Genomic DNA, 104,022 nt, shown 5'->3' on the forward strand with positions numbered 1-104,022 from the left:
ACTGCATACTGTTTTATGACTGCAACATCTACATCTCTAATCAAAACCTTTGCTTTATTCACACCAGTCTGTTCTCACTGCTGCGGTCCAGTTACATGTAATGACCACTGAGGCCTCTAGGGGCTGCTACCAGGCCTTTAAGACTCCTGTTACATACAAGTATGAATTTACACTCAATATATGAAAATGTCTTTCTTGCTTTTTCATTCAAACTGACGTCTTTGTAAGACCTTATTACACCACTTTACATGTGCTTTAAGATCAAACTTGCAATGGAAATAAACACCAAAAGTGAAAATATGCTAGATGCAAGTAAACATATTGATGTCAGCTCAAGATACTCTCCAGAAGTGGAATGTAACTAAGTCCATTTATTCAAGAACTGTAATTAAGTACAATTTTGAGGTGCTTGTACTTTAGTCTAGTATTTCCATTTCTTACTAAAGCTTTAGTTGCTAGTTATTTTAAATATTTAAATTAATTAAAAAAACACATCTCAACTTATTAAGTCTATTATTATAGATTAAACTATTCAACAGGATATAAAGTAATTAAAATTAGCTCCCCCTTTACCAGCTGCATTTAAGTGATGAACACATTACTTAGTGTTTCTCTCTTGTTAAAATGCGTAGCTCCTCCCTCCGTGATGGGGAGACTTATCAACGAGAAAACAGTCTCCTACACACCGTACATTCTCACAGTGATCCATTCATTCAGAACTTAACACAATTAAATATGTTTTAAAGCCTTTAATAAGTAAATGTTTTAAAAATCCAGTGTGTAGGATCTAGGGAATTATATTGTCAGAAATGGAATATACTAAGGATGTTTTCTTTAGTGTGTAATCACCTGAAAATAAGAATCATTGTGTTTTCGTTACCCTAGAATGAGGTGGTTATATCTACATAGGTAGCATATCCTCGTCTATGGAGATCGCCATGTTGCACCACCATATTTCTACAGAAGCCCAGAACAGACAAACCAAGCACCGGCTCTAAAGAGGGTCATATTTCTTCAGTGTTTTCAGTTTAAATCAATGGGTGCGGCTGTTTTGGGAGGAGGAGACACATTCAGTTATCAGAGAAAATAGGTGAGCACACATTAGCAGTGGCCCGTCTGTGATGTGCCAAGCAGCATACCAGAAACTCTGATTTGTAACTTGAAATTATTTTATTCAGTGTTTTTACTGTTTTAAATCACCTGGTCAGTTTGTTTTGGAGAAAAAGAGACCTTTGCCAATAATTCAGCTCCTGGTAAAAACCTCCTGAACAATGAACACTGAAGGAATCCTAACTCGGAGAAGTCTCATCCTCATCGCTAGATGCCATATCTTATAAACTGGATCTTTAAGACATTAGAAGACTTTAGCAGCAAAGGCAAGGATGATGAAAAAACCAACTTGATGTAGGCTAAAAGGTAAGTTTCAGATTCTTTCAAAAAATCTCAATGTTTGTAAGAAACACTGAACGTAAACTTGACTTTGTTAAACTCCACGATACCTTTATCTCAAAGTCCTCTTTTTTTTTTTTCAGAGATTTAACCACTTCATCTTCAACAGCCAAATTTGCCTAAGTTGCTTTGGAGTGGACCTTGAGTAATAAGATTATTTTCCTGGTTCATTAATTTTCTCATGATTTTACTCCAGTAGACTAAAGACCATTTAAAGTAACAACAGTGAAACAAGGCGGAAGTTGATAGAATTCCCTGGAGAGGTGATCAAGGTCCCAGTAGTCCCTGTGTGGAATCGAACAAACCAGCCTGCTCAGTGGGACTGCATCTACTGCACACACACAAAACCCCAGTGTGTTCATAGACAGTAAGAATTATCAGTGAGCTGTGGTTTTAGTTGAGCTGGTTGAAAAAAAAAAAGTGGTTGTCTGTGACCTCATCCTGGAATCAAATGAAACACAAAGTGTCATCAGAACATTTTCCTACAAACACGTGAAGACGAGTGAAGCAAATAATGAGATCCAAGCGGAGGTTTGGTTTCCTAGGCGAATATCATGATTCACTTTTATTAAAAGCATCATAGCTACAATTCATCATACATGATGTCTCCAAAAAAACAAAAAACAAAAAACAAAAAGACAAACACCAAAAAAAGAGGAAGAAAAAAAAAACATTTACATGGTATGTCTGTAAACTTCAAGGCTAGATAAGAATTTTGAGGTAATGCTCTTCAGCTTGCTGGCTAAAAGTAACAAAAAGTCCATTTTCAAGAAAAGTAGCTAAGTAATAAAGGTACCTGATTATTTTAACTCTTTAACACCAGTGCATCAACAGGAACAGAGTGAGACAAAATTGATTGCAGTACTTATTTGTCATCATTTACAGTTTTAGTTTTGTTTTTCTATTCATACGACACTTGTGGTTATTCATATAGAGTGTGTGTGTGTGTGTGTGTGTGTGTGTGTGAGTGTGTTGGGAGAGTGATGTTGGAACATTCAAAAGCTGCCTTGGTTATTGCTGTCTCAGCATTAGAGAGGAGAACGAGGAAGTCGAAGGGGAAGGTGTCTTCCAAACAGCAAAAACTGATCTCTCCCCTCAGTCCCTGTTGGCTCTCTCTGCGTCTGCTGGGCTGGCTGTGATAGCAAATGTTAATATGACCTGGCCACAGTGTGTGTTTGAATGTACTTTCAAATAATTGAACCACTTGCAGCGCTTGATTTATCTCAAATACTTGAACTGGCCTCAGAGATGGAAACAAATCAAGCACCACCTGCCTCTTCAAGTATTTAAAACTTACTCAGCGACCAGAGTTGAACTTCATATAGAAACTTGTGAATTTCCAACTCGGTTGAAAATGCGTCTCAGTCCTGTTTTGGCCAGGCCTGGTGTCAGTGTGTGTGACTAGAGAAACAGTCTTTTTAAGAGAAGGTCACTAGGAAGCAGCACTTGGTCTGAAACTACCGGGATATGAAGGAAAAAAATACAAATTAAAAAACAAAACAAAACAAAAGGATTTTAATGTGGCAGCGACCGGGAAAATCATCCATCTCATGTGCCCCCTTTAAAGAATAAACCTGAAACATCACATCCCTGTGTGGGCCACCGCTCCAAATCCATTCACAGAAACCTCCAAACTGGGACGGCTGGTTTCGGCTGCATGGAGCGGACCAATCAAAAGGCCTGATTGGTAGCAGACCCAGCCCGCCTGCCACTCCTGAGCAAAAACCAGCCGCCTCGGAGAGAGAGAGACAGGATTCAGATGTGGCAGTGGAAAGACTCAAGACTGGTATTCAAACAGTGTGGGACTGGGTTAACAGTATTGGTTCAGTGTGCACGCACACAAGCACACACACACACACACACACACACACACACACACACACACACACACACACACACATACACTCAAAGGAAAACAGCTGCGGGGAGGAGTCCTCCCAGAAACAGTCACATGACAGAGAGGCTTTAGGGGGTTAGTGTGTGTGTAGCGGCATGTGTGTGCAGCTAATGATCAAGTATGTGTTGGAATATGTGTGTTGTGGTAGTCAGTGTGTGAGACTGAGTTTTAGGCCAGTCTGGTTTCGTTTCCCTCCTCAGAGTCTACCTGGTCTGATATGTGAGAACTAAAAATCTGCTCTGAAACAGAACAGCTCAATCAACTCATTACCCACAATTCCTTATGCAGCAGCAGCTTTGTCAGACAGACAGCTGGGTTAGCTGTAATGCTGTATATTTGAGAACTGATGTCAGAAAAATGCTGCCAACTACAACAAACAGTCCAGGCGGAGAGGGAAGCAAAAATAAAAAATAAAGATTTGAGAGCTGAAAGCAGCAATAATAATAATAATAATATTAATAGTACTACTGGAACCTTGTGAAGTCCTGTTTGAAGGATTGTGGGAGAGAAAAGTATGGGCGCACCGTTCACAGTGCACACAGGCCGTCCAGATAGAAAGGAAGAGTCTTTGAAGAGGAGCCGAGCTCTGAGCGAGTGGCTGTGAGGAGTTTCCCTGACTACACTGTCGATCAGAGAGATTTAACTTAACACACACACACACACACACCTCGTTCTCTCTGACGCATAGTAAATATACCTGGCCAAAAAATAACAAAGAGTGAGAGAAATCATCAACAACAACGTAAAAGGGGAAAAAAACAGGATTCATAATAGTTTGGATGTTTGTGGTGGAGGCGTGTAAACGTGGTGAGGGGGAGGAAAGGGGGAGGTCAGAGGTGAGGTAATGTCCAAGGCCAGTCAGTTTTGTGTTTCATTTCAGTCACTCTTGTCCTTCTGTGGAGATGCCACCGCCTCCTCCTCCTCCTCTTCTCCCACCCCTCCATCCTCCAGGGCTGAATCCTCGCCTCTTGTCTCCTCCTCCTCTGCTCCCTCCTCCTTGTCCTCAGCCAAGTCCCTCTCTCCTCCTGCCTTCACCTCCTCCTCCTCTCCTGTAGCTTTCGGCCCCCCCTTCTTCTCCTCCTCGTCTCTCGGAGGGTTTGTGGTCACGGCGTTGCTCCCCAGAGCTCCGGCCATGGCGTTCTGCAGCTCGGCCAGGGTGGAGGCGGTGGGGAAGCCGGGCAGGCTGAGCCCCGCTAGGCCTGGAGGTAGGAACATGGAGGGGTATAGGAGGCCAGGGGCCATGGTGGAGAGGAGGAAGGGGTTGAACGCCAGGGAATTGGCTGACATGCCAGCTGCAGCTAACAGGGCTGCGGCATCGCCGTTGATGGATGCCTCAGCCGTCGAATCAGCAGCTGGGACATGAGGAGCTACGGTGACATCACTGACAGATTTCTCCATTTTCTCCGCTGCTCCCTCACCCTCTTTCTCCTTCTTCTTTGCTCCTTCCTCATTACCATCAGCCTCATCCTCATCATCGTCTCCCACCTCTTCGTAGTCGTCTCCCTCCTCTTTCTCCTCACTATCTCTCTTTCTCTTCGTCGTTGCTGTCTCATCGCTCTCCCCTCCCTCTCCCTCTGCTGTTCCGTTGGTGTTCCGTGAAGTGGCAGCGATGGAGTTTGATGCGGCAGCGGCGGCGGCTGCAGCCGTTGCCAGGTTACCACCAAACAGCCCGCCTAGGCTGAACATGTTGGGGAGGGCAGCGGCCATGTTGGGCAGGCCTCCCATGCCGGGCAGCATGAGGGGCAGCATGGAGGCAGCGGCAGCACTGGCAGCGGCCTGTTTGGGGTCGGTGGGGTGAGGGAAGGCCATCAGACCAGCGGCCAACTGAAGAGACTGGAGGCTCTGGAGGGACGACAGGTCCATTCCTCCAAACAGACTGTTCAACAGCAGAGGGTTGATTCCTCCTGCAGACACACACACACACACACACACACACAGAGGCAGGGTTAAATGAAGCTCGGTAACCCTTCAATCACAAACACTGCCTGCTATGAAGTTGAACGGATCCCAGCTTAACGAGTGGTTCCTTGCCTTTTCCTTAAGAGACCACTTCACTATCACTGATAAAGTGACAACCCGTCAGTAAGGGAGGTATTTTGTAAATATTTCACATTGTATTCAATGCAAAACAGTATCAGTACAAAGCAACTGATAAACTGTACAATTAACCCAAATAGTGAACACAAAACTGCAGGAATTATTTTCATTATTCTTGATTTTTTTTTGTTTTTTAGGAACTTCTTATGTGATTGTATTATGTACATGACATTAATTTTAAACAATCATACATACTTAATAGGCTTCTTTTTTGACAAATTCAGTATTTTCTCCTCTGTGGCGCTTGGCCATTGTGTTATCAGCTCTTTGGTTGGTACATGTGGATTTGCGCGCGTGATAAAGTAGTTGCTTTAGCAGCAGCTTGTACCTGCAGATGAAGCAGCCGTGGCCAGTGATGCCTGGGCAGCCTGAGCTGCTGCTGCTGCCTGGGCAGCGGCAGCTGCCTTGGCGATCTCAGACTTAGGTCGTCGCCCCCGACGACGGACGCCCTCCTCCCTGACTACAGGGCCAGTCAGAAGGCGGTCAAACATGGCTTCAGGGAGGAAACCCTGTGTGGAGGAGGGTTTTAGGTCAGAAAACAACTTCAGTTTCACAAAGGAAAACAATGATGCAACTATTTTCACTTGAAACCCCCAATTTCTAAAGACACATGCAATGAAAACAGGAGGTTTGTTCTTGGTTACTAACCGACTGTTTGACGATATCTGTCCAGTCAGGGGCAATAGAATACTCTGGGTTCTCAAGTAACCATCTGGGAAGCTCCTTCATTGGTGGAGCCATGGCCCCGCCCATCTGAGGAGGAGGAAGATGGAATTAATTTATTATGGAAAATCAATTCATGTAGAGACACACAGTTTTAACACGCAGACACTAACTTTGCAGGACGCTTGTCCTTGGATATGAACTACTGCACAGTTTTTACTTCCAGCTGTTTTAAATGGAGAATCCAGATATGCTTCAGCTTCAGGTCGACTTACCTTGCGTCCATTGCGTCTGTTGACCACAGGCACTCTCTCTTCCCCAGTCAGTGTGTTGATGTCGATCTTATTGGGGTTTCGACAGCGATGGCGCTTCTGTTTGGGCTTAGAAAACTGAGCCAGCAGTAAATCCTCGCTCTTCTGTTGAAGGGAAACAAAAACAGAAAGGAAAGTGTGAATTATTTGTGGTTTAGAGAAAAGACCACTAAAAAAGAAGGCAGCAAGAATAAACAGGAGAAAACTTTGTTAAGGTACGGGTCCGTTATTTACTAAATTTTTGAGGTTTTTATATCATTATGCAGCTTCTCAGTAGTGTTCATAATATATTCAAATAAACACATTTAAATTTGAAGTACATATATTTTAGCATAAAAATGTTATTTTTCCAAGCCCTTTTAAAAACGTGCCATGTGACCTGACGTAGGTTTCTGCATGATGATGGTACTACATATTAATTCCCTAACTGGTCAAATGAGCCTCTTTGTGATTGAGGCAAGCCTTCTTTGAGAACTGTGTGCTATTGATCTTCCAAACTGACTTCCTGAATTCCTCTTGACCCCCCAACCTACACAGATGTACTGCTGTGGATGTCATGCTTGTTAGGACCAGAAAGTCACACAATAACACAAACTAAATGAGTTAGACAGCAGTAGACCTGCTGCTGTTTTTGTCAAAGGAGTCTGGCTTTGAAGAAAGTGATATAACGGCTTTGGTTCCTTGTTGGAAAGGGCTGTCTGACAGCAATGTAAAGCAGTGAAAATATTACACTGACTATGGATAAGTACTTCTACAACCCAACTTCAAAAACCTTTCTGTTATTATTATTATTATTATTATTGTCAGCGATTCCCACTCTAACCTACATCACCGCTTTTTGCTAATGGCTGAGTAGGTGTTTCTTATTCTAAAAACTCAGAAAAAATGCAGATGGACCAGTCCTTGAAGATATAATCATGCTTAGGCTTTAATGGTTCACACTAACAAAGGACTTAAGGTGAAGAGGAAGAAAACATATCAATCAATTCAAGCCCAATATCACAAATCACAATTTGCCTCACAGGGCTTTACAGTATACGACATCCCTCTGTCCTTATGACCCTCGCAGCGGATAAGGAAAAACTCCCCCAAAAAAAACCTTTAACGGGGAAAAAAAACGGTAGAAACCTCAGGAAGAGCAACTGAGGAGGGATCCCTCTTCCAGGACGGACAGACGTGCAATAGATGTCATACAGAACAGATCAGCATAATAAATTAACAGTAAACCATATGACACAATGAGACAGAGAGGGAGGGAGGGAGGGAGGGAGGGAGAGAGAGAGAGAGAGAGAGAGAGAGAGAAAATATAAATATATGTATAAAACAGTATAAAAGAGGATGACGTACTGGTGTGAATCCAGCCATGTCCATGGTGTATGTTGGGTGCTGCCTCAGCCACTCTCCCAGCTCCTTGTTAGAAACTGCTGCCTCTTCCTCCTCCACATTGCCAGAAGCAAGAGATCTGGCACTAGGGTTCTGCTCTGGGACGGTGAGGGATCTGTGGGCACGGGCAGCATCCTGAACCCCCTCCACGCCTGAAGCCTTTGTCCCATCAGCATCATCCTGAAAGTTCAGGAGGAACACATAAAGTGGGGGAGAAGGAAAGACATATTTAGTAAGATAGTCATACTGTCTTGTCTTGTGTTGCAATGCTGGCAACTTTACTGCCTATTAAAAGACACAAACACTCCATACCCCTCCTGCTCTCTTGTTGCTCATGAACAACAGCTCCAGGCCTTCCACATTTTTCCTGCGGCCCCGCCTCCTCCTCATGATGGGCAGGTCAGCCTCCAGCGAGCCATTGGCTCTGTGTCCTGAGGGCGGGGCTTGCTGCAGCAACTCCATCTGCGCTTTGAGGGAGGGGCTTGTCACCAGGGCGCTAGGGAAGCCGGCCAATGAGGGAGAGGCCTTGTGGTGATGGTGTATCCCCTGAACAACAATTCAAATCACTTTTAGTAAAAACACATGACTCTGTTTCTCAGTAAGAACTACTATGACGTTAAGTTTTTGGTAGTTTGGTAAAGCAGTTCCTAATTAAGAATCATAATAAGGAACTAATTGGACTGTGTGTGAGTTTATGTGAGCACCTTGGTGAGGTCTATAGCCTGGCTTTGGGACTCTGCAGCAGAGTGGCTCTCTCTCAGCTGAGCGACCATCTCCATCAGGTTACGTCTCTTGGCTGCCCTCTCTGCCTCAATCTCGATCTTCCTCCTCCTCCTTCTTCTCTGGCGAGGCACTGACAGGCTCAGAGCGTCCTCCTGCAGCATCAGGTAAACAGTTACACCTGGTCAGCCTAACAGCAGAAGCTTACCAAGGGGAGCTTGTCATATGGTTGTTACTGGTACTTCAGCAATAGTTACCACAGATGACATTAACACACAGCGCTAACAAGCTGATTCTAGGGTTTAACATAAACAAATATAATTGCCATTAGCCTGAAATGCTAAAACTATCTCACGCTTAAAACTGGCTGCATTTTGAGATGGATGAAAAACTTAATTTTAAAGTTGAAAAATTGACATCAAGCATCAAATATCTGAGGGTGTGTGTGTGTGTGTGTGTGTGTGTGTGTGTGTGTGTGCGCGCGGACAAACACTCACATGAACCTGGGGTGATAGTGTTTTATCCTCACTCCCACTGTAAGGTGTATGAATGCCGGCCATCGTCAGCTCAGCTAGGCTCCGCCTCTGCAGCGGGCTCTCGGTCACAGTGGCTACAGACGCAGCGGTTACTGTGGAGCCATGCCCTGGCAACAGGTTGCTGGGGAAGTCAAAGATGTGGCGTCTGTTCACAGGCCACTTGCCCTTTAGGATGGCCTCGCAGATGTTATCCATCCGGTTGATCATCACTCGATCCTGAAGGGGGTAGAGAATGGAGAGAGGTGATGACGGACTATTCTAGAAAGTGTAGTTCATTCTCAAACAGTTACAGACTTATAGGCCTGTATTAGAAACATACCATCATTCCAAATTTTCCCTGTTTTTAGAAGCATATTTGATCAAGAAGCAGCCATGTTGATGGATACATTTCCACAGCAATAATACCATTAGTACAACACCAGAGTCATATAATACTCATTCTGCTGCCCTGACTTTCTCTTTTAAAACATTGTTTTTATTCAACAACTAATTCCAGTGGAGTCTACTTTGACCTTTTTCAAATGCTGTTATGCAGCTGTTGATGAAACTTAACTTCCTGCACAGATGTTCCAAATAAACAGCCTCCAAATGGTTCAATCATTTCTCTTCCTGGGGACACTGAATATAGGGCAGTACGTTTGTTTTCATAATGGATAAATCTGAGTTTTAATTTTTCAGTCTATGTGTCTTTTTGTTCTCTTGAAAACCAGATTCCACTGAGAAAAACAGCAATTTAACATCGCCTAACACAGGAGCTGCTGGTCTACTGCTGCCTTCCTTAATCAGTTATTTTTAGTTATTGTCTGACTTTGGAGTTTAAAAGGGTTAGTTTGGATTTACCATAATCACACGACAAGACAAATTAACTGTTTGAGGAGGCTGCAGACCAGCAGCTGTCTAGCACGCTAAAATTACTGTTTTTGTCAGTGGTGGCTTTTACCAGAGCATAGATGAGGAACTGAAGCTGTCAATGGCTCCCCAGTTGGAAAGGGCTGTCTGCAGCAAGGTAGAGCTGTGAAAATATCCTCAGTATAGCGTACACTTAAAATGATATTTCTTGTGGGGCAAATTAATGCTTTGCTGCCTGCCCCCTCCACAGCAGTACATTGCTTAGCTTCTGTGGCGGTTCTCCTGCCTGCCTCTCCAAACTGGAGGCATGCTGACAGACATCTACTGTATGCACTACACTGACTATGGATAAATACCTCATACAACCCCACTTTAAAAAAAATCAGGCCTTTCCCTTTAATGACTGTTAGAAAAACTGTTACACTAATTAATTCACAAATCGTTAACACTGTGATTTAATTTGAAATACACAGAATTGCTGAGTTTTATTGACAGGCGATTAAGAGCTAACTAAAGGGAAGTAACTGAAATTACTGAATGATAACTGCATGATTAGTACTCAGCTTTTATTAGAGCATGGCTTTTACTGGTCTGACTGCTAACTGACACTCACCTTAGGCCAGAATGAGAAGGAGTAGGTGCGGTCCTGTAAGGCCTGCAGTGCAGACGTTTCCGGCAGGTCGTCGGGGCAGAACCCGTCTCTGGTTTCGTTTTGAGCCGACGTGCTCAGAGACGCGATACTCTCCTCATCAAAGTTCTTCTGCTCTGACGCAGCACTCGCTGTGGAGGGAGGGAAAGTCACGTTGCCGCTCTTAATTAAAAAGGGTTTCCAAATCGTTATCAAGGGATCCGAATTCATTTTATTCTCTTGCCCCTGGAACTTATTAAAACACTGCCAAGTCACGAGGGGAAAGACCAGAAATAGGCCTGTGACCGAGTGTGGTGTCAGCAATGACGGGAGCCGACAACCAGGGCAAATAAACAGGAGGGATTATAATAAACCAGAGTACAGTTAAAGTTAGACATGTGAGACATCAATGTTGTATAAGAGCTGCATTTAGAACTTCACGTCATCGTCTCTCTGATTACCCAAACCCAAAAGTCTAAACATTGTGCTCACTGAGATCAATGACTCTGACCACCTCCAGTGCAATAAACTTTTCACTTACCTTCAGCCTGGGAGGATTTCTCTGATTTGTCATCTTCATCCATCCTCTCTTCCTCTTCCTCCTCTGGGCTTTTCTCTGTGTCAGCAGACTTTGGAGATTTAAGAGCCTCTGGGTTCTCCCTCTCCTCTCCGTCTTCCTGCTCTAAAGCCTTGTGGTCCAGTTGTGCTTTAGGAGAGGAGTCAGGATGTTCCATGAGCTCAGTGGTCTTCTCCGTCTGCTCCCTGAGAGAGTCAACATTCTTCTTCTCTTCTGTTAAGTCTTTGTCTTGGTCATCTGCTGGCTTGGAAGTCTTCTCTCCTTCTCCACTCTGCTCCACTTTCTGCTCCTCTTTTTCTACTTTTGGCTGGGCCTCTTCTTCCTCTTTCTTCACCTCCTTTCTCGGTGAAGCGTTGATTTCCTCTTTCCCTTCTCCAACCTCTCCCTCATTTTCCTTCTGTTCATCAGGAGTTTCAGTCTTGGTACATGGAATGTTGCTGGCATCTCCTTTCTCCGTTTCCATTTCCACCTCCATCTTCACCTCCTTCCCTTCTCCCTCCTCCTCTTTAACTGCATTTTTGGCAGCAGCTGCAGCGCTCACCAGCTCTGCAGAAGTGAGGAGGGGTGCAGGGGTGCTTTCCACTGCTCCCATCCCCGCTTTGGTGATCTCTCCTTGAAGTCCAATGCTGACACCGGCCCCTCGCTGGCTTGTAAAGCGCTGGTGGGCATCAAGAAAGGCCAAGGTAGGGTCGTTTAAAATGTGATAATCTGTGCGGCTTACGCCGTGCTTTGAGGCCCCTAGGAGGAGATCCCGGTCGTGGCGGCCACACTCCCACCACTCCGGGAGGTCTGGGGAGGGCTGGCAAAGCTTGAGGCGCTCAGAGAGCAGTGGGTGGGGGAGGACCTGCTCTCGGATGCGGCGGAGCAGCTCAATGCGGTACAGGGTGCGAGAGGCACGCTCCTCTGTGATGGGGTCAATGATCAGGGTTGGGTCTGGGAGTTCTGATGAGATAAAGGACAGACCTTTTTAATAAGAAAATCAAGAAATACCACATTAGACTGTTTTTTCCCCAGTACTCGCAAACAAACTTTGACACTTAAGTTACACAATACATAACAATGGAAAGGCACCTTAACCCCACACAATTTATGTTTCTTCCTACCTGTTTCAGTCTTGACTTGCATCCTGCAGACCCGTTTACACATGGCAATGAATGAATAGTAATATTTCTCCAAGCTCTCATCTGTTTTCTTGTCCAGTCGGGCAAAGGCCCTGAACTGTGCCCAGTCAAATTTCTGACGTTGGGTGTCAAAGACAACTCCAAAGGTGGACACTACACGGTAGAAATCAGCCTCCTCACGACGAGTCCATCTAACGGGACAAAAATTAATGAGTTATTGAAAATATATTCTCAATTACAAAAACTAACATATGATTCTGGTATATTTAAAAGCTGTTTTACATCAATATGTATCCATACACAAGAGTTAAAGAAAACTTGTAACTCTGTGACATTGAATGTAACACTACCTTTGTCTTCTCTCCTTGTAGTACATGGCTCCATCAGTCATCAGGGAGCTGGCAGTCATCACTGGTGACGCCTCTGGCATGAACTGCCCACCTTTGGCAAAGTAAGCACCTCCTTTAGCCAGATACGGGCTTCCTTCTGTCATGAACACCCCTGCTCCATCTTGGATGTAAGTCGCCCCTCCTCCTGTATCGGTAACCATGCCGATGGCAGGCAGGAACTCCCTGCGTCGCCGTCTGCGTCCGTCGGGCCGGTTGAGGGCCTCCTGGCGGAGCTGCTCCCTGCGGTTGGAGCGCTGGTAGGCCGTGATGAGGCGACGCAGACGGGCAGTCAAAGCCGAGGCTGCTGGCCAATACAGTCGTTCATTGGAGCCTGAAGCTCCGCCCACAGCAGCACTTTGACCGTTTTCACCTGATTTCGCTATATGAGAGGAGAGAAGACAGAAAGAGTAGCAGAGTGGCAATTACATCACTTGTTCTACATTTTGGGAGTTGAAGTTTGAATGTTTAACATGTTCATGTGCTCATATGGCAAAAATCCTGTAGATTTCTCACTGAAAAGCCAATAGCAGTCACCAACACAGTGATTTCTACATGAAATACTTCACTAAGGCATTCAAAACCAACAGTTATGTCATCTTATTTTACTTCAGAGTTTTCCATTTTATTATGGTCAACAGTTTTTGTCAAAACAAACTGATTTAAAATGGGCTGGTAAGATTCTGCTTAGGGTTGTACAGGACTATTGTTGTGGATGTTGTGTAAAGAAGACTGCATGGTCACCTTCTCATCTTTTGCCCATAAAAAGCTTACATTATTAAATTATTCTGCTTTGAGAATACCATTTTCCCTCTCCCTCTATGGGTGAATTTTAAGTTTACCTTCAGCTTCACCTTCCACAGTGTCATCTTTGTCGTCCAGTGGTGAGTTGGTGAAGTCATCCATGTCATCTTTAAAAGGCATTCGCAGTGGCTTGTACTCTGGATCCTCATCCTCACTGTAGAGGTTGGGGAAAAGGCAAGGAATTCAAGATTTTAATTTCATGGAAAAACTGAGTTAAATTTCACTGAGTGATCATTTTCAGTTTTAATATCTGGAGAACTAACAACACAGCAAAGGGGAAAGGAAAATATTAAAAAGAAGGTGGAAAAAACAACACAAAGTATGGCTCCCGTTTAACTCAAGGAATTTTCAATCAACATCAAGGTTTTTGGGGAAATACATAATAATTTAATAAGCATGTTTCAGAGGAAGTGAAGACAACCAGTTTTAAGTTAAAACAAACAGAAAAGGTACATCAGATGCAGAAACATGTAGGCCTACATCTGCTCTCAGTTACATGTTTGGAGATACTGGATTATTTGGCAATTTGCGTTTTTGTTTAAGATCAAAATCATTTCACCCCAAAATCAAAACAATGTAGTTTATCTCTTACCTGTAGTGCTATTCATTAGTCCACATTGTTTTGGTGTAAGTTGCTGAGAGTTAGAGCTACTGGCCGTAGAGATGTCTGTCTTCTCTTCAATATAATGGATAAGGGTGTAAACCACTTGTTTCATCACCATACAATATTATATTAATTCTTTCATGATAATATTAATTCGTATTAAATTAGCCTATCAGCTAGAAGACGCCCTCTCCTCGAAGCTTAACAAATTATATGTAACATTATTATTTTTCCTTACTCACCCTTGTTTTAAGTCACTGCATCTCCTGACAGAACAGCTCAGCTGAATATCAGCCTGCATGCACATTTTCTCGTCTACTTCTCGCTCACCTAGCACCACTGAGCTTGCTAACGTTACAGCTCACCCGAGGAGGACCCCATTAATGTTTACATCTGTCATGAGCACGTGCCTTTCGTCTATGAGTAGATGCACACTTCCTTCTGTGCAATAATATGGTTGAAATGTGTCGTTTGGAAGAAAAATTGTTTCTACATGAAACTGCTCACAACAAAGTCGGTGGATGATCTTAAGTAACTGGTCATGATTTCTAGAAAGAGACATTGCTGATGAGTTGTTCAAATGTATTTTTATGGCGCTTTGAGCATCACAAGCAGAGTCCCATTCTTGTTCCTATATACTGGAGAGAAGGCAGACATCTCTACAGCCAATATCTCCAACACTCCGCAACCAAAACTATTTAGACTGATAAATAGCACTACAGGTAAGTAGTAAATATAAATATTTTGATATATTTTGATTTTGGTGATTTTTGGTGAACTGTCCCTTTTACGTATTCTGAGCTGTGTTAAAGCTCACCAAAGAAGTAGGAAGTGAAAAATGAAAGGGAAAGAGACTGGAAAAAGGGATTAAAATGTGATATCACAGACAGAGATAGAAGACTCAAAAACAGAGTAAATAATACTAAAGGGAAGGGGGAGTGAAGCCTGCTCTCTTACCCCTCGGCGCCATCTGCCATCATGTCGGTGCCCCTCTGCTCAGCGGCGATAGCCTTGGCGTCCGGCATGCCCACCCTCTCCAAGAAACACAGGGCGGGGTCAGCTCGCATCGAGTTGTACTTCTCATAGCCTGAAGAGAGTTAGAGAAAAAATACAGAGGCTTGAAATCCATCTCTGGAAATGCAGAGGCTACAAAGTGGACTTTAATCAGGAAGGAGTCGATGTAGTTTCAGAAAGACTTAAAAGTTATTGGTCAACAAACGCACAGCTAGACAAACTCTTAGAAACAAAGGTGGGAAAAAAAGTTGTGCTTTCTAGCTCACTCCTAGACAGACATGATGCTACACAGTCCAACACACACTCCTTTTTAACACATGCACACGCGCACACACAGCATCCAATATTAAATGAAGGAGTAGACAAAAACAGCAGCAGAAGGGCAGACCCCAGGAGCCAGCTGCTGACAAGACAGACAGCTCGTGCGTGTGTATCTGTGCATGTACACTTGCCTCCGTTCTGTTTGTGTGTGTGCTTATCCAAGTGAGCCTGCAGGTGCTCATTTGTGTCAGAGAGAGAAAGAGAGAGAGATAGAGAGGGGCAGAGAATGAAAAGGGGAAAAGTGCGTGTCATGGCGTCTGTGAAAGTGAGCTAGTGGGTGTGAGAAACTGTGCCTGTGTATGTGTTTGTCCGTTAGGGGCATTCAAGCAGAACAGATTAGAATGTGCAGATCCTACTGAGACACACAGTGAAGGAGAGAGGGGAGAGAAAGAGAGGGAGAGGGAGGGAGAGGGAGAGAGAGAGAGAGGGTGGGTGGGGGAATGGGAGGAATGAGAAGAAAATGCAGAGGAGAAGGTGAGATGAGGGGAAAAAAGGACAGAAGGAAGAAATGAGAGTGGAGAGGACAGGAGGAAGGAGAAGAGGAGCGAGGACAACCACCATGACAGAACCACACTGCCACGCTCTCCTTCAACCTTTCCATCATCCCTCCTTCCTTCTCTCTCTCCATCACATTTCAATTAGGAGAGATGTGACGCATTGTTTCTAACCGTCTCTCTCTCTCTCACTCACTCTCACACACACACACACACACACACACTTCTGTGCCTGCAGCCAAACGTTAATCATCAGGGCCTTTACAGGCCATCACTTTTCTGTGTGTGTGTGTGTGTGTGTGTGTGATGCATTGTTTTGTGTGCCTGTGTGTGTCTGCATACAAAGCTCACTGTGTGTGGATGTGTGTGTTAGTCCTCCCTCCCACCCAAGGGCCTCCCTAGTGAATGAGGATTATGATTAACTATGGGTGAGCCCTTTTGTATTCCTGTATTCTTGTGTGTGTGTATGTGAGTATGTGTGTGTGTCCTAATTGAATCATAGAGGGTGGCAATGATGGAAAAATTATGACAATTATGCCAAATTAATATGAATGAGGGTCTCCATCCGCAGTGCACAGACACGACACTCGGCCTCATCGGTCTGTCACTGGGAGTCACATTCAGTCACCACCCAAAGGTGGCTTACTTGGAGATTTACGCAACTTCTCCAAATGATGATGCAAATAACCCGGTTACCAGTTAACGGAGAGAACAGATTTTGTTATTTTAACCTTGAAAGTTGCTTTTGTTAATTTTCTTATTTGTAACATTAACACCTGTAACAAACTGCACAGTGGAAACACACACACACACACACACACACACACACACACACACACACACACACACACACACACACACACACACACACACAAACAAACACACAACTGCAGCTCGCGGTAAAACCAGCCATCAATCACACTCCCGATAGCACACTGAGCCTGCCAGCTGCGTACCGCTATCACCATAGCAACACCAATCAACCAGTGGCAGCAGAAGTGGGTGGGATGTGTTTGTGTGTGTGCTCTTACCCGGTTTGAATATGATGTGTGTGTGTGTGAGTGCTTGCGTGATGCTTACTGGGTTGGAAGCCGCTGGAGTGTGTCTGAAGGTGCTGACATGTTATCTGTGGGTGTGTGATGTTCATTTTGTATTCACCGTGTATGTGCGTTATGGCTGCCGTGTTGGAAGATGTGGATCTGTATGTACGGGAGGCGGGTGAGGATGCCAGTGTGGGTTTCTTACCGTGTTTGAAGACGCCAATGAGCAGGGATTTGTCGGCCTCACTGTCCCACCAGTCAGCTGGGACCTCGGCATGGAACGGCTGGGGGATCCAAATATCGAGCTCACTGTGGAAGAAATAAACATATCACATCACTGGTAATTAAACTAAACTGTGTGTGTTCAATTTGGGCATCAGACTTGTATTTCAATGCTGAGCGGGGATAAGAACAAAAGGAAGGGCAGAAATTAGATTATGAGCCATTTGTGTTGTAATCAGACTGTAAAAGCTGTCAGCTGCCAAGCAGAGATAAAAACTAATATCCAAAATATTTAAAGGGGCTCTATGAAAAATTTAGAGCATATGACTTTTAAACATGGAGGTGGCTAAGCCAGTGGCTAGCAGCTAACAGAGCTAACTCTATGAACAGTGCTAAACAATAACAGTGTTGACAGAGCTAACAGTGGTAACCAGGGGGGAACTAGAGAGTGGGTGATATATGCACCAACATGCTAGCACAACTGGACCAGCTTACCACAACAAACCAGAGAGAAACTCATATGACAACACACACGTGACTTCATTCTCTGCTCAGGATGCCACTATGTCTTTACACAGGAAATAGTGGTTTGCTGCTACATTGATGTCCTGATTGTTGCATTCAGAACCTCTGACTGTTAATGTAAAAAGTTATTCAGCTGTAAGTTGTGTTCTGGTCTTATGAGCTGCACCTTCAATATGCACAGTGTCTCCATCTTACAAATAAAATGTGATCACTGCACCAAAATATGAGGCATAATTATAAGTAGATAACAGAAGACAGACAGTATTTCTGGTTCTGCAGCATTGATTACGATCCTTTTCTAAGGGGACCTATTATGCTCATTTTGAGTTACATACTTGTATGTAAGGTTTCAACTCGAACATGTTTATGTGCTTTAATGGTTTCCCTCATATAGTGAATTCACCCTCTGTTTGAGAAGGCTCTATTTAGCACCCGTCTCTTTATGTCCCCCCCACGAAAAAGCCCAGTCTACTTTGATTTGTCAGTGCTTCCAGGTCTTCCATATCTCGGCATCTCTGCACCGTCATTGCAGCCGGGGAATAACTGGGACAGAGGATAGCAGCACTTTTTACCGTGGAAAATCACAGAAAACAGCTTTTAAACACAACCTGACATGCTCCATCAGGAATATGATCCAAAATAAGGAAGACAAAATTTACATCAGCAACCAAATTTACTTGTTTCCCTGTGGCATGTCGCCACATGTAGCAGTCTAAACTACATACTTTAAACACTTGCAGTATCATGCCTAGAGCAGATATAAAGAAATCCTGCACACTATGATGTCATACTGTAGCCAGAAGTAGGTAAAATGTTGGAAACGGATGGTTCACAGCGGTAGGAAGCCTGAGGTGTTTGATCACAGGGATTACTTTTACCTCATTATTTGAATCTCTGGGCACTTTAATATGAATATCCTTCAAAATATGGAAAAACACAACACCTCTCTATAAACTGTCCATCCTGCGTCAACAATGTTATGTTTGGAATGTTAAATCAGTGGAGTGCTCCTTTAAGTGTACCTATTTATACATTCTGACATTCTGTTTCCATCTCAGCCTGAAATTTAGGAACACAAGAGTAACACTAACATGTTCACAATCATCTCCCCCATGGTCTCATTTGTTTACTTTAATTTTATCAAGTTGTTTCATTTTAACTGACAGTTACTTGAGAGCAATATACTGGTGCCACCAACATTCTACCTAAACTTAGACTCTGAGGTGTTGCTCTCAACAATTTCTTTTAAATTACAACCAAAACCAGTTATCTGGTCAACAACAGAATTCTTCATGCATGTAAATGACAAACTGAGAACAGCTATAATGAGCAAGGTTTCTGCAGGGTGGGTTGTATGTTGCAGCACCAAAATAAAATAAAAAAACAATAAAAAAGACTCCTCCATTATGGAAAGAAGAAGGTAGAAAATGGTGTTTCCAGCTAGTTATGGAGAGAAAGGGTACAATACACAATGGAAGCAGAAAGACAGAGGGTGACAGGAGGAGAGAAGAAACCGGGGAAACAGTCCCTTATCTCTGCAAACAGCAGCATGCCCGGCCTTGGCAACACACACACATACGCGTGCGCGCCAAGACTGGCATGCTAAATCCCCCTGGCATATGTTGGCACGATGGCACCCCGTATGCTCACGTCTGGCATGCGCTGACACACACACACACACACACACACACACACACACACACACACACACACACACACACACAAGGTCTGTCACAGTAGCCATTGAGAGGGAGGGGGGAGGGAGCGAGAGAGATCAACATGAAGTGCACGTGCTCCACATTATAAATGCAATCACATCTGGGTGAAAGGGTGATGAGAGGGGGGATGGGAGATGATGAGAGACTAAAGTGGACTGCAGAGACGAGGAAGAGATGGACAGATGGCAAGAAAGGTGTAGCGAGAGAGAGAAAAAGATGGAGCAAGCAGTGAAGGAGTTGTCAGAAGGAGATGAAGAAAACAGTAGAGTTAACCTTCACATCAACACCCTTGCACTATAAGGCCTTGTGCCAAATGATAAGTAAAAGCTAGTTAAGATGTGAAAAAACCCAACACACAATACTCCAAATGGGTCAAAACTGCGATAACAAGCTCATTTTCCCCAGATAAAGTAACTGTGGTGTATCTGTCAGAATAGAAAGAACTCTGCCAAAGAGGCCACTAGAACAGACAGAAATACACTCCACTAATAATTCATCACACATTCATATAAATAACCATCATGATGCATCCAATACATGGAAGCCTTTCCATTCACTGTGAACACCTAGAATGCTGTAAATTACTCTGCTGCCCAGGATGGATGTCCTTTTTGGGTTTGGAATAAATGTTGCCAAATTTATGGACCCTTAAAGGAGGTTTGGACAAATTCTTATTAGAAAGTGTTGGATGAGTAAGACTCACAAAGCCAGAGGCAGCCACTTCTTCTCCTGTCCATGCAGACACACTGACACAGTTAAGTTAGCAATAAAACAGATTACAAACAAGAAAGCTTGGTCTTGTTTTAAGATCTCCAGATGTCTGTGAGAGGAAGTGTGGCTCTGCCAGATTAATTTGTTATAAACATAACAGGAACTGAAGAGTTTGCTTGAAAAGGAAAAGGCTCAGTAACAAAAACACTGAGGAAGCAAAGAAAAAAATGTCTCTTGTGTTGGAATCAGTCCTCTATAGTGTGGGAGAGTCATAGAGCAGGCATGTCCGAAGTCTGGCCCAAGGGCCAATCATGGGCTTCAGACTGATTTTAAAGGCCCCTCAGCTTATTTTTCAGAAAATGCTATGTGTGGCCCACCACACAATATTGGTTAATCAAGCAAGGTCACTTTGCATTTTTTCCGTTCACCTCATGCTGGCAGGACTATCTTTCGGTTTTTACACACACAACAAATAGGAACTACACAGGCGGAACTAATGTATTTTCATAAACAAATGGCAGACAAGCAAAGGATTGGTTATCTCACAGCAGACATTTCCTGCTACCTAGCAGACATGGCCACAGCAAAGTAGCGTTAAGTAGATGGCAAGGACTGCCACCCCTTTATGAGCAGTAAAAAGTGAAAGATGAAACAGTTGTGTTTGTCTCAGAATTTGTACAGATTTTTTTTTTTTTTTTTAAATAATCCTTATATTGCAGGAAGCAGCTGGCCCACAGGTATCTCCACATCATTCAAAGAAGTCTGGACACCCTGTCACAGACTGTATAAAATATTGAATGTAGCCACTGTGACACACACAAGTCACCCATTGGTTTGTAGACTCCTGTATTGAAGCCTTAAGTTTAGCATTTTGGCTGTGACCATCTTGGATTGTTGGAGCCTGAAGTGACCATATTTGGACAAGAGGATGGATCTAACTCTAAAGCTACCTGCTAGCCTGGTTAGCACAATGCATTTACAACTATGGTTAACTGTGATAATGCTAATGCCAATTTTAGGTAGCGAAAAACAAGCCCAAAACCATGATTACAAAAAACTCAACATCTGACTCCTAAGAGGGTCTTTTTGTCCAACCAATCACTGAACAAGTCCTTTTGGGTGACTTGTCAACAAACAGCACCCACCTCTTACTCAAAGAGGCCCTCCCTTAATTATGCACAACTTTAAGCCTTACTAACATTTAAAAATTCACCCCCCATAAATTGTCATAAATGTTGAACTTAGTGATTAGAGACTAAAACCATTTTTTGTAACAGGCCATTAAACATGTTTAATTCTGCTGTAAAGTTGAGGCATTTAAACACAGGAGTCTATGAGGACTGACTGGCTACTGGAATGAGCATCAAATGATCGTTCAAAGAACTGCAGTTTTTTGCACTTCTGCTTCAGCTTCATTTTCTAGCCTCGGCGGTTGCCGCTTGAAAGAAGATGTGGTTACAGAGACACTAAAATGAAGACACAGAGAGGTTTACTAACCTGGATTCAGCTCCTTCCAGGATGCGTTCGGCCTGGTCGCCTATGACTTCTTGGCGCAGATAATACAGCATCCTCACCCTCAGCAACACCCTACAAAACAAAGCAAACTTGGTAAAAACCATTCTTGAGGAGAGCTGTCTGGTCTGACTCTACACAGAAGATTAGCTGGGCTACGACTAACAGTTATTTTCATCACGAGTGAATTTAATTAAACAAAATATATATATATTTTTGTAATCCTTTAAAAATGTCCCCTATAAAACGTCAGAAAAACAATGGAAGGTGCCTTTCAAAATTTCCCCAGAGCCCATTGGGTTTGATTTGACTAACCAAACAGTTCAAACCCAAAGATAGTGGGGCTAACAATATTTTGATTGAAGATTAATAGATTAGTTGCTGGGTCTATAAGATGTCAGAAAATGGTGATAAATGTGGAGCAGTGTTTCCCAAACGATTAGTGGTCACAGCTCTAAAGTTCACATTGATATAAGGCAGAAAAACAACACATAAGCATTTCTTTTGATAATCTAGGACGAGAGAATGTTTTGCTTGAAAATATTTATCAATTAAATATATTGTTGCAGAATTATTTTCTGTTGACTGACTAGCATATAAACTGACTAATTGCTATGGCTCTAAAGATAAAAATGCCCCAGGACAGTTCTTCTCCCGTAATTCTGACAATCTAATTCACTAATGTAATATTTTTGTAAAAACAAGAATACAGCAAAATATATTTTTCAACTTATTTGTAAAAGTCCCTCATATATTGCCTCTGATATCAGATATTTCATTACCAGAGGGAGACCTAATTCTGTTGGAGGACATGCTGTTAAGAATAGAAAGGAGCAGTTTGCTGGCGCGCTGTGAACAGGATCTTGGATTTTTGATTTCAAACACTTCAGATGGAAATGTCCTGAGGTTTTCTTCTGTTGAACATACTGGTTGCACAAACGACAATTCATTACTGCATCTCTGCATTTTCTACCACTGCTGTCAAATAGATGGCCATCCTCTCTGGATACGAATTACAGATGTTCCTAGTGAGAGTCATCTCCTCCAGTAAAATGAATCACTTCAGTCGTGGCTCGAGAATGAGACTCAGATTTGATCTTCTGACATTGGAAATACTGCTATCTGGGAGATCTGTTTCACTGTAAACATTTGTCACCAGATTTGTCACCAGGATTTAATGCCAATAACGGTGTTTGGAGCAGAAGACAGAGGAGAAGAGGCGGGGGCTGGGGGGAAGGAGATGAGTGGGAGGAGCAGAGAGGAAAAGAATTGAAAGGACAGAGAGCGGTGCTGGTAGGGAGGGAACAGAAAGTTTGGAGAGGCAGTGAAGATGGGGGGAGGGTATAAAGACAGTCACTTGCAACTCATTCTGCGGTGTGTGTGTTCGTGCATCAATGGCATCACAAGTTGCAGTGTGTGTGTGGTTGTGTGTGTGTTTGTTTGGCAGGCTGTGTGAGCTCATCCATCAATGTGCCAGGCCTGATTAGCCACACAACGCTGTGCTCCAGCCTAGCAGATGGCACCACATAATCACCCCCAAGTGTGTGTATGTGTGTGTGTATGTCTTTCACCCACTTCCAACAGGTCTGCCTGCCTAGCACCTGGCCTGGCACACAGCCAGACACACACATACACACAGACGTACACACACACAAACAAACAAACTTCCCCCTCAAGAAGAAAAAAAATCTTGGAATTGAAGCATATCTCCCTGACAACAGGAGAGAGAGCTGACCACAGAGCAAACGAGCATGTGAGTGTGTGTGTGTGTGTGTGTGTGTGTGTGTGTGTGTGTGTGTGGAAGAAGACTGCGAGGCTGGTGCCTCGGTTTAAGTAGTGCTGTATGTACGGTTGTGGAGCAAGAATCAAACCATTGCACCTGCCACTTGTATCCAGGTTTTAAAGCTAGAGCGCCATTAATTCACATTAGTTTGGTATCCATGAACATTTTACTTTATGTGAATACTTATTTAATTAATAATCATTTTATAAACTGATAATGGCAAACTACAAATTCAATATCAATACGCTAACTACCACGGTGTCTAGTGGAGTGTGTGTGTGTGTGTGTGTGTGTGTGTGTGTGTGTAAATGAGAGAGCCCTACTTGTTACAGTGATGTTTCAGGTGTCTCTTGTAGCTATCCTCTTGCAGTAAGTGGTCAGGATTGCAGCTGGCCAGCCAATCAGCTCGTGGAGTCTGTGGAGGCGGGGCAGGGGGCTTTCCCTTCTTCCCCTTCCTGCCCCGAGGGACTGGGGTAGAGAGACCTGGAGAGAGAGGGAGGGGGGCAGAATGAGAAGGTGCTCAGACAATGATCAGGGGCATCTGCAAATGACAACCTGTAAGATGATCAAAAATTTCCACATGTTCCAAAACATGGCCAACAGAATCCCTCCCAAAATAAATCCAAAACACTGCTGGGTTCAGTTATCTAACACTGTAATGTACTCAGACAACAGGACGAAGATTCTTACTGCAGCCGTGTATCACAGCCATTGTTTTCTTTAAATAATCAACTCCTTATGCCTAAATATCCTGATACAGTATTTCTCTGATAACCAACAACTAACTCTATTATCTACTTTCTCACCACCTATCAGCCTGACAAGGGGAAACTCTAATGTGCACTTTAAGATTTTGGGAGAGATATTAATTTACTGGTTCACTATATGACAGATTCTTATAAATTAAGCAGTTAGCTCAGCCATTCTTAGATTTACCATGTTCTGTTATTACAGTGCCCCGTAGTTGTGCTTTGTGATTACATGTGCTAATGCAGTAGAGCGTTTTTAATTTAATCAGGTGTGTGTGTGTGTGTGTGTGTGTGTGTGTGTGTGTGTGTGTGTGTTACCAGAATGGTTGGTCAGTGTCTTGGTAGTCCCGTCTTCACTTGGGGTAATCAGGTCCCATATGAAGCTCTTGATGTTTTCGTCTCCACGGTAATGAAGCAGGCAGTAGGCCAGGAGCGCTCTGCAGATTGTCTCTACATCGGCCTCCTTCAGGGGGCGCTTGAAGCGACCATGAGCCAGGATGTCACTCCACCTGCCCCAACTAAAGACAGACAAAAAACAAAAGGGACAACCCGGTCAGCCTGTTGATATACCCAGCCTATTAAATAAAATATTCAATAAACAACTAGCAAAGTTGAAGAGAAAAAAAAAATACCATGTTTTTAAATCAAGAGAACATAACACTAGTAGGTCACTGGTTTTGGGACTTTATGTCAGTGCTGTACCAGATTATATCAACTGTTATAAGATATTTGCAATAAGTATAACATAACATATTACACATGATATAATAAACAAATTATACTACCAACAATAATGACACCTTGTAATTAAACACATAACTTGTAATTTACTGGCTCTAAGGGTCTCTCAATCAAAACAATCCCAGAAGGAGTAGTGACGCCATCATTGCATTGTTTCTCCAAATAAGTATTCCTTCAGTGTTCATTGTTTAGGAGGTTTCTACCAGGAGCCAAATAATTTACGGAGATCTCTTCCTCTCCAAAACAAACAGACCAGGTGAATGAAATCAGTAAAAACAATGAATAAGGCAGTTTCACTTGAAAAATCAGTGTTTCTCTGATGCTGTTTGGCATGGCATGGGCTAGAGCCAAGTTGCCACTGACATTTCCTCAGCTTGTTTGTCTGATAACTTAAGATAGGTTCAAAAATCCTTTGCCCAGTTAAAATATATAGTAAGAACAACCAAAATCTAAAGCATGTATTGTAACAATGTGGCTTAAAACTGGATAATAAGTAAATATATGACAGCCTCTTGCGGACACCCACAACCCTGACACATGCGCAAGAGTTCTTGATTAAATGACAGTTTTTTTTGGGTCAGAAACATTTGGGACAATGTAAGTACACAACTCAACATGGTATACAACACTGGCCTACTTGTCTAAAGACATTCTGATGTGGAAAAATTACATATTATGTCTTTAATGCTATTACACACTGAAAAACTTAGGCTGTCATTTCTATTCTTTTTAAGCTAACAGTTGTAATCAATTGGGTGAAAGCTGCTTAAATTAATAAGCATAGTCCTGAAAAGGACCCTGGTTACATCCGCTATACTTAGATAAGGATACTGTGAAGTGAAATTTGAATTTTCTATACCCAAAAGTTATACATTTTACCAGTGTGTCTACTTAACCATTATGGTCAGCCTAACTAGTTCCACCCAGGCCTCCCTCTGTGTGCATTCATGGATCACAGCCCAATGCTCCACCACCGCCTCCAAAGCGTAAGCCACCCTAAAGGCTGATGCGGTGGACAGCATCCCTCACACTCTCTTGTTCTCAACTAAAAAATTTTCCAGTGCTGCTTCCAGATCTCCACTGAACCATGAGAACCAGTCTTACTCGGAATGATTTTAGACGGGGTAAAATGGTGGATGAGGGCGAGGGAGAGTGAGAGAGAGATGGATGATGGGAAAAGACAACAGAGCAGTGAGCAGAAAGGACAGGCCCAGTCAGACAGTGTGTTTTTGTGTCCTACAGCCTCGGGCCACGAGACTAGACTGTAACAATAACAACGCTGACATCTCACTAGCACCACTGTTCTTTCTTACACACACACACACACACACACACACACACACACACACACACACACACACACACACACACACACCAAGTCAGCCATGAAAATGGACAGGCTCAACCGATAATCAGCGTCTGTGGTAAGTGTGTCAGTTGGCCTGTGTGTGCAGTGTAATGTTCTTGTATCTGTGACTTTAAAGGCTGTTACAGTGTACTAGTGGAGGTCTATGTTAAGATGCTCTTGCACACATTCATAGACACTCAAATTAAATATTGTTCTTTACATCCTCAATTGCAATTATATGCGTCATCTACAGGCTTTTCTTAGGACAGACAGAATATATTTTAAATCAGGATTTTGGAGGAAAGGGACAAAAACTGGTGCCTGAAAAGTCAAATTTAGTGAACTCTTTAAAAATAAGTGTGTATGCAAGTGCCATGCTCTCCAAGGTCACTTTCTGTGCACTAGAACGAGCATGCTTCTTGTACACAAGTGTGTATGTGTGCATGAGTGTGTTTAAAGGTGCCTCCGATTACTTGTGTGTTGATGGCCTTGGTTGCAAGCATTTGTCTACTAAATCACTCTATGTGGAGGTCTGCATCCAATAACTTGTGTGCTCTTTTACACACACATTAGCTGAGTATGAACTCAACCCAGCAACATGAATCCACATCCAAGACCAAACCAGGTTCTCTTCTCCTTTTCTGTTAAATTGTCTCCTTCAGTGAGGGTTTATTCCCCCTTAGTCCTTTAATGTTGTATTTTTATCATCCATACCTGCTCTCTGGGGACGTACCTATGCAAATGGTTTAAAGGTTTTGATTCCTTTTGCTTTATTTTCATCATTTTGGAAAACAGGCTTCTTATGATGACTACTGGTACCACACACGTCTTTTATAACTATGACGGTACCTCCAGCAGCCTGGCTCTGTTTGAGGGTAACAATGTCCAACTACCAGCAGCTCCAAAGCTCACTAATCAGCAATTTATGTCATTTGCTTAACCTGTCTAAAACACAAAGTGTTTTGTCGTTATGGTGAGGCCACCAGGTAACAAGACCTGAGTGCAACACAAGTCTGATTTTTTGACAAGCACCATAACGTGCAATACTGCACCCACCCTGACATCCACACAAATGACCAACTAATTCTACAACCCCACCCGACCTGTCAGCACAGGATCCAAACTTGGGCTGTTCAAATAATTTGGTAAGGCAAAAACTTTTAGTGATCTTTTTGGGACATACATGTGAGACCAAGATATTGTAAAACAAAGATAATATGGGGGCGGGGGGGGGGGAAGGGGGGGGATTACTATTACTATCATTTATTTTAATATATTAATCATTCAACTCAAGCAATCTGACCTGCATGTTCTTTGTTTCAACCAGAACTGAACCTAGAAATAAAATTAAGACACTTGCTAAGGTATGCCCTGGGTATCCAGCATGATGCAGGACTCTGGTGGAGACTCCAGGAAATCACAGCGACTAGGGCTGGGCAATATGGACAAAAATTAATATCTCTGTTTTTTTCAGGGTGAATGGCAATACACATTATATATCTCATTATCTTCTATGAAATGGGCTTCATGTTCAGTTGCAGAAGTAGTGAGTGAGTAAATGAGTGAGTGGGGCGGAGCTGTGCAGAGAGTGTGAGAGAGGAAAGATGCCTATTATATCGACCCTATATCGATATAAACTTTGTTGTCTAAATTTATATCTTGCTTGAAAACATATTGTACATAGTGGTTATATCGGCCAGTCCTAATAGCGACCAAGAAATAGTCTGGCACATAACCCCCTGTAAATAACATGTCATTTGTAGCTTTTGTACAGGTTAAACATAATAAGTATAATGAGTTAATGAGTGAGCTTTGGAGGTGCCAGTAGGTGGATTTTGTTTTATTTGTAAATGTATTACTTCTTTCAATCATATATGTATTGAAAACGAATTGCATTTCATCTCTTCACCACATCATATTGTTTGTAAAATAAAACAAAGGTCTGAATCTAACTGACGTGCTCTTCAAAAACTGATTCCATGCCTCATTTGTAGTCATATGAGGCATGATAAATAAGCCAGTGGTTGACATTGTTCTCTGTCTGTTTTTTTTGAGTATGAAACATAAACATGTGACTGACCCGTAGACCAGCAGGTTCTTCTCCACTCTGAAGCACTCAGATCGGGGGTAGCCCTGAGTTTTGTCTTGGGGCCGTCGTGGTTTGGATGAGGGTTTGCTTGGTTCGTCGTCATCACTCTCCAGCTCAGAGAATTCCAGCATCTCGTCCTCTTTGACACTGCTGAAGTGTCGAGTTTGCTTCCTCACCCTTGGTGTGTCAATCACCAATGTGTTCTGGAGACAAAGCCAATGAAAATGTTTAGTCTGTGTTTTATAGCCTAGATATTCTTGCCCTCTTTTTTTTATTATTTACTATGAACCTGGTTTCAATTACAGATGGCCTGAAATCCATCAACAACAATATGCTAAGCACCTTCTGCTTTCCTCCTGTGAAGTGGCCCATTTGCACATTTCTTGTATACTCTGACTTCTATGACTGGTGTGAACCCTGTGAATACACGGCATCTTCTGTACCAAACCTGATTAATTGGATATTTGGCCCCGTGTTTCATTCCTGATGCTGAGAAAAATTTCTGCCCAGCTCAAACAAACTGGCATTAATTATGTTGTCTAATGAATTACATTTTTGTTCAATTAATTAGATTTTTTCCCTCACAATCCCATTAATATGCGCAAACAGGGCAGTAGTTAGCTCCACAATTATCACAGAGCGCTGCAGTCATTTCCATTTTAACATCACACAATAAGAAATCCCAGGGGAGCGGCCCGTATTCACGCTCGCAGAGCTGGATTAAGTGTTCCAGTGGAGGGCCCTCCACAAGAGAGGCAGTGAGGGAGTGGAGAGAAGAAGAAACCAGGAGGGACAAATACACAAATACAAAAAGTGAACAAATATAGAGAGGGAAGGAGAGCGAGAATATGAAGATGCCTGTTAGCAGAGCACTCAATGGGTGTGTAAGAATGTGAGTGAGCTTGCATTTCTGTGTGTGTGTGTGTGTGTGTGTGTGTGTGTGTGTGTGTGTGTGAGAGCACTAGCCTAAGTGATATCTCTGTACCCTCCAGGCATCTGCGCTCTGTTAAGTGGAGCTAAGCAGCTTACTCTCTCTCGCTCAAACACACACACGAGAGCAGGGAAACATGGGTAATTAAGGAAGAGAGGAGATTCCCAACTGTCAATATTAATCTCTCTCTTTCTTTCTGCTTCTCTCCTGATCTTACCGTCTCTCCCTCCTCCTCCTTGCTTGTGGTGATAGCACTGACTAATTATCACTGCTAGTCCCCTTTCCATAAGGGGACACCACCAAGCATGTATGTGTGCATGGGTGGGGGTGTGTGTGTGTGTGTGTGTGTGTGTGCGTGTGTGTGTTTAAGACTTTGTACACACCAAAGTATTTAGAAGCACATTCTGATCGTTCTCTCTCTCTGTGGCTATGTTATTTGTGTGTGTTCGTGGGTGGGTTTTCAATTCAAGGTACTTGTGTTTACAGTATGTATGTACAGTTTAACATGTGTGTGCTCATGTGTGTAGTACCCGTCCATTGATGGCGTCCAGGTCGAGCTCGGCCTTCTTGGCCCATTTCTGCCAGAAGTCCGGATCCTCCAGAGAAATGTCTGTTCGGTTACCTGCTGCAACAAAACTGGCCTGCAGACAGAGGAAGACATGTTGGATGATCACACTTGTTCAGAGATTATTTAGATACACATTACAAACGCTACATACAGAGTGTATGAGTAAATGAAAAGATTTTACAAAAAAAAAAAAAAAAAAAGGTTTTGCCAAGGTGTTTTAGACTGAGTTTAGTTTTTACCTTAGCAAAGGTGGAGCCCTTGCCCTCGGACTCTATAGTGATAGTGTGAGTTCGTCTCTGGAGGATTTGGTCGATGTCCTCCTCACAGAATTTCGAGCCTTCGTCTTCCTCGTCCATTAGAGCTCCGTATGCTCCCTTTCTCAGCAGGTCCTCGATCTCCTTCTTGGACAACTGCTGGACCTGGACCACAAACGAAAACATTTTATTCTATGGCAAATATTTGTGAGCAGACAAACACTTATTACACTACACTAAAATATTTTAGCTGAATTATCCAATTTGTTTATTTTGTGTCTGTAAGGTATGCTTGCTGATTTGTGGGTTTGGGTGCCCGTTGAGCACTCTCGCACATTTTCAGTTTGTGCATAAAAAAACCTGAGAGGAAACACCACATATTTGAAATATGTGTCAAGATTCTGCAAAAGTTTTACACATGGGAAAGGTGGAAAAGTCAGTGTACTAACAAAAGGTAAATGAACCAAATCCTAATATTTGCATAACAATAGTGGATGGCTGCAACAAGGAATTCAACCCAGGTCAATGAGGTAAGCTTGCTAGTATACTGTTAATGTCACCAGTTAGCTAACGTTAGACTGTTTGGTGTTGACAGTAATGTTGTGGTACCAAGTCAGCAGCTGACATTTGCATTTACACTGAGTGAGCTGTTGATAACATTACATTAACTGCCCTTGGCAACATGCTGCTCCTCACCCCTTTCATAGCTGCATCTTGTCCAGTGGACACACCAGCTAGCAGGGCCGGTTACAGCTTTTTTGGGGGCCCAATGCAAAATCTTGTTCTACCCTCTTATTTCAATCACTCATTAATACACACCAAATGTGTTTCATACTTAATATGCATAAGAGACCAAATGCTATTTTTATAGAAAACAGTCAACAAATTTCACTTAGCTGCATCGTTAAAATCTAAATTAAAACAAACTTTGTTGCAGGTCTCTTTTAAAAAGAAAGTTGGCTGCTGGCCCCATCAAAAGATCACCTGTCCAAACAGCTTTTCTGGGAGAAACTGTGGTTAAAATTTGCACTATTTGGATGGAAACCCAAATATTGTGTGAGTGTGTCCACTATATAAACTAGCCTTCTGACACAAAGTACACTAAGCAGATTTATTTACAGGAAAAATCAATCCAAAGCCATCAATGTAGATATTGAATGTGTGTGTGATGTGTCTCACCCCGCTGTTGGCGTTCTCTCGTCCGCTCATGCTCTGGAGGACGGCCTTGTCGAGGCCCAGCTTTAGACTGGCCTTGTCGAACATCTCCCTCTCGTAGCTGTTCCTAGTGATCAGACGGTAGATCTTCACTGCCTTGGACTGGCCGATACGATGGCACCTGGCCTGGGCCTGGAGGAGGACGCAGTCACAGATTCAGAAACATTGCTCTACAGCATATTTTGCTCACTCTCCTATTCAGTCTGCAGGAGTCTATTTAGCTGGACATGTGAGGTTACAGCAGAGGACTAATGATATGGTCCAGTGAACCAGAGCTAAATGTGGCTGGCAGAGTCATTACATCCAGCCAACAGTCTCAACTCCAAACTTGCCACCCTGAAGCTGGTAGAGACTCAACAGCGCTCCTGACACTTTTTAGTACAGGGGCCTCAACACGCTGTACCTAATCAAATGTCACATAAGAACTAATGCTATAATCATTACACAACAAAATAACCTCAGGTAGAGCATCGTGTGGTTTGTACCTGCAGGTCATTTTGAGGGTTCCAGTCAGAGTCAAAGATGATGCAAGTGTCTGCTGCAGTCAGGTTGATGCCGAGTCCTCCAGCTCTCGTACACAGCAGGAAGACAAAACGGTCAGAGTCAGGTCTGGAGAACCGGTCGATGGCTGCCTGCCGCAGGTTGCCTCGAACTCTGCCGTCTATACGTTCATAAGGATATCTGGACACACAGTCACACAGTGGGAGAAATTATTTTCAATTAACATCATGTTGTGAGTATTCTCAGAAAAGTCAACACTGTAATAGAGATGTTCCAACTGATGCATCTTCTCTTTAGCTGATCACATCACTGCAATTTGAAGAGCTGCTTTCTCCCTGTTACTTCCATTTATGTCATATAAATAATTCACGAAGATTAACTTTATAGTTTTGAACCAGGACCTCCCCTATTTCAATAAGGTAGCTTGTAAAAAATAAGGTGTGCCACATTTGGTAGCTCAAGCTGTTATTTCAATGTGTCAGATCTAAATTTAATGCACACTGCACATCTGCTACCTTGTATATATGTATTTGTACTGCAGAGTGTCTACAGGTATCACACACTTACATGCTATGCTCTTTAAAACCTTTTAAAGGTAAGTTTTGACCAAATTTAAGACTGATTTTGGACAAATCATCCATTTCTTATTCAAGCACAGCAGGTAAGTTTAAGGTTAAGTATATGTGATCCCATGCAGAGTCAGGTTTTGTGTTGGGTTATGGTTTTTACAGTGGGTTAGGTTAATCTACATTTTGCAGATAGGTAAGTGTAAGCACAAAGTAAAAAGGCAGAATTAGGTGTAAAGATTTTTAACATCAGAAATGAGACATTTTGACTAAAAGAAATTAAAAAAAGAAGATAAGTTACATAAGATCAAATGTTGGTGGCAATTAAGGCCTAAAAATTCAAATTTAAAGACAAATTAATGCCCTTAAAGGCCTACTATTTATTGAACTGAATTTAAGACATTTCAAGACTTTTTAAGGACCAGCAGACACCTTGTACTGTGTATATGGAGCATCTTTAGCACATTTATTTTGAGATGAATTCAGTTTGATCTTATCTGGTTGTAGATTGACTGTGCACAGGGCAGCTGCGACATTTATCTGATCGGACTCCGTATCAGCAGGTACCCGTTATTAAAGGACTAGGATCGGGGCCAAAAGAACTTGATCAGGACATCTCTACACTGTGCACATCTAAAGGAAATGTTCACTTGTTTCTATTCTTACCGTTTCTGGATGAGGTAGTCCTCCAGGATGTCCAGACAGCGGACCATCTGACTGAACACCAGGACTCTGTGCCCGCCTGCCTTCAGTTTGGGCAGCAGCTTGTCAATGAGCACCAGCTTGCCAGCAGCCTGGATCATGGCTTGGAGGGCCATGTCCGGCATGTCTGCCCTGCCACCATGGGAGTCCCTGAACTCCTCGGCGATCTTCTCTTCCGCTCCTGGACAAAAGAAGCAATTTAAATTGATCAGGAAACAGAAAACGATGATTTTGGAACATTAAGTGGAGCAGGGGGGACATTTGTGAACAACTTTAACAATGTAAGTAAACTGCATCAGTTGGCCTAACGTTACTAATGATGGCTCGGCAGAGAAGCCGTAATTTGTCTTCCTTCGAGAGCAATATGGCTGAATAATAGAAGATTAAAGCACGGGACAAAAGAGAATGCCTGGCAGCAACTGGCAGACAGTTCTAATGTAAAATGACAGAAATCCAGCATCATAAAACTCAATTGGGTTGAATCTTTTCCGTAACTTTCTTCCAGGAACTTTCTGATTGCATCTCAAACAGAGAGCCATTTTAAAATTTAAACCACCTCAAGTGTAAGGCTGAAGTTAATACTGCATCACAGTCTAAATTGGAGTTTAAAGTTTTCCAGCAAAACATAATGGAATATAATCTAGGTTCAGAGTAGAAACTAAGCTGATGTTTAAAAAAGGTTTCAATTTAACCTTTCTTCATTTCATGTGAGTTTTAAACTTTGGTGCAAAATGATTCAAAGTTCAACTCTGATTTAATGTGTGTTAATACCATTAATGAGGTAGGGGTGGTTGCAGCATTTCCTCAGCTCCATCATGGTGTTGAGGAGGTTGGGGACGCTGGATCCTCCACCTCCACCTCCTGCTGCACCTCCTTTGGACAGGAATGAGAAATTCTTCTCCAGAATGGCCCGATAGTATTTCTTCTGTATGTTGGTCAGCTCCACCTGACAACAACAAAGTTGATTCAATTGCATTTTTCTTTTCTGAAACCTGACCATTTCCGACACTCACACAACAATGTGGCCAGAATTTTAAAAAAAATTCTGACAGACACTGCAGATGTGGCTTCAGTGAGCTTTCTTCAGCTTAACTGAAAAGCAGAAGAGGTAAGTGTTTTGAGACATCTACCTCGATGATGGTCTCCTCCTTAGGGGCCAGGTTCTTCTCCACATCCTCCTTCAGTCTTCTCAACATCATGGGTTTCAGAATGCCCTGCAGTTTCTGAACCTGAGACACAAAGATGCAATATTTACACTTCATTCAGTGGGGAAATTATGAAAAGCTGTAACAGATGACAACCCACTCTCCTTTTTTTCTCGCAGCAAAGATTTCAAGTTCTCTATTTACCTGTTCTTCAGTCTTTAGGTCTCCAAATTCAGTCATGAATGTCTGTTCAGACGGGAATCGCTCAGGCTCCAGGAAGTTGAGTAAGCTGAAGAGCTCCTCCACAGTGTTCTGGAGAGGAGTTCCCGTCAACAGAACTTTGTGCTCCTGGTGGAGAAGAGAGACAAGAAAAACAATTTAGACTTTCTAAAATGAAAAAGCAGGATGTCTTCAGTGCTTTAACCTCCAAAGGGAAGAAGAGAGGGACCATATTACCATGACAGAGGTACGGGGCTAATTTGTCCAACTCTAACTTCTACAAAGTGCTCTCACGTGTATGTAAGACGTTTACTTACGTCCAACTGATCACAGCATCCAAAGAACTACAAACACACACTTTAAAATGTATTACATGCTTTCTTAAGCCTTGAGCTTAAGTAGTATTAGTAAGACCATGTGATCGACCTGAAAAGCATGATGTGATATACTGATAACGACCACCAGCCGCTTCCCAACTCCTGTGCTCCTCTTGCCCTGGCCACCACTCACCATGTCCATCATTTTGAGTCCTTCCAGTAGTTTGCAGTTTCGGTTTTTGAGGCGATGGGCTTCGTCTATCACCACACAGCGCCAAGGCACGCTGCGCAGCTCCGGACAGTCAGTCAGAATCATCTCAAAGGTGGTTATCACCGCGTGGAACCGATACGCTCCCTTTATTATCTTACCCTGAGGAAGAAAGATAAAGAAAAAAAATGAAGGTCAATAAAAGTAATCTGAAATGTCTTTGTCAGTAACTCCTTTATTTTCTCACACCATGGCGCTGCGAGGAAAACTGTTTTCACTTTTACACCAAAAGTAAAATGCACTGACCGACCTTGTGCTACAGAACACTGTCCACATGTTTTGTGCCTTTTTCTGTTTATTCAACCCAGGTCCATTACACAACAAAACACCCCCTCAAACTATAAGCCCTCTTAGACATGGTAGAAATGACCCATGTAGACCAGGAGTGTCCCAAGTAGCTGTTGTATGTCTCTTCTGTATGTAGTGAAGCAGGCAGTGCAGGAAAAAAGAACGCATCGTCCGTTGCGACCTTGAGGATTACCTCTGCCTGGATTAGCAAGGACACGGCTACTACAGCTTATTTTCTTTCTACCTTCTTGGCAAAGGTTGCACTGAGAGATGTTAGTAGCATTGTACGATAAGAGCTTACAGTATATATGGCTTACAGCGAGAGGACTGTAAAGAGCTTACACAGCAGAGGAGCACTGTCCATCCCCAGCTGGCTCAAGATTTCCCCTGACCAAAGAGGTGTTCAGATCTGCTGACTATCTCACACAGCAGCCTCTCATTTCTCCCATCTACTGTAGACTACAGCTATATCATCCTCATTCTAGTTATTCCTCATTCAGAGCTGGTCAAAGGATGCATCACCAGTGAACCTTCTTTAATGAGAACACTCCAGGTTCTGTTTAGTTCCATAGTCTTTTTCTAAATTACATTTTGCAAGCTGCTGTTGGTACAAAGTAGGCTGAGCTACCATCTAGGCGCAGCAATGATTCATCACAATGTGAGTGATGGCTAAACGGTGTCCTGAGTCTTTTGACAACAGCAAATTACATTTATGTTATGTAATATGTGTATTAAGACATCCTGGATAAGACATTTATGAGTTGGCAAATCCCTGAAACACCTTTAAGAAATTTGATATCACTGCTGTTGTTGATCAAGCTAAATCAGACCAGACAGCCTATACAGCTCTGCTCCTGTAGAACTAAGCTAATGTAATGTCTATGACTGTTCTTAGTCACCTGTTTGGCTGGACCGCAGCATGCAAGGTCAGCTCTATAAATGCTAAAGTCTGTGTGCACATGAGTGAGAGAGTGAGTTACACCATTGGTTGGAGTGGGTGATGAACGTGTTGGTGAGTGTTGGTGTTTCTTCATTAGCCGTAGCTCTCTGAAATGAACAGGCGCTGACAGAGCAGTGGACACTGACAGTCCTGTATTACTGTTTTCCTCATTTTCTGTAGTCAGTCTGGCATGAAAGCATGCAGGGATTAGCAAGCTGGCTAACTAAATAGCTATTTTACATGAGTAAAATTTAACAATTGAATGCTTCATCCACACACAGCGTAGAAAAGCATATGGCGATCATCAGATGAGTGACAGCAGTAAAAGCACAGTGGGGTTAGATAACTAACTAGCTAGCCGTGGCCCAAATGGCAGGTTTGGACAGAGGAAAGACTCGTCCTTTTGTTTGAGCAACAGCTGTGTCTGTATGACACACCCTTAAATTCATGAGTAATGTTATTGAACATTATGTATTACAATGTCGGAGCAGTGGAAACAGAACGCTGGAATGGGTGCTACCACCTTAGTAACAACCCTAACTAGAGATCGACTAATCAGTTGGGCCCATTAGACATTTTACAAACTATCGTTATAGGCGGAACTGCTGTGCAGCCTCAACCAGTCACACTGAGACCTACATCACCAAGCAGAGCTGAAAAGAGGAGGGTTGTGTTAAATTATCAGTGTGTACAGCTCCAGAGAAAGCAGGTCCCCTCTGCTGTGTGACTGTGTCTAAGTGTACAGTTCCTCATTTTAAGATGTGTTTACATAAAGTTAAACAGCGAGGCAAAATCTGTGACTGGGTGAATGTTGCCATGTCTCCTTTCAAAATAAAAGCCCTGAATGTTACATACACGGTCTAGCCATATACTAGGTTATAGTCTTGTATTAATACCTCTGGCTATAAAACGGTTTGTCATTTGAAAATAAACATTTTATGATTAATGAGGTTACAGAGCAAACAATCTAACTACTCTTGTCAATCATTTTTACAGCACAGACTGCATAGTGGTAGAAATTAATGACAGTGAAATGTTTAATAAATTTTCCAACTTCTAATCTCGTGTCATTTGTTACATGCATCTTGTCACATATGTGCCAAAAAATGTGTATTTCTAAATCCCCTCTCTCTCTTTGTTTTACCTGTGTGTCTCTGTAGTACATTTCGTACGCCTGGATGGTCTTGCGGCTGGCCTGGCTGCCGTGATAGACCACCACGTTGAGCTCGGTCCAGGTCCTGAACTCTCTCTCCCAGTTGGGAATGGTAGAGAGCGGGGCGATGACCAGGAATGGCCCCTCAATGCCCTTCATGTACATCTCATAGAGGAATGTAATGGACTGAATGGTCTTTCCGAGACCCATCTCATCAGCCAAGATACAGTTACGTCTGTAGAGGACAAATGATGTGGACAGAGTGAACAGGGGGCTAAAAACAGCTGGAATACATGTAGGAATCTGTATTCTATTTTTCTTCTTCAGAGGCATTCAACTAGCAAAGATCTCAAAGCCTGCATGGCAGATACCACAGACTCCTCCCACTGTGGCCCTGATTTGAAATTCCATGACTTTAACATGACTAAGCGATGTGCTTCCATGACCTAAACCATCTTTCCCTTTGGTTTATTAATGCTGCTTTTCCAAAGGGGTGAGGCAGTCTGCTTTCCACTCCAGTGATCTAATGCAAAAAACATGTGTAAGACAAACTGGAAAATTATCTGCCATATTTAAAGACTTGATGGAACTCCTTCAGTTTTTTTCCAGGTCTTAAATACACCTCTGACGCTTCCATGATATTCCAAGAAATCCATGACTAGTATTCCCCCTCAGACAGTAAGATTTGGGGCACATGAAAACACAACAGAAAAATTCACTCAGAATTGAGTTAAACTATAATCTTCTATCTGTGCTGCTGAATGAGGATGTTTGTCTGCAGACTCTTGTGGTTGTATCAGAGCGCACATTTCATGCATGGATGGCACCAGTAGGAAAACATAAACCACACTATGCTAGAGGGCAACTTAATGTCCACTTAAGGCTATTAAATGAGGTGCTATCACATGCGCAGGCTTGCAGTAGCAGTTAGGGACTAATTCTAATAAAATAAAGTTAATGGTGACTTACGAGTTGTACCAGTTGAAGGTTAGCCAGTTGAGGCCTTCTAGCTGGTATTCCCTGAGTGCGTTGCCGTTCCTGTATTCCCTGGAGCCCTCCAGCTTTTTCCAGTCGGCTGCAGGAGGCCGATCCTGGACGCACATTAGATCATTTGGCGTTATAAACAACACTTATAAAACAGATCAGTGGTGTAAGTATGTGGATTGTTCAAAGACTGTATATGGGTTTAAAGGGACAGTTCACCCAAAAATCAAAAATACATATTTTCCCACTTACCCGTAGTGCTATTTATCAGTCTAGATTGTTTTGGTGTGAGTGTTGGAGATGTTGGCCGTAGAGATGTCTGCCTTCTTTCCTATATAATGGAACTAGATGGGACTCAGCTTATGGAGCTCAAAGCATCAAGAAAATACATTTTAAAAACTCAACAGCAATGTCTTTTTCCTCAAGCAGTTTCATGTAGGAATTATTTTCTTTCTACCGAACTACATCCACTAACTGTATCACTGCACACCACGTGATGTAAACATTAGTGCCGTCCTCCTGGGCTGAGCTGTAACATTAGCTACTTCAGTGGTGCAAGGTGAGCTAGCAGTAGATGCACGCTTCCTTCTACGTGGTGATACAGTGAACAGGACTGGATTGGTAGAGAAAAAAATAGTTCCTACACGAAACTGCTCACAACAAGGTCTGTGGATTATCTTGAGGAACTGAGTCATAATTCCTGGAAAGAGATATTGCTGCTGAGTTTTTTTAAATGTATTTTTTTGGCAGTTTGAGCACCACAAGCTGAGTGTCATCTAGTTCCATTACACTGAGGAGAAGGCATAGCACTACAGGTAAGAGGGAAAAAAAGGTGGATTTGATTTTGAGGTGAACTGTCCCTTTAAACTGTGTTTCACTGCTCTTTAAAGAGTTGAAAGAGTTGAGTAATTGATAGGTTGATTGACAGAAAATTATTCAGCAACTAATTTGATAATCCATTGATTGTTTTTGCTAAAAGGACTGATGCATGGGTCAGTTTTCGATTACAGGACACTGTTTACTGCAATTCAAGGTAAACAAGGTCCTTTGAGGGGAAGACGGGCTCAGAAGAGAGAGCCAAAAGCTACATGTTGTTCCACATACCATATGGATAAACACTGTGCGACTGTGGTTTAGGTTTCAAGGGATCTCGTCATGCATTTAACTGTTGACAAGTTCAAGTATTGACCGACAAAGTTATACAGATTCATCCCTCTCCTAATTGAGATGTTTCTCTGTTAGTCCAACTGAGAATCCCTCCAGCTACACTGCTGGCATGGCTAAAACTATAAATACAAAAAAAATCTAAATGCTGCCTCTGTAGAGCATTTCTAACATGGCCCTTAAGGAGAAACAGTAAGCAGTAGTTAAATAGATGGACACAGGGAGAGAAAGGAGTGATGAGGGAGAGACCACAGCCAGTCAGCTGCTTCTGTTCAGCATTAAACACACTGTTAGTGGTTTGGCCTGGCCACAAGAGCAGGGCGTGTGTGCATGTGTGTGAGTGTGTGAGTGTGTAAGACCACAAGAACGTGGCCCTGTGGAGAGCAGTTAGGGGAGCTGTAAATCTGGAGGAGGAAGGAGCAGGCAGCAGGCCAACACACACAAACACACATACGCCTACCGGGAGGAGGCTAGGAGACGTATGGCACCCAACAAGCTCTCACAGACACGCGCTCGCGCGCACACACACACACACACACACACACACACACACACACACACAGCTACTTACCACTCTCTTAGTGTTGGGTGTGCGTGCTGCGATGCGTTCATATTCCTCTATCTTGGACTGGTCGATGTCGGCCTTCAGCTCCCAGGTGGAGTCTTCGTAAGGCAGACTGCACCATTTCACCAAATATAAGGTCACCGTCTGCACAGAAACACACATACACACACACAAACAGGAGGGAGGTTTGGTGAGTGTGTGTGTGGGGAGGGAGAGGCTCAAACCCATGAAAGATGACAGGAAGAGATCAAAGCACCTCTCCGTTTTCATCTGTGCTCTCTGAAACGTCCAGGACACGGTCCACCTCCACGTAGTCTGGGTTAAAAGGCTCATCATCCATCTGGAGAGAAAGCAAGTAGAGTTTTACTGTTAGAAGCTAAGAGGCAGTTTTAAAATAGGTTGGCTTACATCGTGTGTTAGGGTGAGACCAGATGATTTCATGTTCACAGTGTATGACTGAGGTGGAATGCTGATGCCTTTTGAGTATTTCCCATGTGGTTTTTAATTTGTGTCCTTTTTCTTTTCCCAGTAAGACAAACAGCACCAGAAACAAATGAAAGAATAAAATCTGATTCTGGCACCTGAAAATTCTCAGTCAGGAGGGGTTTTTTTTAACTCTGAACCACCACTGTAACTCAACTGGTTTAAGCCTTACATGTGGTGACATGTAGAGCATGTAGAGCTACTGTTTATTCTGGCATCATGTTGGCTAGGACTTTGGTGATATCCATATGTAAACAAATATGCATGGAAGCACAATGAGCAATCTTGAGGTCAGCAAAATTATCAAGGTCATGTCCAAATATCGTACAATAAGTCAATAAGGTAATTATGGTAGGCCTCGGTCTTACCTCTGTTATGAAGTTGTTGAGTTGTTGCTTGGCCCTAAACCTCTTGACCTTCTGGTGTATTCTCTTGTCCTTCTCCAGCTCCTCCAGGTCTGCCCAGCGACAGTGGAGGTATGAACTGAGACACAGGAGACACAAAGCGATTCATATCACTCCTACTGAAGCCAGGCAGTAACAAGAGTGCATGTTGCAAATATAACACTCAACACTGGTGATCACTCTTTACTGGTTGCACACCTATTTGCAAGTTGTGTGGTCAAATGTGTGCATGCAGCTTAAATCTCATTTGCATTTTCTTTTGCTGTCCAAACTGCAATCTGAATGAAGTCTGGAGAGATACATGAACGGTGTGCCTGCTGAATAAATGACTGCTTTGACATAAGCTGCATAAAAAAATACCAAAATGTTTTAAGCAATATGATCGAATGTGACTGTACTACTACTGCTTTTATGTTATTGATGCAAGAGTGGATCTGAAGAAGAAATGGCTGAGTCACCACACCATAAAAGACAGTGAATAAGGCTTTCAGGTAGAATATACTGAGCTTTTCACACCTATGGATGCCATGGACACCCTGGTGTGTTGAAAATATGTCTGAAAAAGAGCAATCCCTGCTGTAAAAGACAAAAGAGGTAGACGTGGAAAAAATGGCTTGTTACTCACAAGCCCTTGAACTTGACATAGAATTCCTCCACCTCCACTTCCTCCCCCGACTCCAGCTGAACAGAAAAAAAGGGTAATAATAAGCAAATATAGCAACTGCATGGTGAAAGAGCAGAAGTGGCTCGTCATTGTTATACAACATGTGGTTAAGTGGCACAGAAGGAGCCTGCATAACACACCATCACACTGATGTCAGTCAACACTGAATCTCACTCTGCTTGACATCGTCACACTGGGGGAAAGTATTGTTTCATTCATATCTTGTCAGTCTCTCAGACATTCACTGTTTTGGATAACACATAAAGGCCAAATGTGAATGAAGCTTAAAGAGAAGTAGAATTTTGGGAAGGAAATGTGAACAATTTCAACATCAAATCTAGACAGAGATTAATAGCCAAAGGAAATGATTTCTCAGAATATGTGGCAAACAACAAACACAAACATCTAACACTGAAAGATGAAGCAGCTCTTTGTTTTTTTCTGTTTATACAGGATGGGTGTGAAAGGGAAATACCAAAACAGTGGTTCTTTTAAGCGCGGTGTCCACTTCCATTCACCATTACTACTGTAACACACACACACACACACACACACACACACACACACACATATACGCGTGCACACCCCCCCCCCTCCACCATGCTACTACTACTGTAATGCCATGAATCATCAATCACACACACACCCTGCCTGAGGAAACGCTAGCTTGGCGTCTGGCGTAGCTAGCATTGTGGTTTTGGCTGTATGCCAAGCCCGAGGTCAACTCTGAATGGAGCTGTGAGTGTGTGTGCGTGTGTGTGTTAGTTTGTGCGTGTAGGTGGGGGGTAACCCGTTGGCAGCTGGCTAGCAAAGGAAAGTTGGCTGGTGACTATATGTGCGTGTATTGGCTCAGGGATGAGCTTTCTTTAGACGAGCCGTCTAAAACAAAGCCGGGTAGATGCGCGCACACACACAAATACACACGCAATCAGATACACACAGAGCTCCAAGCGCACACACACTGAAATACAAGAACTCTTGTCTCCGCTTACCAAATGAATACACGCTGTCTGAGCTGTGTGTGTGTGTGTGTGTGTGTGTGTGTGTAATCTGCTTAGGCCAGCTGTGGAGCGGCTAATCAGATGACGTAAACTATGACTTGGGCCAGTGTGTCCATGTGTGCATGTCTCTGTGTATTGTGTCAGTGTGCGCGTGTGTGTGTGTGTGTGTGTGTGTGTGTCACTGTGCAGCTCACCTGTTTCTTGGTGATGCGTTTGCCCATGATCTTCTCCACAACTGGCCCCTCGGCCTCGGCCACATCCTGGAAACACACAGAGGATCTAAAGTGTTGGAGCTGTTGTGCATGTTTTAATACAGCTGTTGATACAGAATCCCTCTGACAAGTCTGAAACACACTGCTTTTATAACAGCTAAGGCTCAGTAACAACTGAAAAACACTGTTTCTTCGGGTGACAATGCAGATGTAAAGGGCCATCCTTCATTATCTACCATTTTTGTACATGCAGCTATGTTTCTTGATTACAAAGAAAGAAGTTTTTACACAGTTTTACAGTTCTACCATTATTGGGTGGCGCTTAACAAAGCAACATGCCGGTATTTATGACTAGTATCAATTGAACTTTTTTTTTTTTTACTCGTATTGCTGCATTACCTGAGTTAGAGTTACTGATACTAATTTGTTTACTGAGATGAGGGTAGATAATGATTTTGAAAACAGGGAAGATGTGCAGAGACTGAGATGGCTGTTCACGTTTTAGACGTATAGACTGGCATGTTACCTGGGGAAAGCCTCGGAGAGGAGAAAAGGAGCTCTTAATAAAGATGTTCTACTAAGAACATTTAAAAGTTATATTCAACACATTATCACCAAATATTGTTGTTTAGTTTTTCATTAGTTTTTGCAGATGAACCCCCTCCAGATTAGTGTTGTCACAGTACCAAAATTGGGACCCACTGTACGATACCAATGAAAATATCATGGTTCTGAGTAGTATCACGATACCACAGCGAAAATGAGGCAGATGTGCCTTTTGTCATTTATGAAAAGATAAATCACTTTTCTATTATAGGCTACATCAATGATATTTCAATGGAATAAATTACTTATTGACTTATTCATACTTCAAAAGCAGCATCAATAAGTGATGAACATAGGGGGGTTCAAAATTAAATAAATAAATAAAATAAGAATCAACCAGCCACCCTCCTCCTCTGACAAGTCCCTTCATAAGTAAAGAACAGTCCCTAAAGTGCGGTGAGGTTTGTGGGCCGTGAACGGCTCGTTTCTCCTCTGACACATCACGTACGGTCTGTGTTCGGCTGGCTCGGCTGTTCAGGTAGTTCTGGGCAGTCATGACGCCAAGAAGAGGATATTATTGGAGCCGACTACTCCGTCGCCGGGTAAGCCGATGGCCACCGTAATTGACAGGAATACATTACTGTCATGACATTACTATTTAAGCCTATTTTGCTCGCTCAAAACTATTTTTCATCGCAAACGCGAGTGCGGTGACGGACGGATCGTCACACTGCCGACACGTCACGCTGTTTGATTGCGTTATCAAAACACGCCACTATTATTCGGCCTTGCTTTTATCTTATTCCACCGAATACCGAATGTGTGTTTTCTTGCAATATTCGGCCGAATATATTCGGTTACCGAATATTAAAATAATTTTACAGTTCAATATTTTGAGAAATACACTGATTCTTTTTCTTTCTGAGAGTTTTTATGTTTTCCTTTCATTCATTGAAACTATAAACAAAAGTTCTCAAATGTTCATTATCGTCTAAACACAAGAGGTCATACAAGAACTTTGCCTAAATAAAATACTACTTTTAAAAAGTACATTCGCTGCCAGCTTCAGGTACTTGGTTGGTACCAAGAAAGCACTAATTTAATTATCTAATCAATAAAGGTTTAAAAAAGGTGCAAAAAGAAAACAATGAATTCAGTGTCTGATGCTGTCGGGCTCACTGATGTACTTCAACTCCCACAATGGTCAAATATAACCACATATAGTTTAATAAAAAGCCCTCAGTATGAGTGTTGGGCAAAATCTGAAAATCTGGTATAAACTGTGCAACTGCTCCCTGTATATATGATCATGTCATTCAACTCTGCCATGTTAAGATTTTTAAATGTCAGACTCTGACCATATACTCATTATAATACAAACCAATAAGGGAGACCCAAGTTGTACCTGTTGTTGCGATGACGATGATGGGGACCTGGGTGCTGGTGAGTCGTCTCCGCTGTCATCTTCCTCTGAGATCCTGAACTCAAGATCCTCTGTGTACCTCTTCCTCTTCACCTGACGACTGGAGCGACGCTTCTGTTGGACAGAGGAAGTGACATCAGCTGGCATCAGCTGGAGTTTTGTGACCCTCCCAGCTCGGTAACTGGTAACTGACTTGTTACCATGCTCCTTTCACTTAATTCATTAAAATTAATGATAAAGCAAAGACAATGCCCCTCCAAAAAAGGACGATGTGGCAACAGACAAAAAACACCATACTGTATATTACACTATATCAAATCAGAGATGGAGAGAGGACTGTGTGTGCTTATCATTCACCATGCTGTCCTCCTCTAACAAACAGACTTCATTTTCATTATTCATTATTCTGTTCCATATGGTCCAGCATGTTATCCATATTGACTTCACCCAATTTGTTGGGCTCAAAACACTGCCAAAAAATAAGGATGTGTAAAGAACTACTGAAGTGAACAGACTAAAGAGGACATACTGTTGCTGAGGTGCTCTCCTGTTTGAAGGAGAGCCACGACTCTTTATGCAGCTAATAGCCAGATGCTACTCTGTTTACATGGCCCACATAATTACATTTGCACATAAAAAAATTGATCTGTTTGAGGAGGGATACAGTGGAGTTCTGCTTGTTCCTTTGAAGAGCACCTTCCATAGCAAACAGGGAAAAAATGGATTTTACATTTTATTTGAAATACAAATACAAAAAATGTGTATGCAGCAGCTGAGAAGTTGCTGACAGTGCATCATGTGAACTTGGCAGAGGGGCCTGTCTGCTTGGTCTGTCAACAAGGCTGGTTTACAACACAAACAGTAGATGTCAACTGGCTCAGCGCCTTCTATCTCTACAGGCTGTGACACAGGGATGTGCAAAGGTTTCACGGCCTCCCATTTTTTTTGCTGGGTTTCCTGGAACCACACAGCAATCCAATATTAACTGGTCCTTTGAATACTTTGTGGAGTTTTTATAGGCGCCTGGAAAGTTGAAACAAGCTTCAAAACTGCTGCATTCCGCGTATGCATCTCCCACCTGTACGCCATCATCATCGTCATCTTCAGGAGCTGAGGGGGGTGCAGATTTCACCTCCACGTCGTCGCTGACTGACGGCTCTCTCTTCCTCTTGGAATCCTTCTTAGCAGCGCTAGCCCCACCCTCAGACTCGACCTTCTTACTGCTGAGGAAAGAGAAGAAAAAAAACTTTTCATTCACTAAAGAACAAACAATTGGCTAAAAACAACAAAAGATCATTCCTCAAAGTGTTACCTCTTCTATGGGCTACAAGGCATTGGGGTGTGTGTGTGTGTGTGTGTGTGTGTGTGTGCGCGTGTGTGTCTGTCTGTCCCAGGGCGGTCGCCATGTTTGATTTACCCATTTAGAAATCATTAGTGTGCCTCAGGCTCTGGCACACAGGGGGTTAATATGATGAAAGACTGCAAGGAGGTGGGGGAGCAAGATAGAGAGATACAGGCACAGAGAGGAGGAGAAAGGGGGGCCCAGAGAGAGAGACACGGGGAGAGGGGGAAAGAGAGAGAGACACAGGGAGGGAGGGAAAGAGAGAGAGACACGGGGAGGGAGGGAAAGAGAGAGACAGGCAGACAGAGAGAGGGACAGAGGAGAGAGAGAGGCCCCAGAAAGAGGAGGGGGGAGGGGTTGAAAGGCCCCCAGGCTTCCTCTAATCTCTGGCATGGAAAGCAAGAGGAGCTGGCTCCATCTGCGAGTGAGTGTGCATACACACCACAGAGGAAGGCGAGAGGACACTCAGCACCACTCTTATGTCTCTCACACAGTACTCAGTTACTTCAGACATAATGCTGCAAAGGCAACTTACAAAATACTGGTTTTCTAATACCAACACACAGTTGTATACCAAAGCCATAATTAGGGTTAGGACATTTATTTGCATTCAAATCCAGGATAGAATCTACTTATGGAATCTGGATCCTTTCAAATCCACTTATAAAATCTATTTAGGTTTAGCTTTCAGCATTTTCAAGTAACTCAACCCGTAATTACAATCTGAAAATGAGAAGAGTAGTAGGATGAAATGTTGATACAACATATACCACAATAAGAAAAGTGTAGCCTGCTAACTTTTATACGCCTTATTTTTGGCTGCTTCTTTCTCCAAATACTGAACTAATATGAATTCACAACTAATGAGTTGATAAAATTTAAATCTCAAATAGGGAGTGCTGCCCTGGGTCAAGAAACTAGGTGTTGGTGATTGTAAAAAAATCAGATGCTCTCCAAGGATATAAGAAGTAGTTTTGTAAGGATAACAAACAATGACTGTCCAGCATATGTAATGTAGATGTCCATGGTATGGGCTAGCAATCTGAAAGGCATCAGAAGAACTGTGATTGTGTGTAAAAAATCCTTTATTGAGAGAGGGTGGTGGATGGTGCATAGTAAGACCAGAGGACAAGGTGGAACTGTAACTGAAAGTAACACAAATATAAGGTGGTCAAGGCTATAGTAAAAAGATTCAGTCGTTGCTAAGCAAATATGGGAGCATTACGGGAGCATTATCCGTTGCTGGAGGAATTAGACCTGGCTATAAAGTATTGGCTTTATATGACGTGAACCAGTCCTGAAGGGAACGTGGGTGTCTTCGTCATCATCTGTTTCCACCCTTCCGGACTAAGGGCGCATTAACACCAGCTTCGTCCAAGACACTCGGTTCGATTGGGCAGGGAATGCAAAAAAAATTTCACACCTTCATTTGGTTTGGTTCACTTTCACACTGCACTTTTTAAAGTGGACTAAACCACCTGCATAAACCTCACGCAGTTACAACAGCTGCTTGTTTGGGGGCTGTATTGCCCGAAACAACCACTGATCGGTAAGAACAAAACCATGAGGAAGAAGCAAACCGGGCTCATCAATTGGCCGGGACCGAAAATGGAAATACATTGTGGGTAGCCACAATCAACTGCGATATATAGTCCTCTTACCATGTATTTATAAGCGCATGTACCTCCTCATTACTCCACATTTGCCCACGAGACATTTTCCAACTTCTTCTGTTTTTTTTTTGTTTTTTTTTTTACATCTGCTTCACCTGGTTCCCGCTGTTGGCTATGTTTTGTTTCTACCCAAAATGCACTGCACTCTACTTCACTTCCTCTCTTTGGTTCACTTCCTGTCTTTGATCTGCTGGATAGTCCGTTTGCATTTCCCACTGCAAGTAATCTGCACCAGGGTTCGCTTGTTTGGTCTGCACCAGAGTTTGAATGAGCGTTCAGACCACTGCAAATGAACCAAACTATCCTTGGAACCAGGGTTCGTTTAAAGCGAACCAAAAAGCACCAGTGTGAATGCATCCTAAAACGCAGCATCAGAGTTTTCAAACTAAAACATGGTCAGCAGTGTTTTTTAAGGTACGGTTCCAAAACGCTTGAGTAGTGTGGACGCTCGCCATAAATGTAGCAATAGCTATGCATCTGAAACACGAAAAGATATTAATGTGGATGTAGCCTGAAACTTTTATATTTGTTATAACATTGAAAACATGAAAAAACCCTGAACCAAATCCTTAGCTGAAGTTATGGAAAGCCCCAGGTTGTGCATTGTCATTCAGCAGTGAGAGTGGGGTTACATAGGAATGTTCATTTTTCTTCAAACAATTTTTAGTCAATCACATGCTGGCTTACAGGAGGAGCACATTAACAAGACAACATTTAAGTTTCAAATCGGCCTTTGATTCCCTATGAGTTACTTGTGGAATTAACACTGATTAGCTACAGTTGTAATTTGATGAGGAGGTTTGTCACTTGAACAGGCCAAAATGCTGGTCATCACTGTACAAAAATAAAAGGAGAAGCCTGCCACCTGACTATCTTCTGCACTGGCCTTTGCTAAGGACAAAAAAGCGAGAAGAGATAAAAGGTTTCATAACAGATTTGTTAGCATTGGAGCTTTGCAAATCCAGTATACTGCAAACCTGGAACCGGATCCATAATGGAACACACTGTATCAACCCAACTGTACTCTTTAGTTAAAACACTGCAGTTTTACCAACATACAGTTATACATTTAGGTCATGAGGACATGATGATTTGCTCCTCTAACGTACTATAAAATACAAGGCACAGAATGTACAAGAGTGTGTGTGCTGTGTCTTTCATAGTCTGAGCCTGTGTGTTGCCTCTGCGCCCATGTTGCCCTCTGCAGTACTGTATGCCTGGATCTCTCTATCCTACTCTGTGCCTAAGTCGCTCACCCTCTCTCCTACTCTGTGCCTCTCTCTCCTTCCTCCCCTCTCTCTCTCTCGCTCTCTCTCTCTCTCTCCCTGTCTCTCGCCCCCTCTGTCCCTGGGGCCCTTCTCCTTTCATCCTCACGCCAAAAGCAATCACCATCTCCGTGGTAACGGCTGGTCATGTGACCTGCACCTGTTCCTCTGGCTGGTCGCCACACGCTGGAGCCATCTGGCCACACACATACACGAACACATGCACGCACACACACTTCTCCACTTGGCTGCCTTCTCCCCTCTCTTCCTCCTAGTGTCTTCATGGCCTCACTTCTCTCCTAGAGCCCTTCATCACCTCCGCAACTCTTCCTGCTCTGTCCATCTCTTCAGCCCTCTTCGTCTACTGCTTCAACTATACAACTCTCATCTCATTTACTTTATTAGTATTATTTTTGTCAAATTAAGTTGTCCCAAAATGCTTTAGCTGTTTGAATAAATCAACTTGTGCCACAATAAACTCCTAACAAGTTCACTGCACCTCATCAAAATACTGTCAAAACACTGCTTCTGCGTAGTGGTATCATACTATTCTACTCATTATGACAGAGGCAGCAAATACTTCCAAATTTTTGGGGGGAAAAAATGAGTATTTTGGAACATGCTGAATGTATGGCTGGGCAAGAAGTTTAGTGGGGTTACTTTTCTGCTGTGTTAGTTCTTGGAATAATAAATTAAAGTGTATTGTTATCACTGTACGCCTTGAAACTACGCCTGACACTAGTCTAGAGTGGATGAGTAATTAGAGCAAGGTATTACTTATTTCTTAATAACATGTACCAAATGACAGTGTGACAATGCGTTAATGTGGGAGGTGCCGCACGCAGTGATGAACCTATAGAGAATTATCACTTTAATTATGAAGCTCCTCTCGGCCGTACTCAGCTTTATACCCTTTTTCGCCAAAAAAAAGGTCGATTAACTCCTTTTTAACTGCCGGCAGACCAGAGCCATGTAACCAAGTATGCCTTTGATGGTGCCGTTCTTTTTTTTATTTTTATTTATTTATGTTTTTGTTTTTTTTACACTGGTGTGTAAACTTAGATGTTCACACACATCAGACAACAGGTTAGTAGACAGTTAAACTGTGGAGGCTAGTGAATATGTTTTGGTAGTTACTTCTTTTTTAAATGTCTTAGTAAGAACCAATTTAGAATGGTGTTTGAGCACTGTTTGGGCAGAGATAGATGGAATTTGTGGCATCGGGGCATCAAATTAGCACATCCACTTTGGTGTCATGTTTCCATCACTGCTTATCAGAGCTGATTGGAGATAGAGCCAACGAATAACATAACTACTGCAGAGTAATTTGTCCCGGGAGTGAATGCCAATTGTAACCTCTCCCACTAAAGAAAAAAGCCAGATGTTAGTGTTTTAGTGGGCTTATTGTCCAGTGGCAAAGGGGCTTTGTAGAGAGATTCAGCTCACTGTGCAGTAACTTCGTCTATATGTTTAGCAGACTATCTAGCAAATATAGTGGAGCATTTAGCAAAGCCAGATATTTCCCTCAGTATATACTGGACTTGCATTCATCAAGTGGCCAAACAGGACTAACGGTGAAAGATAATGTTGCTCCATGCTGAATGTGTAAAAAAAATAACCTTTGCCAGCAAGTTCGCCATTTCAACTTAAAAGGTGACGATGTCAGAGGTTGGACTGAACTGTGTGTATGACTATTTTAATGAGACACAAATAAGCCTAATAAACAGTATATCACTACAGCTTTCTCTACTGCTGATGTGCGGAGTAGTCATCTTGGATATTGAGGTCAGTTCCTCTGACTTTTCAAGTCGGAAATCCGACTTCAGGGGACGTTCCAGTTGAAATCAAGTTGAACTCTGAAATTCCGACTTCCCAGTGCAAATGGAACACACTACTATAACCTGGCACTCACACATGGTGACCAGCTGCGGTGCACTGTGTGTAAGAGTGTGTGTGTGTGTGTGTGTGTGTGTGTGTGGGGTGGGGGGGATGGGGGGGTGTTGAGATGCTGCTCTTTCAGATCGGGGGAGGGTGGATAAAGGAAAGACAGGAAGCAGAGCAGGGGGATAAAATATGGGGAGAGAGAGGACAAGAGTTGAAGAGGAAGACACACACACACACACACAAAAAAACGGGGAAGGGTGGAGTGTAAAGGACACCTGCTGCCGTGATGAGTCATACCAATGAACCCCAGTGCACACACTCGACCCATGGCAACAAAAACCCACACCAGTGGCCAGAAGGCAAACACACACACTTCTGTGTTCAAAAAGTGCTGTATTTGCACACACGTCTGCAGACACGCACAAAGCAAGGTGCCTGCATGCATGTCTGACTTGTTTGTGTGTACTGCAAACAAATCACCCCTACACACACACACACACTGAGGGAAGGGTGTGGCAGCTGAGAGCTAGGTTATTTATAGATGTACTTCCTCTGAGAGAGGTAGACAGAGAGAGAGAGGGAGAGCACAAGTGAGAGAGCAAAGGAAAAGAGGGATGGAGAGAGAAAGCAAGGTCAAAGGAGAGGAGTGAGCTGACTGGACTAGTAAACCACATGATTCTCTGTAACAGACACACACACACACGCACGCACGCACGCACGCACGCACGCACACGCACCTTCCTAGACAGCTGAAACTAATAGTGCTGAATGCATCTGAGGCTTCCATTTACTGTCTCTTTATTATTATCAAGTTTGCCTGTACAAACTATTGTTGCCATACACGATAACACATATTTTAAAAAGGTGCTGTATGCGACATTTAGAGCATTAATATGTAAAGATATATTGGAGTAATGACATCCTGGGCAGAGAATGAATTTGCGCTTCCTCAGTGTTGTGTTGTAATCCCAGCTTCTGTTGTAGGTAGTCTGGCTGCACATGCACAGAAGTCCCTGTGTCTGCATCCCACTGGCTAGCTTATTGCCCCTGTACTGCATTTGGTGGTTACCACTGATAACGCCTTTCCAGACCAACAGTGACAGTAAGGTTATTGTCACTGAGTAACAGCACCCACTATCCAGTCCCCACCTTTGGGCAACCAAAGCAGGTCCGGAGGGGAGTTAAAACTCGTTTTACTTTATGGTAATGAGCTCCTGCAAGTCTTCCTTGCTATTTCTGTTTTCATTGACCAAACAGAACTTTCTGGAGTCCAATTATGAGCTTTTTGACTGGACAACAGCAAGCAGCAACTACTCTGCTTTCAAGCCAGTAGTCCGCTTTGCGGCTCCTTTAAATTGACAAGCACGATTGAACATTCAACCAAAGCTGCCACAAATATTTTTGACAATCACGCTTCTTGGGCGTCCGCAAGAGACTTTGCCTCTTTGAAAGCTTCTGGTTTGAACATACAGTTATCCCTTTATACAGAGAGATCACGGTACAGGGCCACTGCGAAGTCCCTTCATTATGCCACCTTTTCATTTTTACACAGTAGTAAACAACAGCGATAACATGTCGCTCCAGTGAGTGATGTTAGACTGCATGTCGGCACGCTGGAAGCAAAAGAGGTGTGACTGGCATGACATGTAACACAACAGCACTGGCTTCTAGTGCAACAAACACACATTAGCAGCACTTACTAACCAATAACAATGGCATAACATAGCAATAACAATCATTTACCATCTACATAGCAGCTGATCTTATCCTCTGCTCTGAGGGCAAGGAGCTCCCAGACCTCCTTGTTTTTCCAATTTGTGGACATTTTTGGTGGCTGTCCTTTTTCTTTGAGTTAGCTGCTATTTGCTAACAGCTACTTTCTAAATACTTTCTAAAGACATAACACAGTCAAAACATCACCCCTGGGCCACCCGTGATCCCATCGTGCCATATGTCCCCATTTATAAAGACATCACTTCAGCACTGTTACTACCTCCACTGCTAGCTTAAAGGTGAGACAACTCTGCCCACCCATTCTGCGAATGTACCTTTTATACAGAACTATTAGGCCTTGTAACAGTGAAATTCCCATCTTGAAGAGGCATTATAAAAGGGGCTATAAATATGCTCTGAAATGTGGCACACAGCCCATTTCAGCCTTTGAACCCATGAAAACTTACAGTGTATCTGTGCTGGAATCAATGAAACATAATCTCTTGTGATAGCAGTATCTCCCAGTGTCGATTACAAACATGAATCCATAAATCAGATTAGAAGAAATCATAAAAATATACATTCTAACTTCATATTTTGCCTCAACTGTCAATATCAATGCCAACACCAACTTTCGACTTGATGGTACAATAACTTATTCTGAAAGTGCCTAGCCAATATGACATGACTCTAAGTAACAATGCCACAAACTTGTAAATAAAAGGAAGTGAAACCTGAAGAACAGCCTGTGCTCAGATGGTTAACAGTAACAGCCCAACACCCTGGTTACAACAATCCAGTAAAAGCTTCAATCTGCCCTGTAGTGTTCATACATAAATGCAAATATGCTGAGCAGAAAAAAAAAATCCATCATAGCACGGTATGGGCCACATGAAATAGTGGAGCTATGGGGCTTAATTCTCCACCCACTGGTGGAAATCTCACACAAATCCCCCAAAAATGCAATGGAACATATGTGCTAATGGCCCCTGAAGAGGATTTTCTCTGCACAAGTGAGAAGTTCCTTTTAGAGCTTTAACACATTTAAAGTCAAGCATGTATTCTGCACCTCAGATGCCAAAAAAGTTGGGACGTTGTGTAAAACATAAATAAAAACAGAATACAAAGATGTGTAAATTCTTTTTGACCTATGTTTAATTGATTACAATCCAAAGACAAGATATCTTATGTTCAAACTGATAACTGCTGTGTTACATCACCTTTTCTTTCAACAGCACTCAGTAAGTGTTTGGGAACTGAGGACACTAAATGCTGAAGTTTTGAAAATTAAATTTCTTTCTGAAGATTCACAAATGGGCAACCCTCAAATCTTTAAGATTTAAAGACTGTGTGGAAGAATGGGCCAAAGCACCTTCTGAACACTGTGAGAGATCAGTTTCTTCATATAGGGAGCACCCTGAAGCTGGCATAGCAAACACAGGCTTCTCCTGGTATTAAATACATATATATTTAGTTATTTATTTTGCATGAAATGTTACAAATACTTTATCTGTGTAGTTTTATTAACTTAATACTAATGTCTGGTCTACATTGCATGTGGATAGCTGCATAGGAAACGTGTGTAAAGGACAAAAATTGACCTGATGAATACTTTCTTCCCCCCACTGTATGCTGAAAAGGATTTGCGAGTCATTGCTTCTGTTTTTATTTATGCTCCACACAGCCCCTAAACTTTTTGCGTTGGGGTTGTAATAAGTCAGAAAGGGTAAACAGGAACAATTCTTCTGAAGGAAAATGACCCAGAATCAAGGCAACAGCTAGCTGCATAAAACATTTTTAAAGCCTTGAAATCATATGTCACTAAAACCAAAAACTTACAGTTACAGACCTACAGACGTACGGCCTGACTTTCCTATGAGGGGTGAACCATGACTAAAGAGTTTGAACTTCAAGCTAAACTTTATTGAAAAATATGGAAACTTTATGTGCATATGGGCAAAAGACAACATGGTACATCAGAAGAAAAAAAACACCACAATTCTCAGCCCTTGGCATAATTGAGAAAGACAGACAGACAGAAAGGAAGAGGGAGGATGGGGAGGGCGGTGGTGAGGAAAAGATGAAAGGATACGCTCCTCTCCAGCAGGAAGAGGTGGGATTGGAGGGAGGAGAAAGGAGAAGAAAGAATAAAAGAGAAGATAGTTGGGTGATTGCAGCAGTCCACCATTTTAGAGTAGCAGTGAATGGCCGGCAGCCATTATTATGCTAAATTAACCTGGGAGCTCCAGGCCGCCACTCAAGATGGAGGAAAGCCTGACAACAGATAAGAGCTAGTTTACTAACACACTCACATGAGGGGCTGAGAATGGACTCCCCCACCCCCACATTTCCTCTGCCCTCACACATGCGCATGCACACACACACACAAAACACACACACACACACACACACACACACTCATAGTTGTGGCTGTGGAGTGGTCAGCGGCATGGCCTTCATTATAATTAGACGCCATTTTCTGCCACAAAGATTACCAGCAACCCCTCCCCCAACACATGCATGCACACACACATAACACGCCTGTCCCCTCACTGCTGCACACACACTCCCCCTATTCCCCGCCTCTGACTCTTTTCCAGTGGGCGATGCATGCATACGCAAACACACACACCTCCCCCAGCGCTGACCCCTGCCTGCTGCTTTGGCCCTCCCTCATCCTTGGGATAAAAGGGGCCGAGAGGAAAGAGAGAGGGAGGGGAGAGAGACTGAAGGCTGGGACACGGAGAGAGGGAGAGAGATGGGGGCTGCCTGACACATTCCTCAGTCCGATCAAGTTTCCACCTTCTCAATGAAACCACATCTGACTCTCTCATACACAAACACTTTCAACTCTCTTTGCCTCTTTCTATCCCTCACTCTGATCTGACAGAGAGCATCCATGTCAAGAGAGATCACAGACTGTAATAAAAGAGAAGGACTGGGATAAATGTTGCCCAAAAAGTGAGAAGAAAGACATGATAAAGCCAGAGAGGAAGAGTGAGAAAAGGCCGTGATAAGACCTGTGTAAACAAAGTGAACCAAAGCTGATATCGACACACACTGATAAGTACCAGAAATTTGATCTAGCTAATCTATATCCTGCCCAGGAAGTTTAAATTCAACTGATCACACTCTTTGCACGGTCACATGCTTGGTATGGAAAATAAGCAAAAATGGAGGAGAGGATGTTGCGCAGCCAAAATCTGACAGGATAAAGCTAGCAATCTGTATTTTTCTTGTCATCAACAAATCCCATAAAAAGACAAAAACCAACAATGTGAATCCAAAGCCTGATACGTCTTATTCCTCTGTGCCACTGGGCTCCATTGTTGTCCAAAAACTATTACAAACACATCATCACTGTTGCCCACTTGGCTGCTGTTTAGTAAAAGTTACAGTCTCACTTAATGCCTCCTTAGTGCCATCTACAGAAACTAACACAGAAAATTGGGAATTACATGTCACAGTGCAGAACACACAGGTCATCTCCGGGTTGTAAAGATGTGTGCAACAACACTGCAGCAATGAGCCTGTAGCAGCAGGGATCGAACAGTACACAGTAGTCCTGGCTTGGTATGAGTTTGGTACAATGGAAAAATACACAAATGCATAAGTATATATTTTCATTTATTTTGAACATAGGATAGTGCAAGTGTCAAAGCCAGGCAATGCTCTTGCTTGCTCATGTGCTGTTTTGAGTTTGAGTGGTTTTATCTATGTGACTGGAAACATGGGGTTGATTGGGCGCAGACCTGGAGAGATGTGAACAATTTCTGGTTTTGATGTCGTTACTCAAAAAGCCTTTTGAACTTTTTGGATGCAATTGTTATGTAGGCATCTTGTATCTATATTCTACTTGTTAACAGCTATCAATTGTTTTTACAGTGTTAGAGTCACAACATTGATTTAAAAAACTCAAGATCTCAAAAGTTACATCTGTCCCCACGTGCAGGAGTGATAATAACAGCAAATGGGATTTGGGAAGCATTTTATCAAACATAATTTGACATCCACAACTGTGAACAAATATGTGTCTAAAGCCCTTCTCATGTCAGCGGACACAATACATTTTTTCTGGTGGCGCAAAATAAAACATTTTTCAGCACTGCTGCTGAAAAAAATACTAGGGGAAACACTGTTATCACCCCGCTGATTAGCATATCTGGGTGATGCCGCTGAATGTGAGTTAGCAGTTTCCAGTCACAGACCCTACAATGGTGGAGCAACGCCGACACACATCCTGGTATTAAACACAACTCTCTTTTTTTGACCAGGAACCCGCAGGTGGGTCCTCCAGTTTCTTTGTTTCATTTGCGCACGCCAGAGTATGACTGACTCGCATTATGATCTGCCTGAGTGCTAACATTAGCATGTGTTGCAACACTAAATGGCTAAACTTGTGCTTGTTAACCTAGAGTCCACATCACACACATCAATCTACATTATGTGCATTCTGCATGTGGCTGCATGCACTGAACCTCCGTACTGTGACAGTTCGATACAAATACATCAAAAGATACTAAGCAGCAAAGATGAACAAAACTACATAATGAAAAACAAAACTTTCTCTCTTTTATAATGAAAAAAGCTGCACATGTCATGTTTGAGTGATTTATTATGTATAATTATGTTTTCTGTTCTTTAAAAAAATGGCATTTCCAGTGGGTTACAGACAAAGTGCTGACTGAATAAGACTGAACAGCAAAACTGATTCGATACTAGGGTTAACCCTGTTGATCAGTATCTACAAAAGAAAATGTGATTGATCCTCAGATCTGTCTGTCTGTCTAGCAGTCCATACTCCACGCTTCACTTGGCCGTGTGATCACAAAGTCTCTCTCACACACACACACACACTCTGTGGCAGTCGGGTGTTTCACAGCTCAGAGGTTGTGACCCCTTCAGTTCCCCCTGGTTGGTCACATGAGTGATGGCTATAGTGTGTGTGTGTGTCTCTTTGTGTACGTGCATGTGTTTATGTATATGCAGCCTCCTCTAGAAGTCCTTCAGTGAATAGACTGCACCACATAGTAATGTGTACAATTTCTTCTGAGTATTCAGAGTAAGGGAAATTCAGTGTCAACAAAACATTAATTCTAACATTAAAGTCAAGTAAATAACCTGAAATGGTACAGAGATAAACTACCAGAGGCTAAAAAAGTTAAGGTTACAAAAAAACTGAAAAATAATGGCAATTTCAGAGTCATATAAAGTCCAATTTGAGGTTACAAGTAATGGGTTAACAACTTACAACTGTTTTGCAGTGATGAAGTAAATTAATTTTTCAAAGTTGATGCATACAACTCTTACAGGTGTCCCAACATTTGTCAATTACCCACAACCCCTCTCTGTATAAAAGTAGTGTTGGAGCAGACTGTGTTAACTACACCCTCTGAAGCATAATTTGGACAATAATGCACTGCAGGAAGTGGCATATTGCTATTACAATGGCAAAAAACATAATTAACAAAAGAAAGACAGACCTTTCACACCCTGAAAAGTGTAGGTCTTCTTAAACTTCTTCTTAAAAAAAGGCCCAGGTGTCAGGAGTAGTTTTCCACACCATCCAGAGGGACTTGGAAAATGTAGGAGACTCTGACTAGAAGAGGTCTGACAGACCTAAAGCCTCAACGGGATCAGAGGACAACTTTCTGAGAGTAAACAGCTGCTCACAGGACGACAGCTTAACGCTGGTCGAATTAGGGACGGCTCAGTTTCAACTATGAGGAGAAAACGTCTAGCTGCAGATTTGGAAGGCAGTTGGCAGTAAAAAAAAACCAAAAAAACAAACAAAAAAAAAAAAACTCTGCTAAGAGGGTGGAATAAGACAGGGCCATGAAGCACCACCAGTGGGCACTTTTGATGAGTGTCACTCAACACAAATCTTAGAGCCACGCAATGTTTTCAATTGCAAAGGTTTCTCCATGGCCACCAGACCCTTTCGTCCGGCCGGCTTGTTAAGGCAAATTATACCATCCTAATCAGAGTGTATATACAAATATATGTATATACACATACTTCTGACAGCTGTTTGTTTTGTATCTATATTTTTGCTTCTCTGTATCCTTTCGCATTTTGATGGAGGAATTTGATGAAATCAGTGAGTTAGTGAGTGAGTAAGTTATTCTAAACTTACTGCTGCTCACACAATAGGAGCACAAGAAAGGAGGTGGCCAATAAGTCCACCAAACAAGGGAGCTTTAGGGTGAATATGTTTTGGTCCAACCATTTTGGGACATGGACGAGGAGATGCAACGCCGGTATTCTCTAATGTTTGCCAACGTCAACCAGATCCTGCCCAATGTTGGTCACGCTGGGACACACAAACTCTAGTAGATGTGTCGGAGAGGCTTGCCAAGACTACCTAATCACATTGCATGACAAAACATGATGGTGTCCACAACATTTCTGTAGAGCCACACTTTCCAAACCTGAACTAAATGGGCTACCACAGCATATGGCTGAGTTATGCAGTACCCTCTGGTCTACGGCTGGTTGGTCAGTGGTTCATCCTACAGCAACATAATGAACCAAAACATACGTCCACGCTTTGTCAGAACTACCTCAGAAGAAAAGAACAAGACAGCAGTCTAAAAATCATGGATCACTGTCTCCATGGTTAAACCACAATTTGTTGTTAGGGGTTGAACTGGACAGAAGGGGGGAAGCAAAGCAATCTACAAGTGCAATGGGAAACCTTTGCAACAGTGTTGGGAAGAACTTTTCAAACACTATTTGATCTTTTGTAGAAAGAATTGTGTTCAGCTGTTACCTATCTGCAAATGGTGGCTACTTTCCTTAGTAAAAAAAATTGAATAAATCATGTTTCACAAAATGTTTCCATGATTTATCTTTTCATCTCCCATTGTTTATTTGCTCTATGCTTTTATTTCAGAGGAACAACAAAAACTGGAAAAATGGAAGTGTTCTTTGACCCATAGTGTATTTGCATCTGCTGGTATGGACAGGTTGTGGGCCTCTTGTTTGACCAATTCCTGTTTCATATAGTAAGTTTTTATTGGAAAGCATCACACTTCAACCTAGTAGTTAATGGTGCTAATCATGAACTACTTTAGGACGTTTCCCTGGCAGCTTACACGCACGCATGCACACACACATGCACACTCAGTGACTAATGTAATGCTGTTCCTACCTGGTTTTCTTAGGGGTCTTGTTCTTGGGTGTGGAGCTCTTGGGTTTCTTCTCCCTGGGCTCCTTGGGCTCTTTGGGGGTCTTGGGTGTTTTGGGCGTCTTCGGGGTCTTGGGCTCCTTGCCCTCCTTGCCCTCTGCCTTCTCCTTTGGTTTCTTTTTTCGCTTTTTCTTCTCCTCCACCACTGGTGAACTTCCTTCTACATTTCCTGTGCCAGTAACCTGTTCACCCGCATCACTTCCTGTTCCGGGAAATTCTGACTTCATGGTTTCCTCTCCTCCAGCTCCTTCTCTTGCTGCCTTCTTCCCTCCCTCTTCTTCCTCTCCATCCACTACTTTAGCTTTCTTCTTCCTTTTCTTTTTTGGCTTGGTCTCCTGGTCGCTGGGCTGCTCTGTGCTGATAGGCTGGCCGGGGGCACCGGCGCCAACTGGCGGCCTGTCAGGAACCATCATTGAGGCATCGCCTGACGGGTCGGTGGGGGAATGCTGGGGGGTGGGGGAGAAAGTTATCAGTTAATTTGCGTTTTTCAGCAACTTTATGCTTAAATACATAAGATTCTTTTATAGAAAAAAACAACACAGTAAAATTCAAATAAACCAAGTTCAGTCATCTTCCCCACAAATACACACAGCAGTAGTCACATGGCCTCAGCAGAAAAACTTCTCACAACATTTGTGAACAAAAGCTGGAAACCAGTGTGTATGCCCACTCGCCAGATGTGGTCAGTGCTGGTTAAGCTGCAGTGCAGAAAGCATGAGAGTAAACTGGCTGTTTTCTGTATTTCTAGTGCTACCACAGTGTTTAGAAGAAATTAGGTATATTTAGTTAGCTTTTTAATATAAATGTCAAACAACAGCATCCAACAACCAGCTTCTCGAATGTGAGGACTGGCCAGACAAAATGTGGTTTAGTTTCACACTGGGCTGCGGGAAGTTGTGATTGGGATTTTACCATTTTATGACTTTTCATCGACTAAATAGTCCAGGGTGTACAATTTAGGAGTATATATTGGCAGAAATAAAACATAAATTATTTTTTAAGTGTATAATTTTTTGAATTTTTTATAATTTAAGTGAATATATTTGTTACGTTAGAATGAGCTGTTTATGTCTATACAGACAGCACGTCCTCATCCATGGAAATGCCATTTTACACCATCACGTTTCTACAGTACCAAACACTGGCTCTAGATAGATACACAGATCAGCCGCTACAGTTTGCAGCCCCTCCACACCAAGAGCATCAGAAAAACACAGATTTTTTTAACATGGAACTCCTTTATTCGGGTTTTTAACCATTTTAAATCACCTGGTCCGTTTGTTATGGAGAGGAAGAGACCTCTGTGAATAATTCAGCTCCCGATAAAAAAACTCTTGAACCTCTGAATTGTAAGTTAGCAGAGAAAAAGATAAACACATATTTGCAGGTACTGGGCTAGTAGCCCAGACATGCCAAACAACATAGAGGAGACACTGATTTGAAACGTGAAACAGCTTTTTCAGAGTTGTTACCAGTCTAAATCACCTGGTCTGTTTGTTTTAGAGAAGAAGAGACCTCTGCAGATAATTTGGCCCCTGAACAATGAGGACAGAGGGAATTCTAAGCAGGAGAAGTTTCAGCTGGTCGCATTCTGCAATCTTCACCACTTGATGCCATTAAACCCCCCTAAATCTTACACACTGGGCCTTTAATGATTGTTAAAATGATCAAAATAATTTATCAATAAAAACTAATTATTGTTCTATGACAAGAAAACTACAAATTGGGGCTGCAATTAACTGTTATTTTATTATCAAATAACAAGGCAGTTATTTGCATCTATAAAATGTCAGAGATGTCTTGTTTTGTCCAAACAAGAGTCCAAAATCCCAAAATATTCTATTTACTGCCACAGAAGACCAAGAAAACCAACCAGTATTTGAAGTGGAGAAGCTGGAAACTGAACATTTTTGGAATTCTGCTTAAAAAAAATGACATAATAACCAAACTTAAAGTTTAATTTTCTTTCAACTGATAAATTTATAGTTTTAGCTCTGAACTAAATTACATCAAATATGGATCAGTCTGAGCACATGTGCCAGGAAATGTGTCTGCTGATGTTCTGCGTCAACACCAGCCGTGCCAGCCTGTCAAGTCAATACTGCTATATTTTCTGCAGGGTGGGGGTTGAATGTGTCAGTAATGGCGGACTACAGAGCAGAGGGGAGGAGAGGGGATCCATCCATCCATCCGCGCACATGGCTGCAACCTCCTCCCTCTCCTTCCTCCTTGCTTCTTGACTCCCTGTTGCTACAGCCCCCCCCCATCTCCTCCTCCAGCCGGCTAACCTTTGTAAACAAACGGGCTGAGACTTTGCTCTCCTGCAGACTAAATCCTCTCTCCTTTCTCCTTTTCTCCCTCCATCTTCTCCTCATTGCTCCCAAGTAAGCTTTCTGTGACAGGCAACTGGTTACCAGCTGTTGGGAGCCTCTCCAGCTGCCTCTCCTCCCTCACCCTCTCTTCCATCCCTCCCTCCCTTCCTCCCTCTTTCTCTCTCTCCAGCTGCTCAGGGTCCCAGTAGCAGATGGGAAATCAGGCATCATGACACGAATAAATTATCTCCATACTTCAAAAAGGCGCAGCGAGGGAGTATGCGTGAGTGTGTGTGTGTGTCATACGAGTATGCCTTTGAGAGTGTGCGCATGTGCATGTGTAACACACGTGCACTTCGGTGTGTGTCAAAGAGGTGTGTGTGAGCATCAGCAAGTTTACAGCAAAATGCCACGGCAGCAGCTCCCCTCTGTGTGTACATACACACACACACACACACACACACTTAGCATAGCTTGGTTGTGTTCACCTGGAAGAGGAAAGAGTTGGGGTGCTTTCACTGAAAAGTCCACTTCCATCAGGAGAATGCTAATGTACACACAAACACACACACACACACACACACACACACATTTCACACCAAACTGCTGCAAGGTCAGGCATCACACAAAACCTCTGCACACATGCACACAAACACCTGCTGACACACACGTAAACCGAGCCATTTAGACACACAAATAGGGGGGAGGAGAAGGAGAGGGGGGAGATAACTAGAGGGAGAGAGAGGGAAATAAAGAGACAATCGCAGAGAGAAAGAGTGAGAGAGATGGGGGGAATGCAGTGCCAAGAGATAAATCTGTCCTCCTGCCAAGCTTCCCAGATAATCAATCACACGAATGACAAAGGAGACACACACAGTGTATACACAAAGAATCACACACACACACACACACACACACACACACACACACACACACACACGAGTCCTGCGTCAGGTTTGGCGTTCTGTAGGGTGAATTTAGCTCGCTGGTGTACTGGTTTAAATCCATCACTGCTCTCCATTGAAACACCATTAGAATCCACTTCCAAAACAGGTTCTAATAATATCATCAATAACTGAATATATGTAAAAAGATCCATAAAGACCTGAATGAATCACTCACACCAACAGAATGACTGCAGGGCTAATGTAACAGACTCAGAGGAGATAAAGGGGGTTGAGTTTCATCTCTCGCAGGACAGAGGGGAGGTTGGAGGAGAGAGTGTGAGGAGGAAGGTAAGTGAGGAGGGGTGAGGAGGATGCTGGAGGAGGGTGGGACAGCTTGAGGAAGAGTGCGATGAGGGGTTACATCTACCAGGCAGAAACACTTAAGACTCCCAAAGGATGGAGTGAAAGGAAATACAGTACCCATCATTCAGCTTCTCCCCTTACCCTCACTCCATCCATCCATCCATCCATGGCTAGGCGATATGGCTTGTAAATAAGAGATTTTTTAAGCTATTCCGTAATATACGATATATGTCTCGAAAACCACATTTTCTCTAAAATAACATACCGTAAATTCCCTATAGGTTCTCACAGGACAGTGATATTACAAACATACGATGATCTTATCGAATATGATGCATTGCTGTAGGTTCAACGAGACAAAAGAAGTTAAAATTAGCAAAACCATAAATATCTACAGCAGTAAAATACAACAAAAACACCATATATAATAATAAAACACTTACAGGGAACATTTTCATCTACAATGACTACTTAAAGTAAATTTTGCTGTAATACTTAGATACTTGTACTTAGTGAGGTTTAGACTGCAGAAGTTTTACTTGTAGTGAGTATTGCCAACGTGGGGTTGTAGTACCTTTGATCAAGTAATGAACATGATAGTGTTGCGCTGTATACCAAAATGTACGCACTTTTTCAATACTTTTTAATTAAAAAGGGAATTTGGTATTAGAATTTCCCAGTGTTGGTTCCCAGTGGTGCTTGTTGGTCAAATGTGTCATGATCAGGGGATATGCAGCTGTGCATTCATCCCCGAAGCCTCAGCTTCAATTGAGAGAGAAAAGCAATGTCTCACCATGTCTGCCACTGACAAAAAACAGCATGTCATCTTCAGAAAAAATACCTCCATGTCCTGTGCTTGTTAACTAAATGGGCCACTGAAGTCTACTGTGGGACTACTTTGCTTACAGAGCCGATGCTAATGGAAAACCCACTGACATAACAAAGCCAGTATGCAAAAGATGCTATAGAACTGTGATGTGCAAGAGAGGAAACACTTCAAACCTCACCAAGCACCCCAATGACACAGAGACCTCTCTAAGGAGTACAAAAGATGGAATAAAAAACAGGTCAGTGACTAAGATAGCTGGCTAGTTAGCTGGTAGGAAGGTGATAAGCTGCTAAATTATATGACACGTAGCATATCAATTGGGTCAGTTCTGAAATAACAAGTGTACTGAGCTACCGTTATTTGGTAACCCTTAAAAAACGGACCTACTGCGGATGGCCGCAATTGATCGTTGTGTGCATTATCCTGTTGAAATCAATCTAAAATAACAACCATGATAGACAGAGAATTCATTCTTTTTGCAGCAGAAAGCTAAGGCATAGATCTTCTGTCTTCATCACGTGATTATCTTATGTTACCTTACTGCACATGTGGTGCAAACGTGGTACTTCAATGTAATTACGCCTGAATTTCCCCATAATGGCTGCAGGAAGTTGTTCATTGCACATTTCTATAGATCAATCTAAAATAAAAACCATAATAGCTAGAAAGCTAAGGCTGCCTTCCTTGTCATCGTGTTGTATGCTTGTAATGATGTCACTGAGCAACGTTACGTGTGGTGCAAAACCATGCTGCGCTGTCTGAAGAATGAATGATAAATGCCTTTTCACTCTGCTCATAAAAATGGGCTTATTTCAAAAACTAAATAATGAACATACATGAAAAACCAATTTTTTTTTCTACCTCCAGGTCAGCATACCCATGGCCTCACTGCACTTGTGTGTTACTGGCCGAGCCTGCCCCTTTAAAGGAGGTGGCCTTGTGAGTGTGTGAAAGAGTCTTGCAGGTTTGTTGTGAAAGTCTTTCCAGGTGTTGAGATAAGTACCAGTACATGGCTACAGCCACATAAATCTTCATGCAGTGAGGGGTAGTAAGGTTACTTTAACCAGCCATTAAGTGTGTAGATAAGCTCAGGTTGCAGAATACTAGTTAGTGAAAGGCTGCATGCTGTGATCGCTGCCACAGAAAAGAAATAAAAAGTTCCTGTTAACATAATGTTACTACGGCTGTCTTTTCTTACTCTTCAAAGATGGTCCAGACTGTGAAAAGCTAGTTAGCTGCAAGCAGATATGAGTCAGGCTCAGGTCAATTAAAAATAGCCTCAAACCGGAGGTCTCTAAAATAGGGTTTCATATTATTTAAGTAAACCATATGTGTCAAAAGAAGTGGTTGATATATTCTGATTCTCTTGGTAAAAAAAGAAGTAAAACACAGGATTATTCTGTGTAGCCATGCATAAATTGAAAGTTAACTCATCACTACACTGCCAGCAAATGCTTTGCAATGTAAGATGGACTTCCTTCCCTGCATGAAATCATTTTTGCACAGCAATTACATTTTGCTGTATCACTACTGTTCTTTGTGAAGCTTGGCTAAACATTGGAGCACTAGCTTTGGTCATTCAGTCAGATGGACGCTGAACTGGCAACGAACACAAAACTGCAGTAAACAACACTTTCAGGAGTCTATAAAACTGAAAATGTTCTTAACAGTTCAGAACAGTCCGGCTCTTACACATTAGAGATTGATATCTCTTACTTCTGGGTACCAATCTGGATTTAGCAACATTTAAATTAGAACCTGATGTTGCACTACTTGGTCACCATAGCCCTATTTACACAAAGATTGCATTTCAGGGCCACTACAAAGTCCCTTCTTTATGCCTCCTCTGCATTTTTACGCAGAACCAAACAACGACAGCATCATACTGCTCCAGTGTGTGATTTAAACACAGCATCACTGAAGTAAAAGAGGTAAAAGGTGAGACAGGCGTGACATGTAGCAAGTGTTGGCCTCTAATGTTACATATAACATATGCATCGGCAGTGCTTTATAAATAATAACAATGACATTAACATGACAACAACTATCATTTAGCATCCTGTTATATGGCAGCTGATCTCGTGCACTGCTCGGAGGGTAAGGGGCTCCCAGATTTAATTGTTTTCCTAAATTGTGGACATTTTTGGTCGCTGTTTTTCTTCAAGTTAGCTGCTAACTGCTTCTCTCTGCCTTTTTAATCTCTTGCAGTGGGCCGCAAGCATAACACAGTCAAAACGCACACCATATTGCCCGTGATCCCGTCCTGCACCCACATAGTTCTTATAGAGCTGTTGAGCTTATGCTTTAATTTTAACACTATTAAATAAAATAATACCTTTATATGCATTTATGGTTATACATCTAAAATGTTAATAAATACTTAGGTTTGAAGCATAGTTTTTACAGGCTTTAAAAACTAAAGACATCTATTTCTCCATTTTCTTTACCTCTCTGCTGCCTGACAAGTGCTTCATAGTTGCCCCTATAGCTACACATAATTAGCCATTTAATATCAAGTTTTACTTTGAGTTTCAAATCAATTCATAAAATAAATTCTAAACACCCTTGTCTTAAGTCTGAGAATTAACCACTCATTTGTGCAGATAGCTGATGCACATTTGAAAGCTCAGATATCTTACATGATATAACACTAAAGTGTGATGCCAAGAATCAATGTCTAGTCTCTTAATGACAAAATATCTGATCATTCACAGTGTGCACTAGGGCTGCCACTAACGATTATTTTCATTGTCGACTAATCTGTCGATTATTTCTTCGATTAGTCGACTAATCATTTCATCAAAAAATGTGTTAAAATGTTGAAAAATGTCGGTCTGTCTCGCCCAAACTCCAAAATTACGTCATCTAATGTCTTGTTTCATACTCACGCCGGAGGGTTTCAGTTCACTGTCATGGGAGAGTGTGTAAAGCTGCCAATATCTGAACGTAAGAAGCTGCAGTAAGAGTATTTTGGGGTACGTTTATAGTACTTTTCTATGAAAAATGACTCAAACCAATTAGTCGACTACTAAAATAGTCACCGATTATTTTAATAGTCGATTAGTCATCAATTAGTCGGCTAATCGTGGCAGCCCTAGTGTGCACAGAGGGAAGCACCTTCTCTGTTCAGACACTGCAGCAGCAGTTGCATGTCTCAGCTCTTCAAATAGGTGAGGTGGGTTTGAAATAAAAATCACTCAACCACTAAACCAGAGATGAATCAGCTTACAGGGCACTAGCTTGGCAAGGTGACCACGCCGGTGCTCGTATTATCTGTCCTCAAAGGATGATTAAGTGTGTCATCTTTTCAGGACAAGGATGCAGCCAAACTGATCTGCCGTGGTTCTCCATAGGTTATTTTTCACTTCATTTACCATTAGGTATCCATTGTTCTGACAGGACTGATGACATGGCCATCTCAGCAACAGTTCTATATATCTGTTCTGATGAACAACTGGGCTAAACTTTACAAAAAGAGAGCCTGAGAGGAGAAACGAGGCAAACAAGTCACACAAATATGTTAAATATGTTAAGGTACATTCGTATGGAATATGTTTCTGTTCCAGCACACAGCTAACATGAATTCCTGATGTAATGTCTTAGAGAACTTTCAAGTCAACCAGTGAACAAAAATTTTACATTTGTTGAAATCCGAACAAACAAGAAGAGTCGAGTAAACATTAGAGGAGCATTTCCTCGAAGCTGCGGCGAGCTGGATGGTATAGCAGCTCACTGACAGCATGCATGAGCGGGGGAGGGGCAAGACAGGCATGTTATATGTCAACTAAAGTGCTGCACGCAACACAGTGTGTGCATGTGTGCGTGTGTGTGTGTGAGATGTAGAATAAAGGTCACAGCACAGCTCTCTGCCAGAGCTGTGACCTTGAGCTGCTGACGAAGGCACACGTGTGTGTGTCTGTGTGTGCGTGTGGGGTAGTGTGCGTGCATGTGTAATAACCATGCTTAGCGAACAGATGGAGCTTAGAGTACCAGACATACAGTCATTATGACTGACTGACCAGCTTGGTGTGTGTGTGTATGTGTGTGTGTGTGTGTGTGTGTGTATGTGGCTCTTTCTAACAAGTGCATCATGAGGCACAGAGAACTCCCTTCCTGTGACACACACACACACACACACACACACCCCAAGTACTCCTCTAGCTAGGCTATCCTATTTCCCCAGGCACATTTGCCATCCCATTCCAGACCACACTATCCCAAGCCACACTGTCGGTGTGTGTGTGTGTGTGTGTGTAATGACAGGGGCTGCCGGGCCTGCAGCTAGAGTCGGGGCGGCACATGCAGCTCGCCCAAGCGCGGTGCGGGGCTCACCAGTCAACCTGGCATCTAGGTCAGGAGTGCTGGATGAATTAAGAGTGACGGCTGAAATGTCAACCACAAAACGCAGCGGCGCAGGCTCGGAGGTGGGGTGGGGGAGTAGTAAGCGAGGAGTAGTGTGAACAAGAATAGAAGGGAAAAAAGGGGACTAGATCTGTGTGTGTGTGTGTGTGTGTGTGTGTGTGTGTGTGGCCACAGGGCTGCCATTGTGTGTGAATGGGTCAGTGGAGAAAGGGGGCTTTGAGCAACAAAACAAGCTAATGGAAGCTGAGGGCATGTGACGCGGGCAACAGCGACAGTGCACGCTCACACAAACACAAACATGGAGGTTGCCATTGAGAACTGCTAACCTCTTCCCAACAGCCCTCCCGCTTCCTTGTCTCCTTTGCTAGAGATCCTGGACTCCCTCTCTTGAGATCTTTGCCTGTTTTCCCACTTCTCTCCTCTTCCCCTCCCCCAATCTCTTAATCACCCCCCCCTTTCCCAAGCTTTTTTTTCCCCTCCATACAGTCTCCCTCTTTTCCAAATCGTCTGTCTCTCTGCACATCCGGCTACACAACATTAACTTAGAGATGACACCCCTGAAATGGATAAGACAAACACTGAGACAGACATGCAGACAGGCAGACAGGCAGACAGGCAGGCAGGCAGAGAGGGAGAGCGGAAAGAGAGGAGACGGGGAGGAGGGAGAGACAGGAAGGGAGGTTTCCTCATAGAGGAGGGGGAGATGTGGGAGCAAGAGGGAGGAGAGATTATGCTGGTGGCGCCTCTGTGTGTATGCACACGTGTGTGTGTTGTGCACGTCTCAGGATATGCAGCTCACAGGAAACAAACAGCTGCAAAAATCCATTTCCCCACACACACACGCGGAAACACAACCACACACAGGGCCGACAGCAGAAGACACAAAAGGCAAAAAACACACACCGATATGAACACACAACCCCACTGAACCAGCGCCCAATGCACCGCTGTGTTCTCAAATGTCATGTACACACACATTTATGCACACACACACACGCCGCACACTTCCCTTACACTCCAAACACACACATTCCCCCACCCACATGAAAAATAAACACTCACATGAAATACACCCACACATGAAAACAAATGCAGAGTCTTGATCTCTCTCATACTCACACACAGCAACGCTACCACATCAAAGTGCCTGTCTGACGGAGACTCACCTGTACGTGAGGCACTTTTTGTGGGGTGAGAGGGGGTGAGGAGAGCGGGTGGGAGGCAGGAGGCGGAGGTGCCCATGGGTGGGAGGCTTGGTTGGGGGGAGGTGGCGTGCTCTGCAGGTGGTGGGGTTGGGCAGGCATGTGTGCGTGCTGCGCCTGAGCATTCTGGGTGGGTGGTGGCAAGCCCTGGTTTGGGGCCGGAACTCCGTGTTGGCTGACGGTCGGACCCTGGAAACCCATGGGAGCGGGCTGCAGGGGCTGCCCGCTTCGAGAGGCCTGCTGCTGGGCCTGGAGAAGACGCTGGTCTCCCCCTTGGCTGACTGGAGCTTCAAGAGGCCCTGGGAGCAGAGACAGGGAGAGGCATCACTGACTGTATGGATGTATGATTCAGCATGTTTTAGCTCCTGTCCATCACCAAGACACTGAAATTGAGCCAATGCTTCCCTTTTCTTTTTTCACTACTAAACCATCATAAAACATTTGTTTAAAAAAAACAGTAACAAACACATTAGGTGGCTTTGAAAACAAAGAGCTAAACAGAGTGGCTGATATTATGTGTAAAATAAATGAACACTACTGGCTCACAGACCATATCAAGTAAATAAATTACTTCAATAATTCCCATTGTGTAAGTGCAGGATTTAAGCGCATTAGTAACTACATGACTGACCCCTGATTGAACTGTAGTCTAGTTGTGATTTGGCAACTGGAGGGTTGCTGCTACAACATCTACAGTGTGCACCATCGCCTGACTGTCATCTGACCTCTGATATATCTAGGGATTGTGTGTATTTTATGAGGAAGAGACATGTAAAACAACTAAAGCTTTTTCTTCTTCAAATATGTGTAATGTTCACAAATGTACTTTTACTCTGTCCTCATTTCAACTGTTACAAATATGTAGCACAAACAGTGTAAAGACTGAATCACACCAGGAGTGACATATTGGCGTTAGTTCAAAACCATCTGTGTAATCCTAAGTAACTCTAACAGCTCTGTTTCATACGTACACACTGCATGCAGGGTATAAAACAGCAAATGTCAAGAAAACTCTTTATATTTCTCAATTTTTCAGTTTGTACAACTGTTATTTGCTCTGTTTTAATAGTGTAAGTTATTGAATTGAATGGGTGCCAATAAAGTGACAAATAAAAAACCTGGATGACTGAGAATCTTCACCGACGACTAATAAAAAGCAACATACAACTGTTCTGTGCTCACCTTGCTGTTGCTGGAGCTGAGGCCTATTTGGCCCCATTTGTGGTCCACGCTGCGGCCCCATGCCTGGATATATTTGCCCTGCGTTGGGGGGCATGTTGTGGGGCTGCTGGTGTTGGGGGTGTGGGGCAGACAGGGGCATTTGGGGAGTTCTCTGTGGATGGGCCATAGCATTGGATGGTGACTGCAGGGCTGTGTACCCTGTAACCTCTGGGGCTCCGGCTAGTCCTGCGCTAGGAGGTCTGCCTTGCTGTGGAGGAGGTGTTGGGGTTCCCAAAACCCTCATGGGGGACATCGATGAGGGGGAGGGGTAAGATCCCTGAGCTGGGGGGGCAAGGTGGGATTGGGGCTGGTTTTGGGGTTGGGGCAAATTCTGGGGGTGTTGGGGATGCATAGGCTGGCTCTGCTGCCCGGCCTGCTGCTGCATCGGGGCAGAGTGGGTCTGATGGGGCTGGGGTTGGTGAGCTGGTCCAGGGGGGTATCGCTGCCCCTGCTGCCCAGCTGCTGGGCCTGATCCCTGGTTAAACCTCTGCCCAAGCTGCCCTGGTCCCATGGCCTGGCTGGTGTTAGCATTGACGTTGGCATTAGCACCCTGGCCCATCCCAGGCCCCATGGCTCCATATTGGGCCTGATAACCAGGGTACTGGCTACCCCCAAACCCCCCCATACCCTGTTGGTGCTGGTGGGGGTGTGGAGGCTGTCGGGAAGGGGAGTGTGGGTATCGGGGTGTGTGGCCCATGTTGGTATAGCCCTGGGGTTGTGACTGGGGCTGGGGGTGTCTCATCTGGGGGCCCCCCATTCCAACATGTCCCAGGTAGTGAGATGGGTCCTGAGCAGGAGGGGGCGCCATGCTCTGTGAAGGGTAGTGTTGGTTCATGCGAGCTGCACTTGGTGTAGGCGGGCCTTGCATCCCACCATAGTTGCCTTGAGACATCTGGTAGCCTCCCATCTGGTTGGGGCCACCCCCTGGTTGTGTCGGAGGCTGTTGATAAGCTGATCTGCTCTGCTGCTGCTGCTGCTGCTGCTGCTGGGGCTGCTGCTGGCCCCAAACTCCACCCCCACCTCCTCCTCCTCCTCCCCCGGCATCACCCGGGTACCCATGGTGGGGGTTGCTAGAGTTAGCTGGGTTATTATGGTAGTGGGAAGCCATGCCATTCATGGCCGTGTTCACGTTTGGTGGCCCCTGGCTGGGACCATTCTGGGCCATCATTCGTCCTCCGGGGGCGCCAGGTTGATCGTAGCCTGTGTAGGGGCTGTGGTCATACATTTGTCCTAATTTAGGCTGCCCTGGGCCGGGCCCCGCACCGTGGATCATCCCCTGGTGGTAACCCCTGTTTCCCTGGTGCTCATGGTTCAGAGAGGGATTAGTCTGCTGGGCTAAAGGGTTGGACTGGGCAGGGGTCGGCTGCTGAGGGAAGCAGTCTCCTAAACCATCTAATCCATCTGAGAAGAGCCCTGCATCGTCCCCAAATAAACTCAACATCCCTGGGTCCGCCATGGCTGGGTGGGGGGCCCACAGATGGAGGGGACTGGATGGAGGGAGGTGTGTTGTGCAGTGAGGAGCTAATCAGCTAGCTGCTAATTTGAAGCTTGCTATTCCATGGTCCTAATTAAGGTTCCTGTAGAGACAGACAGAGGGAGGGGGAGATAAAGAACCGAAGAGAGAAGAGGGAGGGTAGCAAGAAAGACAAAAATGAAATTAGTGCATGAGACCAAAAGGTGTGCTGTGTGCCTCAAATGAAGTGCTGTTCTGAAAGCTGGACTGTGTTAAATGTAGTTAGAAAGCTTCTTGATGACTAACTTTCTGCAATTATCCAGGTCTGTTTAAAAAGACATATTGACAAACAGGTTCATTATATAACTTCTGCCACCAATGATTTCAAACATGCAGCCTTGTACTATTAATTTGAGAGTATCTTGTCTTTAACCCTTCTTGCGTGAATAAGGGGTTGATAACATAATTGCTGTGAATTTGTTACAGTAATATGATGGCTCAAAATATATAATAAAGCAACATGCCAAGTTTGCCCACTGCTATTCTGTTTGAGCAAAGACATTGCTTTATTGATACTGGCGTGCACAATGGCACGAGTTGACACTGAAGTACAACACTCTTTTGTTGACATACATGGATGTCGATGAATCTCAGCTCACTGGTGGTGATGTTTGAATGGTGATACTGTGCCTTCATACAGGTTGTTAATAAACCAAAGCAAAAGCTAGCAGCTTCAACTGCATTAACATTAGGGGTCATGAGTTAAATAGCAAACTTACATTGTTAAAAGTGACTGACAGTTTATCATCGTTAACATATCTAGGAATACAAAGCCATAAAACACCAATTCTGTCATAGCTACAAAAAATAAATAAATAAAAAAAAAAAAAAAAAAAAAAAAAAATCGCTGGATGAGAGAAGCAGCTGCTGCAGAGGAACTTTTTGACCCAGAGCAATGAAAGGTTAAGTTTCACTTTCACTGCGCCTGACATTCTGCTGCTCCGTCTGTTCCCAGAGAATGCTCTGCATTTTTAGAGTTTGGAGCAATGAATAACCAAATGATATATATATTCCAACAGCACATCTCCAAAGACAGAAAATAAAAACATGGTGGCAGATGTTAAATGAATGTCTGGGAAACCCTGAGTCTGCTGTTAAATATCAAAGGACGAAGAAATATGTCTATCAGCACGAAGAACAACAACAATGTGGAATAAGGTGACAAGTGCAGCAACATTTTTAGGGATTAATAATACAATTTAAATTAAATCTGATTTAAACGTTTTTAATGAAGGGGTGTATGTTTAAGTACATGGACTCTATGGTTTAATTTTTTTTGTTTTTTTTACTGCAGTATTTAACTGGGTATTGAGAATCACAAAGTTTCCCTGATATTTGTATCGAATAAAAAGATCAGAAAAAAAAGTTCACAAGTTTGTGGTTATGCTCAGTAATAAGCACAAATGAATCCTGTAGACCCCCCTACATGCAAGCCCCTTTTACACTGCCAGATTTTCCTCCAATGTTGGGCCGTTTTGCTGGCAAGTTGGGAGCATTTAGACACACAGAGCCGGACTGACAAGTTGATCCGAGGTGCCCAATTTTCCGCCTTGTAGGGTAGTCATATTGGCGGAACTTTTTTGGTTTAAAAAGACCGCAGCAGCCTTCCGCAACGGGAGGGACTGTTGATGACTTGAGGGAGGAGCTGTTGATGATGCCGCACGTGCGACCCACTGACGGTGGATAAACAGGAAACAGCTGATGGCAGGAATTAGCGAGCAGCTAGTAACAAGAGGGAAACACAAACCTGATAGACACTCAGACACTGTAAAGATGAGCACCTGGGTAGACAAGGAATTGTGTGCCCTCCTTGCCCTCGCAAATGAAGAGGCCATTAACCGTCAAATGACGGGGACGTTGAAGAACGGGCCGACTTATGAGAGAATCGTTGAAGGACTGACCAGCCACGGCTTCCCTCCCATGTCACCGTTTACGTCACACGCTGAGCAACACGTTTTGTTACTTGATCACGCCCCCCATTGCCCCGAAAAAGGCACATTCTGTATAAACAAAAGTAGGTAGGTGGCATTTTGCCGCACTCCCTGATTTTGTTTTTATACTGCCAATGCTGAAAAAAGACTGATCGGGCTTTCCTGAAAATTTGCACAATTCCTATCCAGGCGTTGCACTAGACTTTTTCGTCACCGGTCATTTTGACATAAAAATCCCGTCATAATCTGTTTTTACTGGTCATTTTAATTTTCGTTTTTAAATGATAATAAAGATATTCAAAGACATTTAGTTCTCATTCGTTCGTTTTTAATAAATCCAACAAGCAAGTTATAAAGTGTGCATTAATAAGGACATGAACGAAAAGATGAACAGACATCCACACACCCGTGCCATTAGGCTTCGCCCTGGACACACCGGATGGCACTAACGCGTCCGGTGTGTCCAGGGCGTTATGTAGTTATGCCTGTAGGCTCGGACACACAAAATTAAAATTGTAATGAAGTGATTAGGGTATTGAAAAATGTGTTCGGTTATGCACTGTTGTGTTTTTTTAAATTATAAACACAGTATTTTCTCCTCACGTTCCACAGTGTGTGCTGTTATTTTATTTTGAAAATTGGCCGGATTCTCTCGTCTTTTCTGTGTCCAACTTCTTGTTTGGTACGATCCACTCTATCCAGCTTGACAGAAGCACTCGCGGCTCGCATGAAAAATAGACCAGATGCCGAACTGAAGTGCTGCCTCCGCCGGCGCTCCGTTCTGCTCAGTGGCCTGTGTGGACAGTCAGATAGGTTAACATGGGTACCGATTGAAAACTGCCTCCGCTGCTGGGCGCTGCGCTTCGGTTCCGCGTCCGGTGTGTCCAGGGCGTTATGTCAACATCGCTACATGAAGGAGATGAATGACTTTTTCTCTGCAGTGTGAAAAAAATAGTGGGCAGGGGTGGTAATTGCAACCGGTCAAAATGACCGATGGCCTTCAGATTTTCTGGTCATTGTTGTAAAAAAACGGTCAATGACCGAGAATATCCGGTTAACGCAAACCCTGTTCCTATGTAAAAAGGGCTACAGACACAGACACAAACACACATGATCACCACCAATACAGGCCTTGATAAAAAAAAAAAAAAAAAAAATCTCAATTCATGCTGCAATATTGGCCAGGAAATCGAGATTTTCATCTCCCCACAGCCCTGAGCACTCTCTAGATGGTGCATCATACACACTCATTTGTTGCCACATTTACAAGCAGCCTCATTACCTGCTGAGCAGAGGTGCACCGGATTAACTTGCATGTTTAGCAAGTTAATCAGTTGTAACCACCCCAGAAAAAAAACATTCACTCATTGAAAAAAAATCCTTTCACATCCACACACCCTGAAACACACACACACACACACACACACACACACACACACACACACTTTATTTTAGCACTGCCCCCTAACCCTCCCCCACCTCAATTTTACTACCAAACAAAAGAACTTCTTTCTTTTCAAACACACACTCAGAGTCATTGAGTGTGTGTGTGTGTGTGTGTGTGTGTGTGTGTGTGTATTAGAACAAAAGGGCCTAGCAGATGCAACTCTGTTTGAACAGCAGCAGCTGCCATCCAGCCAGCCAGAAACCAGCCAACCAGCAGGCCAGAGAGCTTTTCCCTACACCAGCCAGTCAGTAGCACCTCGGTCAGCAAGCCATTCAGCTGGCTAACTAACCAGTCAGTCTCGACAGATGTGTGAAGACAGGGGAGTTAGCAACCTGCTACTTTTAGCCTCTGTGTTTCTGTTGATCTACCAGAGTAAAAGGAAAATAAGCACATGTACAGCAAGTCTACTTCACTTATAATAAACTTGTTATATGAGTGTGTAAAAATCTAAAACATTGAGGACTCCAGGGGTGAGTATACATAACCAACATCTGAGTGACGACATACAGTCTGCATGAGTGATAGGCTGGACGTAGGTGGATCTAAGCACGAATGAACAAGTGTGTGTAGGCCTTATATCGGAGCCCAGGACGGGGAGAGGGTGGAGGAGGTTTGCCTCTTGCCTCTTAACTGCGAAAAAAAAGCCAACCAAAAAAACCCAACAACACCCAAGTCAACTTTTGCTGCTACAGAGTTCCCCTCCCCCCTTTCAACTAATTTCTTTCCTCCTCCACTCTCCACTCCTCCCTCCCACTAATTTTCCTCATCCACTTATCGGTTCATTACAGAGCCCGGCAGGTATCAGGGGTAAAACGTTTAATTATTTCTTCAAGTGAAATAGTGTGCAAAAATTACTCATTTTCTTTTTTCTAATAAATAATTTGTAGAATTAAATAACTAAATTGTGCCCCAAAATCACTTAAGTAATAACTTGCGTTATTGTAGCAGCAGGAACTGAAATCACAGGTTGTTGTGGTTGGGCGGCTCAGTTCAAGAGGGGCACCTGAAGTGTTAGTGGCAGGCTGTGTTTGAGTGCACAGCCAGCTAAGGCCTATCACAGCTTGCATTAGGCAAGAGGTGGGGTATATCCTTGCTAGTCCATCACAGAGCTATTAGTATCTCACTGTGATATTAACTGTTTGGTAATTACAACAATAATTGGTAGATTCTGTATGGCTGTGTGGCAGCATTGTTAGTGCTGGTGCACTTCACATAAACCCGTCTGCTTCCTGTCACAAGGCAGATGTTTTCTCTTCAGCTTTACTCAACAGGATAAAAATGTTGGAACTGATTTGTCCACCAGCTTTTCATTCCTTCCACCATCTGCTATTGCCAGAAACTCAGAAAGCTTTAGCTTTAAAATCTACCTTGCTCTCTGAAGTGATCCTGGAGACAAAAACCTGTGAGTACACAACAATTTTCCACCATTTGTCTCATTTGTAAAGACTACAGAAAAACAAAGTTGAACTGATATTCTTAGATCTATCAAGCAGACAACATTCAACATTTGAGGTAACAAATAACCAGCCCAAGACCAAAGAATTTCTCTGCCAGTAGAAGTCTCTAGTAGCCACAATGTCCCCCACTGAGTATCTATAAAAGTTGCTTTGCTGTATATCCATTAAAATACTATTCACAGTTGAGTTTTTGGGCAGCAACAAAGAATACCCATTCAGAAAGTAGCAATCCAATAGTCACCATTAGCATGACAAAGACTACAGTAAAACAGACTTCCTTCAGCCCTTTGGGCCTTCTGTTGGGAGCATCCACTCCTGTTGTGTAAATAGCAATTAACAAGCCTTTTCCTCCATGTCTCTCTGAACCATAAACAAGCCACCGACACACAGACAGGAAGACAGGTGCTGCCTAACTCTTTACTATATTATGGTCAGCAACAGGCAAGGGCATGCACAGAGAGATTAGTCAGTACACTTCGTTGTTATTCTTGAAGTCTCAACAATGGTACTCAGGCACAGCTGTCTGTTTAAGCAGTGATTCTATCTATGCATGTAATGTGGTATAACCACTGTGTGCTAATCACTCAGTTGCTAACATAGCATGGAAGTCAGATAGACCAACATCACTATTCACCACGGTGGCTGGTGGGCTGCTGTGGTAGTCTGTGTTTCCAGTGTAGGGTTGCAGCGGTGTATCAATCTCAAGGTATACTGTGATATGAAAATTGATGGTTATCATACTGTGGACATTTGCGTATCCACGATATCGTTATTTTCAAAGGAAGACTTTACACATACTTCATTAAAAAGTGGTTTCAGGTTTCATTTAAGATACTAAATATAAACCTAACACCAGCATTTTCATTCCTTTAAGGGTCATTCTGACTGATATTCTGTAATACTGTGATACAGTGAAACCACAGTATTTTCTGAGATGGTTACTGCACCACGAAAATTTCACATCGTTGCAACCCTATTCCAGTGTTAAGGCCCTGACACACCAAGCAGACAGTCGGTCAAACTTAGGCCATCGGTGAGCATGTGTCACCCTTGTTAGTGTGGTGTGTCCCACACTTTTGCCCCATGTCCGTTTTTTTGGCCAATTCAGCATTGCTGCCCGAATGTTTTGTTTGTTTTAAAACAGAAATGAAACCCATTTAGTTCTTTTCACATAAACATCCACATCCAACATATAAAAAAAACTATAATTTGTATATATATATTAAAAAAAAAAAAAAAACAAAACACTAAGCATTCTGTCAATTCTTAGTCGGATGACAGATGCTATAATTCTAAACTGAAAGTGTCTGCTTCGTACAGCCACAGCAGCAGAGGCGCAGCACAGAGCTCTGTGCAGACCTTATGCACGAGGCACCATTCATGGACCAGTGCTACCATAGTGACTATGACCTAAATGCTAAGGAGACTAAGAGGAGTCATTCTCAAGCGGAGAGCACACCCAGTGAGAGAAGAGGGAGATGAAGAGGAGGAGGGAGCTGCCGCAGAGCCCAACAGAAAAAAACTTTGGCAAGTTTATTAAAAAGCAGGTGCTGCCACAGCCACACCAACTGTTCCTGTTCCGTTTTGTTCAAAGTGAGGGGAAGATCTAACATTAAAGATCAAAGTAAGCGCTCAAATATTGAGCGTCATCGATGCATCTTTTAAAACGTCTGGTGTTATCAGTAACACCATTGTCATGAGAACATTTTCTCACTGCATCCCTAGAAACTCGTTGACTCAAGAGCCAGAGCTACAAACACAGTCATTCGCATGGAACAATATCTATTAAGTTAGTAATTGGTTCAATCACCACTTAAACCACTAATTGGTTCTGATCAAATCATCCTTGATGATTTCTCAACAACTTCTACAAATGATGAGACTGTTACCAACTTGACTAACTGTGCAGAGCTAAAGGGGAAAGTGACGAACACTACTGTAATCTGTATGTATGAGAGAGCTTTAGATTACAGATACTTTTATTTCCACAACTGCGAGTGAAAATAGTGGTATGACAATTCTGATTGTGACTGAAAGTTATTATCTTTACCAAAAGTAGTTCAGCTGAAAGGTTATAACCCTTGCATGGGCTATATGGGCACTAATAATTGGAGAAAATACTGGCCGCATCATGTCCATCTTCTCATTACTTCTGACCTGATACAGTCTGACAAGTGTGAAATTCAGACGCGCTCAAGTGAAGATATGACTTGTTTTCATCGGTTAAGTCTGTATAAAACGCAGTAAACACCTATAGAAGCTCTTCACTTGGCCAAACTTTTGAACACAAGTTCCAGTATGCCACATCGTAAACACTACAGTTGGGCCAATTTCCAGTTTTGCCAGTCCAGGTGTGTGTTTACATGATGTAAAAAATAAGTGCATATTTAATGAATTCTGTGTGGACAGAGCGCTCCAATGCTACGTAATGTGATGTGATAGTCAGATACTGCGCTGTTGTTACAATTCAGCTGCTGAGTCAAGTGCGTCACCTAATGGTATATCTTGGTACACTGTTCTGATATTAAGCTTAAGATCAAACTGGTTTGAAAATGACGTGACCCTAGTAAATACTACACATGTGCGTTGACACACACATACCTAGCAGGGGTGTAATGGTACAACAGTCTGTATTGATATATCAGTTTAATGATCAATATCAATGCAAAGTGAAAACATGGATATGCATTGTCATCTTTAAGATACCCCTTTATCTTTAAATTCCCATGGCACGTCGATTTCTATCTAAGCACACCTACTTCCTAAACATTCAAACAGTGGTAGCAGCCTCGCACACTTTAGACTGTGTTCAGCTGTACAGACTAAGACATTAATGATATTTACTGATATTGTCTCATGTCAATCAGACACCTGAATTGAAATGAAATGGTATCATGGCAGACCTTCTGATATCAGCAAATATCGAAAGGTTGTCCAAAGAATCAATATAGTATCGAATTCTAATTTAAATTAGGGATGCATGGTATTAGATTTTTTGCAGATATTTGATAGACACTTTTTCTCCACCTCATTTTACTGATCATCAAGTCTCTCCTGTAGTAGAATTAACATCATATCATGCATGCATACTCTTATCGTGATGGCCCAAACAGCAGATGGAGACATGAAATATAATGCTTTTCAACTTATTTTACATTAATTCACTGTGCAAAATAAGTAAAAACATGTTGGGCAACTCTGATAGTTCATTTTAAAGCCAATATTGTCCAATATCGATAACGCACCAATAATATCATGCATCCCTAATTTAAAACCCTAATACCTAGCAATGTTGTAAGAAATATACCAAGTTAAAACTCTGTGTTCAGGAGTCAAAGAGCAGGTTATTCATTATTAACAACCCTCTTATCCCCCTTTAAACCCTAACCATTAACGAAACATTTCATTTTTACCATCCATTTTTTTAAAATTGACTCACCTAACTGCCACCACAAAAGCAGCACTTCGGCTGTTTTCATTAGAGAACCTGTGCTCGCAGTGGTGAAGTAGCAGCACTGTGGAGTTACATCACTTCCTGTGCATTTCAATCACTACAGCAAGAAAAAAAAAGTTTCCGCATGTGACCGTGTGCGTGTGTGTGTGTGTGTGTGTGTGTGTGGCAGGTGAGAGTAATTGAGTGTAATTTCACATCCTTTGCAGCAAGTTACTACGAAGGCAACTGATTTCCTGTCAGCTCAGTCTGAAGCACACTACATTAGAGCGTGAACACTACAATACAGAATAAATGTAGCTGTATAAGCACTTGCTGGCTACTGTGTGTGTGTGTGTGTGTGTGTGTGTGTGTGTGTGTGTGTGTGTGTGTGTGTGCACGTGTGTGTGTGAGAGAGAGAGAGAGAGAGAAAGCTTGCATTTGTGTGCAGCAGCCTTGGGGCTTTCATCGGATCACAGCTTTAGTTAAAAGTAGGCAGGCAAAAGATTCTTTCCTCTACTTGTCCTCCTCATATTTTGTCCGGCCTAAAGAAATGAGCCTCCCATAAGATAACGCGTGTCTGCACCCTGCACAGAGCCGGACACATTTCCTCTGCATGTCACCTCTCTCCTCTTGCCCATTTCATCATCTCGCCCTCTCTCTCTCCAGTGTTATTGTTCATCCCTCCACTCCTGAGTGAAAACTCCTTCAGTCTAAGAGTCATTGAATAGACGAGCCTTCTGTTCTCCCCGACTTTGTTTTATAAAACTTTCTGTACCACTTCCTCTGCCATTTCAGCCCGAGCTTGAACTCTCGTCTCCTTCTCATAGTAAGCAAACACACACACACACATGCACAGTTTGGCATTGAGGCCCAGCTGTCACTGCAGAAGGAATTAGGTGAACGGTCAGTGTGCCGCTTTAGACACCAAATCTCATCAAAGGATGATGCATTTAGCCCACCGCACACCCCTCCCTCTGCCATAACACACGTGGTGACAAGTCCAGAGGAGGAAAAACCATATCCATACTAACTACCACAGCAACATAGCAACCTCAGACAGGTCTGGCAAAAAAAACAACAACAAAAAAAAACAAAAAACACCGAGTCTGGCTTAGCTTTTGCCCTAGTGCTGTGTTGTCTGCCATCACCTGGGAATATAAGGTGCTGGCCAATCACGTATGTAAGCTTACATACCAGGTACTGTTCACATCATAATCAACAAGACAAGGGAGCAGAGCATTCCTGCCTTCATAACTTTCCCCAAGCTGAAAAAAAAAACTTCCTCAAAAGGAGCATAAAACTGCTGTGCTGTGTCTTAACATCTGATAAGTTTCACACTGGACTTAGTGGCTCATATTTAATTTTCTCATTGGCACCTGTAGCAACACACCCACAGCAACACAGCCCCATCAGTGTGTACATCTTATCATTATTGCCATTTAGTATGCACTCAAAAGCCCCTTTTACCACCGGGAGATTTAAAAAGCAGCTAGAAGCAGTTAGCGGCTAACTCAAAGAAGAGGAGCAGAGACCGAAAATGCCCACAACTGAGGACAGAATGAGGTCCAGGAGTACCTAACCCTCAAGCAGAGGACAATATCACCTGCCATGTCACAGAGACAGTAAAGGTTAATATTTAGAAAAAGCTGCCTGATGTGTACGTTATGTCACACTAGATACAAACACTGTTGTGTTGAACTTCAAGCCCATCACGGCTCTTTTGCTTTCAGCATGCTGACTAAACTCATACACTGGGGCGGCACTGTGTCTGCAATATTTGGTTCTGCGTAATAAATGGTTTTGTTGCAGAAGTATTGCGAGACCTGTTTGTAAAAGAGGCTATAGACACAGTGACGTGAATCACAAGTATTAAAAAGCCTGTTGCTTTCCTCTTTTTGTGAGGAAATACTGTCCATCACAATGCACATGCTGTCAATGATGTGTATGTTCTCAGACAATTTTACAACCAATAAAGAGTGTTATGACAGTTTCAGTACAGAAGCACAGAAATGCTGCTCATTTTGGGTAGCATTTTTAAGCAACTACTTTGATAACTGATTAACCATTTAGTTTCTTTAAGCAAAAATGTATAAAATTCACTGGTTAATGTTTATCGAGTATGAATATTGTCTAGTTTTCTTAGAGGTCTGTTGTGAAACTTTAATACATATTGATTCCTATCCTATCAGGTCAGACAAAGAAAAAAAAACAAGCATCTGAAAATGAATGTATCAACTCTGGCTTTGTGAAATTGTGAATCCTCAGTTTTTATTGGTTCTCTTTTCTGACATTGTATGGACCAAATGAAAAATCAACAAGTAAATAATCAACAGATTAATTGCTAGAATTACTGTTGGTTGCAGCCCTTCACCACAGCATCATTACTAATCCACCTGCCTCTTTCACCTTCAGTGTGGGCTACAATACCAGAGGGTAACATAGGTATGTGTTTAATCAGCAGCACTGCAGGCCCTCATGCTTCTGTCCTACAGCCTTGTAGAGAAAGAGAACACAGTAACACAACTGAGAAGTTTTGTTCACTTTTGTGGTTTCACAAGACCACACTGATGTTAATCAGTGTACCCAGAGGTGACAGCCTGTACGTACTACGAACAGCACGAGGCAGTTTAAAGGGACATGATGACTTGATAAAGAAAAATCAACTGACTCAATCATCCCTGTGAGAAAGCCATTCCTGCTCTCCATTATTAGTGGTGAACCAACACCACTTTTTCAGAAGTGATTCCCAGCACATCATTAAATGGATCGCTCAACGCTGACTAACAATCTAAGTACATATTAGTCATTCATGCTGTCGTCAGGAAATGAAAACTCCACATCAGTTACAGCATATTTCTATAACAGACAATCCCTCACATGTAATGGTACTATAAGGTTGTCATAAATAATGGTGCCAGAGACTCTTTGTCAGCAAACTGAAATTATTACATTTGATGGAAAATAATTGTAACAGTATTCGTAACAAGTGGGGAAAGCACCATGTATCGGATTGTTTATCTAAAGCAGATTCATTTGCAGATCAGTGTTTCAAGACACACTGCAATATCAGAGTTCTGTGAATCTGTCCATGTTTAGATAAATCTCAAAAGTAACCCTGAATAAAATGTCATGACAGTCAATGCTGGAGGAATTAATCATATTGCTTAACAAAAAGAAACTACTAAGACAGAAGGGTAACAACAAAAGGCATTTTCATTTTAAATTAATTTGCTGATTATTTTCTCAATCGTTTGGTCTGTAAAGCAGGTGACATCTGAAAATGCCTTGTGTTGTTAGACCAACAGCCCAAATACCAAAAGAATTGCATTTGCTATATCAAAATATCATAAAAAGCAACACATTCTTACAATGAAGTAGCTGGAACCATCAAAAGATTTGAATTTTTGATTGAAAAATGGCTAACAATTAATCCACCTTCACTGTAGTTACAGACTTCATTTCCATTATTTGACTAATTGTTGCAGCTCTAATAAAGAGCAACAATGTAGACAGTGCTGCTACGATGCAGCTCTGGGCAGTATATCTACATCAAGTCATGTAATCTGCTAACTTAGGCTAGTATTGGTAATTACTGAGAAAGGAAACAGAAACACTGCTGAGATGGTTTCAGAATGGGATGGATGCGGCATTTCCTTTGCCGTTTTGTGTTGAAACCCTAAGCAAACCATGTTTCAAAATCAAACTTGAGATACCGTATCAGGACTTTGACCTTGAAGTGGCCTATTATCCAGTTTAGACAAAGTGAGAAGAAATATGAAAAGCCTCTCTGCCAGGGGCAGACACGTGAGCCTCTGAGTCAAACAACATAATTAACAGCTCCACAAGTTCCACCTCACCTGAAACCAGAAGTGATCGCTGAGTGGCTCTAACACGTATAGTTTTAGCCAACTTGATAAATGAACTGACGATCACCAGCTAGGGCTCAGGAATTCACACCGACTGTGCAGCTCTGTCAAACCGCAATTATGGAGGCCATCCGTTCAGCCGAGCCCGAACCACAGAATATGACTGCCAAGTTAGTGCAACTGAATGGCCTCTGGCAGTCAGCGGTATTACACAGTCATTCGCTGTAGTGCATCAGAGAGGGGGGCCTTCATTTAACAGAAACCCAAACAGGAACTCAAATGAAAACACTGCCATCAATGCCAAGTCCCATCAAAAAGTTGATCTCATGTTTTAACATACAGAAACCCTAACTTACACATAGATGTATGTTCAAAGTATAGGGAAGTGGACCACAGTATTGTGCTGTTTATCATCTACTTGTACTAATCTATTTGTTGTTGGGCTGGGGGATAAGGAAAACATCAAATATCACAATTTTTTGACCAAATACCTTGATATCAGTATTGTAGCAACAAATACTGAAGAGTTTTAATAATAGATAATCATCAGTAATGTGGATATAATGACTAAGTAGGTAAAGGTAAATAATAAAACAGCTAGAACAGACTGGTAAGTTAGAAACTTACATCACTTATGTCACTACTGTAATGCAGCCTTTAAAACCAAGAAAAGACAACATTTTGAGACACTGCCATGCCCCAATTTATTGGCTATTTAATACTGTGAAATGGCTGTAAGTTGCAGATCCCAGTGTCAAAAGTTTCCACATTTTCACTCCAACCAATCCCTACATCAGGTGATGTAACCGTTGTTTCCAGTCTGAGTCAAGGTGTGTTAGTCAGTGACGTCAGCTGGTGTAAACTTTGGTTGGTATGAAAACCTGCAGGTGCTCAGCCCTCAATGGCACACCTCTCCTGTTTCCTATATATAAATGTTTGAAAGTCTTTGTTAGTTGTATATTTTTCAGCCTGAGGAATCTAGTGAACAATTTACATGTGATTGCCCCCCTCAAAGTTCTAAGTACTAGGAAAAACCCATTCCTAATTTCTTTCATCAATAAAACTTTTTGCAAAACAAGGAAATTTGCAGATTTTATTTGTTCTAACTAGTTTGATACATCATGCTTGATCAAACAGCCCCAAATCCCTGTGTGTATGCAGTGTTAGTCTGGGGTGAAGGAAGGAAGAAGGAAGAGAGATTAGCCAACAGCGGCTCAATGCAGTCCTGTCTGTGCTGCTGAAAGTTTGGCAGCTAAACTGTCTGTAGCCTCCAGGCTTTACTACAGGAAATCTCTGCCATGTCAACAACACCATTTTTCCACTGAGACACAGACAGACAGACAGACAGACAGACAGACAGACAGACAGACAGACAGGCACAGACAAACAAAACAGAGACAGAGAAACAAACTACACTGAAAGCTTAGCAGCCCCAGCCTAACTAGACACCTGAAGAAGTGAGGGATCTCCCTCTTCCTCTGGAGAACACGTGTGCACCCACCCACCTCCCATTACTGCTAGGATCTAAGCCGCTATAATTTATACCTTTGTTCCCAAATGGAGGACAGCACGCAGGAGCTGGCTAGCTGTGTGTGTAATTACGCTCAAGTGAGGGGATGCAGGGCCGTGTGTTTGGGGCTGGGATTTGAGGCCCGGAAGGAAGGAAGAGAGAAGAGGAGGAGGAGAGGAGGGGGGGATCGAGAAACCAAGAGAAGAAAGAGAGAAGCAGTGAAGCTAGAGAAAATCTGGTTATTTTACGCACGGCTGCTTCGTTAATGGACAGAGTGTGTGTGTGCGCAGTGTGCATGTCGGGGGGTGTGTGTGTGTGTGTGTGTGTGTGTGTGTCTCGGGGAGGAGGTGGGCGGCGGGGGTGGGTCAGCAGGAAAGGGCTGTGTTTATCCAATCTGTTCCCTGCCTTTACCATGTGGTAGGAAAAACCACTGGCCGGCTCCCAGTCTGATCCCAGAGGACTCGGAGGCCGAGAGACAGGCACAGGAGAGGAGGAGAGAGATAGAGAGAGAGAAGTAGGCCACAGGGGGTGGCCAAGGAACCTGCTAGTGGAAGTGTGTGTGTATGTGTGTGTGAATGCATGTGCTCACTGAAGGAACCTGTTATGGGGTCTCTGAAACTGACTCCGTCTAGTCTTTGAAAATCACTCGCATCTGTGAGTGGATTAAAAAGGTGAGAGATGCAGGTGTGTATGTGATGGTGACATTGAGGGAAGTACAACATGTTGAAGAGACTAAATAAATGACAATGTCTGTTATTGTGCTAATTCTCTGCATTCTTTTTACATAGAAATCCTTTTAAAATTGCGCATCCTGTCATACACCTTTCAGATTCAACGTCAAAAGACAGACTACACCAGTTAAGATTTCAGCACACCAGCATGGATATTCATATTGTCCCATGCTGGATGTCAAACAGTATTGGAGCTGTTCCTTTTGAAGGGGTTCGATGTCGAGGTAATCCTATTCCACATTCTCTTGGTGCTACAACTCTCTTATAATAAAAGCTACCTAGACAAGGATGTGTGGTGGTCATGATGAGGTGAGTAGTGTCTGTTCAAAGTGAAAAGCTCTCAGTAAACGGTGCAAATCTGAAAAACTCATGGGCTCTAACAGTTACAACACTGCTGTTAATCTATTGAAGATCACACTTTTACAACTACAGCAAATAAGTGGAGGTGATCTCTACAGAGACTGGCCCACAAGAACTGCCTGCAAATATTTTAACTTCAGTCAAGTCACTACACATGGGGATTTAAAGCATCACAAACCGAGTCTAGATTCTCCCCCTGGACTTGTGAACAGTCGCATTCGATGGAGAGCAAGGATTTATTGCCATTCAAATTGCTGTGAAATGCTTTGGAGAAAATACACTGTTTTAGTTGTGATAAGCGGACTGGTTTGCTCCACGCATTGACTAAATAGGTCACTAGATATATATGGCTTGTATTTATGATCACTTGGAAAGGGCTGATGCAAATTATGAAAGACACACAAGACCCACTGGCTCCCATTCTGATAGGTCTTCATGCAGTGTAGTTCAAGTTTGATTTGAGACTTTGTCTTTTTTTTTTTAATGCAAATCAGAATGAAAATGATGACCAACTTTGCAATAGCCAAAACTGAAGGGAAAAACACAACTCGACATCAGTTACTTAGGGTTAGGGACAATTTTGTCCATATGATGCGTAAAGGAACAGCTCAGGGAAAATACCTCACATTTGATGGCACGTTTTCGTGGCAATATTGTGTTCCTCACTTTGCATGTGGGAGTCTGCTGCCTGGATTCCTATTGTGCCAAGTTTGAAAACCTTTTAACTAAAAATACACCAGCATCCTATGTACTGGTTTCTGTCATGCCATTAAATTTTGGCAAAATAGCTATTTTTGTTGAATTCTTTTTTAAAAGATGTCACCAATTTTGTTTTACGCCAAAAAACGATGAATCATAAAATCCTACATCCCGTGCCTTGGCATTTTTAAGACATTTTTAAGATTGGTTTCAGACATTTTAATATCAATTTAGTGCCTGTTTTTAGATTAATTATTTCAATGCCTTTTAAGACTTTATGCATCTGTTGGAATGAGTTAAATGTACAGCATGAGCCAGACTGATGCCTCTTTAACAGATCTGTGAAGCTTCATTTTTTGCTGCACTTTGGATCCAAGCATTCACTGCCTGTAATTGGTTTCATCACCAGTTGAAAACCTACAAAACCCTAAATACTGATTCTTTACAGTATTTTTTCAAACACAAGTTTTGATTTTTTAACCAAGAACAGACACTTCTGCCGTGAGCCTGAAATAACTGCCTCATCTGAGGACCAACTGTACGTCCAAACTTCATACAAGATACGTGTTCAACCTATGTTCGGACATTAATGAGACTGCTTTAGAATCCAACCCACATTCAGCTCACATCACCTGGAAGGTCATGATGCCAGGTCAGATGACATACACTGACCCTTTCAGGATGACAACCAATGATGCTTTGAAGTTTCTACTTCTACCAGAGCCTCTCCCTTCAGTCGGCATGGCTCACTGGCAGCAACTAGGGACATCAGACCTATGTGTCCTATTCATTTAAAAGATCATATCCTGCTGGATTTTTACATGCTTGTTTTTGTGTGAATATTCCAATCCTGGTGTTTGAATTTTGTTCGGAAAGTCAATGCGGAGGGTGTAAACCTGAATGAAAATCTGAAATCAAAGTGCTGCAGGTGAGGGGGAAATTGTTGCTCAAGGATGCAAATGAGTTATCTCAGTGGCACACTGCCACTGTAACGGGCTTTGGGGAATCCCCTGCAACTCCTGTCAAACTTTCAAAGCAGTAGACTTTTCAAAAACTACAGGATTCGTCACTACCTGGGAGTCTCTTCAGCTTGTTCAAAAAACCACCAGTGGTTTTTGGGCTTTTGTGAGATTTGTCATCCCTGCGCAGTCAAAGTATGATGAAGCTTCGGAAACATTTCTGAGCAACAACATCACAGGCAGGACTTTTCTAGATTTTCATGTTTATACAAAATATGAATAAGATATGAGCTTCCAAAGAAAGGCTTTTCATCGTGAATTTCCCACAACGGTGAAGACACTAAACTATTCCTTTATGCAAGACTAAACAGGAAGGCACACACACACACACACACACACACACACACACACACACACACACACACACAGTGTATAGAGCAGTGCTACCCCCACACCTCCCTAATCAATCAGTGCTATTGACATGCCCTTTTAGACCAATGGGACAGGCAGGTCTGGACTGTGTCCCCAGAGATTGGCCGGTTCCCCTCCCTGCCCCACCTGCCTGCCTGCTAACAACCAATTAACTTCTAGAGTCCTTCCTATAAAGCTGTGGGGTAACTTCTCCCCTGGGACACACACACACACCCCTTTCCAGAGTCAATGCGCTCTACAGGATCAAAAGTGCTTCCGCTGTGGGTTTGAATCCAGCTCAGAATCTCCTAAGCAATTTTTCTTTTTACAGCTTGAGCCGAGTAACATTTTTCAGCAGGATGAAATCCGGCTACTGGCGTTTTGGGTCATTTTAGTGCTATAAATAATGACCAACATTAGCTACCAATAATGGATACAACAAGCAACAGTGTCATTTAGGAGGAGGTGTAATGGGAATATGTTTGCTAGAGAGATACATACATCTTCTCTTGCATGAGGTTAACATTATTTTTTTATACGTCTCTCCCCTCGCTGACCTTGCATCCATCTCCATCTTCCTAACTGGATGTTGATTCCACAAGCAAGCAGCACTTAACCTTTCATCAGCCATGTGAATCACTCTCGGAGAGAAATGGTGATAGAAAATGAGGAGAGGTGGAAGGATGCGTGGATGCCACAACAGTGCCATTAAACCACAGCATGCGCCGGGAAGCTGATGAGATTTTTGTTGCGCCACTTTTCAGCGAAGGGATTCATCAGCAGCTGATGACACAAAACTCCCACATATCTCCAGTGGAGAGTCTCGGGTTTTAGCTTTGCTTGTTTGTTTCCCAGCAGCAGTGAGGTTGGATGGTGTACGAGGGCTGAAGGATGAAGAGGAAAAACAGGATGTGCCACGCATCAACACTGGGAGAGGTCAAGGATAGATTAAAAGGCACGCACACATATGGGTCAGAGATGTACTTGACAGGCCGTCTCCTCTATCACACATACGGCCCACACACAAACACTTGAGAGCTGTATTAACGCCAGCCTCTCTTCTAGGCACAGCACTTGGTCCAGAAGGCCCTCGCTGCAGGAGGAGGATGGGGGGATGGGGGAGGCGAGTGCGGAGGAGGAGGGGGCAGAGGGAGAGACAGGTGAGAGGGAGGGATGAGAGAGAGCGAGAGAGACAGCGATGACACTCAGTTTTGAATGTCACCACGGTGCTAAAGACCCCCGCTAACCTTTTGGCTGGAAATGAGAGGACTGGGGGCAGCAGGCAGGGAAAGATGGAGAGAGAGCGAGAGAGAGGTGGAAAGGGTGAGAATGAAGAGTAGAAAGAAGAGGAGGGAGCTCATGCATGGGTAGAGAGGGAGTGGGTGGGTGGAGGTGGAGCGATAGATGGCAAGATGAAAGAGATGGAGACAAACAACAGCACCACTTCTCATGTCTGCTAACAGGGCTGCCATCCATGACACATGATGATAGGAGACAAAATGGCCACCCTAACAAACACCAGTACTCTGGCTCAGATACCCAACACCAGGTTTTCAACACTAAACTGTCCAACAGGAGCAGTGCAGCATCAGGTGCCACCGACCCTAAACAGAGAACATTGTGTCTGTTCAATACGGGCCTTTATGTCGGGTAGCAAGTGTCATCCACCGGCAAAATACATATTGAAGTTTCTCCTTGGTGATGGTGAGGGAATGTTTTTGTGATAACTTTTAATTCAGACATCTCACCAGAAAAATAACTGCAGTGTGGTAAAGTTTGTAAAACCTGCACTGACCTCATAAATATAATGCAACAATTCCTGCAAAGTACGCAAATTTAAAGTATCCCCCTCAGAGCATTTTCCACCAGCCGTTTGAGATTTTCCCAAGAATTTGCTGCCATTACTTTCTAATCAAATAAACAAGTCATGCCATCTACTGTCAGCCAAAAAACAGCTGCTTGCTGTGCTTCTTCTAGCTACGCTGATACCTTAAGCCCAAATTCTAAAAAGAAACACCTATGGAATAAAGATAATTAAGTTGCAGTGAGCACTACACTAAGGCGTCTTTTATCAATGTTCAGCTACAGTTTCTCTTTAGGAATGTCTGCCATCTGTAACTCAAAATAAAAACATATATTGCATGTTTCTTTTCACAGTCATGAAATGGGGGGCGCATCTTCTTAATAATGAAGGGCAAATGTCCCCGTTTCCCCCCAGGAATCTACACCTTTGTTGGACAATGTTGAAAGGTTTTAGTAATTCACTTAAAAAATGACTGTAAAAGTAAAGCAGGAGGATAAAAGTGTCATTTTGAGGAGTTTCTGATTTCCTGACATCCGCAGGGGAAATTCCACCCTTGGTGGTGGTATTTCATCACTTGTCAAATACCCAATTCTACTGTTTAGTTCAACTATAGTACTTTTAGGTCGTACGGCTTTAATCCATTTGTTGGACTATTATTGCAATTATTGTGCATGATTGTTCACAGTCAATTCGACAGTGACAAGGGTATCTTAGCAATCACCCCTTTATGAAGTTGTCCTTCTCCTCACACAAGTATTCTTGAATATAAGGCCATGAGTTTAATAAATAAAGTCAACTGCCTTACCTCACATTATGCAGTGGGGAAAAAAATACAGTAGAGTTGCAAAATTTGCACAAAAAACACAATTTGCTCCAGCTAGGGCTGCAACTAATGATTTTTTCAGTGTTGATTAATCGGTCGATTATTTCCTCAATTTATCGATTAGTTGTTTCGTGTATAACATGTCAGAAAATGGTAAAAACATCAATCAGTGTTTTCCTAGACCCAAGATAATGTCCTCAAATGTTCTGTTTTGCCCACAAGCCTAAGATATTCAGTTCACTATCACAGAGGAATAAAGAAATCTGAAAGTATTTACATTGAAGAAGAGGGAATCAGAGAATTTGGACTTTTCTCAAAAACTACTCAAAGCAATTGTTAACAACAAATCCCATACTTTGTTGCACCTCTAATTCCTGCTTAATGTTGCAAATTCATTTACATTTATAGATCAACTTCAGCACTTAAATTAACCAGGTATGTAAGTGGGTGCTAATGCTTCAAAAGTTCTACATGAGAATCACAAAAAGTCACAATGCAAGTGAAAATGTGCTTTTAATATGAACTTCCTCTCAGCCTCTAGAGACAAAAAATCTCAATACCCACCACAGGGCCACAACTTCTCTTTTGATAAATCCAGGTTTATATAAAAAAAAGTTCTATGAACTAATAGTTTAATATGTGAAAGGGTAATCTCATCCAGTTTTGAGAGAAATTAGGAAGAAACAGAGATAATAATCTCCAAAACTGGTGAAAGCCTGATGAGTTACTCTATTCAAGTAGTAAAAGATCACCAAGGGACATAGGTGGACAATACACAGCAATGAAATGGGACAGACAAGGACAGGAACAATGGCCATTTTCACAAGCAGAGTACAACATCAGTGCTGTCAGCTACAAGTTATAGTGCTCTCTAGATGCCAATGGGGGCACCACTGACTCCTCATTCTCCCTTAATCAAATACGCACACGTCTTTTGCCGTTGGCATCTCCTCATGTGGCCCCTTTTCCTACACTTTTATATGATTAGCTATCTTGCTCTGGGATATCCTGAACCAGTATGAAAACAGTGCGTGTTGGTTAAAAGGTCAATGGAAGATTGCACATTATGGGTGACAATGTTCGGATAACCAAAGCTGCTCGCACTAATGATTCATAGGTCAAAATAACAGAGCAGCTTATTCAAAAATGTGACACACTGATGGACACCTGTTCCAAACAAAGTGTCTTTCATTCTGCAAAAAATGACTGAATCAATAAACAATGCCATCGCATACAGTGACATCATGGTTAAATCTTTATGGTCATTGAAAATTTTAGTTTGAATGTGTCGAGATAAGATAATGGGGGTATACATGTGGAAAAGGAGCACCACGGCATGGATATTAGACTGGAAATTGAATAGCATCATTCTGTAAAATCTCAATTAACTGGTAAATCTTAATGTTGTGTTTCGTAGGATATGAGTCACTTTGCTTTATGTGGTGTATCCCCATATCTTACCCCTAGTGTAAGCTGAAAGGGATTTCCTTTACTGTGAGGCCATGACAGGTACATTGGATGGAAAATGGGAAATGAGAAACTTCTGTCTGACAAAAATGACATTTTGGGCTTAATGGTATGGAGTACACAGGATATTTAAAAGGGGACAAGAGACGAGATAAAGTATCAGACAGTTAAATGTAACAACACGTTACACCCAAGCAATAAAGTGTCTGTTCCAGTAACTATTAAGCAACATTTAGATTTTGAGACACAATGCTTCCAACAGTTTCAAATGTTGATGCCTATAATATTTTGCACTAATTTTCCCTCCATGCTCTCTGACTGTGAATAATGCCTATGTGTCTGGGTTTCTTTTTTCAACCTCAAGGCCTACAAGCCAAAGTTAAGCCTATCCAACTCCAAGGACAACTTTAAGAAAATACCTTGGGTTTTTTTTGTTTTTTTTTAACGTTTGAATCAAAAACAGTATCCACTCCTAAAAAGAATAAAATATCCCTAATCTGCCTGAATGTAGCCATTTAAAATTAAAATATATCAAATATTAAATATAAAACTGGGATCTGAGATGTCATTACATGCATATCAAACAGGAGGAAATCTAACTTTGTGTCCCATCTTCCAGCTTAGTCCAGACAAACTGCTTTTCTAACAAACCCAGGCAGCCTTGTGGCTGAAAGGGGGAACAGTGCCTCAACTTTACCCACAAGAAAAGACAGAGAGACAAACGGGAGAGAGACCAAATAGTGCTGAACATCTGTTGTGTGCTGTGTGTGTGTGTGTGTGTGTGTGTGTGTGTGTGTGTGTGTGTGTGTGTGTGTGTGTGGTCGGGGCCTCTTATCTCTCCCTCTGTGGCCCACTAAACATGACTAGCTGCCATCTTGGCTCAAAGACACAAGGTGGTGGGGGTAGCAGCTCCTGACTCTATGGCAGACAGGAGGAGGAAAAAAACGAAGCAGCACATGTACACTGAATGTGAGACTGTGAATAAAACCACCGTGCGAGGAGAAAATACTAAAGTGTGAGTGTTTTCAGGATACAACGCTTAGTTTTTTCTTTTTTTCCCAGAATGAGCGCAGCCAAAGTTGCGTGAGAGCGGCAGGGTGACCATTATGCAAGTTGACCGATTACAGAACACATAATGGAGAAAGAGGGCAGGATAGCACAGGAAACACACGCAATAAAGTCGGACTAATGAAAGAAAAAACGCAACCGTTTATGTACCCTGTTAAGATGTGCTGCTGTAACAAACGAGGAGTAAATGGGAACAGGCAGGTGTTCGGAGCTGCGTTTCACCGTCCACACAATGTAACAAGTGTAGCCGTAAGGTTACCAAACTTCGGTCACCGGATACATTGTAACATTACAAACAAGCTCTCATAACAAAAGCAAAAACGCGGAAAGGACGTAGCGTTACTTTGCCTTTTAACCTCGGCAAAAAGTGAAGCGAAAGATGCGTAAAGTTAATTTCCTTGCCCACGAGCTATGCTTCGACCGATAACCGCCCCGAGCAGGTTACTTGCTAGCTCGGGGGGGCTAATAAGTGGTCTTCGCCCGTACACAATGGGGATGAGAACTGGCTAGCAGGCTAGCAGAACTTCGGTGTCCTAGCGCTGGGCTAACCTCCAGCGGCTAGCACGGCTAATTAGCCTATCAGCGGTGTTTCGCACGTCGTTCCGGACCAGGGAACGCTTCGCTCATCTCGGTTTTTATTCAAGTGAAACACTTTCCTCACTACTCCAAGGCTGTACGCAAGGACGAGTGTGTTTTTCCGTGCCTTTAAATTGGTTTTGGTAATGCAAAACGTGGTAAAAACAACGTGAAAAACACGATTGTATGGAATGACCGCCTGGCCTCACTGCCCCCCACCCCCTCCCTCTCCTCCACTGCTCTGTCCCTTCCGTCCAATAAAACTAGCGACTACTACGGACACTTTACACTGTCCTCTTTCAGTAAAAACACAAGTATTCCGTTGAAATACAACTATCATTTATAGTTTTGTGTAAAAACATTTTAATTTAACTCCGGCGAAGCGTTTTTGGCGATATATGCCAAGTATTCTCCGCTGGGAATCTCACTCAGAGAGCTCCGCTCATTCAGTCGGCCAGTGACTCACCTCTACGCTCGAGCCACCTCGTGTCTCCTAGAAGCTTCAACACAATTAGCTAACCGGGCTAACACTTACACTTTAAAACTGAATTAAGTCAAAATGTCACATTACAAAATTCAACAAGTTGTCGAAGGGACGGACTCAGAAACAGAGAGGCTCCGTGTTGTGCCGGAGATTTTTCTTTCCACTTTTCAACTAACTACGGGACTGTTGTGCGTGTGTATGAGCGATGCAGCGGGTGGCAAAGCTAAACTTGCTATTGTTAGCATGTCGGCATGGCAGCTACATGGACCTTCAATGACTTTCTGCTGAAATGAGAATATAAAACAGCAGCTAAATAAACCAGCAGACCTGGACATAAGCTTTCCAGCGAGTTAGCACTGAATGAAATGCCCATCGGGCTGAAACCCAACTCGCACGGCAGATTAGAGTCCGATTGCGTTTAAAAAGTATGGAAACTTACTATTAAGAAAGAATATAAAGGATTTTAATTCATAATCTGTGTGTATTATAAAACCCTCACACTCGCACTGAATTCTGCTGGACACAATTTAAAATGCACTCATTCAAAAGGGGCATTTAGCTTACCCAACAAGCTCGGTCACTTCGGGCTTTTTATCAAATCAACTCCTCGTTAGTAGGGTTTGTATCTCCGCTTGCTTGAAAAAAATCCACCGTGGTCCTTTTTCGTTTGAAATATAAATAAACAGAAGAAAAAAGTTCAAGTTTGTTATTCATGAAATATTTCTCCGGCGTGTCTCGCATCTGCGACCTCGCCGACTAGTGTGCGTTGCTCTTCTCTCCTTTGTGTTAATTTCACTCAAATCGAGTTTAATCCGATCGATCCCTCGGCTGGTCGCGCTCCCGAGTCCTCCCCTCCAGACACTCGCTCACCTTCCTCGGCCAGGGGGGGCGCGCTCCCGACAACCTCTCATAGAGATAAACAGGCGGCGTGCGCGGTCACTGACCCCGCCGTGCCCGTGTGACGCGCTCTGTGACTTCTCAATGTGGGGATTGTAAATGAATAAATAAATAAATTATATGTATATATTTATATATTTAAGCAACATGGGCGTCAGTTGGGCTATGATTTGTGTTTACAACTGTGAGTCCAGATCATAATTTTTGGTTTATTTTTAATTTGTTTTAATAGAAAAATAGTAGTAACACAATAGAAGCCAGGAACCTGTTAAAAACCAATATTGAGAGAGCACTGTTCTTGGCCAGGGACAATGGTGTGGTGACACATGTCGAAATGAATCATGATGACCAAGTCATAAAACCATCTCATTCACTTATTTAATATTTAGATAAATAAATAAATGAATAAATAAACAATGTTGGATACGTTTTATTTCTCATATATTTTGCTACCTGTGATTTGTACATCCCTTTTGGTGTCTGGTATGTATGTATGTGTGTATTAGGACATGGTCATCCATTGTTTAAGAGTTTGTTCCTGGAAAGCAAGGTTACATTATTTTTGGATTTAAAAGTTTATGTTGTGAGTGGAATGATTGCAGTAAGACCAAAGGAGCCCCGTGAACTCTTTCAGGGACCCTGTGACCACTGTGTCAAACTGTCTTCATTGCCATGATTGTGCAAACAGGAAAAGTGTCAAACAACAGGAACAGGAAACTTCGTCTGAATGTTTGTGTGCTTATTATAACTGACATGAGTACAAGGTCTGTATTGTGAAAAAAGTTGGGATAGGCCCATTTCTTTATTTTATCTGTATATCATGAATGCATAATACTGAAAAATCTATAATTACATACAATGCATCTAGCACTGAAACTAAAACTGATGAATGCTAAGCTGGATGGATTGGTGGATCATTTAGAGCAGAGAATGTTCTTGTCATGTCAACAAAACAGTCTGTTTAACCTGTTTTGTTTTTGCAATAATTAAAGGACAGGTTCACATTTGCGCATGTGTTTGTGTAAAGGTTGTCTTAAAATGAAACTTCTGGACGTCAAAGTCTATTTACAGGTGTTGTGGAGTTCTACTGGATATATGGAGAAAGTTGTATAAAACCTTTTGTGTCTCCAGAGGAAACTGTGCAAAATCTGATTAATGTCCTCCAGTGATGTCACTTAAGTGAGTGTCAGCTGTGGCTGAAGACTACAAGTTTGAAAATGAAAACAATTTGTTGGTGTGGAGTTGGAAAGAAGGGAAGTTACCAGAACTTCCACTGTAGCCTGTTTCTCATTTCTGCTAGAGGCTAGATAATGTGCAGCAGGGATGATGTTTATTTGTAGGCCAGCCCAGAAAGTAGCATCACCCTGTTCTCTAGACAAAAAGCTAATCAAATGTTTTCATTGTATTTGGGATCATTGCAAAGAATAAGCTTTGTGGCAAACAACAGTTCATGATACTTACATGTTTTGTTCAGCAAGATAACCACGGCAAGTGTGATTCGGCAACACAAAGTTCTGAGTCTCATATAGTCACTTGTTAGTAAGCACCTTTTTAAAGACACTTTAACACTTCAAAATTCACAAGTGGGATATTAACTTATGTATTTTATCTGATATTTACTGACGTATTTTATATTGTAGAACAAAACGGGCAAATCTCTTAAACCTGTGTCAACCACAAACATTATTTCAAACATCTAACCAAAAACCCATTAAAAAACCCATTGACCTCAAGACATGGGAACCAGAAGAGCTGAAATCCAAACTCATTTCCAGGTTTTAGGACTCACTCCTGCAGCACTCTACTAGCCCTTACTAGGATAACACACCCTGATCTATACAGTCATGTGAATCAAGTTGAGTTACACTGTGAGTAATGCAGGTGCCGGGTTTTGACAAGTAGGGGAGAGTGGGGTGGGTTGGGACAGTGCCTTTTCAGCAAGCTAGAAAGCAACTATGCATATTATGCCAATCTCTTTTTATTCATAGTTTTGAAATTTACAGCATGCAATAACTTTTTGGCGTTTATTTGTTTGTTTATTTGTTTTTGTTTTTCTTCCACCATACTGTTTTTAGTTATGCCACAAAAAAGCATACTGTTGGAAAGCTGATTTTGTGGCCTATCCAGTAATGCTAAGTGTTAGCTGTGTGAATTTTTGTGGGTAGCTCGCACAAGAGTCCAAAGTGTGTCTGTTATCCCTGGGTCGGTTGGGACAATTACTCACAGTGGATTGGGACAGTATTGTTAGAAGTTGCTACCTTGCTACAAATCAACAAAAAGTAGACAAAACAAGACAAAGGCTTTTCCTAATTGAATAAGAGCCGCTGTGAAGTCACTGAGTGAATGTTTACTCAAGTGGCACCCAGTCAGAAAGCCTTTTTTGCCCCCTTCAAAAACCCATGCGCTGCATAGGGGAATTGCGACATTCCAGGGGGCATGAAAGACAGTTTCCTGCCAACAGCAGATAATATTATCATCATAGCTTATAAATGCATCCTGGAGCTTTTAGTTATCAGCGTTTTTTTTAAAGTTTAAATTATTTTTTTAGAACAAGGTGTCCCAACTTACCTTAGACTGTCCCAATAGGGAAAACACACCGCTTGTAGGCTTACATTTAATAAAACTGAGGCCTTTCACATTTGGTTTGGGCTCTAAAAACTTGATAAATTGTAAGCAGTACCTGTATCAGTACAGAGATCAAATTGTTTTCGCTACTGTTCAAGTAATCTATGAGTAATGGAAGGTTATTTATGTAGAAACAAATGTGTCCCAACTGACCCCGGTGATTGTTTGCTAAAGCAGTTCATACAGATGTTATGATGAAATGATAATGTATATGATGGGCCAGCAGTAATGCCAGTGTCCCAGATGTGATTAGTAATTTGCTTGTCCAGACAATCCGGTTTTCATAAGAGAGGCCTATATACTGTATAGAAAAGTTAAAACCTAAAAACCTTAAACTAGAAATGACATCACAGTATATTCTCTTAGCTAAGGACCATGCCAGTGTTTCTGCATTTTGTTAGCCATTTACTACAAATGGTGCACATTCTATATTTCTTCCAGAGATTTTTGAACATATTTCCCTCCCGTTCAGACAGCCCCTCGTTTCACTTCATTTCTGTATGTTTTGAAAATCAACATGCAGAGACTTGAAATTTGCCTGAGTTAGGTAATCCATCACTGTGAACATTGTGTCTGCTTTTATTATAGTCAAAGTTATGTTATCATAGCGTGATTATAAAGTTGAAAGTGCAGATGTGAAAAGTTTAGACTGCATTACAAAAAGCTTTATCTGTCTGTAGAGCTACTTGCAGGCAGATCATTTATCATTTTCCCCCATACACTGTATATACCCAGACATGCAGTGACATATAGCATACCCTTTGATATACTGTGACTGCTACCACAGTGGAAGGGCTGTTTTTCATGGAAGAAGACATTTATTTTAAGTGTTTTGCACGTACATTAGATCGCAGTTTTGCAGAATTATGATGTTTACTTTTCAGCTATTCAGTCTCCTGTTTATGTATGCAGTCACATATTCATTTCTAACAACCATCTCCTGTTTGTCTGTGTCAACTATAACATGGACTTCATGCAACTGAACTCTCTTAACAAAGTTAAGCGGCACTTGTACTTTACTTGAGTATTTTTACCTTATGAAACTACATACATAAAAGTTCAGTGGGAAATACTTCACTTCTCTGCACTGATAATGATTGCTACTTGCTACCTTACAGATAAAGATTATATAAAACATTCTGCATGTTGAGTACTTTTATTTTTGATACTTTAAAAGCAAGTTTCTGAACATACTTATAGCCCATACCTTACATAAGTAGCTCTTTGTATATGAGACCTACTTGCAGTGGAGCATTTTTACATTGTTGTTTTGCTACTTTTAGTTTATCGTTCTATTTTTCACTGAGTACTTCTCCCACCACTGTTGGACCACATTTTCACTCCTGCAGTGTGCTTAACTGTGTACTCAACCTCCACATATGTGAATAGAGACTGCTGTAATTGCAAACCTTTGTGCTGAAATGCCAAGTCAATGTTTCTCTCAAGCTGGATCAGAACTGTGTAGGACCGTTCGAAATAAAGACAGAGCTGATATTTATAGAAGGTAAACAACAATTGGCATAACACAGGGATGGTGATAAACACCTGTATGAAGAAAAGACTAATAGATTACAGTAATGCTAGCAGCTCAGTGAGGCTCTTCTCACACACAGCTGTGCTTTAAGCTAAATATTAATGCCAGCATGCTGTCATGAAGCTAACATGCTTTCAATGACAATGCCAACATGCTGATGCTAAGCAGGAAATCTTAACCCTGTGATCACCATCTTATTTCAGCATTTTAGCATTGCTAACATTTGCAAATTAGCACTAAACACAAAGCACGGCTGAGCCCAATGTCAATAGTTGTGCAGGCTTATAGTGATAAATGTGTTTGAAGAATTAAAATTATGACCTCCTGAGGGGAACATGCATGTCTGTAGCACAGTTCAGGCAATCCCTTCAATAGTTGTTGAGATATTTCACTTAAAACAACAAATGCCAACCTCATGGTAGTGCAGAGGATCAGCAATGTCTGTAGGATTCATCCTCTGTAGACCATGACTGTCTGTACAATATGTTCCAATTCATTTAGTAGAGAAGTGAAAATACTGGTGGCACTAAATTCATAAAGATTCATCCTCTGGGGATCATGAATGTCTATACAAAGTTACATGCAAATCCATACTTGAGATATTACAGTCTGGAGGATGAGCACGAGCCAATGTAAACTTAAAAAGCAAAGCTACATCAGAGATGATCTGGCTCTGTGGGTGTTAATAGTCGGTGAGATGAAAATAATGTAACTGTTTTTACGTGTTAACATACCGGTTCTTTTGGAATTTTTTTCACTTTGCACTATTTAACACCCGCATTGTGAAAAAAGTAATATGAAAGACAATTTTCAAAATGAAATGTTTGTGTGCAGAAGACTATGGACTGCACTTAACCAACAATGTGTGATATGATGAATGGAAAAAAATTCTCCAACTTCTTAAAGTTTCAAAACCGTCCTCACAAGGTCCTTGCTTCCTGCTTATCAAACTTATAATCCCAAACAAATGACAAGGTCAAAAAATTTCTCTTTGCTTGTGGGGGAAAGTTTAGCTGTATTGAATCTTAGTTAGTAGCCTAAAAGCCAGCGTGTACTCCAGCTGCTTGTTCCAAGTTCCGAAGCCGTACACAATGTCAGACGAAATGGGCTGTAACTCACCGCAGCCACAGTGGAGCTGCTCTTTCTGTGCACATTCAATCATAAAACTAACAAATGGGTCACGTGTATATTTTACCTCTGGCCTCAGGAGCTATTAAATATGATATACTCAGATGTTATGTTTGGTTAGTCATTGCCAGTACATCACAGTTAAACACTATACTGCTTAAACATACTTACTGTAATTCTTAAGGTGTGGTCTGTATGTTTTTTCTTCTTCGTTAGTGCTGATCTGGGGTCTGCAGTCAGCAGCATTCAGGAAGGAGGATTTCTTTGTATTTCATACTCTTATCAAGTGTGTTAGTAAGCGATACATCACAGTACTTAGTTGCATAACTTTGCATCCAGTGACATCTTTACCTTAATAAGACTGTTTTTTAGCTTAGTTCATTTTTATACTTTGTCTCCCATTTGTATTAAAAGTTTAGGGGTTTGTAAGTGGCAACAGTGTTATTCATATCATAGATGCTCAAAATTTATTAACAGGACAGAACTGTCCATAAGTTCCAAAGCAGAGGATCAAGGATCTTGTGTGCCATGTTATTTATTTTGGACAACACTGATACTCTTTATTTGTATTGATACTTTATTGTAGCTACAATGGTGTTGAAAAAAAAATCAAGGGTAATTGTAAAACGATAATATGCAACCATAATGGGACTTCTTCAACTGAAAGTAGAAAAACTTTCCTGGGGAGCTAGCTTTTACAGCAGAAATATGCAGTCTCTGTTGACAGTGAGGTCTAACTGGAGTAACTGGGGCACAGTTTCTGGAAACATATGCTACAGTTGATTTTTCAAAATGTAATTTTCCAATGCTGTGGGCACCACAAATTCATTTCCATTCACCACCATAGGCCCTTTTCACAGCAGACATTTTGACATGAGATAGGAGGAAAACACCAGTTGTAATTTGTAATATTAATAAGGACTGCACTCTGTTTAGCTTTACTAGTGTTAGAACCCTGCCACTGTGTATGCTGGCTCGCTGACATGGCTTAATGCTACACTAAAAGCAACGGATCCATCATTAAGGTTATTAATTACACCTGTGCTTTTCCTGTCATGAGATATCAGATACAGATATCTCAAGACCTGGACAGAAAATTTTAAACTACCATGGTAAGATATTACTAGAAGAAAGTAGGAAAAAAATGAGTGAACTCACCCCTTACATCCATAGGTAGCAATTGTGTTCAGGTGATTGAATTGGTCTTATGACCTGAAAGCTACAAGTTTTATTGATGTGAAGGAGCAATGTAATTCCCAACTACTGCAGCAGAGCTGAGACTGTAATAAGTCATTCAGAAGAAAAACTTCTGGATTGCCAGTTTCCGAAAACTTGACAACACTGATATTTATCCTCCTAAATGGCAAATGTTTGCACTAAAAAGTTAAACTAAGATGGTAAACATGACCTGCTGACATCTGCATGTGGGCATTGTCATTGTGAGCATGTTAGCATGCTTCTGTTAGCATGTAACTCAGCAAGAACAGCCTCACATGGCTGCTGTATGGCTGTGGAATATGTTTCATTTCCAGAACTTCAGTGGTTAAGCAGTTTGTTGGAGGTGTTTTCCTGATGGATAAAGAGCTAGCTAAAAAGCATATATTTTGCTGGAGGATTATAAACACCAGGCTAAAGGATGCCATACAGCCCAAGAGGCATTCTTATCAGTGGCTTGTTGTTGATTTTTTTTAAGTTACTTAACCTTTAATAAAAGCCAGACACTAGATGGAATAGATTTACTTAGCATGCCTTGTTAGAAAAGGTCCCAAAAATCCCCTGTAGTTCACCAGCTCCAGCACTTCATGCTAGCATGTCAACATATGCTTATTGGGTCTCCAAGGGTGTAGATTTTGTTTGGGGGCACATAAGAAATGTGGGGTTGGGATTCTCTTCAAGAAAATTGTGAGGGTCAAACACTCAATTTCCTGCATTCTGGTAATAGTATGCCTTTTCTTTATCAATTTCTGCTGTAAATGTCTTACATTTTACTATAAAGGTCCTCTGCTATGACAACTCACATTCTCAATATCAAAAGGGACCCCTGCGTCCCCTCCAAAATCTACGCCCATGGTGGCCTCCCAGCTAACATTCACTAATGTTCCAAAAATTCTGCATATTCCTACAAATGTAGGAATTCTATGTAGGGCATTGCTAAAAACCTCATGTACATACACTGAACATGTAAACCCTCCCTGACTACATATGAGTTAAAAAATGTTTCATTCATTAAGCAGGCTCTCAGTCTGGCTGAC

The 104,022-nt window shown here is 42.5% G+C and overlaps 1 protein-coding gene across 2 annotated transcripts; it reads right to left on the reverse strand.

Annotated features, from left to right (window-relative positions):
• Positions 1-2,384: 2,384 nt before the first annotated feature.
• chd7 (chromodomain helicase DNA binding protein 7) lies at positions 2,385-96,496 on the reverse strand. 2 transcript variants are annotated; one of them, XM_049598743.1, is made up of 41 exons: positions 96,151-96,496; positions 71,009-72,624; positions 69,791-70,125; positions 59,836-60,317; positions 45,884-46,025; positions 44,788-44,919; positions 42,819-42,884; positions 41,585-41,640; positions 40,924-41,038; positions 40,329-40,412; positions 40,079-40,216; positions 38,329-38,450; positions 37,351-37,594; positions 34,904-35,080; positions 34,379-34,522; positions 34,160-34,258; positions 33,801-33,975; positions 32,994-33,210; positions 31,746-31,941; positions 31,225-31,392; positions 30,031-30,210; positions 29,754-29,864; positions 28,284-28,495; positions 24,433-24,632; positions 23,689-23,848; positions 21,568-21,657; positions 17,100-17,203; positions 14,983-15,112; positions 13,460-13,575; positions 12,582-12,999; positions 12,214-12,422; positions 11,075-12,052; positions 10,519-10,685; positions 9,018-9,272; positions 8,505-8,675; positions 8,113-8,346; positions 7,765-7,980; positions 6,382-6,522; positions 6,092-6,196; positions 5,772-5,952; positions 2,385-5,250 (listed from the first exon to the last, which is right to left on the reverse strand). In XM_049598743.1, exons 2-41 carry the CDS (start codon positions 72,501-72,503, stop codon positions 4,223-4,225), a joined length of 9,993 nt encoding a protein of 3,330 aa, XP_049454700.1. In that variant the 5' UTR covers positions 72,504-72,624; positions 96,151-96,496; the 3' UTR covers positions 2,385-4,222. The 2 variants fall into 2 exon arrangements, with proteins under 2 accessions (XP_049454700.1, XP_049454699.1); XM_049598742.1 differs by having other exon boundaries at positions 45,884-46,028; positions 96,151-96,495.
• Positions 96,497-104,022: the final 7,526 nt, after the last annotated feature.

The sequence above is a fragment of the Epinephelus fuscoguttatus genome, linkage group LG15 (assembly GCF_011397635.1).
Source record: "Epinephelus fuscoguttatus linkage group LG15, E.fuscoguttatus.final_Chr_v1".
Lineage (NCBI taxonomy): Eukaryota > Metazoa > Chordata > Actinopteri > Perciformes > Serranidae > Epinephelus > Epinephelus fuscoguttatus.

What these genes read in the sequence shown, in the direction of transcription:
- chd7 (XM_049598742.1), bottom strand. Translation starts at nt 72,503, where the DNA reads ATGGCGGACCCAGGGATGTTGAGTTTATTTGGGGACGATGCAGGGCTC. An exon ending in CATCGTCATCGCAACAACAG is followed by an intron (nt 42,885 to 44,787) that starts GTACAACTTGGG and finishes GTGTGTTTCCAG; the next exon opens with GATGTGGCCGAGGCCGAGGG. An exon ending in CCACCCCTACCTCATTAATG is followed by an intron (nt 33,211 to 33,800) that starts GTATTAACACAC and finishes TCTTTTGTCCAG; the next exon opens with GAGCGGAAGAGAAGATCGCC.